The sequence below is a fragment of the Plectropomus leopardus genome, chromosome 4 (genome assembly GCF_026936395.1).
Source record: "Plectropomus leopardus strain MGB_pleo_1.0 chromosome 4, ASM2693639v1, whole genome shotgun sequence".
Classification (NCBI taxonomy): Eukaryota; Metazoa; Chordata; class Actinopteri; order Perciformes; family Serranidae; genus Plectropomus; species Plectropomus leopardus.
In genome coordinates, this window is record NC_142179.1 from 13483001 (window position 1) to 13586267 (window position 103267).

The window sequence follows — 103267 nt, forward strand, 5'->3', positions numbered from 1 at the left end:
TATTATAATTAGTAAATATAATAACGATAATAAGATATATAGATATCATTTAATATATATGATATCTATCAACTGTGCTACACAAAACAACACAACACAACACACGCCAGCACTTCCTGTGGCCCTTTCGTTTAAAACCCTTTGTCCGGGTTTGACATGATCACGTGACGTTTCGAAACCCGTCTCGAACATGGATCTATTAGGTCTCGAAAGAACTGAAGTCAACCGGAAGTGACAAAACGTTTCTACAAAACGGAACTACAAAGACCATAATGCATTGCAGTGAAACAGTCATAATCATGACACATCTTCAACATAAGGAAAAGCTTCCTCCTTGGAAGCTAACATTTGCTAACCTTGAGGAGAGGTTGGCTCCTTCTTATGGTTACCGTTTTGAGAAGTAAAAAGCTACTCGTCTGGGCAATCGGGGGTTGTCAGGCACTAAATGTGTGCCTTTAGTGACCTACGGCTAGCTTTCTAGCCCAGGAGCTCGCTAAAAGACAGCTTCACAAGCTAGTTCGTGCTAACGCTAGCCAACTGAGGAGAGCGAATCCGTAACATTTAGTTAACGTTCGGGAGCTACTTTCATCAAATAAAGCAACTTACCGGGGTGTTATCGTGATATTTACGACAGGACATGTCACAAACTTGCAGCACAAGGTAAGCAGCTAATTACTGTGTCTGACACTGGTTGTGTTACGGTGTTTACGTTAACTGCAGATAACTAGCTAAACTTGACAGCTAAGTTAGCATCATGATTCGACAACTTAAAAACAGGTAGCAAATGTGTAAAGTGATTGATAAAAATCATTGAGGCACTGATGTATCATATCTGTACGGGTGACAGTGTTAGTCAGATGTACTGTCATCTGCTGTGTGCTAATGTATTGGCGTGTGAAACCTTATCACGTGAGTTGCCACAGCACAGGAAACATAACTCACATCTTCTCCAGTTATAAAATAGCCCACCGTTACTGCTGCACGTCGAAGTCATGTTGTTGACCAAACTTTGACATTCAAGGACTTGTTTTCCACTTACTGAAAACATGTTGCTTTATGTTGTAACGTTAAAATCATAATAAGTTATGCATCTTGCGCTCCAAACGTGAAGCATACTGTATGTATCGATTAAGCTTGTGGAGACGTGATATGCATTTATTTGTTGCAGTTTATTTACTTTTATTGTGCATGTTTATCACAATAAAAGTATCAGTTGACCCTACTTGTGCCTGGAGCAAAGTCTAGCTGACAAACACTGCTAAACAAAGGAGATTAACAGTGCTAAAGTAAGGTGTGTACTGGTTTGACCCACTTGGCTAACTGACACCTGCTCTGCAAACTTTTAACAATGGCTTTTTGTGCCTATTGGATTTGCTCTGCTACCAGGAGCACACAGAGGTGAAATACTGTAAATACACAGGCATTCCTTAAGTCAGTGCTGGTATTGAATCATCACCATGACATGACTTTAGATATCATCCCAAATTTGGATATCGTAATATTGTTAGCGTTGTCTTTTCCTGCTTTTAAAGGCTGAATTACACATTGTATTATTTTCTGATATCACCACACTGTTCTATTATTTGCCTTTGCCACTTATTCATATTCACATTCACATTAATCACATTACTGCTGATTATTCATTAAAGGTCCAGGGTGTAGGATTTAGGTGGATCTGTTGGCAGAAATAGAACATGATATTCATAACCATGTTTTCTTTTGTGTATAATCACTTGAAACAAAGAATTGTTGTTTTTGTAACCAGAGGATGACCCATTTATATCTACATAGGAAGTGGGTCCTCATCCATAGTGTTTGGCATGTTGCACTGCCATGTTTAACAGAAGGGCTAGGGTGATTCATAGATGTAATCAACGTCACCACAGAGTGAGCTGCAGCTCATGGCTGCGAAGATGGCAGCAAGACACTTCCATCCTATTTACTTTGTGTTCAAACTCGAGAATTATAAATTAGGATTATCATCATGCAGAAAGTGTTTCTGTCAGTAGTAGTAACTTAAACTTTTTGTGCCCCTGCTAACGTTACACCATACATCGCCTAACGTTGTTATTTAGCTATTTAGTGTTTTCTGTTTATTTCAGCAGCCATGTACAAGTGAGACAATGGCTTAAACTATCTAAGACCACTGTTACAAAGTGAGACTGCTGTCACAGTCTGTAAATTATTTCTGTTATATTCCTTGCCACACACTGATGCAAAAGTACATTTAGCGGTGAATATTTCAATTGCATATTACTATTTGATTTGATTTCTGTTGCCAGTAACACAATAATTTGACTTACTTCCATGACTCCAGTACCTTGTCAATCTAAAACTCTACACAATCACTAGATTTACATTGCTTTAACAGTCACTGGTACATCATTGGCTACTACAGTATCACCTTGCTTTTCCTATTTCTTTAGGCTCCCTGGAAGCCCTCTCCCACAATGACCCCATGTTTTCTACCTGGTGGTCATTCCAGTTCCTATGCATGCTAATTTATTTGTTTTGCAGTAAAAGAACTCTCGATGTTAACCAGCTGACACTAATGGATTTTGAGATAGGCCACCAGGATCAAATAACGCCAATATGCCTTTTGTCAGCTGCCTGTACACCAAAAAATTTTAATACGTATTATTAGCATGCCTTGTCACAATTCTACCAGTGCATTTTCATGCATCAAGGTTCCATTATGAGCCTTTTTCATGCAGTTTTGGACTAGTGAGGAAAATGTTAAGGATCTCTTAATGCTCTGTGTGTACAATATAGTGCAACGGAAACAATTTGCAGATCGTCTGTCAAGGAGGAATTCTTGATAACATCACACGCACTGAGTGTTAAATCAATTTGCAGTCAATATCCAAGAATTAGTTATGTGCTTTGGGCTTAACGCTTGCTGAACCAAAATATTCCCTGTTTATATGGCTGTTCTTAACTCTCCTCTCCTCTCTTCCTCACAGCAAGCCTGTAGAGACGCTAAAGTGAAATTACAGGCTAAAGACGAAGATGAACGCACCCTTCCCATGGTTTCCCATGAATCTCACCTGGAGTGGGAGGGTGTTGTGAGAAAGGAACACAAGGAGACTATAAACAAGAGTCATGAATCTCCATCAGGTCCTCACAGGGGCTGTCAACCCTGGAGACAATTGTTTCTCTGTAGGGAGCGTCAACAATGTGCCATTCACGGTAAGATATTTCAGGCTCTGGAAATATTTCTGTCACAGCCATTTAGGAGCTCTGATTTTAAGGAGGTCAACAAACTAATCCGTCAGGACAGATTTTAGTTCATTTAGTTTTTTTTAATGTAAATGTATTAGGCGAAGTAAAAGTACAATATAAAATATGCACTGATGCCAAGCAGTTTTTGCTGTGGGTAGTGCTGCCCCATAGACCAAGAACAAAATGGGAATCTATGATAACTGCCTAAAAATGGAAGAATATAAAAACATTTCCTCTTGCCAGAGTGTCACTGTTTAGAACAAAACAAAAAAAAACAACTCATTAGTTCTCATGACACCTCAACACGTGGTTTAAAGACCACGTTTATTGGTTTATTTAAATAAAAAAGAGACAGTGCACAATATATGTATTTCACCAGATATACCACATTGCCCACTTTCATTTGTTGTCCCTGGGTGTGAATGTAGCACTCATACAACAACATAAAAATGTCACTTTCACGTAGCATTGATAAATACATACAACTGTAGGGCAGACCAGTGCAAACACAGTGAAAGACATTATCAGACCATTCTTTAACATTAGTTTTTAACTGAGCAAAACGAACTCAGTCCCTAACATTTGGAGAGAGGGCATTTCACTGTTTTGTTACTGAAATTGAAAAATCAGTTTGAGCAAAATTAGTTCAGCAGTGTTTTATATAACAGTTTCCCCTTGTTGAGGATGTTGTGATGTTGAGGAGCACACACTTCTATCAAATGCAGTACAGTATGTGCCACTGGATGCATCAATATGTTTAATAACGTTACTAATATGAATAACGTATTGGTGCAAAATGCCTCTTTTGTTGTCTTATTAACTAGACCTATGAGTGATAAAACTTACATTGAGCTAATTTGACATTTCTGAATAAAAAAGGATAATATTTTATTTCTTTCTACTTGGTCGTCATAGACACAATACTTTTTCTCTGAAAACAATAGATCAGTAGTTCAGATAAGATTTGCGTGAAAGCACCAACAGTCAAACACAAAACATCATCATTATTGATTTCAAGATTGTGGTTTTCCTCCAGGAAGTTGTTTTGTGGAAGTGATAAGTCTTTGCTAAGTTGCTGATAGCTTAAACAATAGCTGCATTCATTAAACTTGCAAGTTATTGTGTGTAATTGTGCCTCGACTCTTTTTCCCAGGCTGTTCAGTGTTCCAGTGTTTGAATTTTTATAATGTAGGTGTAGGTGTTGTTTCAGGTGAGGTTGCACGCCTTCACTGTAAAAAACAACGAAAAACAAGTGGACTTTCACTTTCTCATAGGTCTAAGATCAACTCACTGCATAGAGAGAGCATTAAACCAGCCAGGGCTGGGGGCCTGATGCCAAATGGGGTCACCTGTGCTTAAAATGTATACACCCGTGAAGAAGAATTTAAGGTCAAGGCATTTGCCATGTTGCAATTGATGTAGTGTGTCTGTCCCCCATGGGATATAAGGACACAGTGAGCTCCCCCACATCATGCATTTATAGCAGATAGTGCTCTGTTGGCTTGATTTTATCAATGCTAATTTAAAATTGCATTAGAATGTAGCCTATGTCTTTGAGTTATATTAACTGCTTTATAATTTAGATCTTGCTTAATAGTCCAAACCACTTCTCTCTACTGGAGGAAGTCCTTGAAGGTTTAAGGACTGTGTGTCTGAAATACAAAGGCAGTACCTCTGACTGCTTTTGCACTCTGTGATCTTAAAGCAGACTCTGTGAGGTACCTCTGCAACGCTATTCAGAGAGTGGATCAATAGGAGAACTATTTCTTTTTGTCTGTCGTCCTGTGGAGGAGGCAGAGTCACACTGAATCACAGCTCATGTGAAGATCTCCTTCTGAGAGCCACAGAAGTAGAGCGTTGAATTCTAATCTCATCTGCTTGTACTTCACAGCTGTCATACGGTGGCACGCTTGATGCGGTGACACTGGCTCCAGGACAAGTGACGTTCAAGTGACCCTTCCTGTAATTCTCTCTGGGTAGATCTGAGTGTCATTCTCATCTCTCTCCTTTTCTTCTGTCTCCTCTGTCTCTTGATAGGCCTATGCGTCAGGTTGTGACGTGGTAGTTTTGGGAAGTGACTTTGAGCGACTGCAAATCATCCCAGGGGCCAAACATGGCAACATCCAGGTCGGCTGTGTCGACTGCTCACTGCAGGGTGGACAGGTAAGATTAATGGAGTGGTGTTTTGTCATTTTGGGTCCTTAGGCTGATGTGCAAACTAGTATGTTCCTGAAAGGACTTTTTTTTTCTTTTTTCAGTACAAATATTTCAGTTTAAATGTATTTAAATTTATTAAAATGTAAATTAGATGTATTCATGCTGTGTCTGTAAACACTGGGAAGGCATATTCAAATGAAAATAACTTGATTTGTTCTTCTATGCTGTAAAAAACAAGTCAACATTGAATTGTAGATCAATGGAAGAAAAAGGATTTGCAAGTGGTCACAATTATTTGGTGAGAAGTATTTCTAACACATCAGAATCTTTTTCCTTAAACATATTTCCAATGCAGCTATTCACATGAAATTTAGACCAGACATTGGTATTCACTCAATAAGACTACACAGGTGAAGAAATCATAACATTTTTTTAAAAAAAAGATTGATTTTTGTTTTGTGTCTAATAACACTCTCCTAGTAATCTATAGGCTTGTCCAATGGTTGTGTTGAAAACTTTTAACAAGCTTTTCAGTGCCATGTTTGGAGGAGAAATGGCTCTGCACATGACTGCAAGGCTAGATCCAAATTAAAACATTTTAGTTTTAAAACATGTAACCATTGCTACGTTTACGCCTAGCATATACACTACTCCGGCGTTTTGCAACCCTTAAAACTGAGACCTTTGAAAATTCTACTGACCCCATTTCAGTTTTTAAATTTCAGAGTTGCATTTCAGTCTGGATGGGAGGAAACAGAGACTTTTTGAAACAATAACGCAAAAAACCTACCTTCATACCTGATAGGTCTTATCCGTCACTACCTGTCAAGCCAAAACAATATAGCTAGGGCTACATATTTTTTGTGACTTTATCCTTTTTTTGTGCGCACTTGTCCCATTGCCGTAGTTCCCTACAGCGATGATAATAATCCCGCTACCTCTCTCAACATTGTTGTATTTTTTGCGCAGGATGTGTGTAATACATTAATAATGCACTATATTTATACTTAACTCTTAGTGTTGTCCATTGATTTGGTAGACATCATAATGCAAAAACAGAAAAATTGAGGGTGCTAAAAAGTGGGTTTTTGCACACCACTATGATGTACACTTCTCCTTCCTTTTGCACCACATTATTTTAATGACACCACAATCAGGGTTAGTGGAAATATGTTTGAGATAAAGTGTAGTAGGCAAGCTTAGCTCACAGTGTCAGCAAAATCTTGCATATCTAATAAATCCTGCTGAAATGTTGCTAAAATGTCCAGGTCTTTGTTCTCTGATTTTGTTATAGAATAATTGCACTGTTTTGCAAGGTACATTAATGGCAGGCTGTCTTATTAAGTGTTGGCAGCGTATGTTTTCAGGAAAGAGATTTGCTGGCAACATCAAAGGCTATTTTAATGAAACTGAACTTCTTGTCATCGACTCCAAGTGAAAGGAAAGTCTCACAGCAAAGCGAAACAGTGGTACAGCAGGCACATTCATTGATGCAGCGCCACTGATAATCCCTTCATTTACGCCAAAATGGGTTTAAGTGTTGCTACAAACAAAGGATCTGTTGTGATGTTTTTTGTCATTTGTTTCTGGGACAGATCTGTAAAAAAGGTACTAATGTTTTTTGTCTTTCTGATGTGTTTTTTTTATTTTTTTTATTGAACTGTGTTCTGAGTCCATCTGTGGCACAGAAAGACATCAAGAGAATTGCTTGCGTGTACACTTTCGGTTTGCCACAGAACAAATCTAAATGTAGAACTGGATCAAATTTTACTTGGATTGGCAGATTTTCAGGTTGACTTTGTGAGGGAAGGTGGTTTTGGGGGTTGGTCCTATTTGCAAAAAGTATTTAGGAGCAAGGAAGAATTTTTCTGTATATTCAAGCACAGGCCTTTAGTTTGGAAGTCATGGTTTCACGTCTATGGTGTAAACAGTTAAAATTTTATGAGTTTTAAAAGTTAAAAAACTGAGATCTGAACTCTAAAAAACTTGGCTGCGATTGACTACTTCAGCAACTGACATGCTGTCAGTCCCAGCTCTAGTTGGTTTGGGTTGTTGGAGAAGTTTCTTCTGCAGTTTTGGGCCTTAGACCGCCATAGAGTGATGCCATAAAATCTAATTTCAAAGCTGCAAAAGGTCAGATACGATAAATCTGTGCAATATGTGCTCTAAATCTCTGCAGGGTTTGTTTATAATAATAATAATAATAATAGCATCTTGCTTGTGGTGGTTGTGTTCCTTTATTATGGCAAAAATCATTGTCACAATTATTTGAGATTAGGATTATTTATTGAGTTTGGAAACATGCATTTACTGAACTTTTCTTTAAAAATTAACAGTGGATTTTATTAAATTTAAAAAATATTTAAACTGAAAACACATTTAAAAGAGAAAGGGGAAAAAGAGAGTTAAAATTAATAATATGGAAATAAGAACTCAAAAAAAAGAGCAGAGGGAGAGACCTTACGCTGTTGGCAGAAGAGCCTGGACTGTGATTACTCTGAGTAGCATGCTTGGGAATGAATTAGGATTTAATATATTTAAATATATTTCTGTCTTTTTATGTTAGTCTGAACAAGTCGCTGAATTTGTCACTAGTCGCCTTTTAGAAATAAAGACAGTCTGAAGTCGCTAAATCTGGGGAGAAAGCAACACTGAGGGCATTGCTATAAAGTAACGGGAAGCGGTGGATTTATAACACAAAACGAGAGCATCACTGCAGAAGGGAATGCCCAACATTAATATTTTTATCCAGATTATTTTGATTTCACAATTGTTGAAAGTGGAAATCAGAATTGAAAATAAAATTTGATTAAATACCCATGAATCTGACAAATTCCTTCATAACGATATTAAAGGCAGATGTCCTCTTTGTCAGCCCATCACTGTAATTTGGTCTTATTTTTTAATTGGGGATGGTGGTAGCTTATTAAAACAGATGACAGGCCTGATTTTAATTCAAATGAGAGAAAAAGATTGCTCACCTCCTCACCATTCCCCTCATGTGATGTTAAATCCAATTTATTTGGGCCAGAAGTAACCTCACATGCCTCCAGCCGGGTCTAGCATCTGTTTAAGCATGCTCAGTTGCTATGCTTGCCAGTTCCACCTCACTGCCCCTCTCCACGCTGTGATATTTGCAATGCTATTAGTTTACACGGCATTGTTGAGCACAAAGGCTCTGCGCTCACACTGTGCAGTAGCACTTCAGATGCATTTTTGTAAGCATTAATGACCCACTACAATGAAACATGCATTTTCTAAAATCATTATATTGAAGGTGTGATTACTTTTAATCGATGAATGCATCATTGTTGTGAGTCATTTCTAAAATTATAGTAAACAACATAATCACTGAGAAGAACACCAACCTGCAGTGAGGCTCTGCACAACATTTAATGTTGTGCTCCACCCAGTTAAACTTTGCATTGCTTAATGTATTTAAGAGTTTATTTAAGTAGGAATAAAGTAATATAAATCACAAGACCGTAATACTTTTACTGTTGAAACTCTGTTCGACTACATCACAATTTTAATGCTATTTGCTGTTTTCAACATCTTGCATAAAGATTTAAACAGATGCATGCAGAGCAGCACTATAAAAACTGGAAAAGGGAGCAACCTCCACCAACACCAGAAGGCAGTGGTATTAAATCAACCTTTATTTTTGTTTTTTCTATAATGGTTAGCTGGCTTAAACAGCAGGCTGTTCTTGGTTAAGTAGCAGCAGATTTACCTGAGATTTAAAGGTATGCTATGCAGGAATTGTCTGTTACTGCTTGTAAATGGTCTTGCCAGCAAAAGTGAGAGTGAAAGCCAGCCCCAAATTTACTCTCGTTTTAGATCGAGCTTTCATCTACTTGCCGTTTTGTGTCTTTTTCTTTGTAGCATCCTCGTCTATACACCCTGTTTAAGATCTGGCACCTGGTCTCTACCTTTTCATGAAGTCCAGACCTCAACTGCTGCTAAACACCCCAGCCACAGCAAAAAGAAATACAGGCAGAGGGCAGAGTCTCTGCAGATAAATACACTGTCATACACTTCTAGTGGGTCATAAGTGATGAATGAGAAGGATAACTTTTGTAGGAGTCTACATTTTTTTTAGGGAAATCCAGCATAGTGTATCTTTTAAGATGTCAGTTGTATTATTCTTGCAGCATAATATTTTTGCTAAATAAAAGTCGGGGTTTTATGAAAGTGTGACCAAAGAATTGTCATCATTATAACTACAACTCACCTTTTTATTTTGCTTCTCACATAACAGAACTACCATATGTTGACTTGAGTACTTTTTTCCCAGGACTAGTACTATAGTATATTGTTTGGGGTTTTACAGCATAGATGTGAGACATTTTCTCTGCACTGGAATTTGATTAAATCTGAACTGTCCTAAAAAAGAATACATTTTTCTTATGTTTCCTCATGCCATGAGAGAGATTTTATGTGACCGAGCTTTGTGCATGTGATTGATTGCATGTGTGTTCCTTTGTCCGTTAACACAGGCACATTTGCACGTGAGAGTGTGTGACTCACTCTTTCTCTGTATTCACTCTGTGACAGTCGGCATATTATTTACCCCAACAGAGACACAGCTTGTATTATCCAAGACCCGTACCTTATTAAGCTTGTTATTTGTGTTCACTGCCACAGAAATTTCGCCCATTCAGTCTGTTTAACATTGTGACTGTGGCTCCCATGGAAAGCACTTGAGCATATAGTCCTAACCAATGCATGAATGGAATGTGTGCATACGGTAGACAGGACAATGTTGACTCATCATCGAGATGTTACATCCTTAAGACATTTTTGGTTTGTTGTCAGGGACTATACTCATTTTCTATTGATATGTGCCATGGTTTATATGGCATGCTGCAGATTGTGTTTGTTTGCTTCCAGTTAAGATCTTAAATAAGGATCTATGCTCATTTTTCACTGTCCAAATTGTCACAAGAAATATGTATGCTATTTCAAAAACATACATTCAAATCTATTACATAAACTTTATGTTCATAATTTTGCTGACTCTGTCTTTCAAGTTTTGTCAACTATAACAGTAATTTGAATAGATTAGGTTTCATCGTATTAAGGAATGTAATTTGATTATAGTATGTGGAATAATATGCAATTCTTGCAAAATGTGTTCATTCTGTAAACATGTCTTAATATTTAACATGTTGCCTTTTCTTTTCTCTGCTTACAGATTGCAGCTTCCTATGGAAGCATTGTGTGTGTCTTTGAGCCTGTTCAGCACCCGGATCAAAAGGACACATCGCTGACTGTGAGTTGCCTACATTATCTTTTAGTCGCAGTGAAGTCAAGTATGTATTCAGATCATCCTGAAAAACCAGACCTCTCTCTTTCCGGCGTCGCTCCCTTGATATTTGAAATAGAGCAGAATATTGTTCCACCAAACACATCAGAAAGTCACCAGGGAGGAGCTGTTGTTCTACTGCTGTTGTTGGAGAAGTCAAAGAATAGTCATAAGGCATGGAAAGATTATACACAACCCAGTACCTCTTTTATTGCAGAACTTCCCTGCAGAAGCTGTTGTCCATGTGGCCCAGTCACATGTGGCTCACATGGAATCAGCTTCACTGTTGGTTTTTGTTATGCAGTTATAAGTTATAATATAAGGGACAAAGAGAATTATTTGTTTCATAACCTGTCCAATTTTTAACAAAAATGCTTTTTACTGTTTTTTAAATGTTGTCTTTGTTTGTTTGTTGTTTTTATACAGAAGTTGAACTGCCAATGGCAGAAGACTGGTCAATTTGTATTAAAGTCTATGGTACGGAACCTGGCCTGGCACCCCACAGGTACTTTGATACATAGTGCTCTCTTAAAGCTGCTGTATGTGACACTCAGAGCATTGATATAAAAGCAAACCACTATTTGCTATGTAAAGACATCGTGGAGTAATGGCGTCCTGAGAAGAGAGCGAAGTCTTGCATCCTCTGAGTATGTTGCAATCTGAGATTCTCTGCTCTTTGTTGTGGTAGCTGGTCCAGCTGTGCATGCATGTGGGTCCTTGGAGTCTCTGTGTGTGTATCCCACTGGCTAGCTAAGCGGCACCGCTAAGGCTGCAGCGATATATCAGTGTCAGGGTATACCGTGGTATAAAAATTGGTGCATATCATCTACGGTATTGAAAAAAATGGAAAAGGATTACAATGTTATTGTAATTTTTTCAGGAGGCAGACTTTCAAGTATTATTTCAAGTAGTAATGTTGTTTTTTTGTTTCTTTTTTAAAGCCCTTCTTTTTTCATTTCTTTAAGGGTCATTGTTAATGACATAAATAGTGGTTCTGTAAAACTGTGGTAATTTGACAACACAAAATTTTCTGAAAGGGTTAATATTTTGTTAAAATGTTATACTGTTGCAACCCTAGCTGCCACTCTCTACTGCGCTCATATGGTGGTTACCACTGGTGACTAAGGTGGTGACCAAAGTGGTGAAACAGCGTCATCTCGGAAGCGTAGCACTTATCCTCCGGTCCCCCATCATGTTAACGCTGTTAGCTCTGTCACTGCTATTGCTGTTAGCACTGCTGGCTGCCAGCCGCCAGCTCAGTTACCTCCATGTAGAGAGCCGTGTGTGCTATTATTCTGGCTTGGACTACATAGATATGCTCTGAATGTTGCATACAGGTTATTAGATAAATACCAATGTGCTCAATTAAGTACAAATTAAAGTGTTTGGTTGGTACTACAATGCCTGTATATCATTATTTCTTGCACTATTTGATTCCATGTTTCTTTTTCCTTTTTTACAAATTATTTTGATACAAGACCTGTCTGTCCTGATGCTTTGAATGTGTTTTTGTTTATCCAGGCAGCACTCTCTTAACCGGCTCAAGCAGCCTCCAGTTGTGGTCTAATGTCGACGGAGTGAAAGATGAAGCTAAAGAAGTAGGAAAGCAGACAGAAATGACCATAAGAGACTCTCATTCTGCCTGGAGTTGCATCTGGGAGAGCAAGTAAGAACTGAAAAGTAGAAACTCTGCACATGATGCTCCCTACATCTTTAAATCCCTACTTGCAGGGGCCTAGTATTACCTGGGGACCTTCAGTAGTTTGTATAATTGCGTAGGTTGTCTTTAATTTTACTCGTGCGAATCTGCCATGTCTGTAATTTATCAAGTAAAAATTCCACCTCAAATTACCTTCCATGTTTTGCCAAACACAGAGGTGTGATAATATGATTCCTGTGCCAATCTGCATCTCTGTGATTTGAGATATTTTATTTTTTTTGTCAAGTTTTTTTGTTTTCTATTTACCTTTTCTGCCTCTTCCTAGCTGAGAATTATGCAGGCTGCGTAGCCATTTATAGTTGAAAGTTTTGACAGTATTTGGTTGCAAATTCAGGAGGCTCATCTCCCTACACAGCATAGAGACCTATTCGCTGAAAGAGCAAGCCCAAATTCCTCAGAAGAGCATTAGACAGTTTGTGTCAATTGATCTTACATATAACATGGTCCAGTTAATCAAAATGAGGACACATAAATGGGTCTCATCTAGTCTTCTTTTTGTTTTTGAGGCTGTCATGGTACTTCCTTTGCTGTCAGTCTGGCCTTAACATCATATTCGGGCAATAATGTCATTAAATTCGATTAAAATACAGACTTTGCTTATCCTGTTCGAATGTGCAGCATAAACACAGATGTTGGTGTAATTTTAAATCACATGAGGTCCCTGGTGATACTAGTCCTGTGTGATTATGGCTTAAGGTGGTGATTTTATTGCTCTCAAAGATTATTATTTTTAACAGGAATTTTGTTTTTCCCAAAATGTTCTCAAGCTGTATAACACATTACATCATCAACACTTTTTTTAGTTATGTGCTAAAAGGACAGATTATTGTTGTTTTTGTAATTAATTTAAATTTGATATATTCTATTTTTAAGAAAAGGTAGATTTATAATTTAGAGTTAAATTAAGAGTTGCCACTATTTACCACGTATTTATATCTGAAAAAATAAAACTGATTTCTGTAGCATTAAAATAATGTCATTTGTTTGTTTTTGTCTGAAGGACGGCCTCTCCAGTTAGTTTAATGAAGTTCTCTCCCGATGGGGAATTCTTTGCTACTGCTGGACAGGTAAGACTTGCTTTTACCAGGATTTGGATGCAAATTAGTATTTACAAGTCATGTTTGTAGTGGCTATTCATATTGAAACAGCCATGCATTGTAAACTTAACTGGAACTGTTAATTATACTACAATAGTTCAACCTTTGGTGTTTGTTTTGTTGGTGTTTGTCATTTTAATGATCATACTTTTTTATTGTAAAAGTATTTTGGTGTCTACCAGAATATGCTTGCATGCTTTAATGTAAAAATAAACCACCTCCACTGACAACAACAACACTCTTTTCTTGTTGAGGTACCTAACACACTGATCTGATACTAAAAGGTGGAGCTGTAAACACTGCAGTCTGTTTATTACAGTCCTGGCACTCCTATCAGAAAGCCTTTACAAGTTTTTTCATACATTAGTAAACTATAAATATAAAACCAAATGATGTCTTGCCTCCTCTAGCAGCAGCTCTAGACTGAAAAAAAATTAATTCACTGTGATGACGCTGGCAACTTTAAGGTGGAGCATTTACTTCTTATTAACTTATGAAAAAGCCGAGTCTGCTCTGATTGGTCCGGATCTTGTGTATCTTGGCATCTCTGCAATGTCATTCCAGCTGAGGAATAACATATATGTGCCAGAAGTTAGCATGTAGCTTCACGTAGCAGGGTAGGCTAGGTAATATAAACACTTGCATGCCTGGTGCAGATGTCCATGTCACAAGCTGACGTCAGCTTGTCTCGAAAGTAGGATAAAACATTGGAAACAGTATTCAAAACGGTGTGAAACCTGAGCTTTTTGCTCACAGAGTTTACTTTTACTCATGTTTACCTTTAAAACTTTGGCCACGTTTGCTATAAACATCCAATATCATCACATCATATACATACTATATATGACAGAACATAAGGAAAAGCATGATAGGTCCCCTTAAAGGCCTACAGACGAATGGCTTTAACTTGTAATAGCACATCCTACAACATGGCATCAGTTACATCCCTGTTTGTCTCCCATTCTCAGGATGACTGCCTAGTAAAGGTCTGGTACAGCACCAGTAAGTGGAGGTCGGGAGTTTCCAGACTCTTCACACCTCCAGAACCCAGTGTCAGTTTCCAGGGAGAGCTGGCCTTTTCCTTTGTCTACCTGGCCCATCCTCGTTCTGTTGCTGGCTTTTCTTGGAGGAAGACCAGCAAATACATGCCACGGTATGAAAGCCGTCAAGGCAACATTTCACAGCCCCCTCTCTGCAGCTGTGTAAATTTATATTCTCAGTTGGTTTGTTTTGATCTAAGCTCACACAGCTTCGAAAAACAAAAGATAACAACTATACAATAATGGCATAACCTGTTTAACTAGGTAGACACTGGGTCACATCTGTTTTTCTGTTTATATAGCTAGACATAGTACAGTATGTTGTGGGCTGAATGGAAATGACAGCACTCTTGTAAATAGGTCAGCCACTATGCAGTACTACAGTCACACACTATACTAAAGCTCCCAGTTCTGCCCTGCTTTGTTACAGCATTGCTAATCTTATGTGACCTGTAATTCTTCTATGACTGAAAGTATAAGTATGTGACACAATTCAGTGCAGACTGTGCATCAAGGAGTATAAATTTGGAAATGACTATGAGGAGATTATTGTTACTCTACAGTGTAATGTTCAGGCAAAATTTTCACTAAGCTTATTAGCTGTCATAAATTCGGCTTTATGAAGTATTACAGTTGTCATCCTGGTTGGGCTGATATCAAGCAAGCCTGTCAAAAATAAAACAATGTCTCTTATGTTACCTTTGGCAACCTGCATTGTTTGTATATTCCAGTTGTCCTAAAAATTGTCCTTTCAGATAAACTGGTGTAGGGCCGCGACTGACAATTATATGTGTTACCGATTGATTTGTAGAAAAGTGGTGACTTTCGGGTAAGATCAGCTTAGGTTTTGTTTGATATCTATTGTCCGGGAAAAATGTTGTTGCACATTTACGACCCATATCTGTTAGCTTGTGACTTGTCTTTCACACTGGAGCCTGTTCAAAATGTATTACTTAACTGTCAAGTCCAATTCGACTGACTGAATTGTGAGTTAGGTACAGCCCTTATTGAAATATAATGCATGCATTACATAACATGGTTTGGGGCCGCACAAAATGTTTCTGAGGGCAGCCATTGGCCCACGGTCTGCACTTGGAGCAACAATGTCCTGGAGCCCAAAGTTATTTCATCCAATGTCCTGTTTGGTTCAATCAAAATTTCCAAACTCAAAATATTAAATGTACTATAAAAATCTTCAAAAATCGACAAAAATCTTCTCATTTGAGAACCTGGAAATATAATTGTTTTGGACTTTTTGCTTGAAATAGGATTCAAATGATTAATGCATTAAAAAAATGTTTGCCACTTAATTTTCTGTTGATGGAATAATCAATTGGCTAATTGTTGCAGCTCCTAACTGGTGGGACATGTTCTGTAATCAGAAGAGATAAGATTAGGTGGTTTCTTTGTGACCAGTGACATTACTACTCTATTTAATCTTCACTTTTTGACCTTTACATTATCCCTCTATAGGTTTTTCTTCTTGGACCCACTGCTTAATAGTCCTGTCAACATTAGATGATAAAAAATCGTCACTGATTAGTTCAGTGCCCTCCAGACTTCATCGTAAACCATTTCCCATGTTCCTCCTCTCTCCTAACAGAGGTGCAGTGTGTAATGTTCTGCTCACCTGCTGTAAGGACAGTGTGTGTCGGCTCTGGGCAGAGACACTGTTGCCGGGTGACAGCCTCCTATCAGGTTACCATAACAACCATGCTTCTGGTCAGCACAGTGACACACCCAGATGTGCTGGCCCCAGGAAAGACACCTGCAATGGGAAGTCACAAGGAAGAATGACGCAGGAAGTAAGTCACTCTTACTAACCTTTTGCTCAAAATACAATAAATAAACTTTATATTTGTATGACTAGTTAAAACAAATACAGTTTAACGTAGATAGTTCCTTCATAAAGGTTTTAAGCTGTATTCAGTTTCTGTTCAAACAGTTTGAGAGGTTTAGATTCAACTTTATGGTTGTGTTGAAGGCTGAAGTTACAGTGCAATCAAGGTGTATTATATTGCACTGAATGGTGTTTATAATATTTAGTTTACCCTTACTGACAGAGACGTGGCACATTATGACAAGATTTAACTGTAGTAGCTAAAATTACCATAAAACTGAATTAATCTACAGTAATTTAACAACAATGGAAAATCATCACCTTAATGAAGGTCGAATTTATTCCTGGACTGTTGTATTAGACCACATTAGTTATAACAAACTGGCAACTGAGAGTATACACTCATCAGCCAAAGCATTAAAACCACTGACAGGTGCAGTGAGTAACATTGATCTTGTTACAATACTATGTTTGCTGGGAAACATTTGGTCCTGGCAGTAATGTGGATGCCAATGTGGGAATTTGCAGGCTAGGAGGAAGTATTAAGCTCATTGTCACCTTCCTCGGGGAGGACGAGCAGTTATGGTGTGGCATGGTGAGTTGTCCTGCTTGGGGGGTGGGGTCCAGAGCCACGGGGAACTGCCATTGCCATGAGGGGAGAACTTGGTTTGCAGCTATGTTTGTGTGGGTGGTGCGTGTCAAGTGACATCTACATAATTTCCAGGACCCACGGTTTTCCAGCAGAACATTGCAATGTAGCAATGTTGTTCACTCGCCAGTCGTTTTAATGTTCTGGCTTATAGGTATTTATATATCTAGAAAAATTAGAACTAGAATCTAGTTAAATTTATCCAAGAAGAGAGCAAGGATTCAATAATTAGAACCCAGATCACATAAACAAGTTTAATTTAATAGATACATACCAATATATACATATATATATGTTTATCTATATATATACATATATATAAAAACAATAATGGTGTCAAATATGTGTAATAATACGTAAAGGTATTATCAGTTTGTAGATATACATATATGCACATGGTTAGGTGAAACTTGCTAAATGTTAACGAGGTAAATAACTTTGGTCAAAGAAGTGCTTTCTTTAGCCAACAAAACTCTTTTTGTTCAGAGTGGAAAAACAGTATTTCTAAATCTGCATCACAGTGAGAACATTATCCATTTTGGTTAAAATATGCAAAAAGAATCACCATAGCGGGGAAATAATTGGCACAAATGTTATGATCGCTGGTTTGGCCCATATGGCCCTGACGTAGAAGCCAGACTACTGTATTTTCACCACTGCTAATTTAGGACACTGGGGTGCTGCAGAGATGAGGGAACAAGAGCAAAGGCAGACTGAGAAAGAAAAAAACAGAGGCTTAGTGGACTTAAAAGGAAAAATTAATTGGCTATCAGACATGAAGGTAGTTTTTGAAGCTTTGTTGGGCTTAAGAGGAGCATCAGTGAACAATATTGGCCTCCTTTCTGTAATCTTTGCAACACATCCAAATGATAACTTTGACTTTTGATGGCTATTTTTCTGTTTTATTTAGCTGCTACAAACTCATATCCTAAATGATGGTGTCTCCTGCTTTGAGTGACTTGCGCTGACAGCTGAGCTCGGCCTCAAACATAATACTTAACATCCATTTTGATATGGACATTTAAATCGTTATGGGTCTCACTGGCACTTACAGAGCTCAGGGCACATTAGATTACGGGAAAAATAGGTATGCAAATTTCTCCACTGTGCCTTGAGGAGAGTCTGTAAGAGTACATGTGTGGAATTATTCATTAGAAATAACAGACTGAGCTGGATGAACCAGGCAGTAGTCTCCAAAGTCCTCCAAAACTGAATGGATACTGAGAGAGCTCCATTTTAAGTCCATTTTAATATGATGCCTTAGGGTGGGATGAACCCTACAAGATTTCTTGCAAAATCAATGAAATGATTAAGCCCAAAGTTTCTTGATAAGGAGGCTGTTTGAGAACCTCCAGTGGAGTCAAAGATAAGGGATTTTCACCACAATCTCATTTTTCTACATAGATATTAAACCATTCAAAATGATGTGTATCTGCTTTGCGCTCATCTGTGTTGCACATGCATACTCAGATGTTTAGTTTACACACATATCTTATCAATATTTGACAAAGACCCTCTTTGCAGGGTGTAACAGGGTATGAGTGCATAAATCTCAATAACACTTAGAGAAACTGCAGCCTTACAGCTTTATTACATTACTCATTCTGGGACAGAGAAGCAGCATAAAATCAGGGAAATTTGAATCCATTATTATGTTAAATAATCTCCATGAACCTTAAGATGCTCTTTCTTTCAAATTTTTGGCTGTAATTCATAAAATATGAGGCTGCTGTTTCAGATTAATACCTTATGAAAACCAGAGTTTTCCACACATAGACTTTTTTTTTAAACAAGATTTTGATGTCTTATTATGAAAGTATTTAAATATTTTGCACTTTATAGTATCTTTATGGAAATGTATACAGTCTAGATCTACTCATCTTCTATTCCCTAACATTAATCGAATTTCATTATTTTATGAGATTAAATGTATATTGCCATACCTTTTGTACAGTAGAATTATAATCACTGTTGCCTTTATTGTTGATGTTTTGGAGTGGGCCTGTTGAATTGTTTGCCCATCAGCATGTTTACTTAAAAGGCACACCAGATGGCAATCAAGCACAGAGCAAATCAGGTGAAGCAACATGCGAAACGTGTGGTTCATTCCTTTTTCTAAATTTAAGCTGTAATTTAAAAAATATGCATATTCTTGTGTGCACTTGAATTTTGATTTCCTTTTTGTTTGTGGCTGCAAAATTGTATTTGTCAAGCTATCTTAGCATGTTTTATTGTTATTGTGTTACATGTCTAAGAGATCAGTGCCATCCAGCATTTTTAGATGAACCAGTGGACAATACGCCCTCCACCACTCCTGTACCAATTCATTCTGCTACCAGTCCGTTCATCTGTCGTATGTGGTGGTTGGTTCAGATTTAGGGGATACCCATGTCAACATAGAAACAGTCTGCACCGACTCGCAATTTGCAGCAGTAGTTCTGATGTCTGGTCTATTTTCTCTGTGAACCATGTGCGACTCTGGCAAGAAAACACTGGCAATATGTTGATAATATAATGAGGACAGAAATCTGTCCATGAACTATATTGATCAGACATCTCTGGTGTCACTGGTATTTATGATGGTGTTTTATAAAGACATAGTCTACTTATTCCAAAAAATGTTTAAACAGAGAGCTAGAGAGATAAAAACGAACACACACCCACAACCAGATCAGACAGATGATTAAGTTTAGCTCCATGTATGCTTAGAAAAGAGCATAATTATGTCATGTTTATTCATGTCAGGCCCGTGGGAAACACTGTAAGCAAACACGCTTAAGTGCAGAACCATAGATCTTTACATGTCACTGCAAAAAAACATAAAAAATCCAAATTACATAACATTAGTACCAAATTATGTTCAATTTAATTTCAATTCCCTTTACACGCCTCTCTTGCTCAGCCATTCCTGCATGCTGTCCGCTTTGCTCTGGATCTTTTTCAGACAAATTGGGCTGTTAACTTAAATGTCGTTATAGCGTCTATGACGTTAAATTAAATCTCATCCCAAAGAGAAACACCTGTTCACCAAAACAGAGCAGCTCATATCAAGCTGGGAGGAGAGCAGGGGAGCTCTGTTTGTTCACACAAGTCGATTCATTAACATCAGCATCCAGAAGCAGGTTTAACCTGCAGCGTAATGTCAGCCTGAAAGGGGAAAACAAGGTAATACAGAATGTCTTTTAACTTCTTCCTTTGCCACCCAGTAAACACACTTGTTTTTCAAGTTATAGAAGAAAATCTAGATTGCTTGAGATTCATGCAAGAACTCATTGTCTCTGTGGCGTCTATATGCATTAGTAAGCTACCTCTGTACCCACAGTTTATCCCATTTTTATTGTCAGAACCTCCACATGTAAGAGCAGCACCTTACATTCTGTTACTAAATGATCTAACTGGAACAATTTATATTTTCCTCACAGACAAATTTTCAAGAACCATGGCACGGCTCCTTGTATCGGGATGTGCCCCAGCCCTCTCTGACAGGCTGCCTGCCTCACCATCAGAGCCAACACTACAACCACAAGAGGAGCAGCAGCAGCATGCCCCGTGCCAACGCTCTCTGCCATTTCCACATTGCCGCCAGCATTAATCCTGCCACAGGTTCGACTTAACACACTTGTTTCTCTGACTAGTTGAAATCTTGTTAATCCATCATCTTACACCAAACACATTTTTCAAACTTTTTCAAAATTTTGTGAATCATTTCAAGACGGTACAAAGTAGGGCTGCAGCTAGTTTCATTGTCAATTGATCTGCTGATTATTTTCTATATTAATCGAATAGTTGTCTGGTCTATAAAATGTTAAATCAGTGTCTCAGAGAGCCCAAGCTCAGATGTCCTCAAATATATTTTTTTGTCCACAACACAAAGATATTCCATTTAATGTCACAGAGGAGTAAAGAAACCAGAAAATATTCACATGTAAGAAGCTAAATTTTTACTTTATTCCTCTTCAAAAATTTACTCAAACTGATCAATCGATAATCAAACTTGTTGGAGATTAATTTTATAGTTTACAATTTATCAATTTATATTCTTGAACAAAGTATTTCTTAAAGAGGAGTATAGAATGTATGATACCTACAGTGTCGCAAATATTAATTATCCCTAAACCATAGACATGGCACAGATAGCTCTGCTTGAATGAAGTCAGATGGAGGTTAAAGGGCTTCAACTCACTGTGTCTTATGGCCAAAAATGGTGTAAACTATGTAGACTGCCTGAGATTGTTTTTTTTTAACATCCCAATGAGCTCAGACCAAAAGGGAAGGTGTTTTTATTTTGTCCCTCTAAGTGTTTTGTGAGGCAGTTTAATTTGACCTGAATCAGGGCAAAATCTTGTAGACTCTTACAACCTCAAGGCTGAGAAATCCTGAAGAATGGAATTTGCATGCTTGAATTATATTTCAGCATACTTCAAACCATACTCATATTCATAAAAATTGAATGTGCTCCAGCAGATGTCTTTTTGTCCTGCATGGCCCCTAATTTAATGCAATGTAAATTTCTGTTATTCTTAGCCTTCTTTTTCTAAATGTCGTGACCTCTTTATCACAGACATTCCTCTGCTGCCCTCTATCTCCTCCCTGAGTGCTGCAGATGATGAGGAACCTGGAGGTCCTTTTACTGTCCACTGGCTCAACAACAAAGAGCTTCATTTCACTTTAGCAATGGAAGTCTTTCTTCAGCAGCTCCGAGGCAGCCTCGAGCAACAGAACGAAGGTACAGAGAATCATTTGGAATTAACACTTTATGGGAGGGGCTGTGTGCATATAAAGCTGTCACCTTTTTACATTGTGTGCTTTAAGCTTTGTCTTCCATACTGATTTTAGAAAATACATTTGGGCACTGTGTTTTGTTTTCTCCTCCAGAGCCTGAAGATGAAGACTATGATGAGGAGGATCATAGTAGTAGGCCAAGTGACTCCCAAGGACCAGAGGCTGCTGAGCTTCCTCTGGCAGCAGTCAAGCACCAGGTGGATGTGCTGTTAGAGGAGTGGAATAAAGGGGCAGACATGTTGTTCAGTATCCACCCCATGGACGGCTCTCTGTTAGTCTGGCATGTTGACTGGTTAGATGAATATCAGCCAGGCATGTTCAGACAAACTCAGGTACGTTCACTGTTACTGTGATGAATATTTAACAATGAATATTGTTTTTTATGTTGTATTAGCAAACCTTAAAGGTCCAGTGTGTAGGATTTAGGGGATATATTGGCAGAAATGGGATATAGTATAATAAGTATGTTTTCTTTAGTGTATAATCACCTGAAAATAAGACATGTCTTGGTTGTCAACAAGCCTTTTATATCCACATAGGGAGCGCATTCTCATCCACAGTCCACCACGTTGTTTGCCAAGTTTCTACAGTACCCCAGAGCTGACAAAACAAGCATTGGCTGTAGATTGTTTTTTGCGTCAGCCACCGTAGTAAGCAGCCTCTCAAAACACTGATTTTTAACATGAAACTGCTTTATTCAATGTTTTTACCCATCTAAATCACCTGTCACTTTGTGTCAGAGAGGAGGAGTCCTCTTTGGGTAATTGGCCTCCTGGTAAAAACCTCCTGAATGTCTGCATTTTAAATCATCAGAGAAAAATGGTGAATGGTGAATGGTTTTCTGTACTATGTGGTTGCAATCTGTGATCCGTGCCGCTAGATGCTACTAAATCCTATTATCCTATCCTACTATTCCTTTAACCCTTCATCTTTTATCAGTCTAAAGATAAAGAATAACAGATCAGATAAAGAAGTACAGAGACACAGAACTATTATGGTGTGAAACTAAAGTAAAGCAAACGTTAATTATATTTTTACTTTATAATTCAAGTTTTCCTTTGGTCACTCTTTCAAACGACTTGTTTGTATTCACAATTTCAAGAAGCGCTTCCTGGGGAAAGAATTAATTTATCTTCTCAATAAGGTTGTGAATCATTTTGACAGCTGTGATTGTCTAGCTCATATTTCAGTTGCTTCTCATCCAGCCGTTCAGACAATTATATTCTAATTATGTGTGACTTCATATCATATTCAGAAGTCCCTTGATGCATTTTTATTAGCGGGGAAGTAATGAGAGCCTTGTGACATGGCAGTTAGTCAGTCATGCAAGGCAGCTGAAACAATCCTAAGTTTCACTGACATTCAGGTTGATTAGGCTTGACTGCTCTAATTAGATAAAACAGACAGGATCCAGACAATATTATCTACACTGTGTTGTTGAACATCTTTTTTTTTTTTTTACATATATGAAGGGCCAATTTAGGAAGGTTGTATCCCTCGAGTCTCCATTGCTGTCTAATTTCAGAAAGTCAGTTGTCACTCAACTTCTGAAAGAAGATTTTCCGCACTTTGATTTAAGCTAACCCTTTTTAAAAAAAAATGAAGTCCTATTTTCAGTGCCATCTGTGTCATTACCACATTCACATGGGAACTTAAGCTTTTTCATAATGTATGCTTAGTTCAAGCTAAAATAGAATTAGTTGATTGACTGGGTCCTTTTTATCACTAACTCAGAGCTGCAAGTTTGAGTTGCTCTCAATTTCATTGCTTTGATGTCTCTCTTTCTCTCTCAGGTGTCGTTTGTGTCCCGTATCCCTGTAGCGTTCCCTACAGGTGATGCAATCTCCCTGAGCCACAGTGTGGTTATGTATGCCTGCAACAAGAATGTGGATCTTGCAATCCAGCATGGCAGACAACGACCGCCTGGGAGCACATTGTCTCAAACCAAATCTGCTCTAATAAGCTACGGAGGTCAAGGAAAAGCTGCACCCAGCAGTAGTCTTCGACTGAGCATTTTCACCCCCAACGTTCTTATGATCTCCAAACATGCTGATGGCTCCCTCAACCAGTGGGCAGTCAGCTTCGCAGAGGACTCTGCTTTCTCCACTGTGCTCAGTGTCTCTCACAAGTCACGGTACTGTGGACACCGCTTCCACCTCAATGACCTGGCCTGTCACTCATTACTCCCTCTCCTCCTCACCACCTCACACCACAACGCCCTGAGGACGCCTGAGGCAGACAGCATCCTGGCTCCTCCAGACGCCTACACCTCTGGTTTCTCTCAGACAACGTCTGTGCCCCGAGGGTCACGGTCCAGCCGGGCATCCCTTGGTGTGGTTTCCCAGGATCCCAACGCGATCTACAGTGAGCTGATTTTATGGAGAGTTGACCCTGTCGGCCCGCTGTCTTTGTCAGGAGGAGTCTCCGAGCTAGCTCGGATTAATTCTCTCCATGCATCAGCATTTGCTAATATAGCCTGGCTTCCCACGCTCATTCCCAGCAGCTGTTTAGGTGAGAAAATACTTTTTATTTTTTGAGGATTGCTAAAACAACAGAGAATATTTAGCAATCAGCCATTTCAGTTAGCACAGTGATTTTGGTTAAGTAATATAAAGGAAATGGTCTTATATTGAATAACTGTGACCGAATGAAGAATAAGTTTTTAGCACAGTCCCTTTTTTACTAATTTTGACTCTTAGCACGCATTTGTGATATTTTTCATGTTTGCTTGTGAAATGTACTATACTGCAGTGTTCTGTTTATTTGTGTTGTCATTTTTTAATGTTTATTTAAAAAGAAACAAGTTTAATAATGGATATCTTTTTTTTTTCTTCCTCCCCTTCCCCTTGAAGGTGTGTATTGCAACTCTCCCAGCGCCTGCTTTGTGGCAAGTGACGGCCACTCTCTCAGGCTGTATCAGGCTGTTATTGAAGCTAAGAAACTCCTGAGTGAGCTCTCCAATCCTGAGATATCAGTAAGTTATCAAACTCCGACAAACTCTGCAGGGTATAGTCAGCATTGCAATGACAATTTTTATGCACAAAAACAATAACACATCACTGTTCCCCTTGGACCCTTTTAAGAATCAGTGAGACAGTAATATCTTGTTAATTTGCAATCTTACCACTTTGTTAGTGGCTTGGGATGACTTGGTAGAAAAGTTACACAAGATTACAATTTAATAGCGTGAGTAATGTGATGAAAAGTAGTGATCCTAACCTAATACAGCAGAGTTGACTCCAGCAAGAAGTAACAGTTGATATTTGGTTTCTATCATGTGTAAATTTGCAGGGAAAGTAAATGTTTTTGTAATAATATTCTTGCATTGCATTTGAACAGCTCTGTATATTCTTTAGCGCTGATAACAACTATATTTTTCTCTTTTTTTGACGCACAACTTGTACACTAATTGTATGTTTTGACTGTGCATGATTAATGTGAACATTTTGACTTCTCTTTAGAAATTTGTTGGCGAGGTGTTCAACATTATCAGTCAGCAATCAACAGCAAAACCAGGCTGTATTATAGAGCTGGATGCCATCACTGACTTTGTAAGTATACATAAAGACAAGTGGAGTGCGTTTAATCAAATTTCCCATCCCTTCTCTCTCTGATCATTTTCAGTAGAGAGCGACTTAAAACATCCTGGATGAAAAGGATACTAAAACAAACGTCTCCCTTGAAATAAGGGCTATATAATCTGTAATAGATTTAAAAGCCATTCTGGACCACTGGTAGCATGAAACACTTGCAGTAGATTTCTGAGTCTCTGTGAAAGGTCAACCATGATAAAATAAAAACAGGTGCAGAGCAAAATTTCTTTCATCCCTTCAGGTGCTTTTTGCTTGTGCAGTGTGCGTGTGTGTGTGTGCGCACGCGCAAGTGAGTGTGTAACATTAACACAACTTGTGTCTATGTCAGTGCGTCTGTATGGGCTTCACAGTGGATGAAGCATTTTGTTCAGTGTCTGTATCTGAGGCAGCTTGATAATAGCTGCTGTTATTCTCCACAGCAGGGGAAGGAGACCCAACTCCTGCATGTTTTTGAGGAGGATCTGATCCTCGGCAGGGAGCGAACAGAGAGCACACAGGAAATTTGTGATTCTCCTCACACTGGTATTGTTAAAAAAAAATTCTAACTACTTTGAAATGTTGATTTTTGTCAGGTTTTATATCAAACATTTGCACCACCCTTTAACACATTAGTAGAGGCAGTGTTGATTATTATTCTCTGTGTGTCTGTTTTTCCTTGCAGCCTCAAGCGAGGCGGCGTTCTCAGCAAGGTTTTTCCTTGTGGTGGTTGAATTGACCCCGACAGGTCGCTCACTCCTCCACATGTGGCATCTCCATCTTGCTGCTCGACCCATCACCATGGGTGGGTATAAAATAAGACTTAAGGACGTGGGAATGTTTTGTGTCACATTCAAATAAATAAAGATTAAAAGAAAGTTTTTCCCCAAGAGCTAGAAGCCTGGCACTTTTTTATGCCCATTAGTGAGCCATAACTCACCAATGTAAGTTCTGAATTTGGTTGTTTTGTAGAATTTGTAATTGTCTTGAAAAACATAAGAAATACATACATTTACTGACTCTTCAAATGCAAGTGATGACTCTAATGCAGCATCTGTCATCTAGTAATATACAGAAACAAATAATTTGGGAGGGTTTTGACCTTAGCTTTTCTAAATAATATTTCCTTCCTCCTGTTTGTGTCACCACAGAAGAAACCACACCAGAGAAGGATGCCACCACATCAGCTTCTCCTCTGAACAGCTCCACATTTAGCTTTGACACGTTCACTTCTCCAGTGACTCAGAAGAGTAAACCCTGCACTTCCAATCTGCAGAGTGCCTGCCGCCTCAGCCTCACAACACACAGGCTGTACAGCCAAGAAATGGCTCTGCCAGAAGGGGTGGAGGCCATCAGTGTTACACCTTCCGCAGGTGAGGGACAGTGAGGACACACGCACACATACAAATGACAAAAGTCTTTGAGCTGCCTCTGCTAGCGATTGCAGTTTAAGGTACATAGTCCATGAGCACACCATAAGGGATTTCAAGTATTTAAGGCAACATTGAGAGTAGTAGCAGCACTGTTATTACATTTCTTTTAGCATTTAAAGAATGTTGTGATAATTGAACCAAAACAGGGTGTGAGAATGCTGAGCACTGAAAAAGAAATCTAGTGGCCAATGATCTATTTACTGACGCCAGTATTGACTAACCCAGTGCACATTTTATGTTGCCATGGGAACTTCATTTCTAAAGAAATGGTTCTTCAGTGAACATGAAATGACTGAAAGCATTGATTAAAGTAACCTTTTCAGGAACCTATAGCCATTTCTCTATGGACCAAGAAAAAGCAACTCCTATTATTGCAGGAATGAAAAATAGAAATGAACAAACACAGAAATATTTTTTTCAAGGATTTACGTTGTCAGTGTGGAAAAGGCTTTAGAACTTCTACTCAAAATGAACAGTCATTTTCAAATTTAGAAAGCCCACACAATATCTGGAAACAAGCACACACACATTTTTTAAAAATCATGCTAGGCAACTTTAGCCTGTTTATAATCTTTACCTACATCTCCACCTGCACAGCATTTATCTAATAAATATTTTTGAAAACAGACAAAAACCCTCAAATCAGTTCAAATAAATTCACAGAAATTACAACATATTGAATTTTAGAATTAATAGTAAACTTTGGTGTTTTCCAACCTGGTGCCCATATTCCCATGTTTTTGTGTCGTAAGTGACTAATGGAGACAACAATTTTGAAATTGATCCAGTATTGAGAGAGAGCGCTGCAGCAAGCTAAACAGGTTGCACTGGAACCACTAGGGGCAATTGTGCACAATCAATTTATTTCCATTAAAGCTGCTTGTTTTTGTCACTGATAGGCTCAGATTGTTAATTTAAGTGTCTGACAACATTACGGAAAAGATTCTACAGAGATATAAAACCTTGTGCTTGGTCGGTCTATTTGTTATTGTGTGTAAAAACAGGTCTGTACAAGAAGAAGTCTCACCCTGAAATCTATAACACTAAGTTCCATCTTCTTCCCATTAATCCTCTCTCCAACTCTCACTAACTTTTCCACTGTTGTGTTTTTACTGCAGTAAGTCACCTCCTGTGAATTTTGTACATTTATCACTGCTTTTGGCATCGAAATTGATGGTGCAAAATACCCAAGGTATTTGCATTTCGACCTGTTTTACCATTGTGGCTGCAGCATGCTCTGTTAATACTAGACAATTTATTACTGTCTTTACTGTCTTTATTAGTCACTTAGAAATAAATCATAGAAAATAGGGTCCAGGTTGAAAAAGACAGAAGTTTCCCTTTAAGAGAAACTTCCATGCCTAATAGTGTATTATCAACTCTCTTCCCAGGTCACCTGAGTGCGTCATGTTCTCTGCCAGCTGATCGTGTGCCTTACCTCCTTGCTACTTCCTGTTCTGATGGAAAGGTGCGCTTCTGGATGTGTAATGTCATTGCGACAGAGCCTTCCAGCATGGACAGCTTTGTGTACCAGTGGGAGGAGTGGCCTCTGCTGGTGGAGGAGAGGCATTCCAACTGCAGCGCCGTAAGCGTGCAAGGTCGTCCTATAGAGGTCAGCTGCTGTCACTCTGGACGGATTGCAGTTGCCTACAGACAGATGCAAAACACACCTCTGAACTCAACGCCCTATTTGAACTCTCATGGACTGTTGACTTCTCCTCCTACCCTGGCTTCCTCCCCTCATTTGCACTATGGCGGCAACACCCACCTGACCCCAACTCTGACTGTGCAGCGTAGCCTAAATCACACCCCAATCCCCAACCCAGCGAACACTAGAGAGCCATTGGTCCATATAGGCATCTATCAGTGTGAGTCAACTGGTGGTTCTCAGTGGATTCTTGAGCAGACCATAGTCCTGGACAACACAGATCCCACAGCCAACATGGACTCGCCGATACCTAACGAGGACTGTCCTGGTTCTACGAGTAAAAGCCTGGTTCATTTGGACTGGGTCTCCCAAGAAGATGGGTCACATGTTCTGACTGTTGGTATTGGGACAAAGATTTATATGTATGGCCGTCTCTCCGGGAAGCCTCCAGAACTCGGTTTGTCATCTGACGCCAGCAGAGACCAGAGCTTGTCTCGCCTGGTTCTGCTTCGATCGGTTGATCTGGTTTCCTCTGTTGAAGGCTCATTACCAATTCCAGTCTCCCTCTCCTGGGTACGAGATGGCATCTTGGTTGTAGGCATGGACTGTGAGATGCACGTCTACTCCCAGTGGCAGCCTCCAATGCCATCCAAACCAAATGCTGCGACCACCCAAGATACAGACATCAGCAGCAGCGTCTCCTCCATAATCTCAGCCATCAGGCAGAGCCAGGAGGACGGTCTCAGCCCTGGGGCCCCCATGTCTTCTCTCGCCCCTCCCAAAAGGGCCCTGACAAGATCGATGATGAGCCTGGCTCAGAAACTCAGTGGGAAGAGAACAGCTTATGATCTGCCTGTCGAGATGGAAGATTCTGGTCTTTTTGAGGCAGCTCACCAACTGTTTCCTACTCTGCCCCAGTACCATCCTGTACAGCTACTGGAGCTCATGGATCTAGGGAAGGTAAACTAAAGAAATTACTGCCTGTACTATTTTATCTTTTCTTTCATTTTCTTTTATTTAATCACCAGCGTAATCACCAGCGCCACATAGTACAAATTCAACGTGTTACAAATAACAAACATACAACTAGTGTTTCACATATATAGCGATTGTTTGTTTCCAACTCCTGTCTCTAGTTAGGAATCCACAGACTCAGGCTTGTTTCCAGGTGGAGGTGTGCAGTCTAATGTGTTAGAAGCTAAGCACCTGTAAAGTCCAGCTTGTTGTTCTACAGTCCATGAAGGTGTACTTCAGGGGTTTTTTTGCTGCAGTGAAGACTTAAATTTATTGTCCGAGATCCTCACAGAGACCGGAGCTTCTCTCACTTGCTCTTTAGAAAACAAAAGCTACTCCTCTGTGAGGACAGACGCCTTGTCAGTTGAGGATCTGATCGTAAAGAGAATTTAATTTCATATGGTTTGAAGCCAAAGTAAGCAGACAAATACATTTAAAAAGAAACTAAATTTGCCAGGTCAACATTTGTTGTGACTTATATTATAAGTATAAATGACTAACATAATTTGTCTTTTTTAAGGTTCACCGTGCCAAAGCTATCCTCTCCCATCTGGTGAAATGCATTGCTGGAGAAATTGTGACACTTAAAGACAGTGCCGTCAATCCTGAGAAACGAGTGCGCTCTCGGACCATCAGCGCTGGAGGCAGCACAGCAAGGGACCGGAAGATGTTCAGCAAAGCAGAGAACTCCACTGACTACACTGAAATAAGCTCCATCCCTCCACTGCCGCTGTATGCCCTTCTGGCAGCAGATGAGGATACATCACCAAAACCTGGTGGGTATACAACATGTGGTTTTAGAAGAATGATGTTCGGTAATGAATAAAAAAACAATAAATAATAAACTTTCCCAGTAGTTCTCAAGCTAAATAAGACACTAAAAATGTGACCATATTCAGAAAATATGAAGTTGGAAAAATGACAAACATAGCTGAGAAAAAATGGAAAAAAGATTCAAATTGAAGAACTTAATTGTCATTATGCAAGCCTAACAAAATTGTAACTGTGTAATCCTCAAGTGGTGCATTGTAATAAAGACTTCACATATATTTATAAAGAATAAAACAAGGCACAGGTGAAAGACAATGAATATCCAGTGATAAAAATTACAGAATCTAAGCAATATAGAAACAAAATTTAAGCAGTATTAAGTACAAATACAGTAATTTTTGTAAAAACGTTTAAATAAAAAATCCATACCATTAAAAGGGTATTGATTAAATGAAATTCAATTCGGGAGTTTAGGCATTACCTTAAATGTTTTGTTTTTTGTGTTCTTTTTTTAATGTAGCATTTTCAGAGGTTTTCATCTGCGGATATAAAACACTATGCCTCTGCAGATAGTAGCCCAATCATAAAGCTGAATCTGACCCACTCCTTAATTTAAAAAAAGCAATTAACACAATCTCAAAATCATTTGAAAAAAACTTGGAATGTAGAGATGCTTTGAGATATCAGACTGTACTAACCTTGAAAGGCTGCACTTATGGATAACATAATACGTACGATAATGTAATAAAAAACTGAAGAGTGTAGATATATTTTCTGTGGGGTTGAATTGAATAGGCTGCAAAATGAAGATTGAAACATCATAAATGTTTCCTGCTTTTAAGCAGGTACACAAACCATATCAGGTGAAATGTACAGTGGAAAGCAACTGCTTTTACCGCGGTGCCTTAAGGTGTGAGAGATCAAGAATACCATCCTGCTCTTTGGTCCTCTAGCTTTGCCCCATTATGTCTCTGGTACAAAGAGAGAAGAATGAAAGCAGAAATATGCCGACTGATAAAAAATGTCCTGCTCTTTGGTGTTTAATTGAATCTGCTGTTTCCCCAGCAGGAGGGGATTTATCTGCATGTCTCTTATGAAATACACGTCTTGTGTAATTTAGCTCTGTTTGGTTGTCTCGCTACAGATAAAGTGGGCAGTGTGAGTGGAGATAGCGGACATGGTTCCAGTCATGCTGATGTCTATGACGAGCTCTTTCATACACCTAGCATTGTGGACCTGGACCCTCTGGACGACAATCAAGAGGAAGCAGGGAACAAGGTCTGTCTCTGCCGGCTTATGCTCAGTTTAAATGAGAATTTATAAAAATGATGATGGACAGCAACATTTTTGGCTCTTTTGGTATTGCAGTTTGAAGCTCAGACATGCATAATTGCTCATGTCAGTGTTCATTTGAGATATATTGCTGCCTTAAAAGAGAGACCAGTCAAAGCCCATAATTGCTCAAGCTAATTGATCAAAAATCTAACCCTGTGATGGCCAAAGGGGGGTTTCTACCGGCAGGTCGGCTCAGTTCAATTCACTTTGAATTTTTTTTTGTTTCCATTATGAAAATTTGTGGATGGTTTCTTTAGTACCTTTGGAACCGTCCCCATTTTTGGTCACCCCTCTGCTTGGGATACTTAGCACACAGATCCGGTACTAAAAGGTGGAGCTAGAAACCCTGCAGTCCGTTTATTGGTCAGTAAAAAATCAACACTGTGCTCAAGGCTGAGCTGTGACTGGTTTTTCCACTGTTCATACCATGGCAAGTTTTTCATACATTAGTTCACTAAGATGAAATGATGTTTTGCAGCCTTTGACAGCAGCTGTAGACAGAGAAAAAAATAATTTCATTCACCGGGCCGACTGCCAGCAACTTTTCAGGTGGAACATTTACTTGTATTGTTACTTAATGTGTGGGCTGTCGACGAGAATCCATCAACATACCTTCAATTTCAACATGACAACTTTGACCACTCCATCTGTTTTATTGTCTCTCTTGGGTGACATACACTCATAGTAATGAGTGAATCTTCAAGTGTTTTAAAACTATATATTTATTGCACCTGAACTGTGTGAACTGCTTTTCTTCTAATCCTCACTTGGAGAAAAAATCGTGCTGAAGCCTAATAAATACAGTCTATGGTAGGAGCTTTGTTCAGTGTGGTTGAGCAGCACTGAAACACTGCTCTTGCCTGACAAGGAGTCAGTGCACAAACCCACTGTTTATTTTTTTGTTTTGTTGTGACTATGAATCCAGCCATGCCACATTCTCCCTTTAACACAATGTCCTAACTCTGTTATGTGTTGAAATACCATATAATTATTCTACAGTCTGTCCTCTGTGTTGTTCCCTGTCTCCAGGTTATTGACCTGTCCCAGTACAGTCCAACTTACTTTGGTCCGGAGCATGCCCAGGTCCTGTCCAGTCACCTACTTCATTCCAGTTTGCCAGGCTTAACCCGTATGGAGCAGATGTCTCTCATGGCGCTGGCTGATACCATCGCCACCACAAGCACAGACCTCAAGGACAGCCACGGCAAAAGCAAAGGTACTTCACGGAAAAAAAGAAGCCTATTTAAATGGATAGAAATGCAGTAGACACATGCTCCTTTGTTCAGGATTATGTTTAGAATTAGTAATAAGAGCTGTGTGTCCTTTTTTTTACCAGGTGGAGAGACGCTGGATGAGTGCGGTCTGAAATTCTTGCTTGCGGTCAGACTCCACACCTTCCTTTCTACCTCTCTGCCTCCAGCACATCGAGCACAGCTGCTACGGCAAGGTAAAGACGGATTTACAAACTATTTTCACGAGGGGGGCATTCAAAGCTGACACAAATATAAAGGGGAAGGCCCTGATCAGAGAGAATGCATTTTCGTAACCCTGGTTGGTTATTGTTTTAATTGAGAACGAAACATTTTGCTTATAGCTTTTGCATTTCTCAGTGTCCTGCATTTTTCTTTTCTATGTGCCTCACATTTTTGCCGGAGTGCCCTGAGTGCCTTGAGAAAATTAAAAAAAAAAAAATTAAACTAAGTGGAATAGCACCTGACATCGCCTTTTTTCCCACTGTCCAATCAGATGAATTGAGAAACGGGCTTTTTGTCGTGGCAACGACATGCGGTAGTGTTCATGGTTTGTGTTAAGCTTACGTTAGCTCACTTTTATCCTCGCCTAAGGCAACCTGCAAGACATATCTGGACAAATTGCAGTCTCAACTATTTTCTCACGATTTACCAACCGTAATTAGACCCGACAGCTAACAGCAGATTGTCAATCTGTCCCTGATTCATCCTAAAATAAGCCTTGAACTGACCATCATCCAAGCAAGGCTCCTGGAGCAGCTGGTGGTACAACCTGTGATTTCTGCTCTGTCTGATGTTCTCATGTTCCCACATGGATCTCCATTTCCCTGTGACCAATGTACTATATCTGTATTAATACAGATTTTAAGGTATAAATTTCTATGTTTACTTCAAAATAAAATAACGGTTAAGCTAAGGGCAGGTGGTTTGGTTGTTGCCAAGTAAGCTGCAGAAATTGCTTCAACTTAAAGAGGCAGCGCAGTGAATTCTGTAGTATTGTAGTAGTACTGTAGTATTCAATGCACTGTACAGTGCCACATGTATTAAAAGATTCTTTTTCTAATTTAACAAAATTAGGCGGTCACTATATTTTCACCTGGTATGATCTTTCGAGGCATACTGTAAGTTTCCAGATTGCTGCTTAGATACTATATTACTCTGGCATCCATCTACAGTAGGTGTTAAGGCAGTAACTCTATAAAGACTTTTAAAGCTAGAAGGAGAGGTTACTAATGGTCTATTAAAACTCAGCTGAAAAATGTTTTGTCTTGTGTCTTTTTTTCACAAGTAATCCAAACTCTAAGTTACAAAATAACTTTGGCTGCAGGAATCTTTTAACAGATCTCCCAGACAAGGCCCCATTTATAGTACAGCCCAGCTCATTAGGGGAAAGGGAAGCAACATAAATCCAGGTGTTTTTTGTAAATTAAAGTTATTTATTTAACCAAGAAAATACAGTGAACAACAAAAGGTGAGCCAGAACTAGAATGGAAAGAGCTTGCGGGTGCTGTTGAAAATCAAAGAAATAAACATAAGAAAAAGAGGGCTCTTAAACCAGAGCTGCTAAATTTATCTAATGAAAACAAATATGGAAATAAAATCCTGCCTATTCTAAAGTGTGTTAAAAATAAAAATATAGACTAAACAGCACTCCTAAATCCTAGTGAATTTAACTGAGGAAAAAACTGCGGTATCGTGATTTGTATTTTAAAGACTAATACATGAGCCCAATCCAAGTAGAATTAAACTCGTGCCTCAGGAAACTCCACAAACATATTACCAAGTACTGACGGTGTGAAGACTTCAAGCTGTGCTGATGGTCTGTCTGGTCAGGCATTTGAAGTGTCAGTGAGCCTCCACTGTACCCAGCTGATGGGCCACGCCAGCACTGAACATGGTGCTCCATCAGAATCTCCCTTTCGAAGACCCACACCTTTTGAGAAGAAACTAATCCTACGCAGGCACTGGCACATCCGAAATAGCATACACACACACAGCTAAACAAGACAAGGTTATCATGAGGCGAGGGGGTCGGCTGTGGTCATAACATGGTCTTAATTGTAACTTTTTAACAAGCTACAGTCTATTCATCAACCTTAACTACTTAATAACCCTTGAGCAAGGAACTTACTCTATGTCCACTCCCATTAAACACCTCACTGGTCAGAAGTGTTGCTTGATGAGGCAACTTGCTGGTTTGAATGTATGAAATTGACTGTGCTCCTGCATTTAATCACTAAACAGTTTACATATTGTCCCTCTCTTCCTCTCTTCAGGCCTGTCAACATGTCACTACGCCTGGGCCTTCCACTCTGAGGCTGAGGAGGAGCTGCTGAACATGCTGCCGGCCCTACAGAAAGGGGAGCCCACGTGGCCTGAGCTGCGCTCTATGGGCGTAGGCTGGTGGCTTCGCAGCACCAACAAACTACGCAGGTGTATTGAAAAGGTGAGCTGGGCTTTATGAGTATAAATTTTGGTGTTTTTGCAAATCTTATATAGAATAGAGACCCAGCTACATTTTTTGTAATAAATTGTCTAAATTTGCAAACTGTGCAGTTGTAGCAAATCATTGTAAAAAGGAGCTATACTACATAAAGAGGAAACGCCTGTATCTCTGTGGAGTTTACTTTAATATTCAATTTTCATTAAGTTAGGTAGTCTTGTTTTAATCTGGTTTTTCTGCATATTTGAAAATACAGTTGAAAGTCAATTGACATAAAATCTGTCACTAACTATTTTGATAAGTGATTGATGGTTTTAGTAAGGCAAAAAATATACAAGCCAGTGTTTAGTGTGTGTATGTGACTACAACAAAAATTCTTGGTTCAGTTTAGAGAAAATATCATGTTTTGGATCAAAGTGTAGTTAGAGTGTGTTTGACACGGAATTACTATTGTAATTGTAATCAACATAATGTTACGTAAAATCAAAGTTGACAAATGGTTTCACATGAGACATGAACAGCGGCCTCCTGGATGAAAGTCCTGTGTTTGACCCGGCTACCTAGCATTCTTCCTAGCCTACATGGACTTTCTCTGTCTTCATACTGAATCAGTTGCTCTTAGCGTTGAGTGTTGTCAACGATGATTTACATAGGAGTTAGCTGAGAACATGATGCATCTCATCAGGACATGCCATAGGGCGTGTCAAAACGTTGGTATTTGACAACCTGGGAATGAGAGAGAGCTGTTTGGACTGTTGGTCTGACAGATACTTTAATGACATAAAAAGCCTCCACATAGAGGCTGGCCATCATTGTGTTAGCCTTGCGTGCCTCATATCGATTGCTTCGTTTAAAAATGAAGTGCTGTCAGGTAGGTGAAAGTGGAATTCTGCTGAGGTTGCTATGTAATACAGCACTACTTGTTCGAGCTACTCTCTGAAATGACCCATAAAGCTACAAATCGCTCTCTGGATAAAACCTTATAGGCTGAGGAGGAGCTTTTTTCTTTATTTTGTCAGGTTGCCAAGGCTTCTTTACAGAGAAACAACGATCCTCTGGATGCTGCTATATTTTACCTCGCGCTGAAGAAGAAGGCAGTGGTCTGGGGATTGTACAGGTAGGCAGAACTGACAAAATCGTGTGCATGTAATACACATGCAGTCATCACAATATTTGCCCCCTACTCTTAATCAAGAGTAGTTCTGTCAGATTACTGAGGATCTGTGAGACCAGGTCTGTTTTGAATCTGTAACGTCTATCTCTCCAGGTCTCAGAAGAATGCCAAAATGACAGAGTTTTTCCGCAATAACTTCAGCGAGGACCGTTGGAGGAAAGCAGCACTGAAAAATGCGTTCTCTCTGTTGGGAAAGCAGCGGTTCCAGCATTCTGCAGCCTTCTTTCTACTAGCCGGCTCCCTCAAGGATGCTGTGGAGGCAAGTGGAAAATAGACATGACACACTGCTTGCAAGAAGCACTTGTTCCTTCAGCTGCAAGTGCCTCTTGTCAGCCTGCAAAACCCAAGCTGGAAACAATGCTTTCAGTATGAGTAATGTCAAGTGCAGCTCATTTTCATTTATAAAATGTCTGTAGCATTGTACGTGTGCGTTTTTTTCCCAACAATTCACAGTCAAGGGCAGCGTTTGATGATACATTAAAAAGCAGAGAAACCACATTCACAAAAACAGAGCTCGGCACTTGTATTTCTGTAGCATGCGGCATCCTTTTTATCATTGATACAGCTCAATAGATTCCCACAGTGGTGTCTTTGTCAAGAGCTTTTAGCACAGTGCACTGAAGAATTATTGATGTTGGCAGTTGACTCGTGGGTGTTCCTGTCTTTCTTCCTATTTGTGGGAATTTTCAGTGATATGCTGTTACATTTCTAAACCAGCAGCACCGCACTCTTGTTGAAGCTTTGTAAATGGGGTCACTACCTACTACCTTAATTTCATAAAGATATATTTGCATATTTTTTTCTTTTATGCAGGGTTTTTAGAATGGTTGCTGTAGTTTGAAAGATTAATAAAGTATTATTTCTGTCATTTATCAGGTTTAAATTAAGCCACATAAACAAACATCTATTTGCTCACTTTTCAAGAGGTCTGCTTCTGGTCATCTTGTTTGCTTTACCTTTTTATCATCAAGGTTATTTCTGTATAGAAAGTCCCTGAAGCAATGAGTCACATTATTTCATCTGTGTGAGTAACTGGAGCTTCTCTAAGCAGTTTATGGAAATGAGTGTCACCCAGGCAAAGGGCTATCATTGACTTTGTTTAGTCTCTCTGGCTGGGAGGTAGTCTCATTGAAATGCACCTCACACCTTACAAGTCGTGAGCAGCAACAACTTCCAACTATCCACTAACTCTTTGCTGTGTGCACTGAATTTTAATTTTTTTGCATGTTTTTGGTTCCTTTTCAGCAGATAAACAAGGTTGTTACTCCAGAAGATCATCATGTTCTACTAGATTACATTGAGTCCAGAATACACATTATTTGTTTGTTTATGTCTTGTCTTATCTTCCCCCATTCAGTCCTGTACCAAAAGCTCAGAGGCTGTTTTTTAAATGATAACTGACTGTGATATCTTGCTTTATTTCCTCCTGCAGGTGTGTTTAGAGAAAATGCAGGACCTACAGCTTGCCCTTGTGATCTCCAGATTGTATGAGTCTGAGTTCGAGACAGCGTCCACTTACAAAAAGATTCTCCAGAGACATGTTCTGGGACAAGACAAACAGGTGCAGAGTTTAGGCAGAGCTTTCACTGTGGAAAGTTTTTACTGTTGAAAATCATCAGACTACCCGGTGTTGTTTGACTCTGCTGCATTTTGTTAATTAACAGAGAGACCATAATAAGCCACTGTAATTCTCTGTGTATGTTAGATTCAAGCCCACCAGGATCCATTCCTGCGGAGCATGGCTCACTGGGTTTTGGAGGACTACAGCAGAGCCTTGGACACTCTACTCGAGCAGCCTGCTAACAACTCAAGATTTGGGTCCTCTGAGAGCAAATGTGATGCTGGTATGTCGGCAGTGTGCTTTATGCTTTTTTCTTTCTTTTTTTTGTGTTACACTTAATGCATAACCCACAAAATTGTAACCCCCTAAGTTCATTATTCCACAATTTTAGTATGAGCAAGCCCACCACTCTATTGTTATGTGCTTGTAAATTGTAGGAAAAGTAATTGCAGCCTACTGCACACAGAAGACCATTGAATTGAAGAAAATATACAAGGCTTGAGTTAAGAATAGATGAAGACCTGAACTTAATATGAACCTGATTTTGACTTTTAAGAGCCAAACCACTCCCAGATTAACATCCCTGTGCTACATGTGTTTCATAAATAATGTTTTCAAAGCCCATTTCATATGCCTACAGAGACAAAAACACTGGTGAACAGAAAGTTTCAAATGGTTGTTATACTTTATAGACTGTGTGCTGTCCTTGCTGGGTTTTCAGTTTGAGTTGTTGCTGGCCCTTTGACATTGTTTATACCTGTAAGAAAAAAGGTGAACGTAATGCATCACTTTTTTGTCCATCAGCTGCTCTCAGTAAGCTTTCAGTATCTGAACTCACAGCGCCACTCTCTGCTTGCCTTTAAGTGGCCACAGTGCTATTTGTCAGAGTCTAAGTGCTCACATAGCTGTGCGCTTCAGTTTGTTTAAAAGTTCAGCAAAGAGTCCGACTATAGCTATATTTCTGTCTCTGATCCAATGGCACAGCTTGTCCTTGCAGGTCCTGTGCAGAGCCACTGAAAGACATCCATCTCTTTCAATAACGCTGGTCCTATGATCAGAGCAGCTTCTTAGCCGTCGCCGCATATAAAATCCAACTTTCTCTCTCTTTTTACCCAGGTTCCTTTTCTGTGTCTGCTTGTAACCCTGAGGTTTTCAACTTCTACACCTACCTCCGCACCCACCCACTCCTCCTTCGCCGCCATTTTGGCTCCTCAGACAAGGCTAAAGTTGGACTGACTGCAGAGGGTCGCAGGGCGGACTCCATTAGCCTGGAGGAGAGGAGACTGTTTTTCACAGCTGCTTATGCACACCTCCAAGCTGGCTGCCCTATGCTAGCACTTGAAGTCCTCTCCAAGATGCCCAAAGTCCGCAAGTATTCCAAACTCCTCAACCAGGAGGATACGGGCATCACTACCGAACTTAGTGTTGGGAGCAAGACTGGACAAACAGCAGACCCGGATTGGTCTCAGCCGACTCTGAACGGCTACGAGTCAGACGCAAACAGCTTATCCAACAGTCACTCAGATTCAGTGTTCAGCTTTGACTGGAGCCAGCCGTCAATGACGCATCCAGATGAGCCCTTGGAGCTGAAGTGGGACAGTGACAAAGAGGACGAAGAAGAGGATGAGGATGAAGAACAAAATAAAAATGTTAAAAGCAGTAGGACTGCAGACAGGAACAGTGTGTTTCAGGACACGCAGGATGCCATGTCACCACTTATGGAGACAGTGTCGGGGGACGACAGCGAGGACTGCCATGACTTCATAGCTCCATCTAATGACATCCTGGCAGCACAACTAAAGTTTACTGCCTGCCTGAAGATCATGACCAATGAGCTCCGGACGTTGTCAACAGGGTATGAACTGGATGGAGGGAAGCTGCGTAACCAGCTCTATCAGTGGTTGGAGAGAGAGGTAATAACACACTCATATTTACAACACTTTTACAGACGTAAATGCCCAGTCCTAATACACCCCTCATCCCTACCACTTAGCACTTGCCCCTCTGTTTGCATATTCACATTTAGGGGTAGGACGTCCTGATTATTGTTGGGTAGAGGGGCTCCATCCATCCATATAAACATATATACATATGTAAATATATATGTATATATATACATACATAAATAAAAATCTAACTTAAAATAACTGTTAGCTTTATGTTGTTTCAATATATTATGGTCCTTTTCCTTTTAACAAGCATAACAAAAGCAATCACTAGTATGTCTTGATTCCATAGCTATCTAGTTAACGTTACATTGTTATTGCTGATTTGTGCATGACACTGTTACATTTAGACATATCTACATGTAACATTTCATCCTTTGATAGCATATATCACCTGAAATTTGAGTTAAGTCCAGGAGCAAAGTTTCTGCACTTTTTGGCTGTCCTCTAAAATCAGTGCTGACTGGCACAGGATGCCAACCTACAGAGCACAGTTAGTAGATTTGCGATTGATATCATGAAATTTAAGTAGTGAACAAAATACATGCACCCTGTAAACCATAAAAATATACCTATAGCCCATGCAAAAGGCAAAACCACAGAAGAAGATCTACTTTATGCATCCTCAAGGAGAAATTAAATTTTTTTCACTCTGACACACACAGGCCAGAAATCCACACACAAACATGCACACATAGGACCTATACATGCATTAAATGGAAAGGTTTCAGAGTGAGGGGGCTGGCCATGTCAGTCACCCTCTGGTTCCCAAGACAAGTCCCTGTGGGCTAAGCTACTGCAGCCCCGTGAAGACAGCATATTAGAAATGTCTGGCAGCGCTCATCACATCTGTTAACGTTAATGCTACCATCAGCAACTACTGATGACGCATCAGAGAAAAGTGGTCGCAATTCCATACAGGAAGATTTTAACCACCATCCCTTGTAACGCTGCTCTGAGGGCCTAAAGGGAACTCGAAAAATAGGGGTGGGGTGAAAGTTAAAAAAATATGGGTCCCTTAAGTACAGATGAAGCAGTATTTCGAGAATATCAACCTTCAGTTTTATAAAACGGGTTAGGCAGGAGGGATTTATTTCTGGGAGGAATTTTATTTGATCATTTAAATGTGGGCGTATCATAACACTAGGACTGATGGTGTTTCGGATAGCACTTATCTTGAAGTGAATAAGTTGCATGATATAGGTGAAGATGTGGTCCAAAAAAGTTTAAAAGGAATTTTTCATTTCATCTTGACTTTAAGTGAAATCCATGGTATTTTTTCTCTTTAAATAATGTCATGATATCCATCTGACTGGTGAAGTGTTAGTCTGGGTGCGCCCTTAAGTTCACCGAATAAAACTTTAATAACTTACATAACTCCCACACATCTTTTCTGTCTTCATGTTCACTGTTTCCAGATTTTATCTGTCTGTGTGCACCGTGTCAGTGCATATAAACATCAGATTGGTAATAACTCCAGTGGTTTTCTCCTATTTTTTGCCTTTTCTCTCTTTGTGAATTTGGTGCAATGTTTTGCTTTCACTCCCACATATGGAGGATGAACTCCTTCTCCATACATTGATTTTAAGATTAGATTCTTTTGTATTCTGTTTAACACAGGTGGTGGCTCTCCAGTGTTGCTGCAGCTACAAACCCTGCTTGCCAGAGCTGTCTGTCCAGGGTGATGCCCCAGGTTCTGGGTTGGTGGAGGAGGAACAGGTGGGTGTACGTAGCTGGCAGCTTCTAGATTTGTCAGATGTTTATTTAAAAAAAGCAGTTCAACAACACAGTGTGTCTTGATACAGTTTGAAAAATTGTAAATTGAAAAGATTGTTTCACCCTTTTCCCTGCTCAACCTTTTCTAACATGTTGCTGTAAATTTTTGTCTTTTTCAGTTTCAAAAGCAAAGCTAATTATTACGTACGCTTGCACAGTACACTCACTGTGTACTTACAGATCAAAATTACATTTCAGCGACCCACTGAGTTATTTATTGTAGACAGAACAGATTCATATGCATTGTTTTAAAACATGGACTTTTCTAGCATGTCACTGTGGGCCTTTTGTTTGAACACCAGCCAGCTGGAAAATGCTGTCATATTAACAGGAATGTTGATTGCTTTGTGTATAAAACTAATAAAGTAAAATGTCTTTCTAGCCTGGGAGTCCTCGTGGTGACAGCCAGAGGAGTAGGAGACACTGGCTGCAGAGTAACCAGCACTTACTGAGGATGTTTCTGAGCTACTGCAGCTTGCATGGCTCCCACGGTGGAGGACTGGCCTCTGTGCGCATGGAGCTCATATTGTTGCTTCAAGAGTCTCACCAGGTAATTAAAACTGGCACAGATGCACACTAAAGGCCACAGATAGACAGAGCGTGACAATTCAGTCTGTTTAGTCTGGCTCTGGAACAGCTGCCACTAGAATAATTGCACTAACTAATTTTTAGGTTGGTGGTGAAAATGATAAAGACAGTAAATCTATAAGCCACTTGATTGACAATTCTAGATAGTGGAATTGATACAAATGTTGGTGATCCAATGGATCTTGAGATTTATTTGCTGCCCTTGCTATCTGCTTTGATTTTGTGTTTCTTAACATATAGAGAACGTCGTATGATATATCCAACATCAACATTTTCAGCCTGACATGAGCCAGGTCCTTCAAAATAAAGCACCGGGGGTCATGCTTTGATTTATTTAATCATAAAAATACTTTTTAAAATGTTGAAAATTTTGTTATAAAAGTACTTCATTTAACTTCTTTTTAACCGCATTTTATTAAATTGTATTATAACAGCAGTGTATTCAACTTTATGATATGACAGTAGCTAATTTATTTAACTTCATCGTAACTGCAGGTCACTCAATAATTTCCTATTTTAGTTGATAGCATTAGTTTAAAGGACATTTATTGTTTTTATGTAGTTTATTTGATAGGGATAATGCGAATTAACATAGTACAACTTTTACCGATTACAAACAGGCTATACTAGTTTCAAATTCCTGTCCCTATATATCGTATATCATGGTATAGCCTTAAAATATTGCGATATTTTTTGAGAGCCATATCGCCCAGACTTACCTCAAAGCAAGCAACCTACACACTAAAAAGTCTTTTAATGTTTTATGCAGTGTTTTCCTTTGTGGGGATTTAGCTATTTCAATGCCAGGGCTCGCCTCCCCATGTGCAAATGTTCCACCAAAACAACACTATCCTGGGCGTAGAGCCACCCAAGACAATTATGGTTGTAAAGAAAAACAAACAACCCAGTGTTTTCTTTTTTCTTTTGGTTTAGTGTATAATCATGTCAGCCAGATCGTTCTCCAGTGATGGCACAGGGCGAGATAGTTCCAGCTATGGCATTTTTCATTTATCTTATGAACATTATTAACTGTTTTGTTGCACACAAACTGACAGTAATGTTAAAGAGTTTATGAATGACAGTGTTGTGTGCACTAGAAAGAACCACATGGACAATACATAGAAACTACACAGAAAACACAAACAGTGAGCTTGGTCATATTGCATATATTACAGTAAATATATCAATCTTGCATTTTAGGTCACAATAAACATGAAGTTATATAGATAACTTATAGATAAGATTAATTGTGATCTTATTCAGGGATAGCTGGAAAGGTAATTTGTGGTCCCACTTTTTAAAAAAACATTGTTTCATATTTGCAACCAGGACATTTTCATTACAGACAAGTTTGTAATAAAGGTGGCAAACTTTATCTGTAAGAGTTTCTGAAGAGACCTGCCAACATCAACTAAACATCATTTGTCTTAATTATTACTAATTACAGAAAAATAATGAAATCATTCACACGGATAAGAAGCGCTGCAGTATTATTTAACTTATCACATGTTCTCTATAAGAGGAACGATGCTGAGCAGAAAAGGGGCAAACTGCGAATGAAATCATGAAGCTATCTGACAGCTTGTCTTAATGCAACCAGATTCCCAAGACACACGCGCACTCTCACACACATACACACACATACTCAGACCCACTTTTTGTGTGGTGGCGATTGTCTGCACACCTCCAGCAATGTGCTGACATGTTGTGCTGAATCTCCAGGCTCCTGAGGGAGGTCCTGCCTGAGGCTTACTATTAGAAGGTTGAGTCAAATTTTAGGAGGTAAACAACTCAATGAGGCGGCATGGGAACAATGCTCTTGAATGTTAGCACAGTCGACGAGCGCTGGGAGTTCTGTCTACTCTCTTGCATTGATTTTGAAATAAAAGCAGTTTCTTTTTGTCCCAGCTCTGGTCCCATGATTGTCAAATTTCTCCATTGTTGTCGAGGAAATTTCTGTATTTTTTTTCCCTTTGTCTTAACTTCAATCAGTTTGTAGAGCTTCTGTTAGGGAGGTTAGTGACAACTGAATGTGATTCATCAAACGTGACAAACATAAGCCTGTGGAAGTCTTGCACACAGTCAGGGATCTAGAAAACAAACACAAAAACAGGCACCCCTTTGTTGCCTATCTCTTCTTTGTAGCTCTTTTAATGTCATTCATATGTATACTGGAAAACACAGCATGCACTCTGTAAGTATGGGATGACATACGAGTTATTATGGCTTAGGAATAGTCTCTTATTTCACAGATCAAAGCATCACCTCTTATTTCCCAGATCCCTTTTCTGAGCTGTCCCTTTTACCTCTTATTTTGTGAGTGTACTGTGGTGTCAGTACAACATGCAGTAAAGCATATGTTCCTTTGTAGATGTGATGAGTTAATGAGTGGGTTTTTTATCATCATAAAACACTTCACTTCATTTTTTTCCAAATTCGACTCTGTTTTCATATGTTTTTGTGTGTAAGTGCCTATGGAAACAATAATATTTTTAATTGGTCCAATAATATGCATAATATGCATAAGTGTGCAGACGGCAGCCACGAAACAGGCCTCAATTTTTCTACTCGGGGCATGTTAGCACTGTTTATTTATGTCCTTTAAAAGTTCATATTTTTGCTTGTTTGACAAGCAGTAGCTCCAAAATCACCCTCACCAAATCAACCAGACTGTACCTACTCTGGATTGGTTGAAATGAACATTTCTTTAACCCAGTCAGATACAAAAATATGCCAGCTCTACACATGCTTAAATAACTTTATTTTATTGGAATCTGGTGGGTTTAGCAAAAGCAATTTTGGAGCCATTTCTGCTTAAACATAAGGAATCTTACTCTTTAATAAAAAGGTCTGTCTCTATAGGGAAACATACATATATAATGTTGTTGGATACCTATAATAACAATCTGAGCCTGTCAATGGCAAAAACAAGCACTTTTAGTGAATGTAAATTCACCATAAAGTAGTTACATTGCAGCCTGATTTGTGGCTGTCACTCAATACTGGACCAGTTTCAAAAACTAGGTTCCCACTTGGACAAGTTTATTATACTTAATCAACATTGTCAAACATAATTTTAGTGCACCTGCACACATACTGAAATGACTGAACCCATCTTTCAATATGCTGCTATGATTTCTCTCCACAGGATGACTCCACCCAGTCAGCAGTGACACCATGTTGTCAGCCAGCATCAATCCCTCTGCTGATGGCTTGCACAGCCAACGTAAAAACAGTGGTGGCCAATCCCATCGTCTACCTGACTAACCTGGCTCATGACATCTTGCAGACCATTAATTCACTTGACTCTCCACCACATCCGGATGTGGTTAACAATGAGGTAGGGCAGTCTCTGGACTCATGTTTCTGTTTCTACTTCTCCTACTGTTGATTGCATAAATTTACATTTCGTATTGATAGTAGAGCTTTAAATTTGATCAAACTGACAGATGACAATGATGCTGAGACGTGTGCTATAACTCTGATTTTTCACATTTTACAAATTTTGAGTGTCTCTATCTTAGCAGAAGAAATGCATTATCTTACCTTATTGCAGATATATTGGTATCAATATACTATATCTGACAGCCATAACCAATAAGAAATTGCAGCATAAATATGTAAAATATATGTTTAATGTAGTTTAAAAACAATTACAATGTGAATTTTTCAACTGTAAAATATCCCATCCAGTACAATACTTTACAAATAAAGATATTTTGCTTTTAGAGATTCAAAAACAAAACTGCTTATTTAAAACAAAAATATCAGTTGATTTATCATTTTTAGAAATAATTAGAACTATTATTAGAACTAAAGTTTGTATTGTTTATCAATGCTAAACAAATGATTTGACATTTAAAGTTGTCTTTGTTCTTTTTGAGGTGTTTAATTTTGTTTGCACACATGCTTCCCAAACATTAATAAATAATAATAAATCCCTTGTATTATTTCAGATCTATGTGATGCACACATTGGCTGCCTCCCTGTCAGCTTGTATATATCAGTGTCTGTGTGATGGGCACACCCACAGGTAAGTGCCTCAAAAAGGAAATTTAAGATAAAGACACAATTCACAATCAGCAGGCAACCTGTCCTTTGGTGGTTGCTTTTTCATAAAAAAAAATGTTGTATATCTCACATACCCAGTGTTTGAAAAGATGCTTTTATCCAGCCTGCCTCAAAAAGGTTTGAGTTCATAGTGGGTATGTACATTGCAGCATCTCTCCGAGCAAGCTTCTTAAATTCTTTATATGACTTCAAGCGATGCTTAACTTTGATACAACTTATTCAATTTTCCACCACATTCACCTTGACACGTCTCCATTAACAGCACTAGCCGCCACTGGATTATTTATCTATCAAGAGTGATCCGACTTTGTTTTCCTACTCTTAGCATTAGCATTTGAAAGACAAAATGCTGGCAAAAAATAATGTTAATTTGCATCCTTCGCTTGTGTGTGTGTCAGAAGGTTTTTAGACTTATTGGAGCAGAATAATAAGCAATAAGGGGGAAGGGACATGACTACTGGTAACCAAGCAAGAGGGTAATGCTCACATACATCTCAAGTCAAACACTACAAATGTAACACCAAAGTGGAAAATGCTTTTCAGGATGGCTTTTGTGCATGCAAAACCATCTCAGCACATGCTTCAGGCTGTTTTTACACAACGCTATAGTGGTGTGGTGTAAGACATGGAAAGAGACAAACATGCAAACCAAAACTATGACAGTCACTTTTCTGTTTTGATCGTGTTGAGAATGATTTATGAACGCTGCAAGGCTGCCGTTTGTCATTCTTATTGTAAATACTTAATTAGATTTTGGTTTTGACAGATGGGAACAACATTGTTTATTTAAGATGCCTATGTACCATAACTCCCAGTCACTTTGACAACAACCCAGTAGGATTTAAAATTTTGACGGGTGAATGCGTGTGTGCGTGTGTGCGTGTGTGCGTGCATGCGTGCGTGCGTGCGTGTGCGTGTGTGTGTGTGTGTGTGTGTGTTTGGCTTACAGCTGTGCTGCTGTGTGAGTTCCTGTCACGGCTCTGCCAGATTGCTTGATTTTGTACAGAATCACTTTTAGTAACGCTTGACCAGACGGCAGTGCTGTGACCCCAGAGAGAGAATTGCTTGTATCAATTACATAATGTGTCAAAAAGGGAGCGTTTTCTTTAAGCTAAGAGAGAGCACATTCATTATTCTCTCAAAGCAAGATCTTTGTATTTCAAACCTCATGCAACTAAGCAATGTGATTAACTGAGTGCTTGGTTTTGTATCATCTTTATCCACCATATACTTTACTTACACACACACACACACACATACACACAGCCATCTATCACATACTGTTGGGAGTTGAACAGCCCAACTAAATTAGCAAGGCTATTTCTAATTTAACATCGTCTTTGTTATGGTAATTATGATATAAACTCTCCTAGTGTGTCGCTGCAGTGGTTTGATGAAGTTGTGCTTCTGTTTTCTTTCTCTTGAATGTGTGAGCGGGAGTGTAAGAGAGCGTGTGAATTTTTTAAAAGGTATTTCAGGATGTAGGTTGCGGGGGATGAGTGTTGCTGCCAAGTTGACAGTGTTTTGATACACGATTCTGCTCTTTTCTCTCTCTGTTATCATGTTGACTTCAGTTTAATCTAGTGAACTGTTCAGTAAACAACTCGTAGGTGCATCCATATGAAGGCTAAAAGTAGTAGTGGCTACTGTACTTCTACATAACAGATTAAATTTGTTGAGAGACAGTGACTGCCACTCCTTATGAATGATGTTCACTTTTCGATTCTGATTGATGTGGAATCAATTGGTTTTTTTTCCACAGAAGCTTAAAAGTGGACTTATGGGACGTTAAAAACTTAATAGACTCCCTGGTGGATTAAACATCCCATATTCTCTGTAATATTTCCTCTGCAACAATCCGAGTGTTTTTTTCTGTGCGTGCATTCAGAGTCACTTGATGTGAAATCTTTAGTACTGGCACTTCCTTCATCATAAAGCCTTTCTTCTCTATTACCAAACAGCATAGATATTAGCTAACCTGAGGTGGAGCCCATTTGTATTTCATGACTTGACAGAGCAGAGCTTGCCAGCGATGCGTCTTAACTTAGAAACATTTTCCCAGAATTCAAAGAAAAAGTTGAAACTTTTAAGGTAAAACCATAAGACATTATATATTTAGGGAACCTGATTTTTAAAGTTCCCCTCCAGACATGTTAAAAGGTTTTTCCACATAGGTAATAAAAAATAATAATAAATGAAAAGGGACTGAAAGCGTATCTACTTTTTCTCTCTCATTAAGAAATTCTCATGGATCTATATAGTAACTGGATACAGAGTTGGAGACTGGGCCTCGTTCATTACTATGAAAGTTGCTCAGTGGCGCATGAAGCCAAAAATTTTGACTTTCTGGGTGTAAAATCACTCTGGAATTGCCGCATCATTGGGCCCATGCACCGGCTACTTTCTGTTTATCCCTCCGCTAACTTAAATGGGTATCAAATGATTTAAGCTCTTCCGGACATTCGAAATGTTATCTGACCAAGTGGATGAAATGCAGATTGTGAAATGAGTCATTTTGCGGGAGTTGTGGCGCTCATAAATATTTAGCTACTGATTTACAGGCATTTCTTTCCCAGTCTAAATCTATGGGAAAATGTACTTCGCCCAATGGCATCATGTGGTGATCCTATAAGTTGTAGTTACACAGTTTGGCCACTATGTCAAATTTTCTTCAAAGTCCAGTGTGCTTCCTGCCCTCATACTGACCCTGTGCTTTTCTTGTCTTTTTTTTGTTTTTTGTCTCTCCCACAGCCACGTGAACCAGTTCACAGGAGTCGTGTATCAGAGTGTTTTGCTTTCTCAGAAGCAGCCTCTCAGAACTGTAAGCATGGACGAGTCAGTTCAGCCCAACACTTCCCCTGCCCAGTGGCCAGGTAAATCAACCAAACCACAAAAAGAAAAACAAAAAAAAATTATATTTTTCTTAGTCAACAAGCAAAAGACCCGAACCAGTAATGTGTTTGTCTGTGTCTCAGTACTTACAACCTTAAAAAGCCTCCTATCAACAGGTGTTTTAGCATTGTTCTACAAACAATAAACACAATACAGTAGTAATCTGATTCTTGTGCATAAATGTAAAATGCTAATGCTACTGTGATGTCCACATCAAAAAAATAAAAACTTAAACTATAACTTTCCGGAACTTAGGAAAACTTAGTTGTAACTTATAATAAATAAATTAATCAAATGAATTGATAATAATAATAACGATATAAAAACAATAATTAAATACTAACAATTAAACATATATTAAAAAATAAGCAATAGGTAGGTGATGATAAGGGCGTGATGAGAAATGAATAAAACTAAATCATGTGTGGAGGTGGGGAACTGGGGGGCCACCTAAATATTTTGGCCAGCTATTTCAAATATCAGTTTTGATAGTCTACACATTTTATATCCTTCTTCAAATGCTGCTGTCTTAGTCTCTTTTGTTCTTTCTCATTCCCTGCTGTCCTTCGTTCTCGTCCCTCTCTCCAGGTATCGCCTCCCTGATTCGCCTGTTGAGCTCAGCTGGCGAGGAGAGTCAGCCAGGCTTAGCTGTGCTGCTCTGTGAGATCCTGACTGCTGTCTTCCTCAGTCTGTTTGTTCACGGCATGGCCACTCACTCCAGCAATGAACTGTTTCGCATCGTGGCCCACCCACTCAACAGCAAGCTCTGGGTGACGGTGTTCGGGGGAGGCGTCCGGACCCCTGTCATCGAGAAACCCAACAGCCCTATAAGAACACCCCCACCAGGTGAGCGGGGTTTAGTTTGGCCAATGTAGTTTTCTTTCTGAGTTCTGTCGGATCTCAGTCTGCCGGAGTGGCTGTCTCTCTGTGGGGTTTTGCTTTTGGAGGTGACCCAGAAGCTAAATCAAATCAGCACTGCTAAATTAATTGGGTCCCAGTCGGTAGGTCATAGTGAAATCCATCAATGTGTTAGTGTGGGAGCTGTTTCCCTCACACTCTGTCTGTGCTTCTCTTTCATGGTTGGCAGAAGAAACCTAATATAATGCAACTTTAACTTTCAAACTACGGTTTCTTTTCTGTGTTTACAAAAATACTGCAATGTTTAATGCAGATATAAGTGAGTACATTTACATGCACAAAATATTTCTGTTTTCCCCTTACTCCAAAAAATGCAATATTCCTACTAAGCTGTTTACATGTCTAATTAAAATAAATATTCTACTAACACAAACTTTTACATGCAGCCGTGCGTACTTTGATTAATGTGCCCTAATATGTCATTTGTCATGTTAAAGTATGGAGAAGTAGATCAGCTGCAGCAGCTTGTCATTTTGCTTCTTTGCATCAAAGTTGTTTTTTTTCAGTTTCCCAACGGTGGTGACTTGTTGGACTCTCTCTTTCCTTTCTTCGCCTTCTTGAAAAGTTTGGTGCTGTGAAATTTGCACATATCTCATAACCTGTCAATATCCAAGTCTTTCATAAAGTTTAAAGTAAAAGTAAAGAAGGTGTGTTTGTTGTGTGTACAGTGTAGGCCTATCCATGTCAATGCACAGCACTGACCGTAAACAGACAAAAGGCTGTGTGTCCGACTGCATTAGAAAAACAGACAGATATTCCGAATTGGCTGTACATGTGCCCAAATAATTCTCCTAAAACCTAAATAATACTAGCATATCCCACGTGTCTTAATCGGAACATGCTAAAATTTATAATATGTAAATAAAATATGCCGTTAAATAAATAACGGTAAATGTCACAAAATAAAAAATATTTTCTCTTTACAACATACAAATGTAGGAAGATAGCAATTACTCACTCATCTTTTAAGCATTTACGTCTTCAGTAAACCCTGGTGTTTAACAAACGCGCTTTTTCTCTCGACACCCCAGCCTCACCAAGTGGCTCAGACAGGAAGTCCAGACGATTCAGGCTTCTGTCATCACGCAGTGGTTCCAAGGACGAGTCTGGGATAGAGCGGGAGTGCCCGTCCAGTCCAAAGCCTTGCCCTGTAGTGGAACAAGAAGCTACCTCCATCTTTAAAGAACGATTTGTCCCTCCAGAGCTCAGCATTTGGGATTACTTTATCACAAAGGTAGTGCAGAATACTTTTAACATCCCTCAAAAAATCAGTAATTAACAGAAACCTAATGCATTCACTTAAGAATAACATTTCAGCTCTTTTTTCTGAATTAACAAAATTGTTATCTCAGTATCGTGACAAAAGTTTCATGGAAAAAAAATTCTGCTCTTGTTTTTCAGAATTAATGACATAATAATATTGTTAATTCGGAAAAAGAAACAGAATCTTTTCATCATGAAAACTTTTCTCATAATTCTAAAATAAAAAATGTCCTTAAGTCAGATTTTGAAAAAGTGGAAACTTTTTTCTAAGTAAATACATCTCGCTTCTGCAGGGTTTTTCTACCAGCATAATTGTATTTTGTTATGATTATGGTATTAGTTAATATCTCATGAATATAAACTGGCAATTCATAACCATCTAACTATGTTAAATCTGCTATAATATTCAACATGTACTAAAGCTGACAGGTAGTCAATTTAAGCAACATATAAGAGTTTATTTTTTGCTTTGGTGTTTTTGTTGAGCTAATCAATATGTTGTTGTGTCTTTTAGCCTTCGCTGCCACCGTCAGAAAACAGAATTGAATACGACTCAGAGGAGAGCCAGGGCAGTCAAGATGAAGAGGAAGATGACAATGAATTTGAAGACGTGTTTGACCCCAGCTCTCCGCAAAGAGAGCATTCGAACCACAATTCATACAGGTGACGACACAGCACTAAGTGGATATTACTGCAGGGTGACTCATCTTCACCTCAATTCAGGCTGCCTTGAGTAAACGTGCTAATGTTTACAGCTGTATGTGTCTTTCTATTGACTTTGCTTTAGTCAGTGCTTTGAAATTTTGCTCCACGTCAAACTGAACACACCTTTATGCTCCTAGTTTCTTTGAAGGTAGCTTTGGACCCATTCAGAGTATTTCTGTTCAGAATTGCAATTTGATTTGTTATGCTCTTTTTTCCTCCCAGTTGGTGTTTGATGCGTCTTGCAATGGTTCAGCTGGTGTTGGTCAACCTTAAGTCCTTTTACCCAATGGCAGGATATGATCTATTAGGTAAACACAACAATTCACCACACGCAATGTTCTGCACTGATGTCTGGGGTGTACGTAAGTGCCGCCCCATTTCTCACTGCCTGTCTTGGCTAATCTTGTTTCCTTCTTTTTTCTACTGAACACAGATCTGCCTGTGGGCTCTCCGCTGTGTCACGCTGTGCTGAAGACGCTGCAGCGCTGGGAGCAGGTACTGCAGAAAAGGTTGGAGATCTTCGGGGGGCCCCCCTCCAAGTACATCGCTACCCCCCTCCAGGATGAAATAACCGCACCCGGGCCTGCCCTGCTCAGACACAAGGCCTTGTTTGAACCATCCAACACCCCGTTCAGGTACCACCATGAGCTAAGGATCAGTAACACAAGTCTAAAAAATGTATGAGTAGATTAAAATTTTCTTCAGTTTAGATTGAATTTGAATTAAATTAGTCACCATTAGTGTGTTATTTGGTGTATATGTCTATATTCACTCAGGAAAGCTCGTGTTTTTGCACAGAGAAAGTCAAGTCACTTTTATTTATATAGACCAATATCACAGATCACAAATGGCCCCAAGGGGCTCTACATCCTGTACAGCAAACTAACCCCTCTGCCCATGGACCCTCACAGCAGATACAGACCCCTCCCAACCTCCAAAAAACACTTTTGAATGTGGAAAAAAAAAGTCTTTTAGACAATTCATTTGACAAAACAATTTGTAGAGTGTAAACATATATGAAAAAGGTGGATCTAGAAGAATGTCAAGAAGTCTCTAAGTGTCCACAAACAGCTAAAACAAGAGCGACTCGACCTTCTCTCCACCATGTAACCTGGTAAGAGCATAGGCCACACACATGCACCAAAAGCAGGACTGAAGCACATAATTCACATAGAAAGGAGAAGAAATTGAAACAAGTTAAGCAATTATTCTGAATTTTCTTGGTTTCCCCTTCAAGCCTACAAATATATACTTCAGCTTTTAAAATTCATGAATTACTGATGTGGTTCAATCCATTGCATTAGCCTTCAGCACCAGATATATCTGTACAGCACATCTATACCAATAAAATGTATTTAGTAATTGTTCCTCGAGATCTCCACAGATTCAGAGGTTTATCCCTCAGCTGATTTGATCCTTATTGATTTCCACATGACCCGGGCAGTATGTACTGTGGGAATTTTCTGTCCGAGGAGGACTGTACTGTGCATGTTATGCATTTTTGCCTTGAAAGACTACCTCACCCCCAAAAGATCATTTGTATTTCAATAACTCACCTCGTGTTACATTAACTTTGTAAAGAGAACTTTGTTTTTTTTGTATTCTCATAGTCAGAGTACATTAACAAAAACAGCAATTTTACCTTGCTGAACACAGGGGCTGCAGGGAAACCGCTGTCTTGATCAGCTGATCATTTGTGTTATTGTATGACTTAAGTGAATCTGGTCTAACCATTTAAAAAAATCAAAATCACACAATGACATAAATAACCAAACTGACTTAGGCAGCAATAGGCCAGTAGATCTTGTGTTTAATGAAGTAAAATTACTTTTTGTCAATGGAGTCTGGCTTTTAATTAAGTTCCCTGTCAGAACTGTCTGTTCTGAGCATCCAACAGGATAATGAGACTTGGTTTGTTCTGCTCAAGTTGGGTGAGAGTTTATAAACTGATGTTTCATACAGATTAGCTTTTGTTAAGCGTGGACCCCTATGACTTAAAGTCATTCAAAATTTTCTTTAGTTTTGGATTATTTGTTGGCTGGAGGCATGCAAAGAAAAGTAAAGCTTTATTCATAAATTTATTGTAACACAAGGTGTATAATTGATGTACAAATGGTCATTTGGGGGTTGATGTATTCCTTTAAGCACCAGTTTTCAGATCAGCACCAATGGCACAAATCCGAAAAGATATCTTCCAACGCATTGTGTTATGCTTCAGTGAACTGATGCAGTTGATTTAATGAGTATTAGTGTTAATATGCAGGAGGTGTTCTATTATTTTCAGGACGAGCCACCATTCAGCGCTGCCTGTGAAGCGCCTGTGGCAGTTTCTGGTCAAGCAGGAAGAAGTGCAGGAGACTTTCATTAGGAACATCTTTACTAAGAAACGGGACCCGAATGAGGTACGCTACATTTATACCATGCCAACCCACTGCATGAACTGCCTCCATGTTGCACAGCTAGCACACTGCATTAATTGTCACTGAATAACACATTAACTATTTTGCAAGGATAAAAATCCAAGTGTCTCTTTTTAGCTCCAGGCACACTGCATCATTATTGCTTGTACATCCTTGTTGTGCTTTTTTTGTTCTGCATGCCAACCACATGTATTATTACCGCCTCCAGTTGCACGTTGATGCTTTATTCCAATAATTACACCCTGTTTGATTAACAATAATTAAGTTTCTTTGTTTGATTGCATGGATCATCACTGGTTGTTGTTATATGTTGTGTGTGTTTTGTGCGTGTGTGTGTGACCACCCTTTGCTGCTTCCCAAATCATTAAAGTCGGGTGAGGACCAGCCTGACAATATGAAATGTTCAGGGATGGAGGAGACAGGAAACAATCAGGTACCGCTGCTTCAGATCAATTGTGATTTTGACTTGGGGCGGGATGGGCTAGGTACCAAATCTCAGTACCAACTGAATATATTTGTGACACTAAGTACTGAAAACTCCCAAGACCCAAAATAAGCACAAGGTCATTTTGCAAATCTGTTCTATTAATAAAGGGTAACTTCAATATTTTACAACCTAGACTTTATTTCCCTTTTTTTTTCAGTGACTGCTATGAACATCATTTTTTAAAAATTGGTCCAGTATTGAGCAAGAAGTCTGCAGCCAACACAGGTGAAACAGGCTGTTAAATAATCCCTGCAGGCATTGTTAATGTATTATCACTAAAAGTGCTTGCTTTTGCCACTGACAGGCTCAAATTATTATTATAAAAGTCTGAAAACTTCTGGAAAGGATCCACACAATTTTTAAAACATTTTTTCATTAAAAATTAAGATCTTTTGAATACACCAGACTGCATTTAAATGAACAGCAGTTTAAGTGTGCACAGTGCCGGCATATTTCCACATCTAACTGCGTGAATTCAGGGTTTATTTCAACCAAAGCAGAGCTGGTGCTTGTGAAACAATGAAAAAAAACGAACAAATAATGATTTTTGTGAGTTCCATTTTGTTTCTGTGGACTTTTAATGAAGTATGTTTTAGTATGATAAAATTACTGGTGGCTTGGTTGATAGCAATTTGGGGGTTTTCTGGTTTAAAAAAAGTATCTTAATCTTAAACAAAAATATCTGTCTCTGTAGGGATCCTTTAAATGATTATGTCAGACATTTACAATAAAAACTTAGCCGGTCAGTTGCAAAAGCAGTTTTGTTGGATGTAAATTTACAGTGAACCATCGGCCACAGGAATTATATTGCAGCCTGATATTAAACTGCTGGCTGATGAACTCCTGCTCAATATTGACCCATTTTAAAAAAATGTTGTCTCCAGTAGTCACCTTAATGCAAAAACATGATAAAATAGTGTCCAGGTTGAGAAAATAAAGTTACCCTTGAAGATACTGGCACTGATATTTGGAGGAAAAAAAATATCAACTAGCTACTTAGCCCTAGAGGTGGGACAGACATTTTTGTGGTAGAGTCCTGGGGATTATAATACTGAAAATATAATGTTTTATTTAAAAAAAAAAAAAAAAATCATGTAATTTGCTTATTTTTGGAGTATATCATTAAAAACAGACTGCAGAAAATACTGTGAGATTATTTCGGTCATGAGTGACAAAAGGAAAAATAAAAACCTGCATGACTGCTTACACCATTTAGCATCACTAGAGCATCACTATACAAGTGGTGTCAGTATCACACCAAAATTAAGTTTGGTTCAATGTGGAAGCTAAAACTCTAATTGAAATTTAAAGATGATTAGTTATGCATCCCTGCTCTACTGTAAACAAAAATGTGTGATATTTTTATTATTAACAGCAGTATTTCTGATTTGTCAAGACCCATGAGTGTGCTGTATTGTACTCTGCAGATATTGTGAAATTTTGAAACATTTTTTTCATCACCATACTGTTGTGTGGGCGTAACAACTGCACCATTGATTAAATATGAGAACATGCACATGATGTGCCTTGTTTTTGCCTCCTACAGTAGAATAGATGATGTGGCCTGCCACATCTAATCTAAGAGATACAAAAAGTGTGATCCTGACAGAATTACAGTACATATGTTTTCTGGGCTTTGAACTCTGAATGTTCCTGTCAGTGTTTTGTTATTAATCTTACATTTATCTGTCTAAATATTCATGTGAATGTGTACCATGATTCTCAAGTTGCACTGTACATTGATGCTTCATAGGGGTTTCTAATCTTCTGGCGCTCGCTGTGCAAGCTGCTACGTTGTAGCTACTCCATTTGGCTCACTGTTAATTAGCCCGGTCTCTCAGAGGACAAGCTATGAAGCTGAATAGCTTCTGATTAATGGGCCCAACACTGTCGCAGTGAATCTGCGCCCCACAGGGATTATGCGCTCCGCGAAAATGGCAAACCACCACATTTAGATTTCTGCAAGTCAAGTTTTACTTTATTCTTTCTGACAGAAAAAGACGTGGTCTTTTCCCCTTGAATAAATGCTTGAAAGACTTTAATTCAATCTCATGCTCAAAGGATGCCCGCCTCATTTTGAGTAACATCAAAATGGTATATCTCCATACAATATGCATAGATGCAGTATAGCCTGCTTTGCTGCTGCATATATCCCGAAGGACCTCTATGCTACAGTGTGTTTTTGTGCTCATCGCTCAAGGGTTGTTGCGCTGATGCTATCTAATGGCACTAACCCAATTATGTGGTCAAGAGGGTGGTCTGATGCACCTCTTCTAACTTCTAAAGACAAGGCAAACAGTGCAGATATTACACAGTGTAGAAAACAAAGAGTGGGCTCCGCTTGAGCTTTAGCTCCTTTGTAACATTCGCTCTGTTTTCTTCTACAGCAAATCATTTGACACCTCATTTATCAGTCCCTCTCATGGATCTTGTCAGATCATTGGTTCTGTAGCATGAAGGGAAATGTACTGTATCTGAAGTTATGGCTGTTATTTGTCTACAGGAATTGTTTACCAACTATAATGATTGAATCTCCATGGTGGTGATTTGTGTGTATGTGTGTTCGTTCCTTTGTGCAGACTGAGTCAGATTTGGGCTCTCCCGGAGGAAAAGCACGCATCATCCACAAGGAATCAGACATCATCACAGCCTTTGCCATCAACAAGGTACGACTCTGAAACACAGTTGTCACAGAACAATGCAATATACTGTGAGAAAAGCGAAGTGTGTTTTCAACTAATGACTTCATTTGTTTGTCAGTCTGTGTCACCAGTGCTGGTCTTTGCATTTAAACCTCAAAACATCCACCTCCAGGATAATGCATATAATCAATTTTTTCAGTAATGTTATAATTAGTCGGTATTAGGAAGGGTTACACATTTATGGCTTTTTTTCACTTGCCCAGTCAAGTGGGTCAGGAATCTACTTGGTTAAGTGATTTTTTACTTGCCACTATGCAAATTGTTTTATTCATCAGTGGTTATCAAATAACAACAAAGACTGAAGTAAATTGTCATGAAAAATGACCTTGTTTTATCCGCCCTGCAACAAATTGCATAATGCATAGTTTCGCCCACATAACTCTTAATGCTACCCAACTAAACTCCTTTTCCCTGGATAATGGAAGTGCGCACTTGTGCTTTGTTTCTACCCCGCCCCCTCCTACAAACATTTTTTACCCTACCTGCTCTGCACCAAATAGCTGAAAGATAAAGTAAGCAACTCACTTTGAACACAGTGGAGCATATAGCAGTTCAAGAGCCAGATATTTTCCTCAGAATTTGGTGCAAAACAAAAACACAGCTAAAAGGAGAATGAATATTGGACAAGCCAGAGACACAGTATAAATATTAATATTTCTTGATGTGTAAATAGGCAGTGTTTGTAATTTCAATTTCATAAGGTGATAATGTGTCAGTGTTGCGTATCCTCACGTGGCAAAACAAAATCAGTTAATGCTGATTTAAGTAGTTCAAGCCCAGCAGTGCATGGAAACAATGCTTTGTAGTATGGTAAAACAGATGTGCCATGAGCCAAATAAAAGAAAAATCTGGAGTCTGATTTTGAAGTTTTAGGCCATGGCTGATTCAAACGGAATTTTTATGAACAGGAATTCACTTTGACCAGCAGATTCAGAAGCACACAAGTCAAAACAAATATCAAATCCTTTTGGCCAATGGCACAGCTCCTACACCATATCCTCACCCCTTTGATGTTGATGAGCCCACGCGTTCTTTGCTTGATATAGGAAGAGGTTCACACTGTGGAATGTAGCTACTTATTTAAAGGGAAGCTGTGGTGCTGGCGATCAAAGGAAGGTGCACCTCAGGTCATCATTAAAAGCAGAAAGTTGGATGGTTTTGTGACCACAGGCAGAACAGAGTTTGAAAAAACTTTGTCTCACTCTTGTGGACCTTTAACTTGAGCCTCACCTTTGTCCTCTCCGTCACCCAACTTTCCCCACTTCCTATCTCTCTCTGTCTCGCAGGCAAATCGTAATTGTTTAGTTATGGCCTCCACACATGACATTCAGGAGCTGGATGTGTCATCCATCTTGGCCACACAGATCTTGACATGGATCGATGATGATGACGCTGAAGCCAAAGGGTAAGAGAGAAATCGGTGTGTGTTTGCGTGTGCACACTGTACTTGTGGGAGTTCATCCAGAGTAACACCAACTCACTTTTTGCCCTCATACAGAGCTAATCGCGTGTGGGTGTGGGCCAGTGTGATTGGTTCAGTAATGACTGTGTAGGCAGTGTGGATGCATCTGCAGTGTGTTTCTATGTTTGGATGTGCAGCATGATCTACATGTATGTCAGTGTGTGGTGTTAACATTGTCCTGTTTTCTTATTGTTTCTCTAAAAATGCAGACACTGATAACAAAAACAGTTTTCTTAACAAAACAATGCTTACTATTTTCCTCCTCTATCTATTCTAGTCTAACACTGCATTCTAAAATCTTCAAGTATTTCACGCTCTGCACGTCTCAGATCTATTTCTGAACTCAGTGCATAGAGATTAAATTGATATGTATCTTTTGTTATCTCTGTCTTTTTTTAAGGTATTATTCCCTTCAAGATTCCACTATATACGTAATTCTAACTGCATTCCTGCACAAACCTAAGCCCTCATTTTTAAAACTGGATCATTGTACATATTTAAAAAAAATATTTTTTTACTATATATATTTTTCTTGACAGTTTTGCAGTACTTGCTTTTATCTTTTATTTTTTCTTACTATGCTTATTGTTATGTAATCTCCATATTCGATTGTTTTTACTGTAATTTTGTAATGTTGGTCTGTTCTTTACACACAATATCTATTGCACATCTGTCTGTCCTGGGAGAGTGATCCCTCCTCAGTTACTCTATATGAGATTTCTTTCATCTTTATTCACACTGAAGGGATTTTTGGGGGGAGCTTTTCCTTGTCTGCTGTGAGGGTCAAAGGACAGATGATGTCATATGTTGTAAAGCCCTCTTAGGCAAGTTATGAGTTGTGATTTTTAGTTACATAAATAAAATCAAGTTGAACTGATGTGAATAAAAAGATAACTGCACATGCCGAATTTGTGAAACTGTGATAAGATTTTGGTGTTGGAAGTGTTTGTGTTTTTGTTTGTAGTCCGAGTCGTATTGATCATTCACTTCAGAGTGGCAGGTAAACAGTCCATGTGGAGAGGGAGAATACATGGACACAAATGCATTCTTAGCTTTTATTACATATTTCTAAAATCGGCTGCATTCCTACACAGATATCTCTTAATAGTGAGTAGCCAAAATGACTGGAAGAGGAAGTCTTGGCTTGGGTACCTGCTTGTTACACCAGATCTCCTGAAATACTGGCCAGTTCAGAGATTAATTTTCATGCAGAAAACACCAAAGCAAATTCCTTGTATGAATTAAACTGTTTCTTATCATTACTCTGTGTTTGCAGTGTTGCTGGTGATGACTTCCTGGTTGTGCACACACGTGATGACTTTGCTGCACTCCACGGCACCACCCCATATACTCACAGTAGCCCCGGCACGCCCATCAACATGCCATGGCTGGGAGGAGTGCAGACAGGACGGGGTGCAGCTGTGGTGAGATCTAAACCTGGAGTTGTATGTGATTATATTATCTGAGCCATTTGCTTGTCCCTCCTTACTTCTTCTGTTTTAGTGGGTTTTTTGGTTTTGGTTCTTTCCTTTTCTTTTTTCTTTTGTGTGGTTTTTCATCTTTGTCTTGGATTTTGCATGTTTTTCACCATTAACTGCTTACCTTAGGTGGCTGACAACTACTTTCTAAAGCCAAATAACTTTGCATCCATAATATGCTGGTCCACACCCACCACACAGTCAATCCAACACAGTGGGAGCAGGGGCCAGAAGGATAGAGGTGATGAGGGGCATCTAGTCAGTAACAGAAAATTAATAAGCAATTATTTGATGAAGACCTAAAAAGAAAACTTTTTTTCAAGCAAAAAGACCAAATTCTCCCTAACTTAAGCTTCCTAATTGTATTTATTTGCTTCCTCTATTTGTCTTGATAAGACGATAAAAGAGCTACACCACGGCTGCATAACTTTAACTTTGCCACCAGAACAAGGCTGTAAAGCCGTGTTGGGCGTGATAAAGATCTTTAGTCCTCATTAGCCACTTGTTAGCAACCATCTTTTTGTTTTGTTTGGGAGTTTCTTGCATTAAAAAAGATTGTAGTTTAAGATTTTGGAGCATCTTTAAATGCAAAACAGTCACTTTTGGATATGCACTACCACAAGGTGATAAAATGACATGAAGAGAAGCTGGTTAGCTGTTCATTGGCTTACCTAAGTGGTATATCTTAGTAAATCGTAGTCTTGAAGTTTAGACATAAATCTGAAAACTACAGTATGTTGTTATCATTCATGATCAGCAGCAGTGTAAACACTGCTTATAGTTCATCTAAACCATCTAAAAGATCAGCAGTGAATACAGTAAAGATTGCCAGATAGGTTTGATCTATTCTTCTCTTCTTTTCTGGAATTAATTGATGCTGTCTGTTACACCGGAGCTGCCCCTCTTTGTACTCAAAGCAAAATCCTCAAAGTAGTTTAAATTACTTTAATTAATAATTCATTTTTTCGTCTCACTTTGCCAAAAGCACCATGGCTGTTAACATTAGCTTCCCTCATTGATTTACAAAGGAACAAAGATGTTGCTGACTACTACAGCTTGAGATACACCAAACCGCTATCATTTTATGCTTTTTTTAATGGAGAAGTCTGTAAAAGCTTTTTTACTGAGCAGAGAAACTTGGCGTTAGCAGTGGGGAGGGAGACTGATTTTATTCTGGTGGTAGCAGTGTCTCTGTATCGAGTCACTTGTGAGTCATGTTTTGTTGATATTAACCAGCTCACTCGTTGCTCTTGATATGCAGACTGGACAGTAAGAGCCACTCTGCATCGTAATTATTTTACCAACCAGTCAGGCAGTGTGCTCAAGGTTGGAGCAGAATACATTTAAAGACAATAATAAATAAAGTCCTTGGCAAACATTGCTGGTAACGTGTGCCTCTCTCGGCCACCCGTCATAATACTGGACAGGATATAGTAACTGAGCTGCAGTATATTACGAAAATTTATGCTGCATGCTGATACAACAACCTTCCATTTATGCTGTAATTTTAATGCAGCATTAAATATGTGCTTTGGCATTATGATTAAGATTTGCATTTTCCTGACCTTTAGGGATTTTAACTTCAGATGAGCTCCTCTCAGACGTGCACCTCATTACATAAATGTTGTGGCACTTTTAACATTTACATTAAAGTTAATGGGAGTCCATTAGTAACAAGCCATTAGTTTAACACATAGAGGAAGCTAGCGATGAATGTATTCTGTGTGTGAAAAGGCTTTAGAATAGTGTAACACAGTTTAACTTTGTACTGCTACACAGAGTAATACCTGTCCCTACAAGTGTAGTTTAAAACATGCCCTTTCAGAACGGGTTGATTGCTTGGCCTGCGGTGTTGCTGCTTGCAGTTTTCATTCAGTTTTCAATTAAATTCAGTTTTAATCATAAAGCCCATTATCACAAATCACAATTTGCCTCAGAGGGCTTTACTCCTTAACTCCTGTGGTGTAAAGAAGAATTCGGTTGTAACATTATGAAGCCCCGCAACCACCACTCCACAAAGCCACAGAGAGACGTCTACTTGTTTATTCCAAGTTTATTAATATGCAATGTGTCATTTGTCCAAATCACACCAAATTCAGCACGACAAATCCTGGGGTCCCCAGAAATACACAAGCCAAGTGTGAGGTAGATCAGACAAACGGTTCTCGAGATATTGTAAAGACACAGACAGAGACTCCTTGCTCTGTAGTTAGATTTACCATGATAAAGTTCTGATTCGTTTTCTACAAATGTTGGCATAGTAAACACCTCCTCCTCTTCATCTTCACCTCTTTCTCTCCCAGATGATAAAGAGAAATATCAACAATGTGAGAAGGATGACCTCCCATCCCACACTGCCTTACTGTAAGTAACTCTGATATGTCTGTCAGTAGATTAGAAAAAGGAGATATTCAGACATCATATTTCTCGCGTTAAAAAAAGAGCCTTCAGGGGACGATTACATTCCCAAAAAAAGTTTCACATATAGATATTTAGCAAGTGGCAAAGTTTTGTATTTTTTTCTTATTGTCCCAGTGCTGCTGTTGATTTAGAAAAGGCTGAGTGAGCCCTACTTGTTACAACATTGTATTTTCCAGTCAAACTGCAGGATGGGGATTCAGTTGTGAGGTGTTTGGGCGGAATAATTCCCACTAGGTCGTAAGAACGTCTGTTGAATTGTGTGTGTGTGTGTGTGTGTGTGTGTGTGTGTGTGTGTAATAAACCATTCACCTCATCAATTATAAAAAAGATGATTTTAGGAACAAAGATGCCAAAACCTCATGTTGAGACCAGAATGTGCATCACAAATGAGCTGATGGCGCATTTTATTTTATGTTTTTTTAAATGTTTTTCAGACTTGACAGGAGCTCAGGACGGGAGCGTCAGGATGTTCGAGTGGGGTCACTCCCAGCAGATCATCTGCTTCAGAAGTCCAGGCAACTCCAGAGTCACCAGGATACGATTCAACCACCAGGGGAACAAGGTTACAAAATCAGTCACTTATATTGAGTATATCGAACACTTAACCGTCAATCTATTCTTATTTTTGGAACATAACTGCATTGTGATATCTGTCAGATCCAACAACATTTTCACACTTTGCCATTCAGGCACGATCCACAGTGGGGAGTTTGGCTTCAGCACATTTTGTTCTTTAGCTGAGTGATTCAACTGCTCTGAACTCAGGCACTCGCCTCAAGCTAATAACTCTCTCAGATGGTGCCTCTCCTGTGCCAGTACCATCTTATCTGCCTGTTCTGGCCAAAAGAGTGAAATATGCTTCAGAAAAAAATAAAAATAATTGGAAAGAGAGGACAAGCAGAGCGCTTGATGTTAGTTATGTAAGTGGTGCTTGAACTTATGAGGCCGTTGACGTGTTTTGGAGGATAATTTGAGAACAGTCCAAGTCACCAGAAGGGAGAGAAGGTTCTCAATGGGAGCATAAACACAGGAGAACAGTATGTTTTTGTCTGTCTGATGTAAAATAAGTACTTAATTTCATCTCAGCAAAGTCTGGTATGTGCTCACTGAATGTTTTGTGCAGTTCGGTATCGTCGATGCTGATGGAGGTTTGAGTCTCTGGCAGACCAACACAAGTGGAAACGCACCCAAGCCATACCTGGTAAGAAACTCACTGAGCCGATCAATGAGCTGCCTTTTCTTTCTCCAGCATGTTTGTTTTTAGTTTTGTCTGTCTAGACGTTCTCAGTGTCCTCGTGCTCTCTCCCTGTCATTCTCATTTTTGTTTACTCCTCTGCTGCTTCTCTATTACTGTCACTTTTACTAACCGACTCCTTTGTTTCTCTCTGCCAGACGTTGCAGTGCCACAACAAGACAGCTCACGACTTCGTCTTTGTGGGCTCCTCCTCCCTCATTGCCACTGCAGGTCTTTCAACAGACAACAGGTATGAGAGCTGGAAGGAGAATTTTGTCTCCAGTCTTGACAAAAATTGTCCTCTTCTTTTGAATTCTGTTTCATGAACTTCTAATTAAATGCTGAATCTTTTCTTTACAGCTCCATTGTACTGTGGCCAACAGGGATAATGACATTTTCTTTGATTAAAATGTGTGAATGGAAAGTAATTTGGTCATTTTTTGACTCTACAGGAACGTGTGTCTGTGGGACACTCTGGTGACTCCTGCAAACAGCCTGGTGCATGGTAAGATGCAGCATAAGAAAAACATTTGTTTTAATGACTCTGCACCAGCAACAGCCGTGACCAGAGGCATTATGTTTTTGAGTTGTTCATCTGTGCCATTCTCGTAAACTTGATATCTCAAGAATGACTTTAGGGAATTTCTTCAAATTTGGCTCAAATGTTTACCTGGACTCCAGGATGAACTGATTAGGATTTCTAAACACATTTTGGCCATAACTCCAGACTTGATTCACAAATTATGAAAAAAACCCTCAAATTTCTAATAGGATAAAAAGACAAAGTGATGAAAGTCAGCTTCAATGTGACATCATAACGTTCTGCAAAAACCCTGCATAATGTTCTGGCCCGTCTTCAAAGTCGTAACTCAGAAGTAGAGGGGAAGACATTTGGTCAGTTATTAAACTGAACACCTTGAAACTGCTGATTGTGTAGATTTTATGTGCTGCCTGGTTGAAGATGCGCATGAAGCATCCGTTCACTCATGAAGTGTGTTTACATGGACATGCATAACATGTTTAGGATCAGGTTGTTGGAGTATTCTGTTTAAGTGATTGAGCATGTAAATAGCATATTCCATTTATGAGGCACCTGAATATGCTAGCTGAAGCACTAAAAGAAACTGGGGCGTATACATGGAATGTGAATAACCTGATTTCTCTGTGCTCATGTAAACACCATATCCCGACCATGATCATAACCAGGATAAGCCTCATAAACAAGTTATTCATGTTCATGTAGAATTTGTAGCCTCTTTGCAGTAACATCCATATTTGAGCAGGATACCCACGATCATTTAAAACCTGAAATAGTCATGGAATCTCACAATCTCATTTTCCAGGCCTGTTAAAATCTTGGAACTAGTGCATACTATTGGAAAAGTCATGGGATTTTGTTGTGTGTAATAAAATGATTGTCACAGTTCACTTCTGTGAATAATGTTCCACATAAGCGACAAACATAAAGAATTATGAGAGACTGGCAAAGGTTGCTGGTTAGTTTTCATACAATAATTGACATTCAGAGTAAAGTATACCATAAAGTTTTGATTTTTTTTTCTCTGAAATTGTGTGGGAACCCTGTTTGAGGCATTGTTTACTGCCATGGCTACAGTTTGTGTTTTCTCGTGTTCCTCCGGCAGTTCAATACAAGCTCATTGGTTTCGCTGATATTGAGCTTCAGGTTATTGTCGTTCTACCGTGTGACGAAGCTCTCTATCAGTCCTCTGTGCTCCTCTGTAAAAACCCTCTCCTTTTGAAGACAGCATGTTTCTCACTGGAAGTTGTTCACTTGAATCATACACAACATTATATTGATAACTTCCATTTTTTTCGAAATAATACACTTAATACCCTTTAATTAAATTCCTTGAAAGTCTTCACTACATTTACTTTATTAGTCTGGATGGACATAGATGTAAACTGCCTGCTGGGACTTTGGAAATTTCTGATGGATGTTATTTGCTATTTTCTGATATTTTATTGGCAGGAGTTAATCAGTTATTAGAAGAAGAATAAAACTTGATTGTTAAAATAAATTTTACTTACAGGCATGATGTCAAGTAATATATTTATGTTAAAAGTTTCAAATGAGTTGTACATCAATTATTGGACAAAGACAGAAAAAAATAATGAATGCATATTTTTGGGACATTTTTGCTTTTTATTAGTTTGTCTGCAGTTTAGAGCAGAAAACGAGGAGAGAGAGAGGAATAATCACCCCTGCCGGGCATGATATGTGGATGATAAATTTATTATATCAGAAAATGATTTAATTAATAGTAAAAACAAGTTTTTGCCCACCATCTTTTTCTTTCCATCCTTAATGCATCTCTCAGTTCTATCCCTTTCCCTCCATCTTATTCTCCGCAATACCTCAACCATTCTCTCTCTCTGTCCTCAGCTTTCTGCTGCCACGACTCCGGTGCTACCGTGCTCTCGATGGCTCCCAGGCAGCAGCTGCTTGTCACAGGTGGGAGGAAGGGCTGGATCAGCGTCCTGGAGCTCGCCCACAGGCACCAGCGTCAGAGCTTCCAGGCGCACGACTCGCCGGTCAAAGCACTGGCTGTCGATCCGACTGAGGACTGCTTCATCAGTGGATCAGCTGAGGGCAACATTAAGGTAGTTTTATTGGTTAATTAATGCAATGCAATACATTTATGCTGAATAAATATGACATTTTGAGAGGTATATTCCAGGGAAGTGAGAGGTCAGGGAGTTTGATAAGACGTTTTTGGAATATATGAATATTTATTAGCATTTGTTGATGACTTTCAAGGTCATTTGCAAGTGAAAACCAGACAGTTTGCTCTGTTAGAGAATCTCCCTGAAAAGCCCCTTTTCTCCTTACTTTTCCAAGTTTCTTGGAAAAGTAAGGAGAAATATATCATAACAGTCATGATCATTACCTTTGCATAAAGTTAACCTGTACCTGACAGAGCGGCCCTGCAGGGTGTTTGGCCTTAAGGTGTGAGTGTCTCTCCCTGCACATCAACAATTAGATGATTGTTACATTTATCCGTGGCAACAGTGAGACTTGTCAAAGTCAGTCAAAATCAACGTGACACTGACAATTAACCACCTGCTCGGGACATCAGCGTGAAGGATGGAGAATGAAGTGTAAGGTGAAAGCTGGGTGACACGGTAAAGGCAAAGGAAAGTGTTTTAACTGAACAGACAGGAGATGTGACCGTCTTATATAATATATTTCCAGAGACAGCAGGTCTTTCATCTTTTTGACTTAAATATGTTGGCGAGGATCACACAGCTGTCACTCCAAGGATGAAGCCACTGCATCACACAGATGTACAAGAAATGGTGCAGTGCACAGCTGCTTGAAATTCAAATGACTTTCTTACTGGGTGATTGCTCACAAAAACCTCCAAAAGCATGTGTGGTGTTACTCATCTGAAGCCATTAATTTTATAATGGCTGATTGAAAATTTAACCTGATTGAGCAGCAAATTTATAAGCTTTTAAAGTGTTTGATGAGAGTCCATGGAAGTGGAAGATTAACTAATATGTACAGACATCAGTCTGTGAAATACCTTATCAAATAATAACGCTCCCAGGGTGGGAATAGCAATCAAACACTACAAGTTACTCTGAGATATTCATGGATCTGTGTTTCACACTGAAGATGTAAATCTTTGAAAACAATTAATAAATGTATAGTTAAAAAGACATCAAGGGCTTAACAGGAGTAAATAATGTATTTGTTGGGAGCTGTGGAACCTTACTAGTATATAGTATATTTGTGACCATATATGTCTTTGGGATCAAATAAGAAATATTACAGGACAAGTTGTATGTTCCTACACGTTTTAATACCTCCATGAAATCCATAACAATCCTGGAAGGTAAAGGTATTATCCCACTTATACAGTAACTTATATGTAACCAAATAAAAAATAACAGAACACACAGTGGGTAATCTCTGCCACTAAGAGCCTCTCAGTCAAAACAGTGGTAAAAGACAGACTTTAATGGCGTGTCAAGGTAGCGTGGGATCATGAGAGTATTCATTATTAAACAACCACCACTGGAGATGAAAATCTATCTGACGTAACTCCAGCAGAAATCATGTTTGTGGATTAAAGTTTTATTCACATTTTGTCATTTCTTCTGCTGAAATAACCGCAAGCAACGTTAGCTAACAGAATGTTAACTGACTAACTTACCATTAGATGAGTTGACTTTTACTGAGTGTAATTCTGTAACATTGTGTGACTCTTTTCTCAAGCGCTGATGTATTATCTGTTGTTTCCTATCTTTCCCCGGAAGTTAAAACAACAAGAGGAGGTAAACGGGATATGACGCCATTGACAGGCAACCAAATGAAAAGCACCATTACTTCAAATAAAATCACAGATTTCTCTGGGTTTGTCAACAATATTTGGGATAATGTAAGCACGCAAATATATGTATATGAATGAATGGATTAAATGACTGACTTTATTTTGAACCAAAAATTTAAACATAAACAAACAAACAAAACAAAAGTAGAGTATGCGAAGAAATGAGTAGGTAGAAGTAAAACTTATGTATCCCTACCTCTTTTGCACTTTTTTTCTTTCAACTCATATATTATGTCAACAAATTCCCAAGTTTATTTACAAGTGTACAAACAACTATACCCAGTTTACTTACTACCAAATTAAATAAATAAATAACTTTTCCAGAATTATTTACAATCCAAATATCCCCCGGTGTTACAAAATAAATATAAACACCCCAACACAACCTTTAATTCACCATGTAACAATTCTTTATTTTTATTTTATTTATTTTTTTGTTGTTTTTAAAGTGTTTCCTCTGTGTTGTAAGGCAACATCTAGCTACACAGGAGATGGTTTCCGAGGCTAGGAAACCTAAATCCTGAAGTTTAACATTGTGAGAGAAAATGTAGTGATTCTTTAACACAAGTCTTGGATATACTCAGCCTACCAGAATAGAGAATATTGCTTTATCCTGATTTATTATTCAAACTGTCTTTCCAGCTGAGATTACGTTACGTAGCACTGTTCTCTCTCTTCCTCGCTCTGTCACTGACAGTGACAATTCTCCATCTCTTTCCCTCCCTCTGCCATGACTTCTTCTCATCTCTCTTTTTTCTGTTCTGTTTTGTTGACATTTCTCTGTGCAGTCCTCTCCTTTCCACTGCAGCTGTCCCTAGGACCCTGCAGGCTACATACTTCGCCACAGCTAACATGAATTTCTGATGTCCTCTCTTTCTCTCTTTCCTTCTCCTATCTTTCCTTTTTTTTTAGTTGTTACACATGTAACCTCAGTGCAAAGCTCTACGGCGAAGCCTCAGTGTTGCTGTCTTAATCAACTGTTTATAGCTGATGCATTAATTAAGAAGTGCCTGTGAATACCTGTGTCATAAGTATCTGCTTATACTGTCCAGTAACTCAGCATTAAAGCCACAGCTTTCAGCTAATTAAGAATTTTCAGTGGCTATAATCCCCCATCGGGTAAGCAAACTTTCTGTTGCTGCTGTTACGCAGCTGAAGGACTGTCTCCTCAGCTGCTTTCCTCCCGGCAAATAGTCAGTTCAGCGTTTGCCCTGTTAGCACAAGCTAACACAGCAGCAGCTCTTAAATTGTCTCAGCAAACTCACACTGATACCGATACTCCTGCAGCAGTAGTCTTCTAGCAGCGGTCCACGGGGTGCACTGGCTTGTCTAATAAGAAAACAAAAACACTTTTGGTAATTGCATTAAGAGCAGGAAAGTGAGATCTGATCACAAGTGATAACCTGAGGTGCATTCGGAGATGCATTCTAGTGTACAAAAGTACAACAGCAGACTTGAGCTAACCATCAAGATGTATGCAAATAAACAGGCTCTCAGGCTTTGGCTATGCATGCTAGATGACTTGTTCGTAGGATCAATTCTTGACAATCAGGTGTTGTCAGCGCACAATAATGAAAACGGACTATAACCAGAGTTGTTCTTTAATATGCGGCACTGTTTAAAAGAATCTCTTTAACTGTCACCTTCTCCCCAGATCTGGAGCCTGGCCACGCAGTGCCCGCTCTACACCTTCCCAAATGAACACGCACGCCAGTCGCTGTTCAGGAACCTCGGCACAGGTGTCATGCAGATAGAGGTGGGACCAGCCAATCACATCTTCTCCTGTGGCGCTGATGGTACCATGAAGATGAGGGTCCTCCCCAATCGCTTCAGTGTCGTCAACAACAACAACAACCACAGCAACCTCAAGAACGATGTCAAGTTCATCATATAGACAAAAACATAAAAGTAAGGTGTTCTTCAGCTCAATTTAATTACATAATGTGAAGTCGCCAGCACTACTGCTGTGGAAAAACCTGACTGGAATAGTGTCATTGGTTCATTTTCGGGGAACAATGCCGTGATAGAACAATGAATCCAAGTGTTATCAACCAGTGTAAATGAAGAATGAATTTCACGACAACACAATGTGGAATATTTACTGGATTTACAAACTTTCACCAAGTGAAATCCCGTCGTCTGATCAAGAGGCCCAAGAGTGAAACGATCACATCTGCTGCTCTGTGTGGGACACGAGCTCGAGCCGACTAACCACAGGAGCCTCTACAGGCATTTTATACTATAGAAGTGGGCACAGAGTAACAACTGAGGGCACAGTCAATCGTAATAAACGGAGTGAGAGACAGTAAAACAGCTTCAAAATCTCCAAAACAAACTGCCAACTCAGCAAGGGCTGATGCGAGGAGCCTTTTTTTGCACAGGAAGTGAAGGTGAAGAAGGAGCTGTGAAGAGTAACGCTGCAACATTGTTCCTCTTATCCAGTATCACCATATCTATTAGTTTATATTAGCAAAGCAGTCATAATAGTGGAAGCTGAAATCACTGTTCGAGTGTTCAGGTGATAAAATACAGTAGACTGTGTCCACAGTGGATCGTACAGGGACATTCGGTGATCCCTGCAGAGGTTCGAGCATCACCAAAAGACTTTACAACACTGCTGAACTCGCTCAGCACAATGCAGTAAGGCCAGTGGACATCGTACAAAGCACATTATATCCATTCTCAAGGATTCATGGCGCATTCTTGTGCTCCATATACAGTTTTTACTGCGACCAGAAAATATAGATCGAATCACACTGTTGTTTTACAATAATATCTGGGTAGAACCTCCCCTCAGCATGTTAGATTTAAAATAATTTTACTGCTTTACCTTGCTGTGAGACAGATTTTTCCATCTGGGAAATAGAAGCCTTTATCTCAAAGCCACCAGACTCCACTGACAAAAGCGGTAGTTTTACTTTACAGTACAGTAGCCAGTTGATCGCTGCCTTGATTGGTTTAGGGTGTAAGGTAGTGGCGAGTGGAAAAAATATTCAAAATAAAGCGTAAATGTACAGTGATATAGGTTTTTTTAGGGTGCTAAAATACATTTGTTGCAGCCCCATCTAAAGCGGTTAATCATCTAGCTTTTATGGTTGTAAATCTAGTTTCTCAAAGATTTGCGCAAAGCAACACAGGGTGTGAAAATAAGCACAGCAGAAATATTAGACAGGTCGGACCACAGTGTTTAACTATATATTTTTGCACATTGCAGCTTTGGCTGAAAATGACAACAAAATTAAACAAATATTAACCATCTTTGCAATTAAAATCAATTGCCAGTTTTCTGCCCAGAGGTAATTGTTTTAGTGCGACATCACAGTAATTCAGTGTTAAGTTTGCTCTGTTGGTCGTTTGGTCACTTGGTCCACAAAAATTTCCTCAACCTGTGGCGGCCAGATTTTGCTCCAGAGGACTGAAATTTGGCATCAGACCAACCAGTTTGGTTTGAAAATCAGTGGATCAGGTGTTTGTCTCGATTAAACCACACTTTAAGAATTATAGGACATTTCATATTGCTATTATCATCTCACATTTTGATTTTTGCTGCTTGACTGATGCTCTTTTTTCAGCACAACTTGAGCTGATTCTATAAAGGAGGACAGAATAGATGTGTCATATCTCTTAAATTGAAATCGGTAGTTTTTGGGAAACGTTAGATGAAAAGACACTATTCTCCATTCTTATAGTCACTTAAATGTAAAGCCAGCAGGTGGTTTGCTTAGCCCACCAACCAGGAGCAGTCTTCGAGCTTAAATGACCGTCTGAGTTTAATGAGTCGTACAAAAAACTTCTACGGATTAAATGAGCAAGACACAGCGAGTTTTACAGGTGCTCGCTCAGCTGGTTCCTTGTTTCCGGTCTAAGCTAAGCTAATTAGCAGCTTGCTAAGGCTTCATAGTGGTGTTAATCTTCTCATCTAGCATTAACTCTCTTTCCCAGAACTTCAAAATACTCTTTTAATCAAAACTTGTGACTTATGTTTACGTGTGTGCCACTACCCGGCCTTTTCTTATATTTTATGGACTACCTGAATGCGCCATTTTTCTCACTCTATTTGCACATAAACATGAAGCTAAATTATATGTAGTGTAATGCATATAAGTATAGGAGGCTGGGTGTCAGTAAAGCAGCTCAAGCCTTAATAAGATGTACGATGTTGTTTATCCCGGCCAAGATTAAACCAGTGGTATTATTATTAAGTGTCCTTAATCTCTGACAACTTCTTCTACCATGCTGGCACAGTACTTTAGTACTGTCGGTCCTGATGATATTGATTAATATTGATATTAAATTGCACAAAGTAGCTTTAATTTAAAAGGCCCTTGTTGGGACACAATGAATAATACCTTCTCTGGCTGTGTTTAGTTTTTTGAATATTAAGCTTAAGAACATGTAGCAGGAAACTTTGCTGTTGACAATGGAAAGGGGTTGGGGTGGGGCAGTTAAACAAGTTTTAATTAATTTTGTTGTGGAAATATTTTATTCCAATAACAATGCACTTCCCTTTCATTGACTCCAACCTTTCGTTTTCCATACGGACCATGATTGAGAACTGCCTTGGAAACAATATTGTTTGCCTTGTAGTAACCTCCTTTTTCTCACAGGAATAACCTTCAACTTCATGGTTTTTTTTTAGTTTTTTTTTTTTTTTTATCACATACTTGCTTTCTATATCATCCAAATGCAGCACATTGCCTTCAGTTCATGCTTGGAAAATTTTATCTAGGTTGGTGTGTTATAAGATGTGTCTTCCACAGAAATAAGGAAGATACTCGTGAAAACTGTCCTATAGCCGTTTAGTCTGAAGGAGTATAATTCATGAAGCTATCTACCCACAGAACCTTGTTGTGCTGCTGTAGGAAAACAAAATGTACATTAGCTTTGATTTCAGGGAGGACAAACTGAGGAAAACCTTTTAGATGAAGCAGATTTATTGCAGTTATGTATATACATAGATCCATACACTAGGTTTCTCATTATGACTGCATAATCATAGTCGTAGATATGACAAAGGCCACTTGATGAAGAATATCATTCTGTACAAATACAGGTATATTTATGAAATATGTTCATATTTAGGATTATAGACTGAGTGATCAAAAGGTAGATGTAATGTTATTTCCTGCTTTGTTCCTCTTATGGGCTCATCATTTATTTTTTCTCATTTTTTTCCTTATGCGGGCTCAAAGAACCACATTGCTTTTTTTTGTTTTCCCCATATATCGAAGTGGTTGGGAAATCGTGTATTTCTGCAGCAATTGGAGAATTAAATACTTTTTATGAAAGCCAAACTATATGTACTCCTACAGAAACTGGAGAATAAAGTTCATTTTATCAAAGCAAGTGCTTTTTCCCCTAGATAATGCTTTCTTTCGCTTGACAAACAGATCAGTTTGTCGGTGCGCAGCTGTTGCATGAGTACATTAAACACACTCACATTCAGCTCTGACCCCCCCTCCCAAATCTTGCAAATGTGAATTTGATCAGATAATTCTAATTTTATAATAAAGATGTTGTGTAAATCAATGTATTATATACAGAAAATGTACCGATGTAATAAAAAAAATATGTAACACGAGCAGATCTTTTTATGTAAAATTTTCGCACCACATACGGGTCAATTCAAGTGAAACATATTTCAATTATTTCTGATATAAATAACGTTCCACGCTGTGTTTTGAGGCCTTTAGTTTCAAATATTGAGATTTTTTTTGCGAAGATTTTTCACTCTAATTTTTGAACCCTTCAAATTTAAATGTCAGCTATGTTTAATTTTTGTTGCAAAACCTCCAATTTATACCTCTAAAAGATGCAGGGAGGAAACACAGCAACCACCCCCACACTCCCATGGCATTTTTCAAGAATTTTTTTTTCACTCACTATACTATGACTTATACTGACATTTTTACTCCACACTGTACTATGACGTTTTTAGGCCTTTTTACGTCTTTTTTTATGCTATTTTGAAAGAAAACCTATACTTATGACATATTTATGCTATTTTAGATGACTTTTTTATGCAATTTTGGATGACATACTGTAGTATGACGTGATATTTTGGCAAATACTATAATATGACTTATGCTATTTTGGACAGCAAACTATAATATGACTTTTTTTTGCTATTTTGGATGACATACTATGCAATGATATTTCTGTGAGATTTTGGATGACATACTATACTATGATATTTTACATGACATACTAAAGTTTGACTGTTATTTTGGACGACATACTAGTCTCACAAAAACACATATTATGGCACGTCAAAACATGTCATTATGTCGTATGTAGTATGTCAAAAAACGTCCAAAAAATTAATAATACAGCATGTTGAAAAAACATCTGAAAACAATATAGTATAGCATGTCAACAAAACAGCCAAAAATGTCAAAATACGACATATCGAAAAAACAGCTGAAAACCACATAGTATAGCATGTTGAAAAACAGCCAAAAATGTCAAATGTAACGTCGTAAAAAACACAAAAAACAGCATAAAATATTATGTTGATAGCATTGTCTGTCAAAAAAACGACAAACAACATAGTATAGTATGTCAAAAAATGTCAAAATATGACATGTCCAAAAACATCTGCAAACCACATGGTATAACATGTGGAGACATGTCAAAGTATAACATGTTGAAAAAAACGGCCAAATACTTAATAATACAGCATGTCCAAAAAATTACCAAAAACATCATAGTATAGTTTATTGGAAAATGTCAAAACATGACATGTCGAAAAAATCGTAATATAGCATGTCGATATAACAACCGAAAACAACATAGTGTCATGATTTGGGGGTTTTGTTATACAGTGGACTTTGTTTTGGGGTTTTCTGTTTTCTAGTTATTCCTTTTTTCTAGTTACTGATGTTCAGTTTCCTGTTTTATTTTGGGCCGAATGAGTCATGAGCTGACGCCGCAGCGTGCTTCATGCCTTCTGGCTGGGCAGATGCCGATGGCCCCTGTCCAAGCTCCCTGGGTCCGACCAACCCCTGACCAACCCGAGTCTGGCCCGTGCCTGGGCCGATCCTAGTCCCAGCTCCTGTCCCTGCTCAGGTTGGGCCGCAGCCATCCTCTGCTCTGGTTGGGCTGCTGGTCCCAGACCAGCTCCAGCGGCCTCCTGGCCCGCCCCCCCCGAACTGCTCGGCCCACCTGGTTGGCCTCCTGGCCGCCCCCCTATACTGCTCTGACTGCTTGTTCCCCCTCCGACCCGTTTTTGCCCTGTAGTCCTGCCCTCTTGTTTTTCACCGGACTTCCTCTGCCTTGTTTGCCTCCTCCGAGCCCCCTTCCCCCACCCCGCCTGTTTTGGACTCTTTTGTCTTTGTTTTTGGTTTGCGATGTCTAGGATCCATCCTTTGAGGCAGGGGCTCTGTCATGATTTAGGGGTTTTGTTATACTGTGGACTTTGTTTCGGGGTTTTCTGTAGTCTCGTTTTTCTTTGTTTCTAGTTATGTTATGTTATGTAGTGATGTTCTGTTTCCTGTTTTATTTTGTATTTTCAATCCTCATGTATCACCTGTGCTTCTTCTCTGTGGCTGTGTTCGAAACCGCCTACTACACTAGCAGTACGTACGGATTTGGTCAAAATGTAGTATGCAGTATGCAAACAAAAGCGAAATTCACAGTATGTCAGAAACACCCGGATGTCATACTGATTCGGAAGAAATCCTCAGTATGCATCGGACCAGTCAGCCTAGCCTACTGTTTCCCACAGTTCATTGCGTGGAGAGCGCAACTGTTGTTGTCGTGCCACCAGTGGCTGGAGCCCAGCCATTACACAGCTGGGCAGGCCTAACCCACCCGATGGGGTCCTTGGCTTGCCCTGGTGTTACACTTTATTAATTAGGCTTTGTCAAAATTGTCAAACATGACTTTTATCAGGTATGCTAAAAAGAGTAAAATTATACAGGAGACATGAGCGAAGTTATTTTTATTTTTTAAAGATTATTTCTTTGGCTTTTCATGCCTTTATTATAGTGCAGTTAGAGAGTCACAGGTCAGGGGGAGAGAAAACGGGAATGACACACACGAAAGGACCGTAAGCCGTAATCGAACCTGGGCCGCGGCTAAAAACTTAACCTGTATGGGGCATGAACAAGATACAATCACAAAATTTAAAAGGGAAAGGAAGTTGTCAGTAATGTGAACGTAACGGCGGTACATCTGGTCACTTCCATACGTTACAAAGGCGTTATTCATCTCACAAGCCTTCATCACTATCATCTATATATATCACTTGTTTACTCCATTTTAAACAGTAAATGGATGCTACGCGGTAGCGGTTTTGCTATTGTTTGCTTCCACTTTCAAAAACCGCAAACCAGCCATGCCTGGCTCAGCATACAAAACGGATCAAGCTGAACAGCCATACTGCATACTACTGTCGAACGCAGTATGTAGTATGTAGTGGATACTGCATACTGACTGCAACTGTAGTATGCAGTATGCCGTTTCAAACACAGCCTGAGTCTCCCTGTCTCTGTGTCTCTCTGTGTGTCCCTCTGACTCTGTTTCCCTGATTTGTTTTACCTGTTTTATCAGTCTTGTCTGTCCTTCCCTGTCAGTGTTCCCTGCACACCTCTCTCTGTTCGAGTCTTGTTTGCCCCAGCCAGTCACACCTTCTTTAGTTAACCAGTTCCTGTGTTTCCCTCCTGCTCCTGTGTCCACCTACCCAGCTTTGTCTCATTGTCTTGATTAGTCCCTTTCTGTATATATACCTGTGTTTCCTTTTGACCATTGTCAGTTCATCGGTCTTCCTCGCCATATTCCTGTTGTCCCTGCCGTCCCTTCATTACTATACTTCCTCCTGTGTTCCTGCTCTGTTACTGAGTTCTTTTCATCAACCTGGTTTGTTTCAGTCTAGTTTTTGTTTATGTTATATTTGTACTTTCTATTTTTTCACCTGCTGATTTTCAGCATTAAAGCTCACTTTTAGTTTGTAGTTCTGGCTCCCTTTTTGTTTGTTCTGCATTATGGGACGTAATCCTCATCCTGCCTCGCACATGGCAAAAACAGTATAATATAGCATGTCAAAAAAAGACTGACAAGGACATAGTATAGTATGTTGAAAAATGTCAAAATATGACATGTCCAAAAAACACATAAAATAGCATGTCGAGACACATGATAGTATAGAATATTGAAAAAACGTCCAAAATCATCATAAAATAGTGTGACGAAGAAATTACCAAAAACATCATTGCAATATCTCTCTAAACTCATATTAAACTTTTTTAACTTATGTCAGCCATAATGTCGGTGTGTTCGGACTGCGACTGTAATGTGAAATACTCACAGTTAACAGAAGACATCCAGCGCCTGAAGATAAATATAAAAAATTATTAAAATAATTAAAAATAATTATTAAGCTCCTAAAAAAGCCCTGGTGTCACTGATGGTGTCCACTTCTGCGGCCACCCTTCCCTGGGTTTAGCTCCCTCGCCACTCAAGCCCACCTGCACAGGCCCTCCAGCCTTAACCACCGTCCACACACAGGAGGGCTTCTGAGCACTTGCCACTCTGTCCAGCGGGCGTAGAGTCTTCATCTCCACGCCGATTTTTCTGCATCGTTAACGCCATCATTCACTGTTTCACTGGTGCCACTGTCCCCACCTTCCTGATTTAACATGATTTAACATGTCCCTAAAACAGCTGAAACCCACATAAAATAGCCTGTCAAAACACGCCATAGCATTGGAAGTTGCAATAATTGCCAAAAACACAATAAAATGGCCCATGTTGAAAAAATGACCCAATAAGCAAGGCTATAGTAAGGCAAAAATTTCAAAACATGACATGTCCCAAAAACTACTGAAAACAGCTGAAAACTGACTAAAATAGCGTGCTTCGACATACTATAGCATAGAATGTTGCTAAAAAGTGAAAAGACACGATAAAATGGCATGTCGAAAAAATTACACAAAAGCAAGGCTATGGTAAGGCAAAAATGTGACAAATGACATGTCCAAAAAACTACTGAAAACAGCTGAAAACTGCATAAAATAGCATACCAACACATTTCTTAGCATAGAATTTTTAAATAATCGCCAAAAACACAACAAAATGGCATATGGAAAAAATGATACAAGAAGCAAGGCTATAGTAAGGCAAAAATGTCAAAAAATGACATGTCCCAAAAACTGCTGAAAACTGCTGCAAGCTATATAAAATGGCATGTTTAGACACGCCACAGCAGAGAATGTTGCAAAAAACTCCAAAGACAAGATAAAATAGTATGTCGAAAAAATGATCCAAAAAGCAAGGCTATAGTAAGGCAAAAATGTCAAAAAATGACATGTCGCAAAAACTGCTAAAAACAGCTGAAAACTGCATAAAATAGTGTGACAACACACGGCATAGCATAGAATTTTGAAATAATTGCCAAAAACACGATAAAATGGCATGTCGAAAAAATGTTGTAAAAAGCAAGGCTATAGTAAGACAAAAATGTCAAAAAATGACATGTCCCAAAAACTGCTAAAAACAGCTGAAAACTGCATAAAATAGCATGCCGAGAAATGCCATAGCATAGAATATTGCGAAAATGGCCAAAAAGACGATAAAATGGCATGTTGAAAAAATGACCCAAAAAGCAAGGCTATAGTAAGGCAAAATGTCAAAAAATGACATGTCCCAAAAACTGCTAAAAACAGCTGAAAACTGCATAAAATAGCATGCTGAGAAATGCCATAGCATAGAATATTGCAAAAATGGCCAAAAACACAATAAAATGGCATGTTGAAAAAATGACTCAAAAAGCAAGGCTATAGTAAGGCAAAAATGTCAAAAAATGACATGTCCCAAAAACTGCTAGAAACAGTTGAAAACTGCATAAAATATCATGCCGAGAAATGCCATAGCATAGAATATTGCAAAAATGGCCAAAAAGACGATAAAATGGCATGTTGAAAAAATGTTGTAAAAAGCAAGGCTATAGTAAGGCAAAAATGTCAAAAAATGACATGTCCCAAAAACTGCTAAAAACAGCTGAAAACTGCATAAAATAGCATGCTGAGAAATGCCATAGCATAGAATATTGCAAAAATGGCCAAAAAGACGATAAAATGGCATGTTGAAAAAATGTTGTAAAAAGCAAGGCTATAGTAAGGCAAAAATGTCAAAAAATGACATGTCCCAAAAACTGCTAAAAACAGTTGAAAACTGCATAAAATAGCATGCCGAGAAATGCCATAGCATTGAATGTTGCAAAAATGGCCAAAAAGACAATAAAATGGCATGTTGAAAAAATGTTGTAAAAAGCAAGGCTATAGTAAGGCAAAAATGTCAAAAAATGACATGTCCCAAAAACTGCTAAAAACAGCTGAAAACTGCATAAAATAGCATGCTGAGAAATGCCATAGCATAGAATATTGCAAAAATGGCCAAAAAGACGATAAAATGGCATGTTGAAAAAATGTTGTAAAAAGCAAGGCTATAGTAAGGCAAAAATGTCAAAAAATGACATGTCCCAAAAACTGCTAGAAACAGTTGAAAACTGCATAAAATATCATGCCGAGAAATGCCATAGCATAGAATATTGCAAAAATGGCCAAAAAGACGATAAAATGGCATGTTGAAAAAATGTTGTAAAAAGCAAGGCTATAGTAAGGCAAAAATGTCAAAAAATGACATGTCCCAAAAACTGCTAAAAACAGCTGAAAACTGCATAAAATAGCATGCTGAGAAATGCCATAGCATAGAATATTGCAAAAATGGCCAAAAAGACGATAAAATGGCATGTTGAAAAAATGTTGTAAAAAGCAAGGCTATAGTAAGGCAAAAATGTCAAAAAATGACATGTCCCAAAAACTGCTAAAAACAGTTGAAAACTGCATAAAATAGCATGCCGAGAAATGCCATAGCATTGAATGTTGCAAAAATGGCCAAAAAGACAATAAAATGGCATGTTGAAAAAATTTGGTAAAAAGCAAGGCTGTAGTAAGGCAAAAATGTCAAAAAATGACATGTCCCAAAAACTGCTAAAAACAGCTGAAAACTGCATGAAATAGCATGCCGAGAAATGCCATAGCATAGAATATTGCAAAAATGGCCAAAAAGACGATAAACTGGCATGTTGAAAAAATGACCCAAAAGGCAAGGCTATAGTAGGGCAAAAATGTCAAAAAATGACATGTCCCAAAAACCGCTAAAAAAACAGCTGAAAACTGCATAAAATAGCATGCTGAGAAATGCCATAGCATAGAATATTGCAAAAAAAGGCCAAAAACACAACAAAATGGCATGTTGAAAAAATGACGTAAAAAGCAAGGCTATAGTAAGGCAAAAGTGTCAAAAATTACATGTCCCAAAAACTGCTGAAAACTGCTGCAAGCTATATAATATAGCGTGCTTAGACAAACCACAGCAGAGAATGTTGCTAAAAAAGCCAAAAACAAGATTACATGACATGTCAAAAAAATGACCCAAAAAGCAAGGCTATGGTAAGGCAAAAATGTCAAAAAATTACTTGTCCCAAAAACTGCTAAAAACAGCTGAAAACTGCATAAAATAGTGTGCCAACACACGGCATAGCATAGAATATTGCAAAAACGGCCAAAAAGACGATAAAATGGCATGTTGAAAAAATGACCCAAAAAGCAAGGCTATAGTAAGGCAAAAATGTCAAAAAATGACATTTCCCAAAAACTGCTAAAAACAGCTGAAAACTGCATAAAATAGCATGCCGAGAAATGCCATAGCATAGAATATTGCAAAAATGGCCAAAGAGACGATAAAATGGCATGTTGAAAAAATGTTGTAAAAGGCAAGGCTATAGTAAGGCAAAAATGTCAAAAAATGACATGTCCCAAAAACTGCTAAAAACAGTTGAAAACTGCATAGAATAGCATGCCGAGAAATGCCATAGCATAGAATATTGCAAAAATGGCCAAAAAGACAATGAAATGGCATGTTGAAAAAATGTTGTAAAAAGCAAGGCTATAGTAAGGCAAAAATGTCAAAAAATTACATGTCCCAAAAACTGCTAAAAACAGCTGAAAACTGCATAAAATAGTGTGCCAACACACGGCATAGCATGGAATTTTGAAATAATTGCCAAAAACACGATAAACTGGCATGTTGAAAAAATGACCCAAAAAGCAAGGCTATAGTAAGGCAAAAATGTCAAAAAATGACATGTCCCAAAAACTGCTGAAAACAGTTGAAATCTGCATAAAATAGCGTGCCAACACACGTCATAGCATAGCATTTTGCAATAATGTCCAAAAACAGCATAAAATGGCATTTCGAAAAAATGACTGCAAATGCAAAGCTATATTAAGGCAACAATGTCAAAAGTTTTTAAAAAACTGCTATTGAAATCCTTCTTGTTGGTTATGGTGACTTTTTGATATTATTATTAGCTCTGTGACCTTATTACATTGGTCCTATGCTCTGCTATAGTTTGTTTGTAAAGAATTTTAATGATTTTGTATGTATAAATGATCTGGACAAAGACAAATGTTGCAAATATTGCACGTCATTGTTATGGTATTACACATCAATAACAAGGTGAAACAAAGAATAATGTTCAGACACATTTTGTTCAAAGATTTTTATTTAGAAATAGTATTTTTCCACATTTTTAGACTTCAGTCGGCTTCTTTGCTCCTCTACCACCTGAAATGAAAAGAATAGGGTTATTCAAATGAAAAAAAAAATATGCATGAAATGACCCAAAAAGCAAGGCTATAGAAAGGCAAAAATGTCACAAAAACGACATATCCCAAAAACTAGTAAAAACAGCTGAAAATTACATGAAATAGCGTGCCGACACACGTCATAGCGTAGAATTTTGAAATAATCGCCAAAAAGACGATAAAATGGCATGTTGAAAAAATGACCCAAAAAGCAAGGCTATAGTAAGGCAAAAATGTCAAAAATGACATGTCCCAAAAACTGCTAAAAACAGCTGAAAACGGCATAAAATAGCATGCCGAGAAATGCCATAGCATCGAATATTGCAAAAATGGCCAAAAAGACGATAAAATGGCATGTTGAAAAAATGACCCAAAAAGCAAGGCTATAGTAAGGCAAAAATGTTCAAAAAATGACATGTCCCAAAAACTGCTAAAAACAGTTGAAAACTGCATAAAATAGCATGCCGAGAAATGCCATAGCATAGAATATTGCAAAATGGCCAAAAAGACAATAAAATGGCATGTTGAAAAAATGACCCAAAAAGCAAGGCTATAGTAAGGCAAAAATGTCAAAAAATGACATGTCCCAAAAACTGCTAAAAACAGTTGAAAACTGCATAAAATAGCATGCCGAGAAATGCCATAGCATAGAATATTGCAAAAATGGCCAAAAAGACGATAAAATGGCATGTTGAAAAAATGACCCAAAAAGCAAGGCTATAGTAAGGCAAAAATGTCAAAAAATGACATGTCCCAAAAACTGCTAAAAACAGTTGAAAACTGCATAAAATAGCATGCCGAGAAATGCCATAGCATCGAATATTGCAAAAATGGCCAAAAAGACGATAAAATGGCATGTTGAAAAAATGACCCAAAAAGCAAGGCTATAGTAAGGCAAAAATGTCAAAAAATGACATGTCCCAAAAACTGCTAAAAACAGTTGAAAACTGCATAAAATAGCATGCCGAGAAATGCCATAGCATCGAATATTGCAAAAATGGCCAAAAAGACAATAAAATGGCATGTTGAAAAAATGACCCAAAAAGCAAGGCTATAGTAAGGCAAAAATGTCAAAAATGACATGTCCCAAAAACTGCTAAAAACAGTTGAAAACTGCATAAAATAGCATGCCGAAAAATGCCATAGCATAGAATATTGCAAAAATGGCCAAAAAGACAATAAAATGGCATGTTGAAAAAATGTTGTAAAAAGCAAGGCTATAGTAAGGCAAAAATGTCAAAAAATGACATGTCCCAAAAACTGCTAAAAACAGTTGAAAACTGCATAAAATAGCATGCCGAGAAATGCCATAGCATAGAATATTGCAAAAATGGCCAAAAAGACAATAAAATGGCATGTTGAAAAAATGACCCAAAAAGCAAGGCTATAGTAAGGCAAAAATGTCAAAAAATGACATGTCCCAAAAACTGCTAAAAACAGCTGAAAACTGCATAGAATAGCATGCTGAGAAATGCCATAGCATAGAATATTGCAAAATGGCCAAAAAGACGATAAAATGGCATGTTGAAAAATGACCCAAAAAGCAAGGCTATAGTAAGGCAAAAATGTCAAAAATGACATGTCCCAAAAACTGCTAAAAACAGTTGAAAACTGCATAAAATAGCATGCCAAAAAATGCCATAGCATAGAATATTGCAAAAATGGCCAAAAAGACAATAAAATGGCATGTTGAAAAAGTGTTGTAAAAAGCAAGGCTATAGTAAGGCAAAAATGTCAAAAATGACATGTCCCAAAAACTGCTAAAAACAGTTGAAAACTGCATAAAATAGCATGCCGAAAAATGCCATAGCATAGAATATTGCAAAATGGCCAAAAGACAATAAAATGGCATGTTGAAAAATGACCCAAAAAGCAAGGCTATAGTAAGGCAAAATGTCAAAAATGACATGTCCCAAAACTGCTAAAAACAGTTGAAAACTGCATAAAATAGCATGCCGAGAAATGCCATAGCATAGAATATTGCAAAATGGCCAAAAGACAATAAAATGGCATGTTGAAAAAATGACCCAAAAAGCAAGGCTATAGTAAGGCAAAATGTCAAAAAATGACATGTCCCAAAAACTGCTAAAACAGTTGAAAACTGCATAAAATAGCATGCCGAGAAATGCCATAGCATAGAATATTGCAAAAATGGCCAAAAAGACGATAAAATGGCATGTTGAAAAATGACCCAAAAAGCAAGGCTATAATAAGGCAAAAATGTCAAAAACATTACATATCCCAAAAACTGCTGAAAACAGCTGAAAACTGCATAAAATAGCATGCCGAGAAATGCCATAGCATAGAATATTGCAAAAATGGCCAAAAAGACGATAAAATGGCATGTTGAAAAAATGACCCAAAAAGCAAGGCTATAGTAAGGCAAAACTGTGTAAAAATGACATATCCCAAAAACTGCTAAAAACAATTGAAAACTGCATAAAATAGCATGCCGAGAAATGCCATAGCATAGAATATTGCAAAATGGCCAAAAAGACGATAAAATGGCATGTTGAAAAAATGACCCAAAAAGCAAGGCTATAGTAAGGCAAAATGTCAAAAATGACATGTCCCAAAAACTGCTAAAAACAGTTGAAAACTGCATAGAATAGCATGCTGAGAAATGCCATAGCATAGAATATTGCAAAAATGGCCAAAAAGACGATAAAATGGCATGTTGAAAAAATGACCCAAAAAGCAAGGCTATAGTAAGGCAAAAATGTCAAAAAATGACATGTCCCAAAAACTGCTAAAAACAATTGAAAACTGCATAAAATAGCATGCCGAGAAATGCCATAGCATAGAATATTGCAAAATGGCCAAAAGACAATAAAATGGCATGTTGAAAAAATGTTGTAAAAAGCAAGGCTATAGTAAGGCAAAATGTCAAAAATTACATGTCCCAAAAACTGCTAAAAACAGTTGAAAACTGCATAAAATAGCATGCCGAGAAATGCCATAGCATAGAATATTGCAAAAATGGCCAAAAAGACGATAAACTGGCATGTTGAAAAAATGACCCAAAAAGCAAGGCTATAGTAAGGCAAAAATGTCAAAAATTACATGTCCCAAAAACTGCTAAAACAGCTGAAAACTGCATAAAATAGCATGCCGAGAAATGCCATAGCATAGAATATTGCAAAAATGGCCAAAAGACGATAAAATGGCATGTTGAAAAATGACCCAAAAAGCAAGGCTATAGTAAGGCAAAATGTCAAAAAATGACATGTCCCAAAAACTGCTAAAAACAATTGAAAACTGCATAAAATAGCATGCCGAGAAATGCCATAGCATAGAATATTGCAAAAATGGCCAAAAAGACGATAAAATGGCATGTTGAAAAAATGTTGTAAAAAGCAAGGCTATAGTAAGGCAAAAATGTCAAAAAATGACATGTCCCAAAAACTGCTAAAAACAGTTGAAAACTGCATAGAATAGCATGCAGAGAAATGCCATAGCATAGAATATTGCAAAATGGCCAAAAGACGATAAAATGGCATGTTGAAAAATGACCCAAAAAGCAAGGCTATAGTAAGGCAAAAATGTCAAAAAATGACATGTCCCAAAAACTGCTAAAAACAATTGAAAACTGCATAAAATAGCATGCCGAGAAATGCCATAGCATAGAATATTGCAAAAATGGCCAAAAAGACAATAAAATGGCATGTTGAAAAAATGTTGTAAAAAGCAAGGCTATAGTAAGGCAAAAATGTCAAAAAATGACATGTCCCAAAAACTGCTGAAAAACAGCTAAAAACTGCATAAAATAGCATGCAGAGAAATGCCATAGCATAGAATGTTGCAAAATGGCCAAAAGATGATAAAATGGCATGTTGAAAAATGACCCAAAAGCAAGGCTATAGTAAGGCAAAAATGTCAAAAAATGACATGTCCCAAAAACTGCTAAAAACAGTTGAAAACTGCATAAAATAGCATGCCGAGAAATGCCATAGCATAGAATATTGCAAAAATGGCCAAAAAGACGATAAAATGGCATGTTGAAAAAATGACCCAAAAAGCAAGGCTATAGTAAGGCAAAAATGTCAAAAAAATGACATTTCCCAAGAACTGCTAAAAACAGTTGAAAACTGCATAAAATAGCATGCCGAGAAATGCCATAGCATAGAATATTGCAAAAATGGCCAAAAAGACGATAAAATGGCATGTTGAAAAAATGACCCAAAAAGCAAGGCTATAGTAAGGCAAAAATGTCAAAAAATGACATGTCCCAAAAACTGCTAAAAACAGTTGAAAACTGCATAGAATAGCATGCTGAGAAATGCCATAGCATAGAATATTGCAAAAATGGCCAAAAAGACGATAAAATGGCATGTTGAAAAAATGACCCAAAAAGCAAGGCTATAGTAAGGCAAAATGTCAAAAATGACATGTCCCAAAAACTGCTAAAAACAATTGAAAACTGCATAAAATAGCATGCCGAGAAATGCCATAGCATAGAATATTGCAAAAATGGCCAAAAAGACAATAAAATGGCATGTTGAAAAAATGTTGTAAAAAGCAAGGCTATAGTAAGGCAAAAATGTCAAAAAATGACTTGTCCCAAAAACTGCTAAAAACAGCTGAAAACTGCATAGAATAGCATGCCGAGAAATGCCATAGCATAGAATATTGCAAAAATGGCCAAAAAGACGATAAAATGGCATGTTGAAAAAATGTTGTAAAAAGCAAGGCTATAGTAAGGCAAAAATGTCAAAAAATGACATGTCCCAAAAACTGCTAAAAACAGTTGAAAACTGCATAAAATAGCATGCCGAGAAATGCCATAGCATAGAATATTGCAAAAATGGCCAAAAGACGATAAAATGGCATGTTGAAAAATGACCCAAAAAGCAAGGCTATAGTAAGGCAAAAATGTCAAAAAATGACATGTCCAAAAACTGCTAAAAACAGTTGAAAACTGCATAAAATAGCATGCCGAGAAATGCCATAGCATAGAATATTGCAAAAATGGCCAAAAAGACAATAAAATGGCATGTTGAAAAAATGACCCAAAAAGCAAGGCTATAGTAAGGCAAAAATGTCAAAAAATGACATGTCCCAAAAACTGCTAAAAACAGTTGAAAACTTCATAAAATAGCATGCCGAGAAATGCCATAGCATAGAATATTGCAAAAATGGCCAAAAAGACGATAAAATGGCATGTTGAAAAAATGACCCAAAAAGCAAGGCTATAGTAAGGCAAAAATGTCAAAAAATGACATGTCCCAAAAACTGCTAAAAACAGTTGAAAACTGCATAAAATAGCATGCCGAGAAATGCCATAGCATAGAATATTGCAAAAATGGCCAAAAAGACGATAAAATGGCATGTTGAAAAATGTTGTAAAAAGCAAGGCTATAGTAAGGCAAAATGTCAAAAATGACATGTCCCAAAAACTGCTAAAAACAGTTGAAAACTGCATAAAATAGCATGCCGAAAAATGCCATAGCATAGAATATTGCAAAAATGGCCAAAAAGACAATAAAATGGCATGTTGAAAAAATGTTGTAAAAAGCAAGGCTATAGTAAGGCAAAAATGTCAAAAAATGACTTGTCCCAAAAACTGCTAAAAACAGCTGAAAACTGCATAGAATAGCATGCCGAGAAATGCCATAGCATAGAATATTGCAAAAATGGCCAAAAAGACAATAAAATGGCATGTTGAAAAAATGACCCAAAAAGCAAGGCTATAGTAAGGCAAAAATGTCAAAAAATGACATGTCCCAAAAACTGCTAAAAACAGCTGAAAACTGCATAGAATAGCATGCTGAGAAATGCCATAGCATAGAATATTGCAAAAATGGCCAAAAAGACGATAAAATGGCATGTTGAAAAAATGACCCAAAAAGCAAGGCTATAGTAAGGCAAAAATGTCAAAAAATGACATGTCCCAAAAACTGCTAAAAACAGTTGAAAACTGCATAAAATAGCATGCCGAGAAATGCCATAGCATAGAATATTGCAAAAATGGCCAAAAAGACGATAAAATGGCATGTTGAAAAAATGTTGTAAAAAGCAAGGCTATAGTAAGGCAAAAATGTCAAAAAATGACATGTCCCAAAAACTGCTAAAAACAGTTGAAAACTGCATAGAATAGCATGCTGAGAAATGCCATAGCATAGAATATTGCAAAAATGGCCAAAAAGACGATAAAATGGCATGTTGAAAAAATGTTGTAAAAAGCAAGGCTATAGTAAGGCAAAAATGTCAAAAAATGACATGTCCCAAAAACTGCTAAAAACAGTTGAAAACTGCATAAAATAGCATGCCCAGAAATGCCATAGCATAGAATATTGCAAAAATGGCCAAAAAGACGATAAAATGGCATGTTGAAAAAATGACCCAAAAAGCAAGGCTATAGTAAGGCAAAAATGTCAAAAAATGACATGTCCCAAAAACTGCTGAAAACAGCTGAAAACTGCATAAAATAGCATGCCGAGAAATGCCATAGCATAGAATATTGCAAAAATGGCCAAAAAGACGATAAAATGGCATGTTGAAAAAATGACCCAAAAAGCAAGGCTATAGTAAGGCAAAAATGTCAAAAAATTACATGTCCCAAAAACTGCTAAAAACAATTGAAAACTGCATAAAATAGCATGCCCAGAAATGCCATAGCATAGAATATTGCAAAAATGGCCAAAAAGACGATAAAATGGTATGTTGAAAAAATGACCCAAAAAGCAAGGCTATAGTAAGGCAAAAATGTCAAAAAATGACATGTCCCAAAAACTGCTAAAAACAGTTGAAAACTGCATAGAATAGCATGCTGAGAAATGCCATAGCATCGAATATTGCAAAAATGGCCAAAAAGACGATAAAATGGCATGTTGAAAAAATGACCCAAAAAGCAAGGCTATAGTAAGGCAAAAATGTCAAAAAATGACATGTCCCAAAAACTGCTAAAAACAATTGAAAACTGCATAAAATAGCATGCCGAGAAATGCCATAGCATAGAATATTGCAAAAATGGCCAAAAAGACAATAAAATGGCATGTTGAAAAAATGTTGTAAAAAGCAAGGCTATAGTAAGGCAAAAATGTCAAAAAATGACTTGTCCCAAAAACTGCTAAAAACAGCTGAAAACTGCATAAAATAGCATGCCGAGAAATGCCATAGCATAGAATGTTGCAAAAATGGCCAAAAAGACGATAAAATGGCATGTTGAAAAAATGTTGTAAAAAGCAAGGCTATAGTAAGGCAAAAATGTCAAAAAATGACATGTCCCAAAAACTGCTAAAAACAGTTGAAAACTGCATAGAATAGCATGCCGAGAAATGCCATAGCATAGAATATTGCAAAAATGGCCAAAAAGACGATAAAATGGCATGTTGAAAAAATGTTGTAAAAAGCAAGGCTATAGTAAGGCAAAAATGTCAAAAAATGACATGTCCCAAAAACTGCTAAAAACAGTTGAAAACTGCATAAAATAGCATGCCCAGAAATGCCATAGCATAGAATATTGCAAAAATGGCCAAAAAGACGATAAAATGGCATGTTGAAAAAATGTTGTAAAAAGCAAGGCTATAGTAAGGCAAAAATGTCAAAAAATGACATGTCCCAAAAACTGCTAAAAACAGTTGAAAACTGCATAAAATAGCATGCCGAGAAATGCCATAGCATAGAATATTGCAAAATGGCAAAAAAGACAATAAAATGGCATGTTGAAAAAATGTTGTAAAAAGCAAGGCTATAGTAAGGCAAAAATGTCAAAAAATGACATGTCCCAAAAACTGCTAAAAACAGCTGAAAACTGCATAGAATAGCATGCCGAGAAATGCCATAGCATGGAATATTGCAAAAATGGCCAAAAAGACGATAAAATGGCATGTTGAAAAAATGACCCAAAAAGCAAGGCTATAGTAAGGCAAAAATGTCAAAAAATGACGTCCCAAAAACTGCTAAAAACAGTTGAAAACGGCATAAAATAGCATGCCGAGAAATGCCATAGCATCGAATATTGCAAAAATGGCCAAAAAGACAATAAAATGGCATGTTGAAAAAATGACCCAAAAAGCAAGGCTATAGTAAGGCAAAAATGTCAAAAAAATGACATTTCCCAAGAACTGCTAAAAACAGTTGAAAACTGCATAAAATAGCATGCCGAGAAATGCCATAGCATAGAATATTGCAAAAATGGCCAAAAAGACGATAAAATGGCATGTTGAAAAAATGACCCAAAAAGCAAGGCTATAGTAAGGCAAAATGTCAAAAATGACATGTCCCAAAAACTGCTGAAAACAGCTGAAAACTGCATAAAATAGCATGCCGAGAAATGCCATAGCATAGAATATTGCAAAATGGCCAAAAAGACGATAAAATGGCATGTTGAAAAAATGACCCCAAAAAGCAAGGCTATAGTAAGGCAAAAATGTCAAAAAATGACATGTCCCAAAAACTGCTAAAAACAGCTGAAAACTGCATAAAATAGCATGCCGAGAAATGCCATAGCATAGAATATTGCAAAAATGGCCAAAAAGACGATAAAATGGCATGTTGAAAAAATGACCCAAAAAGCAAGGCTATAGTAAGGCAAAAATGTCAAAAAATGACATGTCCCAAAAACTGCTAAAAACAGTTGAAAACTGCATAGAATAGCATGCTGAGAAATGCCATAGCATAGAATATTGCAAAAATGGCCAAAAAGACGATAAACTGGCATGTTGAAAAAATGACCCAAAAAGCAAGGCTATAGTAAGGCAAAAATGTCAAAAAATGACATGTCCCAAAAACTGCTAAAAACAATTGAAAACTGCATAAAATAGCATGCCGAGAAATGCCATAGCATAGAATATTGCAAAATGGCCAAAAGACAATAAAATGGCATGTTGAAAAAATGTTGTAAAAAGCAAGGCCAAAATAAGGCAAAAATGTCAAAAAAATGACATGTCCCAAAAACTGCTAAAAACAGCTGAAAACTGCATAAAATAGCATGCCGAGAAATGCCATAGCATAGAATGTTGCAAAAATGGCCAAAAAGACGATAAACTGGCATGTTGAAAAAATGACCCAAAAAGCAAGGCTATAGTAAGGCAAAAATGTCAAAAAATGACATGTCCCAAAAACTGCTAAAAACAGTTGAAAACTGCATAAAATAGCATGCCGAGAAATGCCATAGCATAGAATATTGCAAAAATGGCCAAAAAGACGATAAAATGGCATGTTGAAAAAATGTTGTAAAAAGCAAGGCTATAGTAAGGCAAAAATGTCAAAAAATGACATGTCCCAAAAACTGCTAAAAACAGTTGAAAACTGCATAGAATAGCATGCTGAGAAATGCCATAGCATAGAATATTGCAAAAATGGCCAAAAAGACGATAAAATGGCATGTTGAAAAAATGTTGTAAAAAGCAAGGCTATAGTAAGGCAAAATGTCAAAAATGACATGTCCCAAAAACTGCTAAAACAGTTGAAAACTGCATAAAATAGCATGTCCAGAAATGCCATAGCATAGAATATTGCAAAATGGCCAAAAGACGATAAAATGGCATGTTGAAAAATGACCCAAAAAGCAAGGCTATAGTAAGGCAAAAATGTCAAAAAATGACATGTCCCAAAAACTGCTGAAAACAGCTGAAAACTGCATAAAATAGCATGCCGAGAAATGCCATAGCATAGAATATTGCAAAAATGGCCAAAAAGACGATAAACTGGCATGTTGAAAAAATGACCCAAAAAGCAAGGCTATAGTAAGGCAAAAATGTCAAAAAATGACATGTCCCAAAAACTGCTAAAAACAATTGAAAACTGCATAAAATAGCATGCCGAGAAATGCCATAGCATAGAATATTGCAAAAATGGCCAAAAAGACGATAAAATGGCATGTTGAAAAAATGACCCAAAAAGCAAGGCTATAGTAAGGCAAAAATGTCAAAAAATGACATGTCCCAAAAACTGCTAAAAACAGCTGAAAACTGCATAAAATTGCATGCTGAGAAATGCCATAGCATAGAATATTGCAAAATGGCCAAAAGACGATAAAATGGCATGTTGAAAAAATGACCCAAAAAGCAAGGCTATAGTAAGGCAAAAATGTCAAAAAATGACATGTCCCAAAAACTGCTAAAAACAATTGAAAACTGCATAAAATAGCATGCCGAGAAATGCCATAGCATAGAATATTGCAAAAATGGCCAAAAGACAATGAAATGGCATGTTGAAAAAATGTTGTAAAAGCAAGGCTATAGTAAGGCAAAACTGTGTAAAAATGACATATCCCAAAAACTGCTGAAAACAGTTGAAATCTGCATAAAATAGCGTGCCAACACACGTCATAGCATAGCATTGTGCAATAATGTCCAAAAACAGCATAAAATGGCATTTCGAAAAAATGACTGCAAATGCAAAGCTATATTAAGGTAACAATGTCAAAAGTTTTTAAAAAACTGCTATTGAAATCCTTCTTGTTGGTTATGGTGACTTTTTGATATTATTATTAGCTCTGTGACCTTATTACATTGGTCCTATGCTCTGCTATAGTTTGTTTGTAAAGAATTTTAATGATTTTGTATGTATAAATGATCTGGACAAAGACAAATGTTGCAAATATTGCACGTCATTGTTATGGTATTACACATCAATAACAAGGTGAAACAAAGAATAATGTTCAGACACATTTTGTTCAAAGATTTTTATTTAGAAATATCATTTTTTCCACATTTTTAGACTTCAGTCAGCTTCTTTGCTCCTCTACCACCTGAAATGAAAAGAATAGGGTTATTCAAATGAAAAAAAAAATTTGCATGAAATGACCCAAAAGCAAGGCTATAGAAAGGCAAAATGTCACAAAACGACATATCCCAAAAACTAGTAAAACAGCTGAAAATTACATGAAATAGCGTGCCGACACCATAGCGTAGAATTTTGAAATAATCGCCAAAAGACGATAAAATGGCATGTTGAAAAATGACCCAAAAGCAAGGCTATAGTAAGGCAAAAATGTCAAAAATGACATGTCCCGAAAACTGCTAAAAACAGCTGAAAACGGCATAAAATAGCATGCCGAGAAATGCCATAGCATAGAATATTGCAAAAATGGCCAAAAAGACAATAAAATGGCATGTTGAAAAAATGACCCAAAAAGCAAGGCTATAGTAAGGCAAAAATGTCAAAAAATGACGTCCCAAAAACTGCTAAAAACAGTTGAAAACGGCATAAAACAGCATGCCGAGAAATGCCATAGCATAGAATATTGCAAAAATGGCCAAAAAGACGATAAAATGGCATGTTGAAAAAATGTTGTAAAAAGCAAGGCTATAGTAAGGCAAAAATGTCAAAAAATGACATGTCCCAAAAACTGCTAAAAACAATTGAAAACTGCATAAAATAGCATGCCGAGAAATGCCATAGCATAGAATATTGCAAAATGGCCAAAAAGACAATAAAATGGCATGTTGAAAAAATGAAAAAAGCAAGGCTATAGTAAGGCAAAATGTCAAAAAATGACATGTCCCAAAACTGCTAAAAACAGTTGAAAACTGCATAAAATAGCATGCCGAAATGCCATAGCATAGAATATTGCAAAAATGGCCAAAAAGACAATAAAATGGCATGTTGAAAAAATGAAAAAAGCAAGGCTATAGTAAGGCAAAATGTCAAAAATGACATGTCCCAAAAACTACTAAAACAGCTGAAAACTGCATAAAATAGCATGCAGAGAAATGCCATAGCATAGAATATTGCAAAATGGCCAAAAAGACGATAAAATGGCATGTTGAAAAAATGACCCACCAAAGCAAGGCTATAGTAAGGCAAAAATGTCAAAAAAGGACATGTCCAAAAACTGCTAAAAACAGTTGAAAACTGCATAAAATAGCATGCCGAGAAATGCCATAGCATAGAATATTGCAAAAATGGCCAAAAAGACGATAAAATGGCATGTTGAAAAAATGTTGTAAAAAGCAAGGCTATAGTAAGGCAAAATGTCAAAAATGACGTCCCAAAAACTGCTAAAAACAGTTGAAAACTGCATAAAATAGCATGCCGAGAAATGCCATAGCATAGAATATTGCAAAAATGGCCAAAAAGACAATAAAATGGCATGTTGAAAAAATGACCCAAAAAGCAAGGCTATAGTAAGGCAAAATGTCAAAAATGACATGTCCCAAAACTGCTAAAACAGTTGAAAACTGCATAAAATAGCATGCCGAAATGCCATAGCATAGAATATTGCAAAATGGCCAAAAGACAATAAAATGGCATGTTGAAAAATGTTGTAAAAAGCAAGGCTATAGTAAGGCAAAAATGTCAAAAAATGACATGTCCCAAAAACTGCTAAAACAGTTGAAAACTGCATAAAATAGCATGCCGAGAAATGCCATAGCATAGAATATTGCAAAATGGCCAAAAGACAATAAAATGGCATGTTGAAAAATGACCCAAAAGCAAGGCTATAGTAAGGCAAAATGTCAAAAATGACATGTCCCAAAACTGCTAAAAACAGTTGAAAACTGCATAAAATAGCATGCCGAGAAATGCCATAGCATAGAATATTGCAAAAATGGCCAAAAGACGATAAAATGGCATGTTGAAAAATGACCCAAAAAGCAAAGGCTATAGTAAAGGCAAAATGTCAAAAATGACATGTCCCAAAACTGCTAAAAACAGTTGAAAACTGCATAAAATAGCATGCCGAGAAATGCCATAGCATAGAATATTGCAAAAATGGCCAAAAGACAATAAAATGGCATGTTGAAAAAATGACCCAAAAAGCAAGGCTATAGTAAAGGCAAAATGTCAAAAAATGACATGTCCCAAAACTGCTAAAAACAGTTGAAAACTGCATAAAATAGCATGCCGAGAAATGCCATAGCATAGAATATTGCAAAATGGCCAAAAAGACAATAAAATGGCATGTTGAAAAATGACCCAAAAAGCAAGGCTATAGTAAGGCAAAATGTCAAAAATGACATGTCCAAAAACTGCTAAAACAGTTGAAAACTGCATAAAATAGCATGCCGAGAAATGCCATAGCATAGAATATTGCAAAATGGCCAAAAGACAATAAAATGGCATGTTGAAAAATGACCCAAAAAGCAAGGCTATAGTAAGGCAAAATGTCAAAAATGACATGTCCCAAAACTGCTAAAACAGTTGAAAACTGCATAAAATAGCATGCCGAGAAATGCCATAGCATAGAATATTGCAAAAATGGCCAAAAGACAATAAAATGGCATGTTGAAAAATGTTGTAAAAAGCAAGGCTATAGTAAGGCAAAATGTCAAAAAATGACATGTCCCAAAAACTGCTAAAAACAGTTGAAAACTGCATAAAATAGCATGCCGAGAAATGCCATAGCATAGAATATTGCAAAAATGGCCAAAAAGACAATAAAATGGCATGTTGAAAAATGACCCAAAAGCAAGGCTATAGTAAGGCAAAATGTCAAAAAATGACATGTCCCAAAACTGCTAAAACAGTTGAAAACTGCATAAAATAGCATGCCGAGAAATGCCATAGCATAGAATATTGCAAAATGGCCAAAAACAAGATAAAATGGCATGTTGAAAAAATGACCCAAAAAGCAAGGCTATAGTAAGGCAAAAATGTCAAAAAATGACATGTCCCAAAAACTGTTAAAAACAGCTGAAAACTGCATAAAATAGCATGCCGAGAAATGCCATAGCATAGAATATTGCAAAAATGGCCAACAAGACAATAAAATGGCATGTTGAAAAATGTTGTAAAAAGCAAGGCTATAGTAAGGCAAAATGTCAAAAAATGACATGTCCCAAAAACTGCTAAAACAGTTGAAAACTGCATAAAATAGCATGCCGAGAAATGCCATAGCATAGAATATTGCAAAATGGCCAAAAGACGATAAAATGGCATGTTGAAAAAATGTACCCAAAAAGCAAAGGCTATAGTAAGGCAAAATGTCAAAAATGACATGTCCCAAAAACTGCTAAAACAGTTGAAAACTGCATAAAATTGCATGCCGAGAAATGCCATAGCATAGAATATTGCAAAAATGGCCAAAAGACGATAAAATGGCATGTTGAAAAAATGACCCAAAAAGCAAGGCTATAGTAAGGCAAAAATGTCAAAAAATGACATGTCCCAAAAACTGCTAAAAACAGCTGAAAACTGCATAAAATAGCATGCCGAGAAATGCCATAGCATAGAATATTGCAAAAATGGCCAAAAAGACGATAAAATGGCATGTTGAAAAAATGACCCAAAAAGCAAGGCTATAGTAAGGCAAAAATGTCAAAAAATGACTTGTCCCAAAAACTGCTAAAACAAGTTGAAAACTGCATAAAATAGCATGCCAGAAATGCCATAGCATAGAATATTGCAAAAATGGCCAAAAAGACAATAAAATGGCATGTTGAAAAATGTTGTAAAAAGCAAGGCTATAGTAAGGCAAAATGTCAAAAATGACATGTCCCAAAAACTGCTAAAAAACAGTTGAAAACTGCATAAAATAGCATGCCGAGAAATGCCATAGCATAGAATATTGCAAAAATGGCCAAAAGACGATAAAATGGCATGTTGAAAAATGTTGTAAAAAGCAAGGCTATAGTAAGGCAAAAATGTCAAAAATGACATGTCCCAAAAACTGCTAAAAACAGTTGAAAACTGCATAAAATAGCATGCCGAAATGCCATAGCATAGAATATTGCAAAAATGGCCAAAAAGACGATAAAATGGCATGTTGAAAAAATGACCCAAAAAGCAAGGCTATAGTAAGGCAAAAATGTCAAAAAATGACATGTCCCAAAAACTGCTAAAAACAGCTGAAAACTGCATAAAATAGCATGCCGAGAAATGCCATAGCATAGAATATTGCAAAAATGGCCAAAAAGACGATAAAATGGCATGTTGAAAAAATGACCCAAAAAGCAAGGCTATAGTAAGGCAAAAATGTCAAAAAATGACATGTCCCAAAAACTGCTAAAAACAGTTGAAAACTGCATAAAATAGCATGCCGAGAAATGCCATAGCATAGAATATTGCAAAAATGGCCAAAAACAAGATAAAATGGCATGTTGAAAAAATGACCCAAAAAGCAAGGCTATAGTAAGGCAAAAATGTCAAAAAATGACATGTCCCAAAAACTGCTAAAAACAGTTGAAAACTGCATAAAATAGCATGCCGAGAAATGCCATAGCATAGAATATTGCAAAAATGGCCAAAAAGACGATAAAATGGCATGTTGAAAAAATGACCCAAAAAGCAAGGCTATAGTAAGGCAAAAATGTCAAAAAATGACATGTCCCAAAAACTGCTAAAAACAGTTGAAAACTGCATAAAATAGCATGCCGAGAAATGCCATAGCATAGAATATTGCAAAAATGGCCAAAAAGACAATAAAATGGCATGTTGAAAAAATGTTGTAAAAAGCAAGGCTATAGTAAGGCAAAAATGTCAAAAAATGACATGTCCCAAAAACTGCTAAAAACAGCTGAAAACTGCATAGAATAGCATGCCGAGAAATGCCATAGCATAGAATATTGCAAAAATGGCCAAAAAGACAATAAAATGGCATGTTGAAAAAATGTTGTAAAAAGCAAGGCTATAGTAAGGCAAAAATGTCAAAAAAATGACATGTCCCAAAAACTGTTAAAAACAGCTGAAAACTGCATAAAATAGCATGCCGAGAAATGCCATAGCATAGAATATTGCAAAAATGGCCAAAAAGACGATAAAATGGCATGTTGAAAAAATGACCCAAAAAGCAAGGCTATAGTAAGGCAAAAATGTCAAAAAATGACTTGTCCCAAAAACTGCTAAAAACAGCTGAAAACTGCATAAAATAGCATGCCGAGAAATGCCATAGCATAGAATGTTGCAAAAATGGCCAAAAAGACGATAAAATGGCATGTTGAAAAAATGTTGTAAAAAGCAAGGCTATAGTAAGGCAAAAATGTCAAAAAATGACATGTCCCAAAAACTGCTAAAAACAGCTGAAAACTGCATAAAATAGCATGCCGAGAAATGCCATAGCATAGAATGTTGCAAAAATGGCCAAAAAGACGATAAAATGGCATGTTGAAAAAATGTTGTAAAAAGCAAGGCTATAGTAAGGCAAAAATGTCAAAAAATGACATGTCCCAAAAACTGCTAAAAACAGTTGAAAACTGCATAAAATAGCATGCCGAGAAATGCCATAGCATAGAATATTGCAAAAATGGCCAAAAAGACAATAAAATGGCATGTTGAAAAAATGTTGTAAAAAGCAAGGCTATAGTAAGGCAAAAATGTCAAAAAATTACATGTCCCAAAAACTGCTAAAAACAGCTGAAAACTGCATAGAATAGCATGCAGAGAAATGCCATAGCATAGAATATTGCAAAAATGGCCAAAAACAAGATAAAATGGCATGTTGAAAAAATGACCCAAAAAGCAAGGCTATAGTAAGGCAAAAATGTCAAAAAATGACATGTCCCAAAAACTGCTAAAAACAGTTGAAAACTGCATAAAATAGCATGCCGAGAAATGCCATAGCATAGAATATTGCAAAAATGGCCAAAAGACGATAAAATGGCATGTTGAAAAATGTTGTAAAAAGCAAGGCTATAGTAAGGCAAAAATGTCAAAAATGACATGTCCCAAAAACTGCTAAAAACAGCTGAAAACTGCATAAAATAGCATGCCGAGAAATGCCATAGCATAGAATATTGCAAAAATGGCCAAAAAGACGATAAAATGGCATGTTGAAAAAATGACCCAAAAAGCAAGGCTATAGTAAGGCAAAAATGTCAAAAAATGACATTTCCCAAAAACTGCTAAAAACAATTGAAAACTGCATAAAATAGCATGCCGAGAAATGCCATAGCATAGAATATTGCAAAAATGGCCAAAAAGACAATAAAATGGCATGTTGAAAAAATGTTGTAAAAAGCAAGGCTATAGTAAGGCAAAAATGTCAAAAATGACATGTCCCAAAACTGCTAAAACAGCTGAAAACTGCATAGAATAGCATGCAGAGAAATGCCATAGCATAGAATATTGCAAAAATGGCCAAAAAGACGATAAAATGGCATGTTGAAAAAATGACCCAAAAAGCAAGGCTATAGTAAGGCAAAAATGTCAAAAAATGACATGTCCCAAAACTGCTAAAACAGTTGAAAACTGCATAAAATAGCATGCCGAGAAATGCCATAGCATAGAATATTGCAAAAATGGCCAAAAAGACGATAAAATGGCATGTTGAAAAATGTTGTAAAAAGCAAGGCTATAGTAAGGCAAAATGTCAAAAAATGACATGTCCCAAAAACTGCTAAAAACAGCTGAAAACTGCATAGAATAGCATGCAGAGAAATGCCATAGCATAGAATATTGCAAAAATGGCCAAAAAGACGATAAAATGGCATGTTGAAAAAATGACCCAAAAAGCAAGGCTATAGTAAGGCAAAAATGTCAAAAAATGACATGTCCCAAAAACTGCTAAAAACAGTTGAAAACTGCATAAAATAGCATGCCGAGAAATGCCATAGCATAGAATATTGCAAAATGGCCAAAAGACGATAAAATGGCATGTTGAAAAATGTTGTAAAAAGCAAGGCTATAGTAAGGCAAAATGTCAAAAATGACATGTCCCAAAAACTGCTAAAAACAGTTGAAAACTGCATAAAATAGCATGCCGAGAAATGCCATAGCATAGAATATTGCAAAATGGCCAAAAGACGATAAAATGGCATGTTGAAAAATGACCCAAAAAGCAAGGCTATAGTAAGGCAAAATGTCAAAAATGACATGTCCCAAAAACTGCTAAAACAGTTGAAAACTGCATAAAATAGCATGCCGAGAAATGCCATAGCATAGAATATTGCAAAATGGCCAAAAGACGATAAAATGGCATGTTGAAAAAATGACCCAAAAAGCAAGGCTATAGTAAGGCAAAAATGTCAAAAAATGACATGTCCCAAAAACTGCTAAAAACAATTGAAAACTGCATAAAATAGCATGCCGAGAAATGCCATAGCATAGAATATTGCAAAAATGGCCAAAAAGACAATAAAATGGCATGATGAAAAATGTTGTAAAAAGCAAGGCTATAGTAAGGCAAAAATGTCAAAAATGACATGTCCCAAAAACTGCTAAAACAGTTGAAAACTGCATAAAATAGCATGCCGAGAAATGCCATAGCATAGAATATTGCAAAAATGGCCAAAAAGACGATAAAATGGCATGTTGAAAAAATCACCCAAAAAGCAAGGCTATAGTAAGGCAAAAATGTCAAAAATGACATGTCCCAAAAACTGCTAAAAACAGTTGAAAACTGCATAAAATAGCATGCCGAGAAATGCCATAGCATAGAATATTGCAAAAATGGCCAAAAAGACGATAAAATGGCATGTTGAAAAAATGACACAAAAAGCAAGGCTATAGTAAGGCAAAAATGTCAAAATTGACATGTCCCAAAAACTGCTAAAAACAATTGAAAACTGCATAAAATAGCATGCCGAGAAATGCCATAGCATAGAATATTGCAAAAATGGCCAAAAAGACAATAAAATGGCATGTTGAAAAAATGTTGTAAAAAGCAAGGCTATAGTAAGGCAAAAATGTCAAAAAATGACATGTCCCAAAAACTGCTAAAAACAGCTGAAAACTGCATAAAATAGCATGTCCAGAAATGCCATAGCATAGAATATTGCAAAATGGCCAAAAGACGATAAAATGGCATGTTGAAAAATGACCCAAAAAGCAAGGCTATAGTAAGGCAAAATGTCAAAAATGACATGTCCCAAAAACTGCTAAAAACAGCTGAAAACTGCATAAAATAGCATGCCGAGAAATGCCATAGCATAGAATATTGCAAAATGGCCAAAAGACGATAAAATGGCATGTTGAAAAAATGACCCAAAAAGCAAGGCTATAGTAAGGCAAAAATGTCAAAAAATGACATTTCCCAAAAACTGCTAAAAACAATTGAAAACTGCATAAAATAGCATGCCAAGAAATGCCATAGCATAGAATATTGCAAAAATGGCCAAAAAGACAATAAAATGGCATGTTGAAAAATGACCCAAAAAAGCAAGGCTATAGTAAGGCAAAATGTCAAAAAATGACATGTCCTAAAAAACTGCTAAAAACAGCTGAAAACTGTATAGAATAGCATGCAGAGAAATGCCATAGCATAGAATATTGCAAAATGGCCAAAAGACGATAAATGGCATGTTGAAAAATGACCCAAAAGCAAAGCAAGGCTATAGTAAGGCAAAATGTCAAAATGACATGTCCCAAAAACTGCTAAAAAACAATTGAAAACTGCATAAAATAGCATGCCGAGAAATGCCATAGCATAGAATATTGCAAAATGGCCAAAAGGCAATAAAATGGCATGTTGAAAAATGTTGTAAAAAGCAAGGCTATAGTAAGGCAAAATGTCAAAAATGACTTGTCCTAAAAACTGCTAAAAACAGCTGAAAACTGCATAGAATAGCATGCGGAGAAATGCCATAGCACAGAATATTGCAAAATGGCCAAAAAGACGTATAAAATGGCATGTTGAAAAATGACCCAAAAGCAAGGCTATAGTAAGGGCAAAATGTCAAAAATGACATGTCCTAAAACTGCTAAAAAACAGTTGAAAACTTACAGAATAGCATGCCGAGAAATGCCATAGCATAGAATATTGCAAATGGCCAAAAGACGATTTAAAATGGCATGTTGAAAAAATGACCCAAAAGCAAGGCTATAGTAAGGCAAAAACTGTGTAAAAATGACATATCCCAAAAACTGCTGAAAACAGTTGAAATTGCATGTAAAATAGCGCGTTAACACACGCCATAGCATAGCATTGTGCAATAATGTCCAAAACAGCATAAAATGGCATTTCAAAAAAATGACTGCAAATGCAAAGCTATATTAAGGCAACAATGTCAAAAAGTTTTAAAAAACTGCTATTGAAATCCTTCTTGTTGGTTATGGTGACTTTTTGATATTATTATTAGCTCAGACCTTTATTACATTGGTCCTATGCTCTGCTATAGTTTGTTTGTAAAGAATTTTAATGATTTTGTATGTATAAATGATCTGGACAAAGACAAATGTTGCAAATATTGCACGTCATTGTTATGGTATTACACATCAATAACAAGGTGAAACAAAGAATAATGTTCAGACACATTTTGTTCAAAGATTTTTATTTAGAAATAGTATTTTTTCCACATTTTTAGACTTCAGTCGGCTTCTTTGCTCCTCTACCACCTGAAATGAAAAGAATAGGGTTATTCAAATGAAAAAAAAAATATGCATGAAATGACCCAAAAAGCAAGGCTATAGAAAGGCAAAAAATGTCACAAAAAACATATATCCCAAAAAACTAGTAAAAACAGCTGAAAATTACATGAAATAGCGTGGTTTAATGCCATAGCGTAGAATTTTTGAAATAATTCCGACAAAAAGACGTATAAATGGCATGTTGAAAAAATGACCCAAAAAGCAAGGCTATAGTAAGGCAAAAATGTCAAAAATGACATGTCCCAAAAACTGCTAAAAACAGCTGAAAACGGCATAAAATAGCATGCCGAGAAATGCCATAGCATAGAATATTGCAAAAATGGCCAAAAAGACAATAAAATGGCATGTTGAAAAAATGACCCAAAAAGCAAGGCTATAGTAAGGCAAAAATGTCAAAAATGACATGTCCCAAAAACTGCTAAAAACAGCTGAAAACTGCATAAAATAGCATGCCGAGAAATGCCATAGCATAGAATATTGCAAAAATGGCCAAAAAGACGATAAAATGGCATGTTGAAAAAATGACCCAAAAAGCAAGGCTATAGTAAGGCAAAAATGTCAAAAAATGACATGTCCCAAAAACTGCTAAAAACAGTTGAAAACGGCATAAAATAGCATGCCGAGAAATGCCATAGCATAGAATATTGCAAAAATGGCCAAAAAGACGATAAAATGGCATGTTGAAAAAATG

The 103267-nt window shown here is 37.8% G+C and overlaps 1 protein-coding gene across 2 annotated transcripts; it reads left to right on the forward strand.

The window, feature by feature from the left end:
• Positions 1–284: 284 nt before the first annotated feature.
• On the forward strand, positions 285–74315 carry dmxl1 (Dmx like 1). Of its 2 annotated transcripts, XM_042487891.2 has the most exons (51): positions 285–660; positions 2964–3189; positions 5260–5385; positions 10577–10654; positions 11114–11192; positions 12209–12353; positions 13408–13474; positions 14473–14657; positions 16148–16349; positions 20456–20636; positions 21595–21759; positions 21909–22147; positions 23609–24326; positions 24668–24789; positions 25277–25366; positions 25828–25930; positions 26070–26189; positions 26536–26757; positions 28209–29425; positions 30000–30255; positions 31395–31528; positions 32615–32801; positions 32922–33032; positions 35112–35281; positions 36298–36395; positions 36546–36711; positions 37885–38013; positions 38158–38296; positions 39130–39926; positions 41580–41678; positions 42118–42285; positions 45472–45663; positions 46280–46356; positions 49146–49267; positions 49875–50132; positions 51236–51438; positions 51982–52130; positions 52395–52480; positions 52606–52807; positions 54457–54574; positions 54963–55025; positions 57659–57745; positions 59068–59186; positions 60520–60667; positions 63025–63085; positions 63577–63704; positions 64266–64343; positions 64535–64626; positions 64829–64881; positions 66781–66998; positions 70389–74315. In XM_042487891.2, the coding sequence occupies exons 2-51, from the start codon at positions 3103–3105 to the stop codon at positions 70626–70628; spliced, it is 9294 nt and encodes a 3097-aa protein (XP_042343825.2). In that variant the 5' UTR covers positions 285–660; positions 2964–3102; the 3' UTR covers positions 70629–74315. The 2 variants fall into 2 exon arrangements, with proteins under 2 accessions (XP_042343825.2, XP_042343827.2); XM_042487893.2 differs by lacking the exon at positions 54963–55025.
• Positions 74316–103267: the final 28952 nt, after the last annotated feature.

Coding starts and splice junctions, on each gene's coding strand:
- dmxl1 (XM_042487891.2), top strand. CDS start 3,103: ATGAATCTCCATCAGGTCCTCACAGGGGCTGTCAACCCTGGAGACAAT. Junction 5,386..10,576: donor GCTCACTGCAGGGTGGACAG/GTAAGATTAATG, acceptor CTCTGCTTACAG/ATTGCAGCTTCCTATGGAAG. Junction 38,297..39,129: donor TGAGAGCAAATGTGATGCTG/GTATGTCGGCAG, acceptor CTTTTTACCCAG/GTTCCTTTTCTGTGTCTGCT.